This window comes from Marmota flaviventris, chromosome 5, assembly GCF_047511675.1.
Source record: "Marmota flaviventris isolate mMarFla1 chromosome 5, mMarFla1.hap1, whole genome shotgun sequence".
NCBI lineage: Eukaryota > Metazoa > Chordata > Mammalia > Rodentia > Sciuridae > Marmota > Marmota flaviventris.
This window is the reverse complement of record NC_092502.1, coordinates 67630014-67774192: the sequence shown is the minus strand read 5'-3', so window position 1 is coordinate 67774192 and position 144179 is coordinate 67630014. Positions and strand designations below refer to the sequence as shown.

The 144179-nt window shown below is 35.6% G+C and overlaps 1 protein-coding gene and 1 pseudogene across 5 annotated transcripts; one reads left to right on the top strand and one right to left on the bottom strand.

The window, feature by feature from the left end:
• Positions 1 to 25429: 25429 nt before the first annotated feature.
• On the bottom strand, positions 25430 to 127062 carry Nr3c1 (nuclear receptor subfamily 3 group C member 1). 5 transcript variants are annotated; one of them, XM_071612269.1, is made up of 9 exons: positions 126970 to 127062; positions 122357 to 123556; positions 61016 to 61182; positions 47294 to 47410; positions 41792 to 42070; positions 40455 to 40599; positions 36144 to 36274; positions 30240 to 30397; positions 25430 to 29695 (listed from the first exon to the last, which is right to left on the bottom strand). In XM_071612269.1, exons 2-9 carry the CDS (start codon positions 123541 to 123543, stop codon positions 29543 to 29545), a joined length of 2337 nt encoding a protein of 778 aa, XP_071468370.1. In that variant the 5' UTR covers positions 123544 to 123556; positions 126970 to 127062; the 3' UTR covers positions 25430 to 29542. The 5 variants fall into 5 exon arrangements, with proteins under 5 accessions (XP_071468370.1, XP_071468372.1, XP_071468369.1 ...); XM_071612271.1 differs by lacking the exon at positions 126970 to 127062 and adding an exon at positions 126682 to 126808; XM_071612268.1 differs by lacking the exon at positions 126970 to 127062 and adding an exon at positions 125844 to 126255.
• Positions 67580 to 67733, top strand: LOC114086689 (U2 spliceosomal RNA; annotated as a pseudogene).
• Positions 127063 to 144179: the final 17117 nt, after the last annotated feature.

Below are 144179 nucleotides of genomic sequence, written 5' to 3'. Positions count from 1 at the left end.
GTTTGGAGTTTCGCAGGTAAAACTGTCCAGTTATGTGAATTACAGCTTTTCTAGTTTTTATTATTCTTTAAGCTATTTTGTGACAAATTGCCAGCACTTGGAACCCAAGTTTTGCGATTTCTCCCTGATAAGCCGAGGGCCAGGTGCCTTGGGACATCTCACTTTGGCGAGGCAGGGGCCCCAGCTCCTGGGCCTTCCCCTTACAGCTTGTGTAATGGGCTCGTAGCCCATCCCTGGTGCTCCACTGTAGGCTGTCTGCACAAGAAAACTACCCAGCTCATTTTGAGATTCCCCGAGGCCAACCAGACGGCTGTCGACGAAGGGAACCATTTTGGGTTATTGGTGTGTTTCTTCTGATAACCACAGACAGGTTCAGGTAGAGGATGTACATGATGTGTGTGCCAGGTGTTTTATACATACATAAATGTAGTTGTTCTTTGTGACAGCCCCCAAAGCCACAGTGATGATCCTGTGCATATTTATTTATGAAGGGCCTAAGCTTAAGAGAGCTTATTTAAGATCATAAAGCTACTGTGTCAGGAAATGTGTAAGAATGGAGCTTGGAAAATTGCTTTAAAAGTCATCTCACTCTACTTTTTTATAAGTAGGTATATAAGGTAGATAAAATTTTTCTTGAATTTTGGGTATACAGTGGCCTAGGGTCATTGTTTCAGGCGGTGGTTTTCATCAAATATTAATTAGTTAAAATTTTTGGCTGAAAATGCAACTTTGAGTGGTAATTGATAAAATTGTGTGTATATAAGTTGTACAGTGTGAGTGTATACATATACATATATATAAAATGAAATGAAATGAATATTATGAAATGATTACCAAAGTTAAGTTAGTTAACTTAGTAACAGAGTAGGTTTTTAAAAAAATATTTTTTTAGGGCAAGGGTTGTGACTCAGTGATAGAGTGCTCACCTAGCATGCATGAGGCACTGGGTTCTATCCTCAGCACCACATTTTTAAAAAATGAAATAAAGATACTGTGTGTCCACCTACAACTAAAAAAACTAAATATTTAAAAAAATATTTTTTTTATTTGTAGATTGTCACAAAGCATTTATTTATTTATTTATTTACTTATTTTATGTGGTGCTGAGGATCAATCCCAGTGCCTCACATGTGCTAGGCAAGTGCTCTACCACTGAATCACAGTCACAGCCCAGAGTTAATTTTTGTGGTGAGAATATTTATGATTTACTTTCATAATAAATGAAGACTAGTATTATAGCCATCTTGCTGTACATTAGATCCCCAGAACTTTTCTTATAATTAAAAGTTTGTATCATTTGACCAGTACCTCCCTATTTCTTTCATTTCCCAACCCTCAGCAACCACCATTCCTACTGTCTCTATGATTTTAACTTTTGTAGATTCCATATGTAAGTGTGACCATGTGGGATTTCTCTTTCTGTGCCCCTCTTATTTCGTTTAGTAATATAGCCTCAAGTTTCATCATAATGTCACAATGGGGAAGATTTCCTTCCTTTTTTAGAGCTGAATAATATACCATTGTATATTTATATTCCACATTTCCTTTATCCATTCATTCATTCACAGGTTGCTTCCATTCTTCGCTATTGTCAGTAATGCTGCAGTGGAGTGCAGATGACTCTTTTGAGATACTAATTTTATTTCCTTTGAGCATATACCCAGTAGTGGGACTGCTGGCTCATATGGTAGTTCTGTCTTGAATATTTTGAGAAAGCTTCATAGTGTTTCCTGTAATGGATTTACTCCTTAAACATTAATTTTAAAATATTATTGATAACATACTACCCACTGTACTAAATTCTGACGCTAAGCTGAGCAACACAAATGTAGGTCTTGGCTTTGAAGTGCAAATAAACTCTAGTGATACTAGCTTGGTGTGTGTGTGTGTGTGTTTTGACCACGAGAGCCTCTGCTAACATCCTAGAATTTAGGACTTGAAAGGTAAATAGTAAAGGCATACTCCTTTTTCTTTAAAAAATGGAGTACTTAAAACTATTCTCATTGGGGGCTGGGGTTGTTGCTTAATGGTAGACTGCTCGCTTAGCATGTGTAAGGCGCTGGGTTCAATCCTCAGCACCACATAAAAAAATAAATAAACAAAATAATGGTATTGTGTCCATCTACAATAAAAAAAAAAAAACTACTCTCATTGGATTTTAGTATTCTGTTGGTTGAGATTTTTCAGCTGTCTTCCAGAAAGTTGAACATAATGATAATATTAATGATTTTCCTTGAGACAGAGTTCTTCCTCCTATCCATTATTGGTAGAATAAAATCCTTTTAGGATCATGTTCATGCAGTGCCGTACTCCCATGTTATTTAGACAGAACACAATCTCTAATAGTTAAATATCTCACTCTGCCAGAAAACTCAGTATATTCAATAAATTTGTATCTTTGACTTCCTGAAGGATATAATTAGATAACTTTATTATGTTATTTACCTTAACCTATATGTAAATCTTTGAAAAGTCTTATGACTTGAGTATTTGCCAGCTTGCAGGTGAATTTGATTAAACATTCCAACCATATTTGAGAAAAACTCATTAAAGAAAAATTTAAAATGATTTAAGATTCTTTTACTGTATTCTCCTGTTCTAGATTATTTTTAATGCCCTAGACTGTTAATAAACATTATTTAAGCAAATGCAAATCACATATTTTCAAAGGCATTAGTGAACACAACAAGTAGCACAGCTTTCTGCTTTATAGGTGATTCTGGTCACTACCTTTGAAAATATTTCCAAATTATTTATTGATACTATGCATTCAACTTTTGCCTCAGAATGGGGTTTGTGAGCCTGAAAAAGAACTCTTTGTTACTGTTAAAATTTATGTAGCCCTTTACAGTTCACAAAACTATGTGTAAAATGTGTTAGCTCATTGTAGTGTTTATACCTTTTGGAGACAGATATTGTTAATATTCTCTCTCTCTATGTGTGTGTGTGTGTGTGTGTGTGTGTGTGTGTGTGTATCCACACACACATATATAAAATATACTCAGAAAGCTTAACAGTTGTCTAAGTATACCAGCTAATAAATGGTTCATGGGGCTTTCTTATTTCATTTCTCAAATTTACCCCTTTACAGCATTGTTATAAATGTGAAATGCTCTTTTAACAAATATAAAAAATGATGTATTTATAAATTCTGATAGTTCTTACCACTGTGCTTTAGAAATATGAAAAAACAAATTTTACTGCATAAGAAGTTTCAGTAATAACTGTATTTACATGTCTCTTTGGTCTACAAAAACATTCATTTACTTAAAATAGTGCCAAGCCTTGGAGAAACAGCTAAATCAAGACATGGTTCCTGTCCTTGAAAAGATCTCACTTTAGGGAGTGCTGAATGCTATAAAGGAGGCCTGGCCTGTGGAACGCTGGGAAGAACCAGGCAGCCTCCTGGAAAAACTTTCCCTAAGAAGTGTGCAGAATGGAACAAGGAAGGAAAGTTCAGATAGCAAAATCTTAGGAGCAAGATGATATAGAGACTCAGAGGAGATTGCAAGTGGAAATTTCAGATGGTTTGAATGATACTGTCTTAAAGCACACTTTTTTGGGGGGGGAGGGGGCGGTATCAGGGATCAAACTCAGAGGCATTCAATCACTGAGCCACATCCCCAGCCCCTATTTTGTATTTTATTCAGAGACAGAGTCTCACTGAGTTGCTTAGTGCCTCACTTTTGCTGAGATTGACTTTAAACTCGAGATCCTCCTGTCTCAGCTTCCAGAGCCACTGGGATTACAGGTGTGTGCTATCGCCGGGCTCAGTGCACACTTTTGTACATTTAGTTAAAAGTTTGTGTTAGGGAAGGCAGAAAGGAGGGTAAATTGATTGGTAGAATTAATTTGAGAAGGGCCTCACCTGCCTTTAGGCTTTTTATTTAATCTATGGAGAAGCATCAAAGAGTTTTGAATAGAAACCTGCATGGGAAGATCTAGTTTACAATGAAACTGGAAAGCAGTTTGGAGGATGGAGGATTGTTTGCAGTACAGTAAGACATTAATCAGGGAGATCCATTAGAAAGTTTTTGCTGTAATTATGCAGGTGAGGAATGATATGGACCTGTATTGAAGAGCCAGTGGGACTTTTTTTTTTTTTTTTTAAGTCCTGGGAATTGAACCCAGGGGAACTTTATCACTGAGCAACATACCCAGTCCTTTAAATCTTTTTTGAGACAGGGTTTCACTAAGTTCTGAGGCTATCCTCAAACTTGGAATCCTCCTGCCTTAGCCTTTGTTGCACCTGGCAGGGCCAGTAGGATCTTTATAAAAAGACATATATTCTGGGTTTTTGATTATAAAGTAGAATTTTCATATTAGTGGTCATCACAATTTTCAACCTGGGAACCTTTGTTTAAATTATTTTCTAGTGCTTAATGTACATTAAAAAATAAGGATATTAAGTCTTACTGAAATTTTTCTAAGAGCAGTATTTGTTGTCTTATAGGAGACGGTAGAGCACTGATTCTGCAAGTTGAAGGGTTTTGTTGTAAACTTTATGTTCATTGAGACATAGTTTACATACAGTAAAATTCACCTTATTTGGATTAGAGTTTGAAGTTTTGACAGACATGTCCAGTTATATGTATGTATGTAATCACTACCACAATTAATGTATCCCCTATAAAGTTTCCTCTTCCTTTGTAGTCCAATCCCTCCTCTTACCCTTAGCCACTAGCAGTTACTGACCTGATTTCTGTTACTGTGGATTTGCTTTTACAAAATGCCATATAAGTGGAGTCATATGGTATGAACTCTTTTGACTTCTTTCACTTAGCATAGTGCTTTTGAGATTGACCTGTGTTAATCTGTGTGTTAGTTCATTTACTTTTATTGCGTAGCAGTATTCCATTGTATGAGCATTCCATAATATATCCTTACAATTGTTGGTGAACATTTTTTGTTGTGTATGTGTTTGGGCCATTAGTAGAAAAGCTGCTGTGAGCATTCATATACAAATGAACAATTTTTTATAACTTTATTTATTTATATTTTTAAGTGGTGCTGAGGATCAAGCCCAATGCCTCACGTGTGCTAGGCAAGCATACTACCACTAAGCTACAACCCCAGCCCACAAATGAACAGTTTTTGTATGGATGTACAATCCTTTCTTTGGGGTTAGTACCTAGAAGTTGAGTTTCTAGATCATATGGTAGATGTGTATTTGCTTTTTAAAAAAACTTCTAAACTATTTCCCATCAACAGTGCATCAGTGTTCCAGTTTCTCCCTGTACTCACTGACATTTGGCATGGTCAGTCTTTTAAATTTGCATTGTGATAGGTGTGTGATATTATTTAATTTGGTTTGTGTTTTCCTACTGAATAATGATTTAAAAAATAGATTTTTTTGCATCAGTATTTCTCCTTTGATAAAACTTTTTTTTTCCCCCAAATATTTTTCCCATTTGTTGGGAGTATTGTTTTTTCTTATTGTTGAGGTTTGAGAATTCTTTACATATGCTGGACACAGATCTGTGCATTACAATTCACAGGTCTATGAATTGCAAAAATTTTGTTCTCTCAAATTTTGATTTGTCTTCATTTGCTTAAAATTATATTTTAAGGTACTGGGTTGTAGCTTAATGGTAGGGTGCTTGCGTAGCATATGTGAGGCCCTGGGTTTGATTTCCAGAGCTGTTAAAAAAATCGTTTAAAGAAAGGACATTTTAAATTTTAATGAAATCCAGTATATCCTTAAAAAGTCCTTTTGGTATCATGTCTAAGGAAACTGCCTAACCCAATGACACAAAGACTTGCTACTGTAGTTTCTTCTGTAAGTGTCATGGTTTGAGTAGAAGGTGTCCCCCTAAATTACTAATTAATTCAGGAGGTGAAATGATGAATTATGAGAGCTGTAACCTGATCAGCCCATCCTAATTTAAATGGATTAACTGGGTAATAACTGTAGGTAGGTGAAACAGACTTGGAGGGGGTGGGTCACTGGTCATTTGCCCTGAAAGGGTTCATTTTCCCTGGGGTTCCTTCCCCTCTTTACTTCTTGCTGCCTTGAACTGAGTAGCACTCCTCCATTGTATCCTTCTGCCATGGTTATCTACCTCACCTCAGATCCAGAGTGATGAAGCCATCACACCATATACTGAAACTCTGAAACTGTGAAACAGACTTTCCTTGACTAAGTTGTTCTTGTCAGAAATTTTGAACAAAGCAATGAAAACCCAATGAACACAGGAACTGGTACTTAGAAGTGGAGTCGTTTCTGTAATTGACTTGCTCACATGGTTCAGAAACCTTTGGAATGGTTTTATGGGAAGAATTTCAAAAACTTTGGAATGTTTTAAGTGGAGAATAATGGCCCATTCTGGTGGAAAGTCAGGAGAACAGAATGCTGAGAGGAATGTGGACAGTAAAGAATGTACATATGAGATTTCAGAGGGAAATGAGGATCTTAGGGACTGAACCAGAGGCCATTCATGTTATATTCTGGCAAAGAACTTGTCTACATTTTACCCATGTCCTGAGAGTTTGATATGTGAGGCTTTAAAAGTGATGGACTAATTAATATGGTACAGGAAATTTTAAAAGACAGCAGAGTATTTGGTCAGTGGCATGGGTACTCGAAAGCTTTTAGCCAGATTTACTGTGATAAATGGGAGAGCAAAATGGGTTAAAAGCTTTCAGTTTGACAAGAACAGTGCTTGCAAACTGAGACTGGGGAAGGTGTCATTGTTTAAGAGATTACAGCCACTAGAGAGATGGTAAGTACTTCACATAGAGACAATAGTGGGCTCAGGCTGAAAAGAAAAAAAAAAAAAAACTCCTTTGAGAATAGACTATGAGAACACTCTGCTTACACAGTGAGGCTTAGGAAGTTGTTTCACTGTACGTAGCTTCCTAGGCACTCAGAATTCTCTGCATCCATGATCCTGGGGGTGCAGTTATTGCTTGAGCTGACAACAGACCTTGGTATCATCCATGTGGTGCTGGTGTTGGAGACTTAATGTTTGCCTAGCTGGATTTTGGTCTTGCTTTGTCCCATTCTTTTTTCCTATGCCTCTGTTTCTTCCTTTTCAAATGGGAATATTTACTCTGTCATTGTGTATATGTAACCTGATTTTGATCATTACAGGGACTTGCAGTCAATAGTTTGCCTTGAGTTTCAGATGGGACTTTGGACTTGGACTTTTGGATGATGCTAGAACTATTAAGAATGTGGAGACTCTTGGAGATGGACTGATTGCATTTTGCATTGTGAAATGGACATAAGCTTATTGGGGCCAGATATAGAATGTCATGGTTTGGATACAGGGTGTCCCCTGACAAAGCTCCTATGTTAATGCAGGAATATTCAGAGGTGAAATGACTAGATTATGAAAGCTATAACCCAATCAGTTTATCCTAGTTTGAATGGACTGACCTGTAACTGTTGGCAGGTGGGGCATGACTGGAGGAGGCTGGCCACAGGGGATGTGTCCTGGAAGGGTTCATTTTCCTTGTGGCTTCTTCCTCTTTTTTCTGCTCCTCATCCTCCATGAGCTGAGAAGTGCTGCACCACACTCTGCCTTGATGGTCCACCTTGCCTCAAGCCTAGAGTGATGAAATCATCCCATCTTGGACTGAAACTCTGAAACCATGAGCCAAAATAAACTTTTCCTTCTCTAAGTTCTTGTCAGGTAATTTGATCACAGTTATGAAAACCCAATTAACACAGTGGGTCTTATAGTTTTAGATTTTATATTCATGTCTGTGTTTCCTTTAGTTAATTTTTACATATGGTATGAGGTTTGGATTCAAGGTTGTTTTTAAAAACATATTTAGGCAGTTGTTCCAACACATTTCAACATTTGTTGAAAAGGGAATTCTTTCTCCACTGTATTGGTTTTTTAAAAAAAAATACTTCATATTTTTAAGGTTGTTTAAGGTTCATACAAAATTTAAGTAAAGGGACAGAGATTTCCCATATACTTCTTGCCCCCACTCATGCATAGATAGCTTCTCCATTATTGGTGATTCCCCCACCTCTGAAAAGTACACTTATTACAGTTGATTAGAGTACATTGGCACATTATTTTGAAAAACAGCTTTTAGTTTATTTTAGGGTTACTTCTTGATGTTGTATATTCTGTTGACTTGGCAAATGTATAATGACATGACATGTATCTATCATTTTTATTATAGTATCATGTAGTATCACTGCCCTAAAAATCTTCTCTGTGTTTTTTCTTATGTCTCCAAATTCCTGGAAACCACTGATCTTTTTATTTCTCCATGGTTTTGCTTTTTACAGACTGTTAAATTGTGGGGATCATAAAGTATGTAGCCTTTTCAATTATTTATTTTTTCTTTCTTTCTTTTTTTTTTTTTTTAAGACAGGAGCTGGTGTAGGTTTTGTGCTATGTTACCCAAGGTGGTTTTGAACTCACTATTCTGCAGTCTCAGACTCCTGAGTATCTGGGACTATAGATGTGTGCCACCATGTCTGGCTTTAGTATGTAGCCTTTTCAAATTAGCTTCTTTGACTTAATAATATACATTTAAGGTTGCTCTTTGTTTTTTTGTGACTTGATAACCCATTTCTTTTTAGAGCTGAATAATATTTTATTGTCTGAATGTGCCACAAGATTGTCTATCCTTTTATTTACTGAGGGTAATTCCAAGTTTTGGCAAATAGGAATAAAGTTACTATAAATAGTGGATATTTTTGTATGGGTATAGGTTCAACTCTTTGGTTGAATACTGAGGGATGTATTTGCTAGATCATACTGTAAACATATGTTTAGCTTTGTAAGAAACCACCAAATTGTCAAAAGTGGCTATGCCATTTTGCATTCCCACTAGCAATGAATGACAGTTCCTATTGCTCCACATTCTTGCCAATATTTGGTGGTATTAGAATTGTGATTTGGGCTGTTCAAACAGGTATGTAGTGGCATCCCATCATTATTTTAATTTTCACTTCCCTTATGATATATTGTTTTAGTCCTTTCTGTATTGCTTTGACTAAAATAATTGACAAAAATAACTTCAAGGAGGGAAAGTTTATTTGGGGCTTACAGTTTTGGAGGTCTCAGTCCACAGACAACCATGTCTATTGCTCTGGGGCCAAAGTGAGGAAAGATATTATGACTGAAGGATAGAATAGAGTAAAGCAGTTCATCTCATGGTGGTCAAGAAGCAGAAAGAGCAGGGAAGGGGGCACAGTAGTGAAGATACACCCTTCCAGGGCATACCTTCAGCCATGTCCCATCTGCCTAGAGTTATCACCCAGTCTGTTTAGACTAGGATTGACTGATTAGGTCATACTGTAATAATACAATCATTTATATATGAACATTTCTGCAATGACATAGGAGAATTTGGAGGATATCTCATATCCAAATCATAATATTCCACCCATGGCCCCCAATAGTCTATCCCACAATGCAAAATGTATTTAGTCCATTTCCAAGAGTTCTATGGACTTAACAGTCCCAGCATTGCCCACAAGTCCAAGTCCAAAGTTTCATTTGAGACTCGAAGTAAATTAGCTGTGAGCCCTTGTAAACATCAAAGCATGTTACATATATCCAACACACTGGGTTACAGAATAAACGTTATTATTTCAAAAGGAAGAAATAGGACATGGAAGGAAGGGATGAGACCTAAACTGAAGACCTAAACCCAGCTGGGCAAATAGGTCCTGTAACTCTAATTCTGTGCACAGAATTTAGGACACATGGCAGGAACATGCTCTCTCCAAAGGACTTGTGTACCCCTGTCCATTTTGCCTTGCTGGTTGCAGTATTCTCTTAATTTGGTTCTTGCTGTGGCCAGCAGCTTTTCTCAGAAGATGGTTCACCTTGTTGGTGTCTCTTAATCCCTGGGGTCTCCATTTCAGCTTTGGATTCACCTGAAGTTTCTTGGGTCACCTTCTCAGGAGCATCTTATAGGGATTCTGACCTTGCTACAATTTGTGTGGCCTCTTAGGTCTTCCTTTGAAATCTCAGTTAAAACTTCCATGACTCCTTAATGTGAGCATCCTGCATTCCTGCTGAACCAGCACCATGTGAATGATCTGTGGCCAGTTTGTGCAGTCGTTGAACTCCCTAGGATTGTGGCTGCAATAACCTCTGAGTACTTTGGTGACAGGTTGCTGGGTATGCTGAAACAGCTTCCTAGCCCCACCCCACCCCAATATGAGCAGGGTGCCCCCGTGATCTCTTCTTCAAGGAATTTTCCCTTCTATACTCTTGAATCTGCAGTGGATATGGGATTGCAAATTCTTGATATGCTATCAAAGTATCTTTCCGGTTGTCTGTAATGCAAAGTGCTTAACATCTCTTCAGTGATTGCAATCTCTTCTAACAACTACAACTTCACTTGCCCCATTTTTGTAAGCACTTTTCTTGCCAAACTGCAAGTTTTAAAAGCTGCTTTTCTCTGCTTTCTGCTCCCATTTCTCACAGTAAATATGGCTAGATTTCAGCAGTATCCATGCCACTAACCAAATGCTCTGCTCTCTTGAAATTTCCTCCACCAGATTAATTATTTCATTGCTTTTAAATTCAGCTTCACACAATCTCAGGACATGGCAAAATGTACACACAGTTCTGTGCCAGAATGTTATCATGAACAACCTCTAGTCCAATTATCAAGAAAATCCTCATTTCCCTCTGAAACTTCATGAGCACAGTTTGTTTTTCTGTGGGTTTTCTGGTCTTCTGAGCTTTCACCAGAGTCACTCCTTAAACTCTTCACACAGGCTTCTCTAGGCTGGATTTTCAAACTCCTCCTGCAAACCAGGTCAGATTAGTTGTAGAAACAACCCTACTTCTAAGTACCAGTTTCTGTGTTAGTTGGGCTTTTGTCACTGAGACCAAAATTCCTAGTAAGAACAACTTAGAGGAGGAAAAGTTTATTTTGACTTTGTTTCAGAGATTTAGTACCTTGTTGGCCACATTCATTGCTGTGGTGAGGCATAACACCATGGGTGGAAGGCCATGATGGAGCTACTAAGTTCATGACAGCTGGGAAGCTGAGAGAGGTTTAGAGCAAAAGGCTACAGGGAGGATGAACTCTTCCACAGAACACCCCCTGTGACCCACTCCTTCCATTCATGCGCCACCTGCATACATTTACCACCCAGTCAGTTCATTCAAACTAGGAGGATTGATTAGGTTGCAGCTCTCATAATTCAATCATTTTACCTTGGAACATTCCTACATTAACAAAGGCACTTTTGGGGGAGTCACCTCATATCCACACTTTGAGGTTTTTGGCCCATTTTAAAATCAGATGGTCTGTTTTCTTACTTTTGAGTTTTAGGAGTTCCTTGTGTTTTGTGTAACTGTTCTTTTTTTTTTTTTTTCTTTTTCTTTCTTTATTTTTTAAATACATGACAAAGTGGAATGCATTACAATCCTTATTACACATATAGAGCACAGTTTTTCGTATTTCTGTATGTAAAGTATGTTTATGCCAATTTATGCCATTATACATGTACTCTTTTTTTGCATTACAATTCTTAATTACACATATATACCACATTTTTTGATATCTCTGTTTGTATATAAGATATGTTGGCACCAAATTCAAATCTTCATACATGTACTTTGGATAATGATGTCTATCACATTCTACCATCCTTGCTAATCCCCTTCCCCCTCCCTTTCCCTCCCACCCCTCTTCCCTATCTAGAATTAATCTAATCCTCCCCTGCTCTCCTTCCCTACCCTACTTTGAGTCACTCCCCTTATATCAGAGAAAACATTATTATTTTTTTGGGGGGGGGATTGGCTAATTTCACTTAGCATTATCTTCTCCAATGCCATCCATTAACCTGCAAATGCCATGATTTTGTTCTTTTTTAGTGTTGAGTAATATTCCATTGTGTGTGTGTGTGTGTGTGTGTGTGTGTGTGTATCTCACTTTTTTTTATCCATTCACCTACTGAAGGGCATCTAGGTTGGTTCCACAGTTTAGCTATTGTGAATTGTGCTGCTGTAAACATTGATGTGACTGTGTCCCTGTAGTATGCTGTTTTTAAGTTCTTTGGGTATAGTCTGAGAAGAGGAATAGCTGGGTCAAATGGTGGTTCCATTCCCAGATTTCCAAGGAATCTCCATAGTGCTTTCCAAATTGGCTAAATTGGTGTATAACTATTCTTTATTGGTATGTTTATTGCAGTCTTCTACCCCCAGTCTGTGGTTTGTCTTCATGTTTTTGACATGGTATCTTGCATAGCAGAAGTTTTAAATTTTTATGAAGTCCAGCTTATTCTTTTTTAAAATATTTTTTACAGTGGACATAATACCTTAATTTTATTTATTTATATGTGGTGCTGAGGATTGAATCCAGGGCCTCACATGTGCTAGGTGAGCATTCTGCTACTGAGCCACAACCCCAGCCCATCTTATTATTTTTTCATGGATTGTGGCTTTGGATTATATTATCTTGGGTAGTTCCTGTATCTTCTAGGAGTTTATTATTTATGTATTTTCAATTTTAAGAATTTATTTTAACACAATTTAGATATACATAATAGTAGGGTTCATTTTGACATATTCTTTTTTTTTTTTAAATTGGTTGTTCAAAACATTACAAAGCTCATGACATATCAACTTTCATACATTTGATTCAAGTGGGTTATGAACTCCCATTTTTACCCCAAATACAAATTGCAGAATCACATCGGTTACACATTCACATTTTTACATAATGCCATATTAGTGACTGTTGTATTCTGCTACCTTTCCTATCCCCTACTATCCCCCCCTCCCCTCCCCTCCCATCTTTCCTCTCTACCTCATCTGCTGTTGTTCAATTCTCTCCCTTGTTTTTTTCCCCCCATTTCCCCTCACAACCTCTTATATGTAATTTTGTGTAACATTGAGTGTCTCCTTCCATTTCCATACAATTTCCCTTCTCTCTCTCTTTCCCTCCCCTCACTCATCTCTGTTTAATGTTAATCTTTTCCTCATGCTCTTCCTCCCTGCATTTTGACATATTCATGAATGCATGTAAAACATAGGTTTTCTCAGTTTCAATCCCAGTACCACTCCCTTGTGTCTCCTCTCTTCGTCCCTCCTTTGCTCCACTGATCTTACTTCTATTTATTTATCTTTACTTAATGCATTATAGTTTTATATAAATTAGGAATGTATTGTGGTATATTCATACATGCATCTTAGTATAATTTGGTAAATTTAATTCCCCAATTTTACCCTTTTTCTCTCTTCCTCCCTCTCCTTGGACCCCCCTGTGCTCTGCTGATTTTTCTTCTATTTTCATGAAATCCTCCTTTTTATTCCTTTTTTTCTCTTTAACTTCCACATGTGAGAGAGAATAGTTGACTCTTGACTTTTGAAGCCTAGCTTATTGCACTTAGCATGATGTTCTCTAGTTTGTTCCATCAGATGACATAATTTCATCTGAGTAGATCTCCATGGTGTGTGTATGTCACATTTTTTAAATCCATTTGTCTATTGATGGCCTTGTAGGTTGGTTCCATAGTTTGGCTTTTATAAATTGTGCTGTTATAAACGTTGGTATGTATGTGTCACTACAGCATGCTGATTTTAATTCTTTTGAGTAAATACCAAGGAGTGGGATAGCAGGGTTATATGGTGGTTCCATTCCTAGTCCTTTTTCAGGAATCTCCTTACTGCTCTCCAAAGTGGTTGTCTTAATTTACATATCACCAACAATATATAAGTAAGTTTACTCTTTCCCCCACATCCTTGCCAGCAGTTGTCATTATTTGTATTCTTGATGATTGTCATTCTGTCTGGGGTGAGATAAAGTCTCAATGTAGTTTTGATCTGTATCTCCCTGAGTGCTAAAGATGTTGAAGATATTTTTATATATTTGTTGGCCTTTTGTATTTCTATTTTCAAAAATGGTTTCTTAACGATCTTTTTTCCATTTGTTGAGTGAGTGATTAGTGTTTTCTTTTCTCTCTCTCTCTCTCTTTCTTTTTTCGTGTTGTCTTTTGAGTTCTTTATATTATGGTTATTATTCTCCTGTCAGAAGAGTCACTGGGAAAGATTTTCTCCTATTATGTAGGCTTCCTCTTCATACCCTTGTTTCCTCTACTGTGGAGAAGCCTTTTAATTTAATGCTAAATTCTTGGTTTTATTTCTTGAGCTTGAGGAGTCTCATATATGTGTCAATGTGTTGGAGGGTTGCCTCTTTTTTTTTCTAGTAGTTTCATTGTTGCTGTTCTAATTCCTAGATCTTCTATACACTTTGAGTTGATTTTTGTGCATGGTGAAGGGTTTCATTCTTCTATATATGGATATCCAGTTTCCCAGCATCCTTTGTTTAAAAGGCTATCTTTTTTCCCAACATATGTTTTTTGGTAGCTTTGTCAAGGATTAGATGGCTGTGTTTATGTGTATTTGTCTCCATGTCTTCTAGTGTATTCCATTGGTCTTCATTTCTGTTTTATGCCCATACCATCCTGTTTTTGTTACAGTAGTTCTTTAGTATAATTTGAGATCAGAAAATATTATGCCTCTAGCCCCCCACTCTTGTTACTCAGGATTGCTTTGGCTATTCTGGGTCTTTTATTCTTCTGTGTAAATATTTGGACTGTGAAGAATGTCATTGGAAAACAAAAACACTTTTTGCCTATTGATGATAATATAATGTCTTTTGAATTTTGATGTATGGATTTGACTCTGTAGATTGCTTTTGGTAATAAGACCATTTTGATGATATTAATTATACCTATCCAGAAACATGGCAGATCTTTACATCTTATAAGATGATCTTCAATTTATTTTTTTCAGTGTCTATAGTTTTCATTTAAGAGATTTTCACCTTTTAGGTTTATTATTGAGTTTTTCTTTTTTTGAGCTTATTGTGAATGGAATAGTTTTTTTTTTTTAATTTCCTTCTTGGCAGATTCATTATCAGGGTATAGAAAAAGCAATCATGAAATTCTTCTGGAAAAATAAGAGACTTAGAATAGCTAAAGCAATCCTTAGCAGGAAGAGTGAATCAGGTGGCATCACTATACCAGATCTTAAACTATACTACAGAGCAATAGTAACAAAAATTGCATGGTATTGGCACAAAAACAGACTGGTAAACCAATAGTACAGAATAGAGGACACATGAGACTAACCCACAAAATTAAAATTATCTTATATTTCACAAAGGGCCCAAAACATGCACTGGAGAAAAGATAGCCTCTTCAACAAATGGTGCTGGGAAAACTGGAAATCCATATGCAACAAAATTAAATTAAACCCCTGTCTCTCACCATGCACAAAACTCAACTCAAAATGGATCAAGGACTTCGGAATAAAACCAGAGACCCTGCCTCTAATAGAAGAAAAAGTAGGTCCTAATCTCCATCATGTGGGATTAGGCCGCAATTTCCTTGATAAGATTCCTGTGGCTCAAGAATTAAAATCAAGAATTAATAAATGGGATGGACTCAAAACTAAAAAGTTTCTTCTCAGCAAAAGAAACAATCTGTGAGGTGAATAGAGAACCTACAGCTTAGGAGCAAATCTTTACTCCTCACACATCAGATAGATCACTAATCTCTAGGGTATATAAAGAACTCAAAAAGCTAAGCACCAAAAAAAACAAATAACCCAATCAGTAAATGGGCCAAGGACCTGAACAGACACTTCTTAGAAGATGATATACAATAAATCAACAAATATATGAAAAAAATGTTCATCATCACTAGCAATTAGAGAAATGGCAAATAAAAACTACTCTAAGATATCATCTCACTCCAGTCAGAATGGCAGCTATTATGAAGACAAACAACAATAAATGTTGGTGAGGATGTGGGGAAAAAGGTATATTCATACACTGCTGGTGGGACTACAAATTGGTACTGCCAATATGGAAAGCATTATGGAGATTTCTTAGAAAACTGGGAATGGAATCACCATTTGACCCAGCTATCCCCCTCCTCATTCTATACCCAAAGGACTTAAAAACAGCATACTATAGGGACACAGCCACATCAATGTTTATAGCAGCACAATTCACAATAGCTAAACTGTGGAACCAACCTAGATGCCCTTCCATAGATGAATGGATTAAAAAAATGTGGCATATATACACAATGGAATTTTACTCAGCAATAAAAGAGAATAAAATCATGGCATTTGCTTGTAAATGGATGGAGTTAGAGAAAATAATGCTAAGTGTAAGTTAGCCAATCCCAAAAACCCTAATGCCAAATGTTTTCTTTGATATAAGGAGGCTGATTATTCATAGTGGGATAGGGAAAGGAAACATGGGAGGAATAAATGAACTCTAGATAGGGCAGAGCAGTTGGAGAGAAAGGAGGGGGAATGGGGTTTTAAATGATGGTGGATTGTGATGATCATTACTATCCAAAGTATGTAGGAAGACACAAATTGGTGTGAATATACTTTGTATACAACCAGAAATACGAAAAATTGTGCTTCATGTGTGTAATAAGAATTGTAATACATTCTGCTGTCATATACATATAAATAAAAATTATATAAATATAAATCATATTATTTATATAAATAAAAATAAATATGTAAATAAAAATAAAAATTAAACAAAGAAAAAAAAGTTATTTATTTTTGTATGTTGACTTTATATCCTGCTACTTTGCTGATTTTATCAGACCTTTTATCCATTTGTCAAACTTCTTTTGGAGTTTAAGTTCTTTGGGTCCACTAGATGTAGAATTACATCATCAGCAAACAGAGATAGTTTGACTTCTTCTTTTCGTATTTATTCCTCTTTAATTTCCTTCTCTAATTGCTAGAGTCTAAAGAACTATATTGAATAGGAATGGTGAGGGTGGACATCCTTGTCTTATTCCTGATTTTAGAGAAAATGCTTTCAGTTTTTCTCTGTTCAATATTATGTTGGCTTTGAGTTTGTCATATATACCTTTATAATGTTGAGGTAATTTCCTTCTGTTCCTAATTTCTATGGTTTTTTAATATTAATGGGTCCTGAATTTATAGTTTTTTTCTGCATCTGTTGAGATAATCATATGATTTTTGTCCTTGATTCTATTTAATGTCTTGAATTATATTTATTTATTTGTGTATGTTGAACCAATCTTGCATCCCTGAGATGAATCCAGTTTGTTCAGCAATCTTGTTAATGTGGTTTTGAATGTGGCTTCCTAGTATTTTATTAAGGATTTTTGCATGTATGATCAGGAATATTGGTCTGTGATTTTCTTTCCTTTATGTGTCTTTGGTTTTGGCATCAGGATGATACTGATGTCATAGAATGAGCTTGGGAATGTTCCTTCTCTTTCTGTTCATGGATAGTTTGAGGCGGATTGGTGTTCTTTCAGGGTCTGGTAAGAATTCATATAGTCCTGAGTTTTTCTTTGTTGGAAGACTGTTACTGCTTCAGTCTCATGTTTGATATTGGTCTGTTTTTTATGTCTTTTATATATTCTTAGTTCCATTTGAGTCTAGGAATTTGTCAGTATCTTGTAGATTTTTCTCATTTATTGGCATATGAGTTTTCAAAATAATCTCCCAATAGTCTTCTGGATTTCAGATTTGTCTGTGGTAATATCTCCTTTTTCATCTCTAACGTTGTTGATTTGGGTCTTCTCTGTCATTCTTTTGGTTACTTTGGCTAATGGTTTATCCATCTTGTTAATCATTTCAAAGAACCAGCTCTTTGTTTCATTGGTCCTTAGTGTTTTTAAAAATTCTTTCATTAATTTCAGCTCTGTTCTTAATTATTTCCTGTATCTCCTGGTTTTGAAATTAGTTCCTGTATGTTGTATTGCTGTTCTTATTTGTAGGAATTTAAATATTCCTCCAAAGATCCAGTCTTCATTTGTGTTTCCAAAGTACAAATCTCTTGTGTTTACGTGATGTGTGTAAGTTTTCTTGCTGTTGGTTCCTAATTTCAATCCATTATGATCTGAGAAGAGGCATGGAATATCTCAATTTTTGTATGGTAAGGCTTGTTTTATGCCTTAAATATGGCCTATTTTGTAAAGGTTCCATGAGCTGCTGAGAAGAAAGCATATTTAGCTGTTGTTGGGTGAAATATTCTGTAGATAGATCTGTTAGGTCACATTTGATTTGTAGTATTGTTTAGGTCAGAGATGTCTTTATTATGTGTGAGTGACCTGGCTTTTGTTGAAAGGGTGTGTTAAAAGTACCAGGTATTATTGTATTAAGTCTCTTTGGAACTTTAAATAGTCAAAAAGTGTTTCTTTTATGTAATGAAGTGTACAGGTATTTTGAGCATAAATATTTACTATTGTTATATCTTCTTTTGGATTGTTTACTTTATCAGTGTGTAGTGGTCTTCCTTGTCTCTTTTAATCAGTTTTTTGCTTGAAATCTGCTTTATCAGATATGAGAATAGCTACTTGTACTTGTTTTCAAAATCCATTTGCATAGAATATCTTTTTCCATCTTTTTACTTCCATTCTGTGGATATTTGTGCCTATAATATGTGTCTCTTGCAAATGGTCTATGGTTGATTCTTGTTTTTAAATCAATTCTCCCAGTATGTCTTTTTAAAAATATTTAAAAAAATTTTTTTTTTGTTGTAGATGGACACAGTACATTTATTTTATTTATTAATTTTAATATGGTACTGAGTATCCAACCCAGAGCCTCACACATGCCAGTTGAGTGCTCTACCACCGAGCCCCAGCCCCAGCCCCCCAGTATATCTTTTAATTGGAGAGTTGAAACCATTTACATTCAGTTATTATGGAGAGTTGTTCATGATTTTTCTATCATTTCAGTTTGTTTCATAGATTTTATTCATAATTTTTATTTGCCTAATTGCTCTTCTAGAGAGCTGCATCTGTTTGAGAGCTCTGGGGTTTGTTTTTGAGTTTATCTTTGCATAGTATTCCTTTAAGTAGTTTCTGTAGTATTGGTTTGGTGATCATGAAATTTTTTAAAATATTTTTTAGTTGTACATGGATGCAGGGTTTTTATTTTGTTTGTTTGTTTTTATGTGGTGCTGAGGATCGAATCCAGTGCCTCACACGTGGGAGGCAAGCACTTTACCGCTAAGCCATACCCCAGCCACCATGAATTTTTTTAAATATTTTTTTTTAGTTGTAAGATGGACACAATATCTTTATTTTATTTAGTTATCTTTATGTGGTACTGAAGATCAAACCCAGGGCCTTACATGTGCAAGGCAAGCACTCTACCACTGAGCTACAACCCTAGCCCAATGAATTATTTTAGTTTATCCTTATCATGGAAAGTTTTCATTTCCTCTATAATTTTGAATAATAGCTTTGCTGGATATAGCAACCTTGGCTGGCAAATTTTTCTTTCAGAACTTGGATTATCTCTTTCTAAGCCCTCTTGGATTTTATAATCTTAAGAAGTCTGAAATAAGTCTTATTGGTTTATACTTCTAAATGTGATTTGACATATCTTTCTTGCAACTTTTGATATTCTATCCTTATTCTTAAGCATTTTGATTATAATATACCTTGGGGAGGGTTTGTTTTTGGTCTTATTTGGGTTTCTATATGCCCTCTGAATGTGGATATTCATCTCATTCCTAAAGTTTAGAAAATTTTCTGCTGTTTACTGAAAAAGGTTCTTATTGTTATTATCTTGTATTTCTATGCCCTCATACATTCTGTTGACTCTTAGGTTTAGTCTTATATTTTGCTTGTGGTCTTTAAATTTTTTCCCCTTTATCTGCCTACTGAGTATTCCAGCTCAAATACCCCGTCTTTGAGATTCTCTTTTTTGTACTCTCTAGTGGTGCTACTTCCAAGTGAATTTTTAAGTTTGATTTATTGTCTTTTATTTCCATGGTTCTGATTTATTTCCTTTCAGAATCTATTTCTTCCCTAAAATGGTCTTTCACCTCCTATAATTGCTCCCTTAATTCATTTCTTAGATCATCTTTTAGCTCATTAAACATTTTAATAATTTAAAGAAGTTTTTCTCTGGTATTTCCTCCCATTCCATATCCAAGTGTTCCTTTGTTGGACATTTGTAACTTTAAGGAGGAATTTTTTTTTAATTATCAATGGACCTTTACTTTATTAATTTATTTAAATGTGGTGCTGAGAATCGAACCCAGTGCCTTACACATGCTAGGCAAGCGCTCTACCACTGAGCCACAACCCCAGCCCTAGGGAGGATATTTGTTTGCTTATTTCCTCATGTCTTCAGAGTTTTTGGACCTGTTGAAATAGGTTCCTTTTTCTCTTTTGTGAGTCTGCTTTTGATGTGTAGTTGTGTCTTCTGCAGTAAGTTCTGTATTGTTGATATCTCTCAGCTTCAGCATGTAGGTGCAGTGTAATCCATTTCTTAGTGGAACTACTAGTGCCTCCCAGTTTGGTGCTGTACAACTACAGAATTCATTCACTCTTGTAGAGCTGCTGTTACACTGTAGGGTTTTCTGTACCTTCTTTTTCTGATTTTGCTGTAGGAGTAAATATCTAAGAGAGGGACCTAATATATCCTTCTAGTAATTCCTACTTTGGACTTATTCATTGCTTTGGGGTTTTGATCTCTTCTATTCTGTGTGGTAAAGTGTTGTTGAAGCTTGAGCAGGATTGTTTTTTTGTGTGAAGGACTGTCACTTTACTGAGTTCTGGGTGTTGTTCAGCCAAGGAGTCTGTACCCTGTGAACTTACAGTATTATATCAGTCGCTTCCTAGCCCTTGTTAGAAAAGGAAACAAGACAACAGCAACAATCATAGTGGTCAATATACAGCATTAGAACAAATGTCCACTGTATACTATGGCATGCACACCCTAATCACTGCAAAAGAGGAATGGTTGGGTCTGCATTTAATAACAGCAACAATAAACTGCCATGACCTAGATCTAGCATTAAACAACAGGTGTCAACTGTGCCTTCCCCATGGCTAATAATTGCTACAGCATGAATGCAGGGAGGTCAGTAGTTATATAAATTATTCTGAAGGACAATGATATTACAGTTCATTAAGAATAAAGAGGGCTGGGGATATAGCTCAGTTGGTCGAGTGTTTGCCTCGCACGCACAAGGCCCTGGGTTCAATCCCCAGCACCACACACACACACACACACACACACACACACACACACAAAAGAAAAAAAAAAGGAAGGAAGGAAGAAAATGTACTGGGAAAGTGAAACAAAGTTTAAAATGCAAAAGGTGAAGAAAGGTACTAAGCAGGGGAGAGATAATAAGGAATGCCTATAAAGGAAGAGTAAAAGGGGGAGGGGCAAATGAATTTGTTTATAGAAGGGAGAAGAGAGGAGGAGTAATTAAAGAAAAAAATTGAGAGTCAAACAAAAAGCCAGACCAAAACACACAAACAAGCCTTATCCCTCTGAGATCAAAACAATGTGAAATAACAGCTGATTGAGGAAATAAAAAAGAAATATATAAGGAAAATGTGACTTAAAAAGAAGAGAAATAAATGAAGATATACATGGATTCATGAGCCAGTCAACACAGCTATAACACCTGCAGCCATATTCATACTTATTGAAAAAAGGAGAAAAGAAAAAGAAAAAAAACAGACAAAAATAATGTCTTTCAGTTTCCTCTTGGGCTGTGCACCCTTTAGAGCAGGACTGGGGGTTGTTAAATCCATCTTCTGTCAGCTGGAGTGGCCTGTCAGCTGGAGTGGCCAACTGAAGCTGGTTGTATTGGTTCTCTGGATCCCTGCTCACAGATTTAAGTTGAGACAAAATGGGAAGTAATGACAATTGGAGTGTTGTCTGTTCAAATCAGGTAGATGCCCTCCTAAGAGCAGTACTGATTCAGGGTTCTGTATGTGAGGTTCAGGCAGCTGCTGTTTAGTTTTGGCTGATTTTTCAAGCTTTGCCTTGAAGTATCTACTCTAGAGCGAACACTTCACCTATCTTATTGCCAGGCAAATGCTGATTTTTGTTGGGCATCTGAATCTGGGAGAGGGTCCTGTGAGAGCTCCACTCTTGAAGCTCATCTCATACATGCCACCCACCTACAAATATGATCTTCCCAGGACAGACTTGCCCTCTTGTCCAGGGATTTCTCTGGTTAATCCCACAAGCTTCCAAATCCCAAGGGAAAGCAAGAAGCATTCCCTTCTGTATCCTTGCCTGAGTCCCCCCCGGGCACAAGCCCCCTCTGTGTCTGCCTCAGTTAAGCCCCTCTAAGGAGAACTCTAGATCTCAGGCAGACACATACAGGGAAAAGTCAGTAGGAACACTCAATTTCAGATCACCCCTGTCTTCTACAGGCTCCTCTTTGCCAAATTTTCTTTGCAAATCCAGTCTTGTCTTTCTACTTGGGTTTCTCCTCCTCTCAGCAGTAGACTGATGTTGCAGCCTTGTTACCTGGATTCCCTAGGTATTCTTTCCTGTCCTATGTTCAAATTGCATAAATTTCTGTCTCTGTGATTCTAATACTGAGATTTGGTGAATTTTCCCTGTTACCCACCTCACTAAGAAGTAGTATTCCTGCTAGTTGGCTTCAGAGTCACAGAGCAAGTGGAAGTAGCACCCTCCCTTTACTCCTCCATCTTTTTTCCTCCTCTTCAAGTAGTTTTATGGTTTGGATTTTAAATATAGGTCTCTGATCCATTTTGAAATATTTTTGGTTAAGAGTATAAGGTTTATTTCTGGATTCATCTTTGCATGCAGCATTCAGTTATTTCATCATCATTTGTTGAAAACTCTTGGCTTCATTGTATTGTCTTTGCTCCTTTGTTGAAGATCAGTTGACACATTTACATGGGTCCATTTCTGGGCTTTGTGTTGTGTTCCACTGGTTATTGATCTATATATATATATATATATATTTTGCTAATACTATACCTCCTTTAGTACTTGCTTATGGTAAGTCTTTTCTTTCAACAATGCACTGCCTATTCTAGACCTTTTTCTTTTCATATAAACTTGAGAATGGATTTGTTGATATCCAGAAAATAACTGTCTGGGATTTTGATTGGGAGTGCATTGAATCTATAGATCAAGATGAGGAGAACTGACTTCTTGACAATATTGAATCTTCCTTTCTGTGAATATGGAATTTTGCTCTGTTTATTTTATTCTTTGACTCCTTTCATCAGAATTTTGTAGTTTTCATTATATAGATATATACATTTTTATTAGATTTATACATAATTATTTTATTTTGAGGGTATTTTCAGTTTAGAATTCAACTTATTCATTGTTGATATATAGGAAAGTGATTTATATCTTCATTTTGTATCTCTCAACCCTGTTAAAATTTCTTTTAAGTTCCATGAATTTGTTCTTGTACGTTTTCCACATAGATAACCATGCCATCTATGAGCAGTTTTATTTCTTTCTTCCAAGTCAGTATACCCTTTATTTCCTAATTGGATTAGCGTGCAATTCCAGTACAGATTGACAAAAGAACAAGAGGGATATGCTTGTCTTGTATCTAATTTTCCATCCTCAAGTGTGATGTAACTGTAGGTTTCTTTGGAAACAATTCTTTATTAAATAACTCTATGATTCTTTTATTTCATATTTTTATACTGTAGTCATGTAGCATGTAGTCATTTCTATTTCTAGTTTCCAGTTTAAAAAGTTTAATCATGAATGGATGTTGGATAGTTTTCAAGTGATTTTTCTGCATCTTGATAGGATCAAATGATTTTTCTTCTTAGGCCTGTAGATGTGATGAATTACTTAATTGATGTTCAAATGTTGCACTTTGCATGCTTGGAATAAATTTCATTTGGCTATGTTGTGTAATTATTTTTTTGGGTTTGGTTTACCAATATTTTGTTGAGAATTTTGTCTCTGCATTCATGAGAGATATTGGTATGCATTTTTTCTTATAATGTCTTTATATGGTTTTGTTATTAGGGTGATGTTGGCTTTTTCTTATAATGTCTTTATATGGTTTTGTTATTAGGGTGATGTTGGCTTCTTGGAATAAGTGGAAAAGTGTTCCTTTTTATTACATCCTATGGTAGAGATTGCAGAGATATGAAATAACTTCTCTCTTAAATTTTGGCAGAGTTAACCAGTGAATCCATCTGAGCATAGTGCTTTCTATTTTGGAAGATATTGATTCAATTTCTTTAATAAATAAAAACCTATTCAGGTTGTCTTTTAATGTGAGTTTTGGCATGTTTTATCTTTCAAATAATTGGTTCAATTCATCTTTATTATCAACTTTGTGGATACAGAGTGGTTCATATACCTGATTATCTATTTAATGTCCACAAGATCTGTAGTAATATTTCCTCTGACATTTCTGATAATAGTAATTTGTGACTTCTTTTTTCCTTAGCCTGGCTATAGGCTTATTAATTCTGATTTTTTTGTGTGTGTGTAGAACCAACTTTAGGTTTTAGAAATTTTTCCTAATGATTTCATTTTCCATTTTATTGATTGATTTCCCTTTCAGATTCTCCAATTTTTGTTAGTTCTTGACCTCTGCTTATTTTGTTTTTTCCTTATTTCCTAAGATGGATGCCTAGATATTGATTTTAAGATCTTTAAATCTTACCAATACATGCATTTTATGCTATAAATTTTCTAAGTACTGTTTCTTCTGTGACCCACAGATTTTGATATTTGGGTGTCCATTTTCATGTAGCTCAAAATATTTCAAAATTTCTCCAGATTTTTTTCTTTGATCCATGTATTTTTAAAGATTGTTCAATCACCACGTTTTTTGATTGCATAGCTTTTTTTGTTATTGATTTCTAGTTTAATTTTGTTTTGGTTTGAGAGAAGACAGAATATAATTTCTGTTCTTTTAAATTCATTAAGGTATGATTTATGGCCCCTTTGAATTCTGTTCCATTGATCTGTTTGTCTGTTTTTACACTAGTACAGCTGTTGTATTGTGATTTTATAGTAATTTTTGGAATTAGGAAGAATAACTCTGTGTTCTTTTACTTCATATTTTTATATTGTCATGTAGCAAATGCTCATTGCACATATGATGGATAAGGCACATTTGGTTTTTAAAATCATAATACTTTTTTCTTAATGATTAGTCTCTTGTGGAAAAAAGTATTCATAGGAAAAAATTTCAGGTCACCAATTCGTAGATAAGGCATGAACATAGTATGTTTTAGAAGATACAGAATAGATTATATAGAACCGCTGGGTCCCCTCCCTCCAGCCTCTATGTTCTGTATTGCACAACACTGCTACATTTATTAGGCATTTATTCCTTCTTAGAGAAAGAGTGGATTTTAAACTAAGAATTTTGATTAGATATTTGTGTAAAAAGTTATCTTTCATTATAGACACATTTGGAGTAACCTCAGACGTCAGTTTTTCCTCCCTTTAGTACTTTTTGCAGTAATAGGCCACACCATTTGAGGAATGGATGCACTAATCTTTGGGTCCTTGGCTACAGCTCATTTTCAATTTGTTGTATTCACATGCATACATTGCCACATTGACATTTACATATCCACTTTATCATCTCACTGTTCCTGAAGTGGTAACGACCTTCAGTAGAACAAAGAGGGGATAAAATAGGAAAATTGAAGTTCTACAAAAGCATGGTGGGAGTCACATGATAAAAAGCAGATTTTCTTTATTATGATGTTTCTCCATATTTGGCATTGCTGTAAATGACTAACTAACATTTACTGCCAATTCAGTACAAATGTGTGGTTTGATAATACCAGAACAGCGAATTTAAATGAAAAATAAAAGTTAAACATTTCCACACAAAATATTACAGTCTGACATTTCACTGCATAGGTAAAAAGACATTTTTTAAACTACAGATTATTATTCCGCATGAATAGAAAACTACAACTTTTATTTTTAAACAGGAGTCACTGGTTTTAATTTTTACACATTTTAAAATTACTGTGATAAAAAATAATGAAAAAGCTTCTTAATAATGCCATACACAGTATAATATAGATTTGTCCCCATTATATAGCATTTGTTTAATATACAAAATAGAATATTGACACACTTGAATCTATATGTAGTTAAGCAAGTTATTTTAGGAGGGTATTTTCATACAGCCTTTCATCAGAAAATAAAATCCTTCTTTCAGACATTTTCTAGAGAGAAGCTAATCCTTTCCTGAAAACCTAGTCACTAATCCTTAGACCAGGTTGATTGAAAATAAAACTTCTATCTAAAGTGGTTTAAAGTGTTTCCATACACTTTTATTTCCTCTTCCCTCACTGAAACCAGGCACATAAAAACACATTCATCTACAGCTACATTTGTTGGGGTGACCAACCAAGATCAAAAATCTCACTGATGGCTACCATGATTATTGGATTTTGACAAATCAAAGTATAAAAATATTGTTCATTTCACGGAGATGTAGTTTTTTAAATATATTTAAAAGGGAACTAAAATAAGACTTAAGTAAAATTGGAATTGTTCCTCCCCTCCCCTTTCTCTCCCTCATTGTCCCCGCCCTCCCAAATTCTGAAGTGAGGCTTTCTTTTATGTGCTTGCCCAGAGTCTTATCCTATGTTCATTATTATGCTCTTTGAAGACACTAACCAATCATGCTAGTTATCCTTTTGGAGTGGTGAAGTTACCCTCCCCCTCAAGAGAAGGCCAGGTGAGCTCCTTCAGGCTACCCTTCCCCAATTTTATATAGATGGGTGTGTGTGTGTGTGTGTGTGTGTGTGTGTGTGTGTGTGTGTGTGTGAGAGTGTGTGTGTGTATCCCCGAGGCTCAAGTCCTTCTCCTCAGTTCTGATTGTATAGTATCCCACAGTAATGCCTAAAAAACACTGAGAGGATCACTTTTTTCTAACAGTAATTAAAAGTATTTTTCAGGATTTGTTATGAGTCATCTAGGCATGCCACGGACTCTTACTGAAAGTCACTATAAACCTTAATAGTTACGGATGGCGAAAATGACACGCTGTAGAAAATGAAGCTGCTTTCAAACAGCACTCTTCTTTTCACTTAAGTCTATTATGCTTAAAATTCAGATAATTCTTCTTTCCCATGTATTCTAAGAGCATAACTTCTTTTTCCATTTAATGTAAAGCCTTCTATACTTGTTTTATGAATATCAGTTGGCTTTTTGTTGACAATAAAGTGCACGTATTCTGTTTTTTTAAATTCTGAGCTCTGTTTTTTTGAAAGCCAAAGTGATTATGACTGAAGTAGGATTAATGTGTGATGTGCTTTCTGGTTTTAACCATAACATACTATAAATGAATAATAATCTACTTTTGAGAATCTCTTTTTGAAACTTAACACTGTCATTGATAATATTCAAGTGGTATTTCTTAGGCACCATAAATTTCACATCCAGTTGGGTTACAAACCATATCTTAAGAACTTTGAGATCAATTTAAATCATTACTAAAGGAACATTCCCTTTTAGAGAGCATTCAAAAAGCAAAGGATTACATTTTTTATTAAATAATTTCTTTAAAATACTGAAAATAACAAACAACATTCAAAAGCATTCAAAGAAAACATAAACATGTTCCTCATTCTACTTAGAAATGAACTCTTGTTGTAGGGTAGAAAGGAATTAGTGTATTATTGGCATCCTAGAGATTTTGCCCTATTTACATATTGCTGGTACCTCTGTGCATATTATTGCCAAACTTCTAAAGCCTCTGGTTTTATTAACCTGTTGGAGAGGCTGTATGTGAAAGTAACCCTGTTATTTAGATGGTGCCTGTTAAGTATGTAAGCACCACCTTTCTGTCCCCTGCTTACATACATCAGTGCAAAGAGATTTAGTAAACCAAACCTGCGCTGACAGACTCACTGTTGGAATGAGAAGGGTGGTCAGAATGGGAGGCCAAGGATTACTTCCCTCTGTGATCTGATTGGGTCAGAGCCTCACCCACCTTCACTTGAACATGGGGCCAGTTTTCGTCTCCTTCCCCTAGATCAAATCTGTTTGGTGTCTGAGACCACTGCTGCCTGTATGAATGCTTGTACACACTATAAATCATATAGGTTATCCATCAACATTTCTTTGACCCCTACAAAAAATATATAACATGTCGTGATAAAACAATCTCATCTAAAAATCATTCTTATTTTACACTATACAAGCTATTGTACAATCATTTTAATAAATTGCATGTAAAGCTGCAGTAGCCCTTCCCTTCCCAGATTAGTGAATACCAATATGATATATATCTGAAACTATAACTAAATATAAAAATATATTAGAAGTTTCATATTTTTAATATTAGATTTTCAGTTTTCTATTACACAAATAATTTGGCCACCTTGAATAGAAATCAGATTTCTTGTGGCTTAGTAAATATGTTATGTTTTGAGTTTACATAAAGTTGGTAAGGTGCACACAGAAAGGGCTACTACAGCTTCTGTTTTGTTTAAAATGACAATTCTCAACAGTGAAGAAATTCACAAGACTTGTGTTAAGTTCTATGGCACACGTAGGGATGTGAAATTATACAAACATTGATAATCTGACATTCAGTTCTAAATCACAAAAATCAGTAGCTGAGCTTTCCTGTATTACCAGGAAAGATAGACCAATTGGTGACAGATGGGAATGTGAAAATGGGTATCTAGCCACTTTTGCCATACTGGAGATTAAGTTTTTGGGTAAAGTTTAATGAGAGAAAATTACTTGGTCTGATTAAAAATCTCTTAGCTGTGTTACAACTGTTATCTGGAATTATAACTTTTAAGAAGTTATTCAAACTACTACAAAAGGTCCTGAAAGAGAATTAGATTATCAGTTTTCTTGCCACCTAACCATTGCAGAGATAGGGCATAAGGTACAAAGAGGGCCTCTTGATAGTTATTATTTTTTAAAATTAGTCTTTTGCAGCCATCATCCACAGTTTACCCAGTAGGTCACTGGACTTAGGTGCTCTATACCAGTTAGGACGGTTAATTTTCACAACCTATATAGTTCTCCACTGAAGCAGATATATACAAAATATGAGCTTTTTTTGACAAGAATACTGGAGATTTGAGTCAATTTTTGTGGTCTTCTGATAGCTAAGTGCCATCAGGTTAGAAGCACCAACCCATTTTCACACAGAAGATTAATGTTTAGAGTTTATTTAGGAAAGCTATGAACTAGCTGCCCATCTTAAACAGCTGTACAATAACTTGAATACAAAAATTATGTAAGAAAAAAATGAGCAAGCGTAGTTTACTGAATATAAAGGAAATTGTTAAACTAGACAGTAATAGCTATAAAAGGCACAACTTCCCTTTTCTGATATACACTTGTAAACTTTTTTCAGGTTTCCATGCATAAATCAAAAATGCTATCCTAACTATACATGGGGAAATACATCAACAAAAAGTCTAGAAATTTATCCAGCCAACTGAAAAATATGAGCATGAAGTTCATCACAGGGACTTTGGGCACTGGTGGTTTAGGTGCCATCCTTTTCTGACAGTAGAGATTGCCCTTACATTATTGTTTCTAATTTCTGGGATATACCACCTGGTAAGTTTGACTGTCTACTTTCCCATCACTTAAAAAGTGATGACTCACCTGCTTCTGTTGCCAAGTCTTGGCCCTCTATAAACCACATGTAGTGCGTATTTATAAGGAAAAAAAGAAAACCGACAAAAACAAAAAAACAAAAACGAAAAAAACAACAAAACATCTACAGGACAGATGGGTAATTTGTACAAGAAAAGCTATAAATTCAACTTTCTTTAAGGCAACCTTTCTTAGTAAGGCAGTCACTTTTGATGAAAGAGAAGTTTTTTGATATTTCCATTTGAATATTTTGGTATCTGATTGGTGATGATTTCAGCTAACATCTCTGGGAATTCAATACTCATGGTCTTATCCAAAAATGTTTGGAAGCAATAGTTCAGGAGATTTTCAACCACCTGAAAGAAAAGAATGATTAGGCTTTAAAAGTGAACATTTCACACTCACTGGTCTTTTTTTATTTTTTAATATCTGACCCGAAGTATATGAATCTCTACTGGAATTCTACAGGTGAAAAGAAGTTTAGTGAAGTAAAATAAATATTTAAGTACTAAAGGCTTTTTAAATTCCTTAAATTATATGTAGAATTATATGGAATTAAGTATTTTATGATGAACTGCAGTATCATAAATATATAGAAGTCATATTTTCCTAATTTAATAGCTCATTCATATAAAAACGGAATTTCACCTTTTAAAACAGTGCTGTTAAAAGTCTGTTACAGCATGGTGATATTTTTAATACAAGATTAAAATAACATTTCATAATTGGACTTAGGTAAAAAGTATGCAAAATCAAAGTTCACAAATTGAACTCAAAACATCACCAAAATCTACAAACTGGGGTTGAAGTGGATTAATGTGTAAAACTATATACATTAATCAAACATACTTATGTTCCACAGAATTATTGTTATAGTTGACTTTATTGTTTGATACTTACTTCATGCATGGAGTCCAAAAGTTTTGTCAGTTGATAAAACCTTTGCCAGTTCTGACTGGAGTTTCCTTCCCTTTTGACAATGGCTTTTCCTAGCTCTTTGATGTAGGTCATTCTGATTTCATCAAACAGTTCTTGGCTCTTCAAACCTTCTTTAGGAACTAAAAAGTTAAGATGCAGTTAATTTAAGAATTTCATTGATATAACTTTTCATATACCAAACTGGACATTTAACATCATGGTTTGCATTTTCTAAATGCATTCTAAAATGGATGCGTTTTCCAAGGATTATGAGACTATAATCAAGGTAGAATATATGATTAGAGAATTGGAGGTCTTAACCTTGGGTTTCTAACTTACAAAATGGGGGTCATCAAATATTGTTTTGATGACAAAATAATACAGTGACCAGTTAACTTTGGCTGTCCTGCACAAAATTCTGGTTTTGCAATAGATGGCTTCAATAATGGTTATTCTTTAACTGATTTATTCCACCAGTTATATCTTAGAACATCTGCAATATTACCAGTTAATTAGAACTTAAAAATTAGATTATATTTTTCAGTGTCTAAGCATTCTGAGTTGATAAAAAAGAAAATGATTTTTATTGTAGCCTATAGATAAGTCTTAGTAGGGAGCAAGTTATCTGCCTTTCTTTATGTACTTAAAACATGGAATCTGGATTGTAAAATTGGAATAAAAATAATTTGTAGTACATTAATCCTCAAAAATTAGTGCTAGTAAGAAGGACAATAAACAGAGGACCAGTCATGGTCACAACTCACACAAAGATGTTTATAAATTGTTTTATTTTTCAACTTATGTGCTCCTAGGATCACTGGTTCTGTGTTAACAATTGCTAGGGAGAAATATAGGATTCGGTGGCAGAAATTTAAGAAAAGCTGAATGTTTAATATAAAGGAAGATTTCTGAATTTTAGGAATTCTTGGAAATATTATGTACTCTTCATACTTCTGTTTAAGTACTGTGCTGTCAGTGATTGTGGTCATGCCATAAGGGCAGAGCTGAATAGCTGTGACAGACTGTTGGATTATTTTAAAAATTCAGTCTTTCAGTTAAGCTTGAAGCATTTAGTCCATTTCTACAAATAATGAAATTATTGATACATTTAAATTTATTTGCACTACCTTATGATGTGCCTTTTTTCTCCTATCTTTCATTCTTTTGTTTTTTGTTACCCCATTCCTCTTTTGCCCATAATGGTTTGGTAATCTGCATATTCTAGTTGTCCTCCTTGAAATTTAAACACTCATTTCTTAACTTATCAAATTACTCTTTGAGCTATATGAAGTTATTGTGTATTTTAGTTCCATTTTAACCCCTAAAGATATGACATTAGTTATTTTATTTAAAAATAAATAAATGTTCTGAAAAATAATTTAAAAAAAGAACACTGATGTATTTAGACCATTTAAATTTAAAGTGATAATATAGCTGGATTAACATCTATGATGTTGGTAACTGTTCTAGTCATAATACTTTTCTTTTTTTGTTGTTTTCCTTTTTATCTTGTCTTTTTTTCTACCTTGTTTTCACTGAGCATTTCATGCTTTCATTTACTCTTCTCTCTTAGCATATCAACTATTACTCCTTTTGTTTTTAGTGGTTTCCCTAGAGTTTGCAGTATGTATTTACAATAAACTTATGTCCCTTTTTTCAATCTATACCACTTTATAGATTGTAATGCAGGTACATCTTTTTGGGGGTGGGGAGTACCGGGATTGCATTCAGGAGCACTTGACCAGAGCTACATTCCTCAGCCCTATTTTGTATTTTATTTAGAGATAGAATCTTGCTGAGTTGCTTAGCACCACCCTGTTGCTTAGGCTGGCTTTGAATTTGTGATCCTCCTGTCTCAGCCTCCTGAGCTGCTGGGATTACAGGTATGTTCCACCACGCCCGGTGCAATGCAGGTACCTCTTAACAGAGGGTTCCCAATTCTCTTTCCTAATCCACATAACTCTGCTGTTCATTTCACTTATCCATCTGCTTCAGTCATCCAGTACATTTACTTTGAAGTTACCAACTAAGAAAAAAAGTGTTATTTTACCTTCATTTATTCTTTGTCTCATGCTCTTCCTTCCCTATGTAAATCCATGTTCCTGACATTTTTCCTTTCTTCTTAGGAACGGCTTTTGACACTTTATGTAAAATAGGTGAATAATTCCTTTGATTTTTGTCTGAGAAAGTCTTTATTTCTTATTTGCTTCTGATGGTTAATTTTGCTGGATACCTTATACTAGGTTGGGAGGTTTTTTGTGTTTTAAAGCACTTTAATTATTTTATTTAACTCTCTTTTTGCTTGTAGGCTTTCTGATGAGAAGTCTGATTTAAGTCATAAATAAGCTGATTTTTTTTTCTGTTATTTTTCTGCAGTTTCAGTGTAGAATATATTAAGGCGTAAATGTGTTGCTTTTTATTTTGCTTGGTGTTCTCTGCATTTCCTGCATTTCTCTGCATTTTTTGGCTTCTGTCCTTAATTTTGTGTTAATCTGAGTAGGAGCTGACCTGTATTTACTGTTTGTTGTAGGTGCTAGCGTTTCAGTTCCCTTGTCTTACACCCCGCCCCAGCTCCCTGAAACTTCTTTTTAACTTCTTAAATAGCTTGTCCTGAAACTCTCAGTTTCAATCCACTGTTATACTGAAGCCCTGTTGATATGGTGGTTATAAGATGTTGAGGAGGGGAAAGGTTTAAAAATACTTAAAATTAAATCTCACTCTCTTCTGCAACTAGGCTTGAATGCCTGGGCTGTACCTTTCTAAAATGTTTCTTAACCTTTTTCCACCCCCCTCCCCTCCTACAAGAGAAAGGAAGGCCAGAAGGGACTGGAATCCTTCATTTGCCTTTTTCTTCAGGCCCTGATAAAGTTGTTTTCTCAAAGGGTAGGCCTTGGTTATGGAGAACACTCTCTAGATATTTCCAGATGTTTACTTTTCCTCTTCCTACTAACAAAAAAAAAAAAAAAAAAAAAAAAAAGGAAATTTTCTCTCATTTTAACCATGAAGAACTGGTAGAATTTCTGAAAATAAAACCCAAGTGTTGGGAAATCCCGTAAGACTAGATTCCCAGGAGCTTTGAACTCTCAATTTAGTCCTCATTCAGCCTCTAGCAGTTCATCAAAATTACTGTAGTCTTCCTATCATTTTGCTAGCTCTAGTGGCTCTGTTCCTAGTAAACTGACCTTGGTTAAGAGCTGAGTTTCTAAATTTGCCTGTTTCTCCAGATCTGAGGTGGTGGTTTGCCCTGTGACCTCAATTCTCTGGACCCACCCACATCCATCTATCCATCTATCTATTTATCCATCTATCTATACATGGACTTTCAGGATGTATGTTATAACTTTGTTGCAGTTTTCTTGTATATGTAATACAAACATGTACACTTTAAAAAGTTGTATTTTGGATGATGTCTTTAGCTATATATGTTGTTCAAGAGTCTAATCTGCTTTTCGACCCACCTTTTGCTTTGACAGTTTCACTTATATTTCCAATCATTGTCTTTAAATGTATTAAATGTACTAATTTACAAGGTTCTAAAAATATCCTTAAAGAGAATGCTTCAGAGTAAACTTTACCTTTTGAATTTCTATCTTTACTTAGTTCTTAAGCCCAGCATTTTAGTGGAAAATTAGAATACTAGAATTAGGTACCTATCAGAATAAAAGTCTATATTATATGGTAAAGGGACCTACGATATACATAAAAAAATATCAAAAAGTTCAGTGAGTTTGATATGTATAAAATTTAGACCATTACTTTTTAAAATTGCTAGTATCCAGACACTGAACTATACCTTGTATCTATCAAAATCATGCTCAGAACTTTATGTAACTGTTCACTCAAGTTGTTTCTTTAGCAAGTATACTGTTAAAGGTAACCTTCTCTAGCAATGATCTTGTAGGTTTTTTTTTTTTTTTTTAAACACGAGGTTATGGAACATCTTCTTCCTTGGTTGAAATATTAATGTTCCTTGCAAAGATACTATGAAAGAATTTAGACTGTGTGCTTTGGAAATGGTTAGATATCATGTGCAACATCCATATCTTAAAGTTTTTTTTGGCAACTATGAGTTACCAAAATGGAATGAAGACTTTTAATAGTAATTACATATTTGCTCATTGGTATATTAAAAAAGGTATTCAGCCATTACCTTGATGTTTTATAAACATTAACCTCATATGTGATTTTTAATGAAATGGCCTAAAGTTTACAATTCTAACTGGTTCAAAGACCTCCTTTTTAAAAAAGGCTTAAGAGTTGTTTTAAGTTCATAGAAAAATTAGGTACAGAGATTTCCCATATATTCCCTGTTCTCCCCACTATCACCATCCTCTTATGAGAGGGGTATATTTGTCATGTAGTTAATGAACCTACATTGGCATATCATCACCCACAGTTTACATTTGGGTTCACTCTAGGTGTTGGGTGTTTTGTGGATTTGTGGCTTTATATTTTGTATAATGACACGTATCCATCACTATATATATATCCATCACTACATATCATATAGAGAATTTTCATTGCCTTGGAAATCTTGAGTTCTTTCTGTTCATCCCTACCTCCCTCCTAACTCCTGGTTTTAATTTTTTCATAGTTTTACTTTTTACAGAATGTCACATAGTTGGAATCATACAGTATGTAGCCTTTTTACATTTGCTTTTTTTAACTTAGTAATGCACATTTCAGGTTCCTCTGTCTTTTTAAGTGCTGAATAATGTTTCCAGTGACTGGATGTACCAGTTTTTTCATTCACCTAATGAAGGACATCTTAGTCACTTGCAAGTTTTTGCAATTAGTAATAAAGTTGTATTAAACATCCATGTGGTTGTTTTTGTGTGAACATAAGTTTTCAACTCCTTTGGGTAAATACTGAGGGTTGTAATTGCTAGATCATGTGGTAAGAGTTTAGTTTTGTAAGACATCACCAACTGTCTTCCAAAATGGCTATACTATTTTGCATTCCCACTAGCAATGACAGTTCTTGTTGTTCCATATTCTCTTCACCATTTGTATCTTATTGTTATTTTAATTTAATTTCCTTGAAGATAAATAATGGGTAGCAGATATTTTCATATGCTATTTGCCATATTTGTTTTCTTTATTATATCTTAATTAGATTAAGACCTTTTAGTATCTATCATATCTTCTTTAGTGAGGTGCCTGTTAAGGTCCTTGGCCCATTTTTTGAATTCTTTGTATATTTTGAATACTGGTTCTTTATCTTAGATGTAGCTAGACCTTCCTTTTATTACTTATTGAAAATTGCCACTTAAAGTACTAATAGACAAAATGATTTTTAGTTTTTAAAGTTTTCTGGATTTATTAAATATCTTTGCTAGTTCAAAGTAATAAGTTTAAATGTCAGCATCCTTATCAAACTTTTAAGTTTTTTTAAAAAATAAAGTCTAGATGCTATTTTCAAAGATAGAGTAGTTCTGTCCAGCAATCCTGTTCCAGTCTGCAGTAACATCTTTTCTAGGATGTATCTTTTTCTTCTATAAATTTATATACTTGTTAATATTCATTTTGTATTTACAAATAACAGTGCAATAGAGAAATGAAAGCATTGTTGGCTTTCTTTCTCCATGTCCCATATACTGATGTTATCTAAGGTCAAAGGAAGGAAGAAAGCAGTCTGCAGAAATTCTGATCAACAGTGATCCCTGTGCAGCTTATATAACTATTTATTTTGTACCTATTTTGTCTTAATAGTCTTGGTATCACTGAATATCCCTTAAGAATTTTTACATTTATGAAAATCATCTATGTAGCAGAACATAATATAGCTATTAGCAATTCATTAAAAACCTTTGTTTCTAGATTTTCATGTTTCATGCTTTTGACATATTTAGAAGTAAATTTTAGAAGTGTATATGTTCTACCAACCTGTAGAGAGAAGCAGTAAGGTTTTCATACAGAGATACTCTTCATAAGATACCTGAAGCCTTTGTAACTCAGAGGAAACATATAGCATATGTTTACATTGGTCATACATGCAGGGCAGAGTCATTCTCTCTCTGTGAGAAACAAATACGAGTGTTTGAGTGTTAGAAAGAAATAGTGCTAGTTCCAAAACAGTACTATTTAATTTGTTTTACAAAATTATAAACACATAAATGACAACATAACTATTGGCATTAGTGCTAATTCCTTAGGAAACCAGAACTTAAAAGTTGTTTCAGGTTCTAGAGTAAAGAGACTACTGAATAAATTAATTTTACATTGGAGACATTATTTTATCATGCTTTGTCATGTATTGCATTATTTACTTTAGAATTTATTAGCAGTTGCTCAGTTAAAATCAAGGATTAACACTTGAATATAGCCAGTTAGAAAATAGTTGTAGATCTTAAAAATCATAGGGTGTTTTTCACAGCATTACTTTCTAAAAACAGATGTGTGACATTGTTTATAGTTAGACAGAGACTAGACTTTCTGATACCACAAATCTTTTTTTTTAATACTTATTTATTTTTTTAGTTATCGGCAGACACAACATCTTAGTTGGTATGTGGTGCTGAGGATCCAACCTGGGCCGCACGCATGCCAGACGAGCGCGCTACCGCTTGAGCCACATCCCCAGCCCACCACAAATCTTTTTAACTCACAGTATCAAATCAACTCTTGATTATGATTCTCAACAGTCACTATCACATCTATGATTTTCAAATAGATCTAAGGTTTCCTGACTTTTGAAATGACACTAAGAACATGAAGCTGTGCCTAGTTCATGACATTTAAAATACTTTAAGAAATTTTGTTTTTTACATTTCTATTAGAGAGTGATCTTGGGCTTAACAGAAAAAAAATAAGGTAATTATTTTTCTCTACTGAAGATATACTTTATTTCTTTGTATAATGAAATAAATTAGACATGAATTGTATGCTGCCAAAGTGATATTTCATGGTTCTTCAAATTTAAAGCTTCTTACCAATCCCCTAATAAAGCTATTTTCCTAAGAGCTGTCTTTATTCCCTTTTACTTATTCATGGTTAGATTCCTCATATAACTGAGAATGTCAACAAAATTTTAGTAAAGGAAGTAGAAAAGGCATTCCTGTTGGCTGTGAAAAAAATGTACATATATACATACATTTTTCACAACATTATGACCTAAGAACAACCATGAAAGACTTTTTGATAGCTATATATATAGGGTCAGAACTTGAATGCATCCTTTCTTACACTCTAAATCTGCCTGTTGGGAGACACCAGAGTTGTATGAAAATACATTGAAGAAAAGAGAGCGGGGCCTGTCTATCTAATACATGCAGCATAAGAACACAAGAATAGTAGCTGAACAGTGAGTAAAAATAATCCTTTAACAACTCGTTAAAAATCTCTGAAAAGTTCTCTTCCATATTCTACAATGAACATGAACACGAAACTAAAGTAAATTTCTTGGGAAGTAATTTCCACTTTATGTAAGGAATTGTATGGGTCTATGACTACTTAAATCCAAATTGGAATGCCCTAAAAATAAAAACTCTGAACTAGATTACTTTAGTTTTACAAATGAAAGTGAAAATGTTGGTGTTTTATATAAATCTCTTCATGGTTTTAATTCCAATTAAATGACTTCAAACTGATTATTAGAAAGTGCCTGAAAACACTATCGGCATGATACTTTTAAAAACATGGCTGGATTCTGAACTAAGTAACAATGTTCTGACTTTTCATAAAAGCTAAATATATTTACCAGTTAATTTAAAATTGGATCAAACAACTAATCTTCTTACACTGTGATGTGGTGGTTTGAATAATCCTCTTTTTGGCAAGAGTGTCAAGGTGACTTCTTTCTCTGATACCCATACTGAGAGTATGTCTGTGAAGCTGTGGTAGAGCTACTAGCTGAGGACTAAGATATGGCCCTTCTTAGAATACAAAGCAATTAGTTGAATATAGCATATGTATTTCACATGCCTAATCATGCTGCTTCTTATTATAAAGCCTGGTTCTTCTCCTTTGTGTCTTAGCCTAATCTATCTAAAATGGACTTCTCTATAGTAAAATCTCTATCACAGTCAAATTCTGAACTTATTCTATGTATTTGATGGTTATCTTTGTCTCTTGCACTAACATAAATAACTGAAGATCAATCTTATTTTCTTGTTCTTTGCTGTAGTCACAAACTAGGTACCTTATTAGGAATATGAATATTTGTTGTTCCCCTCAAATCCATTCTGGCTGTTGTTTGGTCCTAGAATAAAACCTAAACTCTGTTTTAAGACCTACAAGATTTTTGTCACTGTTCACTTCTCTAAACTCATACCTTATACTTAGTGTCCTCTCAGTTTCTCATGCCTGTCAAGCTTGTTTCAAGGTTCTTTGCATAGGCTTGAATGCCCTCTGCTCTAATATCTTCCCTGTCTCCTACCTTCTTCTCACACTATGGAATCATGGCTCTATGGAATAAATTTGGATATTTATTTGAATTCCCATATCAGAATGTTATTAGCAGGATTCTCATCTATTTTATTCACTATTATATCTACCATTCCCCTAATAGTGCCTGGAACTTGGTAAATACTCAAATACCATTGGATGAATCAGTGCTGGAAAATAAAGTATCACCAGTGGAGCAACAATACCAAGCTTAACTTAAAGAGTTTGGCTATAATTTTTGGCCTAGTTTCTATGCAGCTATCCTAGTAGCAGAGAAACCTGAAATCTCACTGAATATAATTTTCATTTATCTGTGAGGCATAAGGCCTTAGATTTACCTAGTAGTAGTATAAGGAAGAGGTGTCCTAGATCTAGGGTTACCCTATTATCTCTGGCTTCTAGCACTGTGCCTAAGAATCTCTTATTAAAATGATCTGAGGATCAGATCACCCAGTTTCTACTAAAACATTTAAAATAGATGCTTTTATTTCATTCCTACCTATTATTTTTGTACCTGGCAAACCCATCAGTGAATACTTATTATATTTTCATATACACATCTCTCTAAGCTGTCCTCCATGCTCTCAAGTCTCCTTTCTTCTTCTCTGTAAACATCTCATATTCATCCATGTTATGCAATCAAACTCCTTGCCACTCTGGACATATTCTTAATATGTCAGTTCTCAAACAACTAATGATGGATTTTCTCAAATAGAGCACAGTGGGACTAATTACTATACTAATGTGGTTTAAGATTTCATTAATTTGGGGGAGGAAGTCTTAATAGCATCCATAGTTCACAATAAAACTCTCAATCTTTTTTCACATAAACTCCATTTTAATCTTATCAGACCCTGTGTGTGTGTGTGTGTGTGTGTGTGTGTGTGTGTGAACTCCTCATTTACATTCTGATAAAGGAGATAAACTACGGGCACAAAAAGTAGCAATACAAAGTAGAAAGTGAGACAGACGAGATGTGTAAGAGAGAGGTCATATTTGGTGATAAAACACCATGAGCTGATGGTATGTTTGAAATGTGGATTAGCTGATTGGAAACAGAATGTGTGAAAAACAATGGGAAAGAAAGTGAGGCCAAGTTCTCAAAAACTTGAAACCATATAGAGTATGCACTGGATTATCAGTAAGGTGGTATTGAAAACATCTGTATATTGGAATATATATGATGTGATCAGAACTGTGCTTAAGGAAGAAAACAGTCAACACAATGAAGGATACATTGCAGTAGGGAAACTAATGAGGAAAAAACAGCAGTTAAGTAAAGGGGAATATATATCTGAAGTATTTCACAAATACAGACCCACAGGATAAGAAAATAGTTGATTAAAAAATCTTAAGGCTTGACTGGTCCTCCCTTAGTAAACACCTAAGACAAAAACCCAGTAACTTGTTCCTGTTTTCTTTTAAGCCATAGTCATTGAGTGAGTCTTGCTGTTCAAAGAGACCTCTTGTGTCTGGGTCCATACCTCACATCCTTCAGCCAGAGATGTCCTCACCTTTTAGTTGTCCCCTACTAAATTCACATGAGTTTCCCCATGTTTCTTTTCTTCTCTGGAGTAGGGATATTTAATAAAGCAATACAGAAATAATGCCACATGCACGTTTTTTGCTACTTTATGCTTGATGTGCTGCAGGCATTGATAAACAACTCTACTTCAAGTTTTCCCAGTTCCTAGATACCTGGTAGGATTGATTCTCTCCTGAATTATTACAATAGCAGTTCATAGGAAAATATCATCTGGTTAAAAATAGACTATGAATGAATACAGGGGAAATGACTCATATACAACTTACTCATTAATAATCAGATCAGGAGCAAAACATAGCAAGCTTGCACTTGATTGTCTGTATGATCTCCACCCCAGGGCAAATGCCATGAGAAACATCCATGAGTACTGCAGGAGGGTCATTTGGTCATCCAGGTGTAAGTTCCTGAATCCTGGATTAAGAGAAATAAAGATATCAGGCAACAGTCTAGTTGCCAAAAAAAAGATCATGTCTCCAGGAACTGCCTAAGAGCAATTAAGTCAATTAGCCTTGTTTAGGTCAGACCCTTAACAGATAAACAATATGAAAGCTAAGTGTATACAGCTAGCTTTTATCATCATTAAAATCCAAGCCCTGAGAACTAACTTTCTTTCTTTTTTTTTTTTTTTTTTGTACAGGGGCACTTAACCACTGAGCCACATCCCCCGCCCTTTTTTGTATTTTATTTAGAGAAATGGTCTCATGGAGTTGCTTAGGTCTTCACTAAGTTGCTGAGGCTGACTTTGAACTCGTAATCCTCCTGCCTCAACCTCCCAAATGGTTAGGATTACAGGCATGTGCCACTGCACCTGGCCCTAGAACTTTTTAATGGCATTTTATGTAAGAAAACTTCCAAGTAGCTCATTTATGTCACGTTTTACATATTTTAAATAACATGAATTAAACTATGAAACAGAAAGCTAAAGAGTCCTGGCATCAAATATTTATCAATGGATTTAATTAAAATTTTTTTCCAATTTTCACATTTCTTTCTCCCTTGATATAACAGGGATGATAGGAGGTTAGGTTAGTCATCTTTCTTCTACTGTGTGACCAACATATGGTCAATTCCTCTCTATCTGTACAGTCAGGGTTGACACTAACATTGACTTCTTCTGTTCCATGCAAAGTTCTAATAGGGAAAAATTTTTTTAAAGGGAAACTTTTAAAATTATCTTAAACATTAGATGAAGATTTATATCCAATCAGTTAATTTCATTTAGTGAAGTTAAAATCATTTTGTTTTGGTACATTTTGACAAAGTCAACACATCTGATAATTACAAACCTTACAAATAACCTGAAGAGAGAGAAATGGAATTCTTAGAAAGTGTAAAAAGAATTCTGAGTAAGTCCTGTAGCTCTAGTTCTGATATTATACCATCCTATCTAAAATTGTGCTCTGGGTTAAGATCTGAAAAGCTGGAAACAGTATGAATGTTTTATTGTGGATACCCTACTTGCTCATCTGCTTTTTAGTCCTTAGAACTGAGTAGGAGCAAGATATGCCATGAGATCAAGGAGGAAGGACAAGAAAGAGCCAGAGTGGTTTTGTTCAAGAAAATAAAGATTTATACTGTAGTTCTGTCATTCTTTGCACCTTACCTGGTATTGCCTTTGCCCACTTCACTGCTGCAATCACTTGGCGCCCACCTAACATGTTGAGTGTGGTCATGATCCTCCAAGTCGAATCTGGAATAGAGCTATCATATCCTGCATATAATACCTCAGGTTCAATGACTTCCAGCAATGACACCAGGGTAGGTGTGAGTTGTGGTAATGTTGCAGGAACTATTGTTTTGTTAGCAGGATTTTCAGAAGGGTCTTGTGAGACTCCTGTAGTGGCTTGCTGAATTCCTTTTATTTTTTTCTTTGTTTTTCGAGCTGTGGGTATTGAACAAAAAATGAATTATAGGGAGATATGGGCTGCAAAGGTTATTTAGAGGTATCTTCAATTTCTGAAACTATTAAGACTGAAAGAGGAGAAATAATTTATTCAGCATTTATGAAAAAATGACATAGGAGAAAAATTTTTTTTTTCCTGGAAGGATCCAGTTACCCACCCATTCCCATACCAATTTTCCCTATAAGTAAGCTAGTAACATTTTGTATAACTGTAATGAATAAATCTTATAACATTGCTAAAACAACCTAAACAAACCACTTCAGTAGATTTTTCCATAAATTATCTCATTTTCAAAGTTCATATAAATTATACAAGGAAAATTACTTTTATAATCAATTGAAAGAATGAACTAAATTTGTGGAAGGACCTAAGACACTGTATTTTAGGATTAACCAAAATTATGACAGTATATTTAACAAAGCCAGCTACATTGTTGTATATTTGTAGACAGATATTTAATCTAACAATAGACTTTTTCCATTTACATGATAGATACTACTTAAGACTAAAACACATAGGGAAATTAAAAGAAAATAAGGAAGATTTATACTGATAATTCTATAAATATAAACCATCCATATAACATATATTGTTTGAAAAAGTCTAATCAAATAACAAGTATGGATTCTATAGATATTTTTAGTAAACTTATTCATACTCCTGAAGTTACTTTAATAAGATAACTAAATAAGAATTACATTCTCTTATAAAATTATGAGATAGTACTGAGTGCTCCAAGGAAGGGCAAAGAATGTAATTTATAGGAAAGAGGAAATGTAACTTGCCTCAGTTGTCAGGATGCAAAATATTTTGCAAAGTGAAAAAAATAAATGCAAATTAAAATAATTATTAGGTCCTCTGTCCTTAAAATGACCAAACACATGTTTTTTTTTTTTTTTTCCTGCTTTTATTTGCATGCCAAACACATGGTTTATGGAAGACAAGATACTGTGCTAGGAACTATATCTTAATGTCCAATGTTAGAAAAGGAAAAAAAAAAAGTCTGTTGTGTACAATGAACAATGTTATGTGGACACTGAGAGTTAAGAATATTTAGTTAACATATCAAAACAGAGAAGCAGGATCATTCTATTCTAATTTAGTTTGCCAGGCTCTTGGAGGTGCTGTGTGGTATAGTAATAAAGAGTACAAATATGAAACCAGAATGTTGGACTTAAATCCTGGTTCTGCCATTTTGTAGCTGGGTATTCTGTACAAGTTACTCCCTAGTCTTTATTATCCTCGTTTTGCAGGAGAGGAAACTATTAGCCCCTACACCTCACAAACCTTACAAATTTGTAGTGAGAACTAATTCAGTAAAAATATGTAAAATATGTTCCTAGGTTCCATAAGAGACACCTTATTACCTCAATTTGTAGGAGAATGTTTTTAATTCTTTTAGAGAGAGAGAGAGAGAGAGAGAGAGAGAGAGAGAGAATTTTTTAATATTTATTTTTTAGTTTTCAGTGGACACAACATCTTTATTTTTATGTGGTGCTGAGGATAGAACTCAGCCCCCCGTGCATGCAAGGCGAGCGTGTTACTGCTTGAGCCACATCCCCAGCCCCTGTTTTTAATTTTTTACATTCAGATAGTATAACTCTATAAAGGAATGATGCAAATTTTAAAAAAGAAGAGCTCCTGTATGTAAGAAAACCCTTTAAATAACCAAAAGCATTTCACAGAAACCTAGATCCAAAACTATAGAATGTAATTTGTTGACGATGTTTGAGAGAATATGGATGTCCCAAATCAATATGCTGAAATAATCCTGGTAAATGTCTCAATTAACCATAACTTCAAGTAGTCTAGGATGCATATTTCTGCCCTCCACATCAGAACAAAGAAGAAAGGATAATGACAAACTGAAGGATTTTTAAAAATCATTTTCTATGATTCAGAATATAATTGGTTTAATTTCTGACTACTTATCTATAGTCCTAAGTGAGAACTGATGTTTTTGAATAAAGCTCAAAAAGTTCTAGGGACCTACGTTATGTTGAATTGACTAAAGCAAGAAGTAATACTAATACATTTTCAAGATATCTTCAGCAAAGAGTTAATTGAATAATTTAGTTAAGCAATCACTAATTTTCAGGAATTTCATTAATGAAAGTTTATCCAAGCTTCTGACCCTTTGGAACATATAGTAGAGCAGCAGTTAACAATATATAATCTCTATATAAAAATGTTTGTGAGTCTGTGATAAGGCTACTTCCTCTTTAATAAAGGTAAAGAAATCTTAATACTTAAATATTAGGTTAAAAAAAATCTTATAATGCCATAAGCCTATTTTCTGTAAGTTCCTTTTGACTGTTTATATAAAAAATAAATCTATACTTTGGAACGATTACAATCTTAAAATGAAATGTGCATAAGACATTTAGGATCGCCATTTTAAAAACTTACGTATATTTAAATGCCAGAAACTTCAAGCAGTGAAGAAGTTTGTCTTAAAATAAATCTTGAGATTTACTTGGTATGGGGCAACAGTATCAAATATGCCACTTGAAATAGTACTATGTTACATTTATGGAGAGAACTGGGCTGAGAGAGAGCTAAGTGCTTATGTCAAGTTACTCTGGGGCGTATCATTAAAATTGCTTGGCTGAAGGAAGCACTCTGGTGAACAAGAGACTATTTCTAAAGACTGAAAACGTGTGAAATACCTGACTTGATCTATTTTGTTCTTAAGTATTATAGTCTGCCAAACATTACTGACATACACATGTACTTACCTCAATAGAAGATTTGTGTATATTGGGGTTACTTGAAAACAAAAATGAGGCTTTCCCACTAAAATCACACATGGATAAACCCTGGTAACATTTATTTTTTTTAAGTTTTTCTTTCATTTTGTCTACAAATAGAATCAGAATACCAACCACATGTGCCAGCTAACATCTAGAATGTTATAAAATGACCAACTAGAACTTTGTTTTACCATGTATTACATAAAAATGGATATAAGGTTTATCCTAGACATGAGGTTCCCCTTTGAGTAGAGGAAGGCACATGAAAGAAGTTGACAAAGGTAAATTTCTCTCCACTCAGATCTTACATTAACCATTTATAAAATCATACTATTGGTTGGTTGCTAATGTAGTATTGAGAAAATGCTGCTCAGATTAAATTATATGCTTAAATTTTATTCATTCAAGAAAAAAAATTCTGCCAGTTTTTCAGCAACAGACTGACTGGAAATGGCTGTAATGGTATTTTTATGATAGTCACTGTCTTGGTTGTCTTCTTGTGAGGTTAAGAGCAAAAGACACTATAAAATTATTATTTAGCTGTTTGTAAAAGGAAGGAGCAATAGGACAAATGTGACACCTCCTATTATATTCTTATAGTTAGTATATCTTATTTCTTTTGAATAAAGAATTTCCTTATACTCAGGATATGGGAGAAATTCCTGAGGGAAGCATTATATGCTTAAAACTCGAGATATCTAAACTTGACATGCATTCAAGAAAGTACCTAAAAATGTTACTGAGTAAGCAACTGTTGTTCTCATGTTAGTGATATGATAGAAATGACAGAATTTTATTTGGGTTTGTCCTTTAAGCTTTTATTTTTATACATAAAATAGCTGGATGAAAACATTTAGGTCATTGCTAAAAACCAAACCTGTAAGTGTTTATTTATTTATTTAGAGAGAGAATTTTAATATTTATTTTTTAGTTTTCGGCAGACACAACATCTTTGTTTGTATGTAGTGCTGAGGATCGAACCTGGGCGGCACACATGCCAGGTGAGCGCGCTACCACTTGAGCCACATCCCCAGCCCTTTTTTTTTTTTTTTTTAAAAGAGAGAGGTAAGTGTATATTTAAATGGTCCAAGTATACTATCTACTTAGTAGATTAGAGTGTAGCGAAATGAAACTGGGTAAAATCTGGCAAGAGCTCTAGTATCTAAAATCTGGCCAGAGATCTGGTATCAAAAAAAGTGAGTAATAACTTGTTTTTATAATAAAAATAAACTATACTTGTGACACTGAAAGTAAACTTTTACATGAATGTTTAATCTTTGTAGCTTTTGTACACCAAGAAAAATGGGTAACTATCATTTTATTTAAAGCAATATTTAAACTTGACTGCAGAGTGCTAATGTCAAATTAAACAACCTGGTCACACTTAGCTATGTGTGTGGTGTAGGGAATTAGACTCTTTATATTTGTTAACATACAGTGTGTGCTAGATAGCACCATCAGTCTGTCTTATCCTAAAACCACTTCTTATCTGGATTAACGGTATAGTCATTTAATTGGTCTCTCAATACAAGATTATTCTTTCTAAAACAAATCGATCATGTCTCTGCCCTTATTTTTCATTTAATTCCTACTCAACTTCTAGACTTAAAAATTCAATGTTATTTCTTCCAGGACACTTTCAAGGACAGAATTAGGTGATCATCTTCCCCTTGCTCCTAAGGTATTTTGTGGTATGCCATGCTATTTGACTTTGAAACTTAAATAATTGGTAAACTTGTTGAATATAGGCACTTTTATTCATTTTATGTCTAGTGACTGCCTTGTTGGTGAATACATATAGAATGAAAGTACTACTGTCACAACAAATACCAAACAACACATGAGTTATTAGATCAACAGATTCATAGAACTTACCATTTCAACTACAGCAAAATTCCAAACACTTTTCAGAGGAACGTTTTTTAATGATGAAATCAATGTTAATTATACAACTTAGGGTTAGCAAACCTAACTTTCAAGTAAAGAAACTGAAACTATAAAACAAAAACAAAACCCATCCAATGCCCCGAGTTTTCTTTTTTTTCCTTGCAGAGCTGTAATAAGACAAATATTTCCAAGTAATGGTGTGTTTTTAAAAGGTAAAAGAAAAATGCACATGTAAATGTATCTAGTGTAGAAACATTTCCAACCCTATGGAATAGCTGAGGCTTAAAAAAGGAATTAAGAGATATAAAAGTAAAGTTGCTTCAAGTTATGTAAGTTTCATTGTTACATAATTTCCTTTCTTAGTGTATAGCTTGGCTGTACTGAAATCAGTATATGTAACAAGAGCTGGTGAATAAATTTGATCAGAATATAATATATTCATGAAATAATTCCTGTTTTCTGGGCAATAAAATGCTAGTCAAGCACATATATACACTGAATTCACTAAATTATTATATGTGCTTACTTAATATCTTAAGTAAAATTCGCAATTTATATTACCTTCCAGGTTCATTCCAGCTTGAAGACATTTTCGATAGCGGCATGCAGGGCAGTTTTTTCTTCGAATTTTATCAATGATACAATCATTTCTTCCAGCACAAAGATAATTGTGCTGTCCTGTATAGAATAAAAGACACTGTTGAAATTCCACAGGTCTTAAAGGATATTTTTATGAGAGCCTTTTTCCATTTTTGTTTTGGGTAGAAAATGGCCAAGATCCAAAGTCATTGATTAAGAAGATAACTGTACTTGTCTACACTGACATAACTTGCTAAATTGAGAGGGCAACTAAAAAAAAAAAGAAAAGAAAAAAAGATCTTATTCAACAAATTGAAAGTAGTTTATTAAAACCTTACTGAATGTACACATATGTAAAAATGCACAAATCTGAAGTGTGCTACTAAACTGAGGTATACCTCCATGTAATTAGCTCTGAGTTTGAGAAACAGAACTGTACCCCACACATTGTCTTCATACCCAAGTCTAATCACTGTTCACCAGAGGCAAGCATTTTTTTCTTGACAAATTGTGCTTTATATAGTATTTTTAATAGTCAGTTACAGAAGATGTCTGTAATCACTATCTTATTATGACTTCTGACCTATTGTTGAAGAGAAAACTGGTCTAAAACATACTATGGGAATCACAAAGAGAAAATGACTTGAATTCAACATTAAACCACCATGTGCAAATAAAATGTTTCCCCCTTCCCAATTTAAAACAAAGTGAAGGTTAACAGCAAGTTTACTCTTGAATGTTAAACTTGCCAGCAACTGATTAGATGAATCACAGATTTAACAAACTATCTACCATAGACAGTCTTTACAGAGATCATTGTTTCATACTTATAGAAATAAAGATGCTTGAATTCACCTTTGACTTTAAGAACGTTATCAACTAAATCTTCTGGCATTCAGTGTTGAGTAATATGTTAAGAATTGTGGCTGGACACGGTGATGCTTGCCTATAATCCCACAGGCTTGAGTGACTTAGGCAGGAGGATCACAAGTTCAAAGCCAGCCTCAGCAACTTAGTGAGGTCCTACGCGACTTAGCAAGACCCTATCTCAAAATAAAAAAAATAAAAATAAAAAGGGCTATGGATGTGGCTCAGTGGTTAAATGTTCCTGGATTCAATACCTGATACAAAATGAAAATAAAACAAAATAAAAAAGAATTGTAGTAGTTTTCTTGGCAAAAATGTTCAAGGAAAATTTAAAATATTTTATGTCTCTCCCCATCCCCTAATTAAATATTCTTGTAATATTCTTTTAATGTGGTTATTAAATGTTGAAGCAAACCAAGGGAAGTTCTGCTGGCCCAGTAAAAGTTATTCTAAACAAGACCAGCATATTTACACAGATGTAACTTAAGATCTTAAGATGTCATGTATCTTATGGGGGGGGGATGGTCTTTATAAGACTCTGTAGGGATAGTTCTCAAGAATTTATCATACTCAAAGGAAAGTGAATTAAGTAATGATCAATTCACTAGGTTGAATATTACTAAATCCTGGTTTCCAGGAAAAGATCTTTTATGCCTAGGACAACCTGAGACTTGATTAGAATTTAAAAACAACAACAACAAAACCCCTCAACATTTATTTCTTCCTGATAAGATATTTAATTCTTGCTCTTTAAGAACTAGTTTTAGATATCTGCCTTAAAATCCTTTTAAACAATAGGCTACAAAGTTGAGTAATGGACAATAAGTGCTATGAATTTTTTTATTCTAAAGCTGCTCTCCAATGCCAAATGTTTTTGCTGGCTCTTTCAATTCCTTTCTGTATTCTATAACTTTCCTAGCTTCTTTATTGGGTTAGTGAGAAGCATTAATCCAATAATTCTATCTTCTAAAGAGCACAAGTAAGAACACCAAATACATAACTGAAGCATTTATGAAGTTTTACCCCCATTAAAAATATCCCTAAATTATCCTGAAGTAACTGGAAAAAACCATAGAAAAAATTACTCACTGCTAAATGCAAGAAATTTAAATGTTTTCTTTATATCCAGTTGAAATATCAGAAGATATAATTTATGCTAATAATGATTTCCTTTCCTTTTCTTTCTTTCTTTTTTTTTTTTGGTGGCGTTGGGGATTAGACTGATTATACATGCTAGACAAGAGCTCTACCAAGCTACACCTCCATCCCTTTTTATTTTTGAGACAGTTTGTCATTAAATTGCTCAGGTTGGTCTTAAACTTGTGGTCTTTCTATCTCAGCCACTCAAGTAGCTGAGATTAAAGGTGTGTAGCACTGAGCCTGGTTATTAATATTGATTTTTTGAAAAATATTTTTTAAAAATTGTTGATATTTTTTATTTATTTATTAATATGTGGCACTGAGAATTGAATCCAGTGCCTCACACATGCCAGGCAAGTGTGTTACTGCTGAGCCCCAGCCCTAGCCCAATACTGACTGATTTCTTTATCCTATCTATTTTGGGCATAACTAAGAATCTTAGAAAAGGCACTAAAACTGAGGACAGATCCAACATGGCGGTGAGTGGGGAGCGCTTTCAGTACCTCCTCAACAACAGGGTCAGAGAGACGCATGGATACGCTTAGATTCGACCTGCTGAGAAACTCCTAGCAAAATACCACTAAAGAGAGACCGGCCAGGAATTGGAAGGATTTTTGGAGGTGACAGTTTGCCCTAGACGAGTGAATCTCCACCACGCAGCGCAGAGGTCCAGACCCACCAGCCGCTGCCCGCGCGACTCGGCGACTGTCGGCTGCCTGCACGCGGCCCCCGCGTCAGGGCGGATAGCCTCCGAGGCGCAGCGCAGCAGGAGCGGTGCAGGGACTCTAGGAAGAGGTCTCTCGCCAAGCCTTCATGAAATAGTGAACCGGGAGCTGAAACCAACCAGAGACAGACCAGTCCCACCCCTCCCTTTGGACACTCTGGCAAGGAGCCTGGGGCCCACCATAGCAGAGAGGTGACATCACCAGAGTTCCGCCGACAGAATTCCTTCCCAGTGGAATCCACGTTAGCAGGTGTGTGACTCCCACCCCCTCCAGATACAAGCAGCCAGGAAACCTCGGGAATCTCTCCGGGGGCGTGTCTGTAGGGAAGCAGAGGGGATTCCAGATCCCCACCTCCCCTTAACACCAGCGGCGACACCCAAGATCTTAGCCGCCAGTTTCTGGGGGCGTGCCCACCAAAGGGGTCCGGAAAAATTAAACTGTTGGTTCCCAGATCACCCCACCACAGCACTGGGGCTTAGATGAATGACAGAGAGGGTGTTCATCGTTCGGGATATAGGACACGCGGTGGGGCTGCAAGTGTAATCAGATCCTTGGGGAACCGCCACCAGTGAACAGGACCTGGCTGGCTGGCTGAGAGGAGGAACAGGGGGAGGGGCCGGATAAGTGAAAGGGCTCTGGACTAACAGGATTGAGAGACTCCCAGGAGCCACCTTACAGGGATTTCTGTCAGCACATAGAGGGCAGAAGCTCGGCTCGGAGGGCACAGCTCCGCCTATTGGAAGAGAAGAAAATGGGATTCAGCCATAGAACAGGGGATGCCAGCATGGCAGAGATCTGATGTCATCGGAGAGGGGCCGAGGAGAGAACTTCATCGGTGCCAGCGGCGACGGAAACAGTTGGTCTCCTGGTAGGGAGGGTGAGTCACAGATACCCGAGTCTCTCTCGCTTTGTCGTCGAGCCAGAGGGGAGGAGCGGGGCCGCCGCCCATGCCCGCAAGGTAGGCAGACCTGCGACCAACCTGCAGATCAGGCCCAGCGGTCTGCGGGCGTGGTAGGAGGGGCAGGGCAGAGCCGCCGCCCGCGCCGGCAAGGTAAGCAGACCTGCGACAGACCGGCGGATCAGGCCCAGCGGCCTGCCAACATGGTACACACTTCACCCCAACTGGAGTAGGGGCAGAGCAGAGCCTTCACCTGCGCCCAGATCAGGCCCAGCGGCCCGCCTGTGTGGTGGTCAAGTGACCCCAATTGGAGTGGGGGCGGAGCGGAACTGCCACCCGTGCCCACAAGGTGGGCAGACCGGCGACCAACCTGCAGATCAGGCCCAGCGGTCCCCGGGCGTGGTAGGAGGGGCAGGGCAGAGCCTTCGCCCCCACCTGCAAGGTAGGCAGACCTGCGACAGAACGGCGGATCAGGCCCAGGGGTCCGCGGGCGTGGTAGACACCTCACACCAATTGGAGGAGGGGCAGAGCAGAGCCCCCACCCGCACCTGCAAGGGAGACTTTTCAACTATACAAGAGCAATATAAATATATAGGGGGGGGGGAAATTTCAAAAACACAACAGTTTCACCAAGAAGAAAGAAACGCAAGCAGTATGAAAAGACAAGGAAAGAAAGGACTACAAGCAATGCAGGTCAACTCAACTTTAGAAGAGGTAACAGCTGCAGCAGATGGAATGTCAGATAAAGAATTCAGGATATATATGCTTCAGATGATCTGGAGTATCAAGGAAGACATTAGACAGCAAAATCAGACAATGAAAGATCACTTCGACAATGAATTACACAAACAAATCCAGGAAGCAAAGGATCAACTATACAGGGAGATAGAGGTTATAAAAAACAAACAAACAGAAATCCTAGAAATGCAGGAAGCAATAAACCAACTTAAAAACTCAATTGAGAATACTACCAGCAGAGTAGAACACTTAGAAGATAGAACATCAGACAATGAAGACAAAGTATTTCAACTTGAAAAGAACATAGACAGCTCAGCAAGACTGTTAAGAAACCATGAGCAGAACATCCAAGAAATATGGGATAACATTAAGAGACCAAACTTAAGAGTCATTGGGATACAGGAAGGTATAGAACTCCATAACAAAGGAATGAGCAATTTATTCAATGAAATAATATGAGAAAACTTCCCAGACTTGAAGAATGAGACAGAATCCCAAATTCTAGAAGCCTACAGGACGCCGAATGTGCAAAATTATAAGAGATCCACACCTAGACACATTATAATGAAGATGCCCAACATACAGAATAAGGAGAGAATTTTAAAAGCTACAAGAGAAAGGAAGCAGATTACATTTAGGGGTAAGCCAATCAGGATAACAGCTGATCTTTCAACACAGACTCTGAAAGCTAGAAGATCCTGGAATAACATATTTCAAACACTGAAAGAAAATGGGTTCCAACCAAGAATTGTGTATCCAGCGAAATTAAGCTTCAGGATGGAAGATGAAATTAAAACCTTCCACAACAAACAAAAGTTAAAAGAATATGCAGCTAGAAAACCATCTCTTCAAAACATCCTCGGCAAAACATTACAGGAAGAGGAAATGGAAAATAACAATGAAAACCAACAGTGGGAGGTAGGACAGTAAAGGGGGGGGGGAATAATCAAAGAGGAAAACAAACCATGTTTAGTAACATAAATAAACAAATATGGCTGGAAGAACAACCCATATCTCAATAATAACCCTAAATGTTAATGGCTTAAACTCACCAATTAAGAGACACAGGCTAGTAGAATGGATCACAAAACAAGACCCAACAATATGCTGCCTACAGGAGACGCATTTGATAGGAAAAGACATACATAGGCTGAAGGTGAAAGGTTGGGAAAAATCATATCACTCATATGGACTTTGGAAACAAGCAGGAGTGTCCATACTCATATCAAATAAAATAGATTTCAAGCCAAAGTTAATCAAAAGGGATAAAGAGGGACACTACATACTGCTTAAGGGAACCATACACCAACAAGACATAACAATCATAAATATATATGCCCCAAACAATGGTGCAGCTATGTTCATCAAACAAACTCTTCTCAAGTTCAAGAGTCTAATAGACCACCATACAATAATCATGGGAGACTTCAACACACCTCTCTCGCCACTGGACAGATCTTCCAAACAAAAGTTGAATAAGGAAACTATAGAACTCAATAACACAATTAATAACCTAGACTTAATTGACATATATAGAATATACCACCCAACATCAAGCAGTTACACTTTTTTCTCAGCAGCACATGGATCCTTCTCAAAAATAGATCATATATTATGTCACAGGGCAACTCTTAGACAATATAAAGGAGTAGAGATAATACCATGCATCCTATCTAATCATAATGGAATGAAACTAAAAATCAACGATAAAAGAAGGAAGGAAAAAGCATACATCACTTGGAGAATGAACAATAGGTTACTGAATGATCAATGGGTTATAGAAGACATCAAGGAGGAAATTAAAAAATTCTTAGAGATTAATGAAAACACAGACACAACATATCGGAATCTATGGGACACATTGAAAGCAGTTCTAAGAGGAAAATTCATTGCTTGGAGTTCATTCCTTAAAAAAAGAAAAAACCAACAAATAAATGATCTCATACTTCATCTCAAAATCCTAGAAAAAGAAGAGCAAAACAACAGCAAAAGAAGTAGAAGGCAAGAAATAATTAAAATCAGAGCTGAAATTAATGAAATCGAAACAAAAGAAACAACTGAAAAAATTGACAAAACTAAAAGTTGGTTCTTTGAAAAAATAAACAAAATCGACAGACCCTTAGCCATGCTAGCGAAGAGAAGAAGAGAGAGAACTCAAATTACTAGCATACGGGATGAAAAAGGCAATATCACAACAGACACTTCAGAAATACAAAAGATAATCAAAAATTATTTTGAATCCTTATACTCCAATAAATTAGAAGATAGTGAAGGCATAGATAAATTTCTTAAGTCATATGATCTGCCCAGATTGAGTCAGGAGGATATAGACAACCTAAACAGACCAATATCAATCGAGGAAATAGAAGAAACCATCAAAAGACTACCAACTAAGAAAAGCCCAGGACTGGATGGGTATACAGCAGAATTTTACAAAACCTTTAAAGAGGAACTAACACCAATACTTTTCAAGCTACTTCAGGAAATAGAAAAAGAGGGAGAACTTCCAAATTCATTCTACGAGGCCAACATCACCCTGATACCTAAACCAGACAAAGACACTTCAAAGAAAGAAAACTTCAGACCAATATCTCTAATGAACCTAGATGCAAAAATCCTCAATAAAATTCTGGCGAATCGGATACAAAAACATATCAAAAAAATTGTGCATCATGATCAAGTAGGATTCATCCCTGCGATGCAAGGCTGGTTCAATATACGGAAATCAATAAATGTTATTCACCACATCAATAGACTTAAAAATAAGAACCATATGATCATCTCGATAGATGCGGAAAAAGCATTCGACAAAGTACAGCATCCCTTTATGTTCAAAACTCTAGAAAAACTAGGGATAACAGGAACATACCTCAATATTGTAAAAGCAATCTATGCTAAGCCTCAGGCTAGCATCATTCTGAATGGAGAAAAATTGAAGGCATTCCCTCTAAAATCTGAAACAAGACAGGGATGCCCTCTTTCACCACTTCTGTTCAACATAGTTCTCGAAACGCTGGCCAGAGCAATTAGACAGACGAAAGAAATTAAAGGCATAAAAATAGGAAAAGAAGAACTTAAATTATCACTATTTGCAGATGATATGATTCTATACCTAGCAGACCCAAAAGGCTCTACAAAGAAACTATTAGAGCTAATAAATGAATTCAGCAAAGTGGCAGGATATAAAATCAACACGCATAAATCAAAGGCATTCCTGTATATCAGGGACAAATCCTCTGAAATGGAAATGAGGACAACCACTCCATTCACAATATCTTCAAAAAAAATAAAATACTTGGGAATCAACCTAACAAAAGAGGTGAAAGACTTATACAATGAAAACTACAGAACCCTAAAGAGAGAAATAGAAGAAGATCTTAGAAGATGGAAAAATATACCCTGTTCGTGGATAGGCAGAACTAACATCATCAAAATGGCGATATTACCAAAAGTTCTCTATATGTTTAATGCAATGCCAATCAAAATCCCAACGACATTTCTTGTAGAAATAGAGAAAGCAATCATGAAATTCATATGGAAAAATAAAAGACCCAGAATAGCAAAAACAATGCTAAGCTGGAAGTGTGAATCAGGCGGTATAGTGATACCAGACTTCAAACTATACTACAGAGCAATAGTAACAAAAACAGCATGGTACTGGTACCAAAACAGGCGGGTGGACCAATGGTACAGAATAGAGGACACAGAAACCAATCCACAAAACTACATCTATTTGATAAAGGGGCTAAAAGCATGCAATGGAGGAAGGATAGCATCTTCAACAAATGGTGCTGGGAAAACTGGAAATCCATATGCAACAAAATGAAACTGAATCCCTTTCTCTCGCCATGCACAAAAGTGAATTCAAAATGGATCAAGGAGCTTGATATCAAATCAGAGACACGCCGTCTGATAGAAGAAAAAGTTGGCTACGATGTACATACTGTGGGGTCGGGCTCCAAATTCCTCAATAGAACACCCATAGCACAAAAGTTAATAACTAGAATCAACAAATGGGACTTACTCAAACTAAAAAGTTTTTTCTCAGCTAAAGAAACAATAAGAGAGGTAAATAGAGAGCCTACATCCTGGGAACAAATCTTTACTCCTCACACTTCAGATAGAGCCCTAATATCCAGAGTATACAAAGAACTCCAAAAATTAGACAATAAGATAACAAACAACCCAATCAACAAATGGGCCAAGGACCTGAACAGACACTTCTCAGAGGAGGACATACAATCAATCAACAAGTACATGAAAAAATGCTCACCATCTCTAGCAGTTAGAGAAATGCAAATCAAAACCACCCTAAGATACCATCTCACTCCAGTAAGATTGGCAGCCATTATGAAGTCAAACAACAACAAGTGCTGGCGAGGATGTGGGGAAAAGGGTACACTTGTACATTGCTGGTGGGACTGCAAATTGGTGCAGCCAATTTGGAAAGCAGTATGGAGATTTCTTGGAAAGCTGGGAATGGAGCCACCATTTGACCCAGCTATTCCCCTTCTTGGTCTATTCCCTAAAGACCTAAAAAGAGCATGCTACAGGGACACTGCTACATCGATGTTCATAGCAGCTCAATTCACAATAGCAAGACTGTGGAACCAACCCAGATGCCCTTCAATAGACGAATGGATTAAAAAAATGTGGCATTTATACACAATGGAGTATTACTCTGCATTAAAAAATGACAAAATCATAGAGTTTGCAGGGAAATGGATGGCATTAGAGCAGATTATGCTAAGTGAAGCTAGCCAATCCCTAAAAAACAAATGCCAAATGTCTTCTTTGATATAAGGAGAGTAACTAAGAACAGAGTAGGGACGAAGAGCATGAGAAGAAGATTAACATTAAACAGAGATGAGAGGTGGGAGGGAAAGGGAGAGAGAAGGGAAATTGCATGGAAATGGAAGGAGACCCTCAGGGTTATACAAAAGAACATACAAGAGGAAATGAGGGGAAAGGGAAAAATAATACAAGGGGGAGAAATGAAGGTCAGTAGAGGGGTTAGAGAGAGAAGAGGGGAGGGGAGGGGAGGGGAGGGGGGATAGTAGAGGATAGGAAAGGTAGCAGAACACGACAGTCACTAGTATGGCAATATGTAAATCAATGGATGTGTAATTGATGTGATTCTGCAATCTGTATATGGGCTAAAAATGGGAGTTCATAACCCACTTGAAGCAAAGTGTGAAAGATGATATATCAAGAACTATGTAATGTTTTGAACAACCAACAATAAAAAAAAAAAAAAGAATCTTAGAAAAGTACAATTCCCCTGATGAATTTGGGCAAGTCTGTTCCTTACCTATAAAACAAAGTTCAAATAGTGTTCACTATTTCACAAGCCATATAACACTAATAGTCATTTTCTGTCAATCCCTTTAAGACAATGAGGTATCTCCTTTTGGAGTTCTTTGTTTTCTACCACTTGGCAAATCCCTTAAGATGTAAAGTGAAAAGCCTTTAGGTCATCTGAGATTTCTTAACATTGTTGTTTATGTGATTCTTATTTTTATGGTTAAAATCTATTTTTGGCAAGTGATTCTGATTTTCCATTTATGGTAGGTGTTGTAGCCAGTCTCCAAGATGGCCCTCAGTGATCTTATTTCTTGGTATTCATACTCTGTGTAGTCCCTTCTTATGGTAGAGGATTGGCCTCTGTGACCAATGTCTAATAATTCATTCTAGTGGAAGGCAGCTGCTACATTAGAGAGCAGCCCTAGAGAAGGCCACCTCATATGTAAAGGAGCTGAAGCTTCCTGCCAAAACCCATGTAAAAGTGTTTGGAAGTGGGTCCTTCAGTTTCAGACAAGCTTTTAGATGACTGTAACCCCCACCAATAGCCTGAATGTAACTCATGAGAGTTCTGGGACCACCCAGTTATGCTTACAGATTCCTAGAGTTTGTGTGACATAGTTAACGTTGCTATAAGCTATTAACTTTAAGGATTATTTTTTATGAGCAATAGATTACTAATACAGCAGGAATGATAATTTATTCATTTTATAAACAACAAACTTTAAGTTTTTTTTTAAAGGTAACCAAGAAGAACAGTGATGATGAACATGAACAAGATCATCAAAATGGTAGAGGAAATGGGAAACACAGCAAAGGGCATATAGAACATGCAGGTTGTATATGCCCTGTTTGAAGTATCTGAGGATTAGAGGTATATTGTTGAAAGTATACTGATAGGGTGCCAAGGAGCTGTTTATCTCAGTCCCAGTACTGTTTGCTAGCTGTGTGATCTCAGTAACATTTACTAACTTTTCAGAGTTTTGTCCCTCATATGTAAAATTGGAAAATTAGTACCTCCCTTGCTGGGCTTCAGTGAGGGTTAGAAGTAACTATGTAGATTATTCTTAGAGCCTAGCTCATTGTGAGCACTCATCTAGTTAATGTCTAACTACATCGTAAACTGCCAGATGAAGAGTTTATCCTGTACAGTTTAGAGGGTCATTGTACTATTGAGGATAAGACATTGTTTGGAGACATCTATTTAATCCCACTTTTGTCACTTAAACTCACAAATTCAGATGATAGCAGGATCTAAGAACTCACAGAGCCATTAATAAAATATATTTGTAACATATTACTTACTTGACACATAGGTATCACCAACTCTTAACTTACTATACCACCTTTATGACCTACTAACAAAGATTACATGCACTTCTGGGCAAAGGAAGTATACGAAAAAGGGCCTTGGGAGGAAAAAGATCTTGGATCTAGTATGCATAAAAAGAAATGGGGCTACTTTTTCTTTTTTATGTACAGAAAAGCAGCTCCCTTAATACTAAAAAACAAACAACAAAAAAGACAAAATACCTATCCTTGATCTGAGTTGCATGGAAAATAAATATGTAAAACTTCTCTGCAGATTTCCTAATAGTTAAATGGGTATTAATTATACCTCACCAATTTTAGGAAAAAACCTATAGTTTTTAGCAGGTATTAAAAATGGAGTGCTAAATGTGTGATGCTAATCATATAAAGCTATATGTTTATAATTAAGAAATCCCACCAAATTATGTATCTCAGCTTTATTTATTTATTGGTACCAGGGATTGAACCCAAGGGTGCTTAAACATTGAGCCACATCCCCAGCCCTTTTTATATTTTATTAGAGACAGAGTCTCCCTGTGTTGCTTAGGGCCTCACTAAGTTGCTGAGGCTAGCCTCAAACTTGTGATCCTCCTGCGTCGCTGGGATTTCAGGCATGCTCCACACGTGAAATTATCTCAACTTTAAAGCATATTTTCATTGTGTCTTGACAGGATAAAGAGAAGAATGCTATGAGAGAGAGTATCAAATTATTACAGAATTTTAGTGCTGGAAAGGGTTTTCAAGAATGTTATTAAAATCCAAATAAAGGATTAATATAAATAAAGGAGGAAAACAGCAACTTTTACCTAAAAATAAGTATTAAGAATTTAATTTTAAAGTAAGGATTAAGCACAGAGGGCATATGGCCTGCCATGGTGTTGATTTGGGAGGTTGGGAAGCTTTGTTTTCTGAGTTTATTGCATTTCGATGGTTATAGGTAAGGCACCTGTGCCCTCCCTAATATATCAGTCCTGCCCTCCTTCCCACAAATATATTTGGCCAGAGTGACACACAGTCCCTGTAGGCATTTGAAATTTGTAGCCCTTTTTCAAAGAATAGTAAGTGAAAAATATTTTTAATGCTATTAATGTACTATTTTAATGCTCAGTGTACTATTGAGGATAAGACATTGTTTGGAGACATCTCTGTTTAATCCCAGTTTTTAAGGCCCCATTGCCTCATTCTGAATTTCACTTCTGAAAATCATTTTGTTAATTTTATACACAGCATTATTAATAATATCGATGACTTTATATCATAGAAATATTTTATACTTAAGAGAGTGCTGTATAAAGTAACAATTTGAGGTCAAGAAGATACTTCCCTTTTTGGGGTATGTGTTAAATAACATTCATTGTTAAGGGCATCACACTAAGCAATGGTGGTTTTTACTTTTGCATCCTTCTGGTCTAGGTGGGGACATGAGCAATTTTATAGTTTGCTAATGTATTAAAAAGTAATCCAAACAAAATGACTCATGTAACTCAAGGATATGCAAACACCAATCAAATAATAATAATAATAATAATAATAATAATAATAATTTCTTTAAGAACTAGCATACTCAGAGCTTTAGTTATTCCATTCAGGTCACACAACCTCCAGGTTGCTTTACAAATAACTAAATTATAGGATTATTAGTTTGTTTGTTTTTTTTTTTTGAAGTGGATTCATTGGCAAAATGTTAAAAGTCTCTCTCCCTGTATACTGCTCTAGTGCTGGGGATTGAACCCACGGGGTGCTTTACCACTAAACTACATCCCCAGGCTTTTTTTAGTTTTTATTTTGAGACAGGGCCTCACTAAGTTGCTTAGGCTGGCCTTGAATCTTGAATTTGTGATTCCCTTTCCTCAGCTCCTGAATCACTGGGATTATAGGCATACATCACCACACCTGGGTACCTGGCTGACTTTCTTCTTCTTCAAGGAGAAAATACTACAGCCCCTGTCAGCAATCTAAATCTATTTTAAGAATAAGTTTATATTAATAAAACATTTATATAGTGAAATAACCTCTTAAAAATACATTTTTTTTTCTGATCTTTTCAACCAGTTTATCACACCCTCTTCCTAATCTTTAATCTTTGTTTTCAAATGGTAGAATGGTAGGTTCATCTTTCACTTCAGTAGACTGAACTCCTCTCTCTCTCTCTCTCTCATTTAGAGACAGGGACTCACTGAGTTGCTTAGTGCCTCGAAGTTGCTGAGGCTGGCTTTGAATTCCAGATCCTCCTGCCTCAGCCTCCTGAGCCATGCCACTATGCCCGACTTGACCTCCTCTCTTACTGGCATTTATACCACTTAACATGGTGCCCTAACTTAACAGAAAACAAGAAATGCCCCCTCCCCCCCAACATTTCCTATTACTCATTTTTGCTGCACAAGTATAGTTTCTGTCTTTGAAACCTACTAGCTTATGGGGAATGAAAGCACACAATTTTAATATCATTAACATATCTTACTGCCCAAACTTTATATCATCATTTCACATACAGCACCTTCTTACAGTGTTACTTTTAGCCTCTAACCTAACTCCCGCCCTTCAACGTATACTTTTCTATCTTAGTTTTGTTTGTTTTTTAAAAGTATCTCCTTTCCATTGGAAGACTTTCCTTCATTACTGATGTCTAGCCTTAGTGAGCTTTATATATAATGGAAATTTGAAACTCCACTTTGAGAAATAGGAATCACATAGAGGAAAAATAAAACTCTTCAAAACACACACTACCTTCCACTGCTCTTTTGAAGAATACTTTACAGCTTCCACATGTCAAGACCCCGTAATGACATCCTGAAGCTTCATCAGAGCACACCAGGCAGAGTTTGGGAGGTGGTCCCGTTGCTGTTGAGGAGCTAGATGGAGGGGAGCTTACATCTGGTCTCATTCCAGGGCTAAAGGAAGAGGAAAAACATTTGTGATTTAATTGTGATGACTGTTAAAGCGATGTCAGAATATATTTCTTGTAGCTTCTCACTCCATATCAGCAGGTTCACACTGAACTCTGGCTTCTTGTATTAGCAGGCATTAAAATATCCTATCTAAATATACTGAAGTAACATTATATTGAAATATAATTATTTTTTGAAGAATAGTGAGGTTGCAGTTCATTCAGCAATTTTAGTTTTCGATATAAATTTCACTTAGAATTTTTACAATCACTTTAATAAGGTGTCATAAACAATGACATCTACCATTTTCTAAGTGTATAATTTACAAGTTTTATTAAATGGGTAAGTCATGTAACTACCACAACCATCAAGACAGAGCGTACTTTTTCATCACTCTTAAAAACAATCCTTACTACCCTTTTATTTAGGACATTAATCTTTTATTTATTAATTTTGAGGTCTTATACAAGTATACTTCTAAATTTAAGAGTCTCTTTACAATACTACCTATCTCTTCTACTAGAGTAAAAATTTCTTACCATCTTAGGGTTTGGTCCTACATGTGTCACTTCCAATGTCATCCTAGTTAAAACCACAGTTTCTTACGACTTAGAAAAGACTAATCCAGAAGCTTTATCTTATAACTTTCCTATTGGGTTTACAGTATTACTAGAAAAAGCACTAGACTTTCAACACAGAGGACCATTCTGCCCTCTGCTCTCAATAAAAATACCCATAAGAAAAAGATGAAAAATGTGAATCTATTTTTTTTTTAAATCAGGTTTTACTTTTCACTTTGCAAACTTCTTATCACACAGGCCTAGTGTTTACTAGCATTTAAAAGATACATTATTTTTCTTTAAAAATTTAAAACTCTCAAAAAAGTTGAAAGCAGTACAATGGGTATGTACTTTTTTTTACCTATATTCCCCAAATCTTAGCATTTTGCCTTAATTGTTTATAAACATGTATTTTCTTTTTCTAAAAAATTTCTATTTTTAAAAATTTGTTCTAATTAGTTATACATGGCAGTAGAATGCATTTAGATACATTGTACACAAATGGAGCACAACTTCTTTCCCTGGCTGAACATGGTGCAGAGTCACACTGGTAGTATAATTATACATGTATACAGGTTAATAATGTCCATCTCATTCCACCCTTCTTCCCATCCCCATACCCTCTCCCCTCCCCTTACTCCCCAAGCAACAAAACTGATCGTTTTAATGCTGGAGGGAAAATTAACTATTGGATTTCACATTAAATGTACAATGGTTTCCAATTTTTATCTTCCTAAGGAATTTTCATCTCACATGCTGACTTATGTAACTAAAAGAATTTCTAGACTTCTGCTTATAATTAGAGACTGCCCATTCTTTATTTGGTTATGCATTCTCAAGCAAATTTTTCAAAAATATAAATGGTAGCAACCCATTTTGATTTTGGACTTATTAAAGTGTGTTATCACAAGAAATGTCACAAACATACCATTACCTGTTTTTGAACTTTGCTTAATATGTTTGGTCTCAAAAAGAGATGACATTTAGGTATAAACTTAGATGGGGAAGAAGTTGTCTCTTTTTCATTCTTTAAAAATTCATGTGTTTGTTTAATTCAGCCAATAACAGAACTAAATTACAAATACAGGGATGCTTTAAGTAATTCAGAGAGCATACTATTAAGGGCTTGTTTTCAGCTATCAACCTGGTTAAAATTATATTTATCAGGTAAACAGTAATAATTATAAAGTGATCAATCATTTGTGTTAAAATATTGAGTAATTGAGTCATTAAACTCAAGCTTTCTCTAAATTCGGTCCTCAAACTTCCTGTATTTTGTCAACTGTCTGCTTATCTAAGAGGCTTTTTCAGTTGGACAGCATTCCTACCACCCCAATTCTGGGAATAGGCCCCAGGGTTTCACATTGTTCTCTGAACATTGTCAAGAAGAATTCTTGCATGCTTCCTTATCACAAGGTATTGATTCCTTGCTAGATTTGAATGAGTGAACCTGACTACATATTGAAGGGAAAAGGGCACATTCATACATTGTTGGTGGGACTACAATTTGGTATAATCACTCTGGAAAGCAGTATTTAGATTCCTTAAAACACACAAACAAACAAAAACTAGGAATAGAACCATTATTTGATCCAGTTTTCCCCCTAGTTGGTATATTACTACAGTAATGGAGCCACATCAATATTTATAGCTGTACAATTCACAACAGCTAAGCTAAGGAGCCAACCTAGGTTCCCTTCAGCAGATGAATGGGTAAAGAAAATGTGGTATCTGTACACAATGGAGTATTGCTCAGCCATAAATAAGAGTGACTTTATGACATTTGCTGGTTAAGTGGATGGATCTGGAGAAGAGACTATTAAGCTAAGTGAAATAATCCAGTCCCCCAAAGCCAAAGGTCAAATGTTTTCTCTAATATGTGAAAGCTAACCCACAAAAAGTGGAAGAGATAAAAATAAAAAGAGAAGATTAGTGGAAGAGACAAAGGTGAATGAAGGGAAGGGAGAAGGTAGGGATAAGGAAGGACAGTGGAATAAATTTGACATAACATTCCTATGTACATATATGAATAAATCACAGTGAATCTCACCATCATGTACATCTATAAGAAATTAATTAAAAAATATTGATCTTTCTGCCAGTTACCCATAGTTAGAATAAAGGGAAAGGAGCAAGTGACAGGACTAGGGGTGGTACTGGGGACTGAATTAGAACAAGATCCATTCCATGCTTTTTAAATTATATTAAAATGGATTCTATTGTCATATATGACTAAAAAGAACCAATTTAAAAAAGTAAGTTTGTGATAGAAGAGAATAACCTGAAGTGACTCTGCTGTAGGTCTGGCACAAGCTGCCCAGATTAATGGAAACTTGTGACTAATGGAGTTGCTCTGGGCCAGAGTTTTACAGAGAAGTAGGAAGGTCCTGGAGTGAGTGAACTAGAGCAGCAATGTGTTGGGGAAGCAAAAACTTCCCTGGCTTCTGTTCTAAAGATGCTGTTATTATTGCCCAGCCAATTTCTATCACCTGACATCTATTTTTAGGGACCAACCATTTGCTTGTATATTTAGCTTATGGAAAGTAAGTGCAAATTGTTTAAAGTTTTAAAGATATGAAAGGTTAATTCTGTAACGTTTTCTGCACCAAGTTAAGCACATGTGCACACACATATATGTGTATGTTTCAATTTTAAATAGTGTTTGGTAGTACTTTGTAGTTTTAGAACACTTCCATAAATACAATCTCATTTATCCTTTGAGTGACCCTGTGAAAAGAATGTCACAGTCTCTAGAAGAAGTCAAACAGGGCTGGGGTTGTGGCTCAGTGGTAGAGTGCTTGCCTAGCCCATGTGAGGCACTAGGTTCGATCCTCAGCACTGCATAAAAATAAATGAAAGTGATTTGTCTATCTATAACCAAAAAAAAATTTTTTTAAAGAGATCATGCAGGCAATGGCAGGTGTTTGCTCATTTGTAATTAAACTGACATGTTTCAGATCCTAGTTATACTACAGCATAGCTTGTGTGACTTTACTACTTTGAGCCTCAGTTTCCTCATCAGTAAACTGGTGAAGACATCATCTGTGCATTGTAAAACAACATATAGAAAGTCTAGAACATAGTTTCTACATTGAGCTGGCAATTAATATATGGTTCATTCTTCTCTTTCAGTGCAACAATTTTACAAATAAAAGCACTGTGTAAGTGAAAGGTAAGTATTACAAAGTCTAAAACCTAGGACAGTATTCCACAAATAATTATCACATAAATTATAAGATACGTAAAACAGGGATAGACCTCTCAACTGAGCTACAGCTATCAGAAGGGAAAATTAAAACTAATTGAAGAAGTGGACTTTCTTATAGTAGCTAATAATCTGGAACCACACTCATGCTTTTAGCTTCTTCAGGCAGTCATTCTGGGCTAAATCAGATAAGAATTGAATACATGGAAAGCTGCCAACTGTACCACAAACATCAATGGAAAAATTAGTTTTTGTCACACAAATATGAGGACTATGATGGCCTATACTGAACACCATTGGAAGAAATGGATGAGTACAAAATGATATTCAGTTGCAAATGTTATTTGCTATGATACTGCTAAAAGGCCTAGGGTACAACAAAATGACTAGTACTCTAGGGAAAACCATATGGAATTGTTGTCTTTTAATAAGATGCCACAGAAGAAAGAAATTATAGGTACCATAGTAACAGTGAATATTTCACACCTTTTGAATGGGAAAGCTAAAATGTCCTGGTCTTAAGGGCATCATCATCTATAATAGTTATTGATTGCTTGGTGTGTGCTTACAGCTCTTCCACACGTTTTGAAGATACTGAGAGGTTCCATTTTGAACTGACTATACCCTGGGTGCTTTCTTTTTAAGTGAAAAGCTGTAGGAAAAAATATCTGTTGATTCCCAGTCAGAAAGGCAAATCATGTGTTAGGTTACTGAATTTATGTTAAAATTAAGAGAGACAGAAAATACATGTTTTTTTTTTTTTTGCAAGAAAAGTAATTGATGTAAAGTGGACCATGGGTGAAACAGTCATAGATAGATTATGAAAGTTAATCATACACCATAAGAAGCACGTCAAATGTACAAATAAATTATACCCATTCATTTAGCAGACAGTTCCTGATGCCTGAATGTCAGGCACTGTGAAGGTACAGAAGCCATATGATACATGAAAATGCATTCTTGAAATGATAGTGAACTTTGAAACTTTAATCTAGGAAGGAGTAGCAGAGTTATTTTTCAACTGTGCCATGGAACTACTAGGAAGGCAATCAGCCTTATAGACAAAACTGGGTTCAAATCCCAACTTCAGTGCTCTACTAGCTGTGTGACAAGGGCTAGCTGATTAAGCCTTTTTTGAGTCTGTTCCCTTATTAGTACCACTTGGGGGCAGGGGTTGTGTGGACTATGAAATATTAGTCATATAAAGCACTGGTGTATACTTGGTGACTGTCAAACACCAAGTAGGTCTCTATACTAATAACCTTAGGGATACTCTTTCTTTCCCCCCAGTCCCTCCCCACTTCCATGCTAGAAGATGCCAAGGAAAGAGAAGTGCTATAGGCCTTCTCTGTGAGCCCAGGAAGAGTGGATGGTCATCCAGAAGCTTAAGTTCAGGTAATTATAGATATTCTTTTTTGATACTATACCAAGATTCAGCAATGCAGGTTTGTAATAGTTAATATTTAAAAGTGGAATCTGAAGCCATCTCAAGGAATTTTTTAGTAATGGTAACTCTTGTTGCATTATCCAAAATACTTGTGACCAACAGAGTTTCAAATATTGGACCTTTTGGATTTTGGAGTGTTTGCATACATTTTATTGGGTGAGCATCCCTAATTCCAAAGTCTGAAAGATTTTTTAATGTCATGTCAGTGCTTAAAAAAGCTTTGGATTTTGGAGCATTCAGATTCAAGATTTTTTGGATTTAGGGATGTTCAACATGTATCAGGCATTAGTAATTTGGAAAACAGTAATTTATTGAGTTTTGCAGAGCTTCTAAATATCAACACCATTGATTATATAAAACCATAACTTATCTCTCATAATATTCGATGACAGAAAGTGGCCTGTGCAACTTAAATAATCCTACATTGTTTTCTTTGAGACAACCATCAAATGCTAGATGCAGCATTAGTGTTTTATGCATCTTTCCATTTTTGTCTTATAGATATTAAAAGACACATGCATGCATGTGGTGAGATTTAATAGAATTAATAATATTTTACTTCCTCACAGAATTAAGTGGGATTTATTTTTGGTTTTAACTGTGAGTTCATGGCAATAGATACAAAAAGTACTATAACACTACGCCACCAGCAGCTTTACTCCTCTTTGTTTTTGTACCATCAGTGCAAATATCAAATCTGTGAAAGAGCAAATAAACTATATATTACCACAAAAATAGTCTGAAAAGGTGTTGGGGACTCTTGGGGTCCACAGACTTTGACAATATTTCTGTTATGTGATTTGAGCAGAATACATTTTAACTTAATTCAGCAAACCAAATTGCTGTTATGGAGAATTTGGATTGAGGACTCTAAATCAGACAGACACTAGAATTCATAACGTAACTGCAGTGTAGTAGCTTGGTGATGTTGTAATGTTTCTAAATTCTCAATTGCCCTATTTCTAAATGGTGATGTTAATGTACCTAGCAAAAGGATACATCATTGCTTATTAAATTTTGAGGTGTTTCTTCACAGAAAAAGGGACATATGCTAAACTTTTGTAAACTTAAACAGTGTGGCTGGCTTAGCCTTCAATTTAAGAAAGTTTAATCAACTTTTCAATGCATGCAAGCAGTCCAATTGAAAAAAAAAAAGCAAAAAGGATATTATCTTAGAAAGCAAGCATTATCGCTTCTCGGCCTTTTGGCTAAGATCAAGTGTAGAAAGCAAGCATTAACATGGGAAAAATCTTAGAAACACAGCTGCTGTAACTAGATTAATTTTTAACAACTACAAATGGAATAGGTATATTCTCACTGGTTTGTCAGTTTTCAACCAAATACCATAGGCTCAACAGGGAGCAGTTTTGCTTCCCAGGGGATACCTGGCAATATCTGGAGACACTTTTGGTTGCCGCAACTGGGGAAATGCTTCTGACTTCTAGTGATAAAAGACCAGGGGTGCTACTGAATATCCTACATGAACAGGATACCCCCCAAAGAATTATCCAGTATTAAATGTCAGTAGTGTCGAGATTGAGAAACCTTTGCATAAACCTTATGCAACATACAGTGGAAAATAGAGAGGACCAAAAACATTTCTGAACCTTCTAAACACTTTAAAAATAGAACAACTGCTCTATTGAAGCAGCCCTAAATAGTCTTTGATTGAAGACAAGTCTAAAAAGACAAAGAGAGATTCAAAACACAGCCGAGGCTAGGAACTATCCAGGCCTAGTTATCAATGATAGGATTAGCTTGAATCACTAATTTTATTTTTCCCTTTAGGGCTAGCACTAAAAGGTGGCTTTTACATATTAAAGTCACCTGCACTTTTCTTATCTGTGTTCATTAGGAAAAATGTAAATACTTAGTTGCACACACCAGGGTGACTGTAATTTCTGACTTCCCATTTATCTTTGCTTTAGCCAAAGGTTTACTGATTTGTTTGAAAATAAGCTGTGAAATAGTTTTAAAATAAAATACAAAAATGGGAAGACTTTCACAATATTTCTGTTATGTGATTTGAGCAGAATACATTTTAACTTAATTCAGCAGACCAAAGAAAAACCGATTATTCTGTTTGGTTTGCGTTTTACTGAAAGAGGTTTCAATTTTAGGTACAGATTAAGACAATTTCTCCAAATTATCCTATATTTTATTTATTTATTTGGGTACCTGGGATTGAACTTACCTGCACTCAACCACTGAACCACATCATCAGCCCTATTTTGTATTTTATTTAGAGACAGAGTCTCACCGAGTTGCTTAGCAGCCTTGCTTTTGCTGAGGCTGGCTTTGAACTTGCAATCCTCCTGCCTCAGTCTCCTGAACCACTGGGATTACAGGTATGAACCTGGCTCTATTCATTATTTATACTCACTTATCTTAAGCAGGGAGTTACAGCAACAAAGCCTGTTCAGTAATAGACCAAAAGAATTTTCAGTAACGGATGAGTAAAGGGTGAGATGCATTTTTTCAGACCTCTAAGACACCAGTGGTCTGTCACTTATGTCTGGACTTAGTTTCAATAAACTCCAAATTAGCTGGCCATATATTTAAAGTTGGATTTAGGGGTGAAAAAGTGGGGAAGGATACACTATGAAGGGCTCATTTGTTCTATCTATTTATATGAGGGAATATGGTCACCTTATCAATGCTTCCTAAAGTCTAATGTGTTTCATTTGTCAATAGAAGAAGAAGAACTCCTTACTTTGGTCATTATGCTAGGTAACTTAGTTCCTAACAGCTGTGTCAATCCTTCACTCTTCTAATTGAGTGCCAAAGATGGAGGAAAATATAAATCTCAAGACCTCAAGCACTCTCTCCTGAGGATGTGTGTTCTCAGTTCTGTTTACTCAGCCTGCATTAGGAAGCATGAAGTTTAAGGAAGAACACTGAAGTTGCAAATAGTGTGGCAAGAGCAATGAGTAGAAAAACTTTTTCATGCCTTTTATATGGTTATTTCTAGAATGAAGGAAGACCTACTTTTGTTTCCATTTGGTGCTTCTTCACTCTTAAAAATATACAAGAATAATATATGGTTTGGCACATACCGATCAAGAAATGTGACATCCTCAAAGAAGGCAAAAACATGTTGGAGACAATGCTTATTGTCTTCTTACATCTCTATATACCACATATCCCTGAAATGCTACTCATTTCTATCTGAAGTATGGCAGTAACTTGTTTTTAATCTTGAAGAAAGATTTGAAGTTTATTTCCTATGCTTAGTAACCCAGGCTTAAAAACGCAGAGATTGTGCCAATTCCAACACTCCCATACTCTACATATTTCTCCTATATAACACTGTCATATACATTTCCTTCCTGTCTATTCTGATTGCCACCTCTTAATGCATGTCTTCCCTTGCTCCTTTGTCTAACCACTGCAATAGTTCATACTATTTCCTAGGAAGATTTCCTAGCCTCAATTTGTTCTCTTCACATTCCACTCCACATGCTAAATGCTTTCCCCATCATGATTAAAAACCTCAGAGGCTTCTTCACTGTACATAGTACAATACTGTTCACAATCTGGTTCATCTTGCTTTCTCCATTTGTATGTCTTTCTACAAACCATTTGTTTATCATTTCAGGGATCCTGTATTCTACAAATATATACAAAGTGCATACTATGTTTAATGTATTTCCTGGGAGCTTTTACTAAATATGTTCCCTTAGCCTGAACTGTCTACCATGGTATTTGATTTATATAAGCTTCTCGATTCTCTCAAATATTGCCATGTAGCACACTTTATACCAGTGATCTTATATGACCTTTAGATGTATGAAGTATTCTGTTTCTTCCAGTTAACTCCTTTTAGGTAGGACCCATTTCTTGGGCCTCTTCATACCACCACTGTCTTCTATACGGTTCAGTATATGTTATGATTATTTTATTTAGAGTATTGATACACGATATCTTCATCAAAACAATGTAAAGCAGCTAATGTGCTAAGTGTTTATATAAAGTTAAATCCCCCCCAAAGGAACAAATAAAAGATTATATCCAGAATATAGTGTTACCTTGCCACTACTAGGCACTTCTATATGAGCTCATTCTTTATATGATCATCCCATTCAATCCTCTCCATAGTCCAGTGATGTGGGCACTATTTCAATAGATTTTAAAAAGTTGACATGCCTAAGGTGGTGTAATTAGTGAAATCAGGATTCAGACTTTCTGATGCCAAAATCAACATTCTTAACCTTTTTCTACTTCCTCTGTTTGATACAAAGTGTCAGAACTGAGAAGCTGAGGTATATCCAGGTCTTCAAGTTGAGAAACAATGTCTTCTATTTGGTGGGCTGAAGGTTGATATCTCATTGACAAAGCAAAGTAGTAACAAGTTTCCTATCCCTATTTCCAATCATGATTTGTTAAAGCTTTGCCTAAGTAAGGGTTGTCAGAGCAGATCAAATAAGTAAAAACAGTTAGTTGCCTTAAAATTGTGAAACAGTCTGCATTTGACTAAATTTTTAAATGTGCCACAAACTAATAATGTGTATCTCATATTACACAATTAGTCCAGTTCCTGAGTTTCATAAAGATGTTTATAAGAACAAAAGGAAATGCAGAAGAGTAGTCTGTCTATATTCATATTTACATTAGTATAAAAGGAGAAAAGAGCCTCCTAAATGTTCACTGAAACAATTTAAGGAAATAATTTAAAATATTTAATCAATAGTGAAAACATTAGCAATGGTCACTATTAGATTGAAAAGGAGCCTGCAGGATATTAGCCATTAAAAGCTTGATGAAGTTTTTAAAAGATTAGGATTGTCATCAGGAGTCTTAAGGCAAAGTTAAACTTATCAAAACTAATTTCTGCTTTTCCTTTTTCTGACTATATTTTATATCACAATGGAATAGAAATGATCAATAATTAATAGATACAAAATTATCTAAGATTATTTCTATTTTTAAATCCTTATTATGTCAACTTAAATTCTAGCTTAACATATTGGCATTTAAAATTGCTTTAAAAGTTATTAAAATACTAAATTAAGTAGAGACCATATATCAAAAGTATTAAGGTGGAAATAGGGACATTTTGTATATTCATAACATACCATCTCTGCTCTTAGAGGAGCTTTGAAGTACACTACATGTTTGACCAAATGTATTAGTCCCTAAAATTTTGGGGGATGCATTTAATTTTTATGCATTGTTACTAAAGTACCTATAGTTGGGCATATATAATATGGATAGTATTTCTGCACTATTTTGGAAATTGCTTAACAGTTAAGGCCTCAAATAGAAGGGAGGTGTCTAGCTACATTATAAGATTTATAACTATCAAATAAAAAAATTATGAGATAAATTAACATACCAACTAATGTTGAATGGATTGATAAAGCCAAAACATTTCTAGTTATTCAATTTAAAGGGCACTAAGTACCATAATTTATATATTCAACTTGACTGTATAATCATTTATACCATTTATTTTGCATGTCTCTGTATTAGGTGCTTGGTAGACATATTCTATAATCCCCATTACTGTTCTGAAAGTAGATGCCATCAATCCCATTTGACAGATGCAGAAACTAAGACTCAGCAATTAGAAAACTAGTCCCAGGACCCAATATGAATGTATTATTAAAGAGGCAAAGTTTTAATTAACAAACTTTTGGCTTTCTAACTACTGTATGGTAGGTTAAAATACAACAATATTAGAATTATAACAATTATAAGATATTAGAAATCCTTTATCTCACAGAAACTAAGGTCAAATGATACCTAATATAGGATCATGGGTAACAAATTGACACATTTCAACAATACTTACCATTCAGTTACCCTACATTAAAAAAAAAAAAAAAGTGTGTGTGTTCTCAAAGAATTTTCCTGCAATCTGGTAAAGACTTGGTATATCACACAGTAATCAAAACAGACTTAAAAAACAATGTACTATAAGGCATTACATATTTCACATGAATTCTGATTTACATATATTTGTCCACATACATTTTTAATAACTAAATTATAAACAGTAATAAGCAATATAAACTACCATATAGTTTCACTTGTGCAAATTTAGCAACAGAAAGTAAGTTTTGTGTTTCTGAATCCAAATAAGTCCAAATTGCTATGGTTCATTTTGGACCATTCACTAGAAAAGTAACTTGTGTTTCTTCCAAAATTGTTGTTTGCTAACATTTTAGAAATCATATGTGAATGGAAAAGAAACTTTAAAGCAAGTGATTATGTGATTTTTGTTTTATAACATACCTTTCAGAGTATAAAAATTACAAGGGCACAGGCAGCATTTTTTGAAGAAAGAATAAATAGTGACTAGTACAGGATTGGAAACATACAATCTGGAAGCTTTGAAACTGATAAACATTTTATAACCAAATAATGAGACCACATATCAAAGAAAAGGTTAAAATTTTTTTTCTAAAATAATGAAAATGTATAGATTTTCTCTTAAAACAAATTTGTTTTAAAAGCTCTGTCCAAGTTTTTATCTTCAATAAAGGATAAAAAAATCACCTTTAATTAAATCAAATAAATCCATTCCTAAAAAAAGAGTAGACTGTGAATGCTAGCCATTAGAAAGTTTTTTCCAAAAGTGTTTTCAAACTTTCTTATGTAAGCAGGTAGTTGTGCATTCATGAAACAACCTGCCGATGACCACACTGCTGACTGGACACTCCCAACAGCTCCAACTTAAGTTAAAAAATTACTTTGGCAAAATTTAAATTTTGTTACTTAACAAAATCATCACCTCAAAATGCTTCAAAATTCAAATAATTAAATACAACTAAGAATTACATCCATAGTTTTACTACCACCTGCCAAAACATGAATCACAAAATTTGATATTTTAAAGACAAGTCATTAATTTGTAGTATAAACAGCTGGCAACTCTAGACTGTTTCATCGTTGGTAAGTGATTCTCTACATTATCTTTAATACTGAAAGCTGACAAGTGTTCAGAACATTAAAACATCACAATATGGAATGTTACTTGATATATGGACATTAGTGCATGGGCGTAGCTATATTGATTATTATGACAGCTTGAGTGTTTACTTTGTCTTTTACTTATCCATCACTTTCTGTAAGAACCATAAACCCTGGATCCTAACATCTGAGCTGTAATAATTAAAGAGTAGAAAGAGCAATAGAAAGAAGGAAATCTTAAAATTACAATGCAGGTGGTTAGGAAAATTTTCTCTTAGGCAGCTTACCCCACTCCAAAAGAAGATTAAAGCATGAATAGTATCTGAGAAACATGTGAGCTTAAAATTTTCAAATTTTCTCACAGTGCCCCAAAGAATACAAAATAATATAAAGGAAAAGTTGTTATTATTTCTGAAATGCACCATAAACCCTCAACCTGAAAAGGATGAGAAACAGTGACTTAAGTAAACTTACACAGTAATAGTGGGCAACTGAAATGATTGGTTGACTATATTTTTGAGCTACAGGATCCTACCTTAGATAACAGACATTTTGCTACTCTTTCTAGCATCAACAAATAGCTTCATATTCAGTAGAGTGGTAATGTCAAGGGAATTCCAACTGTATGCTTGCCCCATTTTTCACTCAAAAACTGAATAAACTTCATTCAGCTATAATCTTCACACTGAGGAAAACTCATTACCATATCCTAAAACTCAAAATACTTTGTTCTGGCTCATTTACTTACATCTGATCCATAATCTACCACAAGATTATTACTTTAAACTTATTTAGAAATACTAAATGAGTTAAAAGTATTTAGAAATACAAGTAGATATAATAAAAATAACTTGCCAAATCAAGCCAAATACATTTTTAAATTATACAAATTATTAATAGGAAATTTAGAAAACACCAAAAAATTGAATCAGAAAATAAAACTACCACAGTTCTGAGAAAACCAGCAAACATTTCCATATATAGCCTTCATCTTTCAAAAATTTTGCATATATTTATTTTAGGGATAACACAATAGATGACTGCTTTGTACCTCACTCTTTACATGTGAAGCAGTGCTCATTTGTTTACTTAAGGTTTTGAGAAAACTTCCTATGTTAATAGATAATCTTTCATTACACGATTCTTCAATGATTGAAAAGAATGTGGCTATAAACTTACTCCCATTACTAGTCATTTTTTTTCACTATTTCAAGTACCACTGAAGACACATTTGTGAACATGTTTGGTTATTTCCTTAAGTTAAATTTCTAGAAAGGCAAGGAAAGCCAATGGGACAGTTCAAAGGTTTTTTATATGTACCATCCTACCTGTTCCAGGGAAGTCGGCCAAGTAAGTGCATTATGCCACATTTGCTTCTAACAAAACAAATCAGGTGAACTGTAAATTGATTTAAAAAATGCCCATTTCTCTTTTGGGATGTTTATCTCTCTTGTAATAAAAAAGTTTCTGTTATTAAGCATTTCAACACTTAATTCTCTGAGGCTACATCTATAAAATCCTAATTTTAAATGTGTATACCTCTTAGTAGTGCACACATGCTACTACTTTTAGCCACATTACTGTTTGAAGTTTATGGAAACTGATAATCAAACGACTAGCTGAATATGGTTTTGGCTAAATATGTTATATTTAATACATGCATTTAGTTTAGCTCTTTCCAGAACCCTGTAAAATCAAAGAATAGCATTTGTTTTTAATCTTAGAAGTTTATGACTTTAACAATGAGAGAAAATACCAACAGTGGTTTATAGGGTAAAAAAAACAGATGGTCAAGGACTGTGGGGTTTCTGGGGTCTTTTGAGTTTCTAAGAGGAAAAGCAAAGTTAGTATGGAAGAAAATGTACAATTTTTTTAAAGAAATGGAAGACAATGGGTGACAATCCATTTGCTATAAACTAAAATGTTATATAAAATGTATGTTTTAAAGATTTCCTTTTTAAAAGCACCAGTGAGTCAATGAAATGATAAAAAAGTTAAGCTTAGTTTAAAGAAAGCACCCAGGTACTTGTGTTTGAAAATATTTACATATTTAGGCAAACTTGATTTTCAATTGAAAGGATATAAAACCCACTATAAAAATACATGGGAAAGAACCTGTATACAAAGACTTTGCAAAATAGGAACTCCAAGTAGCTAATAAACATGAAAAATTATTCAAACTCATTAGTCATCAAGGAAATGCAGTAAATGCACAATGAAATTTCTTTAGACACTTACCAGACTGGCAAAAATTAAATATTTGACAATAAGAAGTGTCTGAGTTTAAGGGCACCATTATTTGGGAAGACAGTTTGGCATTATCCAGTCAAGTCTAAGACAGGGAATATTCTATGATTTAGCAGTTCCACTACTAAACCATTATACTTATAAAGAAATTAATTTCCATACATAGTAAAATGTATAAGAAAGTTGGTAGTAGCATTGTTCATAGTAAACCAAATTGGAAGCTAGTCAAATGATTGTAATGGTGAAATAGGTAAGAATCCATGTATCTTCTTATCTCTGAGGACATAATTCTATAAAGAAATGAACAGGCTACATATAACATGGATGAATAGTACATATTCTGTGAATATAAGTTCATACAAATATATTCATGAAACTCAAACATAATAAGCTATTTTGATTAAAGAATATATATATATATATATATATATATATATATATATATATATATGTAGTAAGAAGCAAGAAAATAATTATCATTTGTTAATATAATGGTTATTTCTGGGGAGGAAGAAGTAAAATGTGATTGTAACCCTGTAAAAATCATGCTAGAGGCCTTCAAGGTACTGGCAGTGTTCTCTTTCTTGCACTGTTTGATAGTTAGCTAGCTTTATAATTATTCATTAAATTGTACATACATGTGTTTTGTTTAGTATAATGTATGTATGCATTGTTTCATAGCAAAATTATAAAAAATTAAAAATAGGAAATGCAGATAAGTCCCTACATTATCTCCCTTATTCCAATTTTGATGATGTCTGTTCCATTTGTTGGGTGCATTTTCTCTTTCTTGAACTACCTAGATTTTTCCCTCTTTCTCTCCCCCCCCATCCCCGTCCCATTTTCCGTCTCTTTGTTCTTATTTCTGAGACATTGTCTCTCATTGTCTCTCACTTTTCTCTCACTCTTTTTAAGCTTTTTGTTTATGCTATAGTTCCCTTTACTTTCCAAGAGTCCAGTTTTTATTTTCAGTTTTGATTAATTTCTTTAGTTTTAAAAAAAAAACAACTTCATTCTTATGGGATAAAAGTGGTATTTTCATATCTCTGAGAACATAAATAGGTTTGGAGGAAGTTTCCTTCTCTCTACATATTTTCTTTTTCTTCCAAGATGGAGTCTTCTGTCTATTTTGATCTCTGCTTCAAAACTAGAAGCTATTTTTCTTTTTAGCCTGTAAGGATACAGATATATAATTCAACTCTGTTTCTGTTGCAACAAACTATTAGAAAATGAAATTTAAAATAAGTAAACATTTATAATTGTAGGAAAACACATACACAGTTTTTTAAAAAAAGACTTGCAGGAGCTCTAAAGAAAAAAAATAGTGTAAACATTGCTGAAGGAAACTTAAAGAGATCTAACTAAATGGAGGGATATACAATGTTCCTAGATTGGAAGGCTCATATAGTTTTCTCTTATCCCCCTATCAACCTATAAATTCAAGAAAATATCAGTCATAATCCCAGCAGGCTTTATGTGTATGTTTAGAATTACTTATAAAGTATATATGAAAATGCAAAGAGCTTAAACCTTGGGCCTACCTTCTTTTGAAGGGAGGGCTATTTATCTGTTGAAACATGACACTAATTTTAAAAAATGTATTCATTCATTTACTAAATGTTTTTTGAGTACTAGGAATTAAGTACAAATAATGAAGGCAGCTCAGCCAATAAATCTGAATCAGTTCTTCAGTCTGTGGGCATAACACAACTCTCCTTTCAGATGTTTGATTAATGGCTGTAGTTTCAGAATGACTGTATCTTATAGTACTTGATTTAGTCAGAAGCCTAAAGTATTAACATATTTAAGTCGCAGTGCCAAATTAAGAATGAATAATAGGATAAAGGAATGTTAAAGAAAAACAAAGGAAATTTCCTTTTGCCAAAGACTTGGTTGAATCTGTTAAATCAGAATCAGAGGCATTTTTTAATTTATGAGGTCCTCATTTGAGTAGTTTGTGTATGTGTCTGGGGGAGAGGGTATCAGGGTTTGAACTCAGGGCCTAGCACATTCCAGATAAGCACTTTACCACACAGCTACATCAGCAGCCCCTTTTTAATGTAATTTTGAGGCAGGATCTTGCTAAGTTGCCCAAGCTGGCCTGAAATTTGCAGTTCTCCTGCCTCAGTCTCCCTAGCAACTGGGAGTAAGGATATGTATCATCATGCCCAGCTAAGAGCTTTTTAATATTGATAGTAAATGGCTTATAGCAAAAGGAGATGCTGTACTTGCGTAGTCATTGAAACAATAGTGATTTGGGGAAGAAAAGTTGAAAACAAAATTCATCACTCAGCAACTAGAATGCCAATAAAAAAATGACAAAACAACAAAAAAATACATATATATATATTTTCACCAAACTGGTCTTTTCAGAGACATCTGTATACATGGCTCACAACTAATCCAACTGTAGTATCCCTTTCAAACACAAGTCTTCTAGATGTTCAGTTATTTATTTATTTATTTTTGCATTCAGAAAGCTGAAGTTGTTCTTAAAATATTCTTAGACAAGTATTATGTTTTGATTATTAAAGTAGAATCCCTGGGAAAGAAAAGACATTTCAAATAAATTTTGGCAGAATATAGAATTATTTCATTTGCAACAGATAACATATGCAAATGCTCGCAATTTTTATTATGAATTGAACTGAAATGTTAGTGCTATGAGCTTGACATCAATAGAGTTTTTATAGGAAGAAATAGAGAAGAACGGAGAATGAATATATTTCATCACATCATGTCCTGGCTCATATCCATTTGATGTTTGTCCAGGATGATGCAATTGTTAGGTCATCAGCTATTTTACTGACGCCACGTTCAAAATGATAAATTGGTTTCTCAGACCTTTAACAGAAATCCAGGACAGCCATAGTTAAAGCAGTATAAATAACAAAAAAGTGACATGAGAGAGTTTCAGACGGGGGACTTTGGAAACTTATCTGTTCATTTTTTGATAACGCTATAGTGAAATGACTCTCTCACTTGCTATTTGGTAGGCAAAGTAACATTTAGCAACATCTCTGAAAATGGGTTCTATTAATATCCCCATTTTAAAGATAAGGAAACAGGTTTAGGAGGAAGGCAGGCCAAGGCTACCAAGGTGGTAACTCTGTAAGAACGAAAAATTAGATTCTCAGACTTTTAGTTAAGGAGTTTTCTTCTTCTTCCTATTCTCTTTTTTTGTTCACTATATTGTTGTTCTCCATGTTGATGATACATTGGTAACATTTACCATGGAGATATATTTGACAAGTCAACTTTCAAAGACAAGTTGGGAAGGTCATGAAAAATTTTCATGTCAGTATGGGAAAAGGTTCCCAGAACCCAACAGAAGGAGATATTTTATGATAAAATTAGAAAATCTTGAGCGAGTGCTGAGTCAGAATGCAAGGAAAACTGATTTTGAGTTCTTAACCAGGAGTCAGGCAATGTGCTCTGTATTTAGGAATGTAATTACAACTAGGAAGGCAGACTTGTAACTAGTAAGATAAATTTTGTTTTTAAATGGATAGTTGTATACATTGTGATTTCTACTGTCTTGGGAGAGAATGTGGAAGGACCTTTAAGTAGAGGTGTTAAGGAAGTCTTCCTGGAGAAGATGGCATCAGTGCTAAGAAATGGAAGAGCAAATGGGGGAGGGGGTTGAGGAAGAGAAGATAGCATGTACAAAAGTCTCCTGGTACAAAGAGTACAATTCTTTTGGGGAAACTTAAAGACAACAAAAGAGGACTGATAATATCCTAAAGAACAGTAGAAAATGCAGTCCAATGCAGGTTCCAAATGATCTGGTAAGTCATAGGTATAAATGTAAGATGGCATCTAGAGAAGGTAACAATCTTAGTAACATGATGTTAATACTGCATTTTCACATTTAGAATGGCACAGTATTTAAATTAAAAGCATTCCCCCATCCCCAGCAATGCACAACTAGCAGGATTCCAGATGTCCTCCTACCATTAATTCACTGGATGACCATCATCAACTCAATAGAGCTTTCTTGGATGACTTCTCTGACTTACACATAAAGCCACTTAGCTTGCAGTGGGCAGCAGGCAGGATGCTGGACCTGATCAAACGTTTTGTCAGGATTCTTTCAGTTCTAGCATTCATGATGCTCTGACTCAGATACGTGAAGGCAAACAACCCGGGATGAACAACATAGAGAATTATAGTAGTAACTATTTTAGTTAGTTTTTGGGTTGCTATGACCAAAATATCCAATACTCCCACCAATACCCTGTCACTCCCAAATTTCTGGGAAATCTATAAATCTTTAAGTTATCATAAATTCACCCATTTATGAAAATTATATTGTACACTATTAATTAGCCCACCAATAAATAGATTAATAGTTTATGGGACTTTCTAGCATTACCTGTTGTTCAGATAATCAGCTTAAGAATCCTGAGAACAACCAGATCACCATAAACTGTCTTTTGATGACCAAACTGATGTCATTCATCTCTACTTGCCTTCCCCTACCCACTGATTACAAAGTTTTCTTTTTAAAAGAGGAGCCAAGAACCCCGCCCCAAACAGGTCTCTCAGTCTTGAGATGGCCCACATTCTCCCTTCAATGTATATTCCATGCTTTCCTAAATAAATTTGTGCTTCTACTGATATGTGTCAATTTATATTTCTGTCCTGTACATATTGGGGCATCACTTGTCCTAGGGTCTAGTTTCCCTTTTCTCTGGGAATTCCTGGGGACCCTCTTCTGGTAATATCTCTTCTCCTAGGGCAAAGCATAGAGTAGACTCCAGAAAAAAGATGAGACAGGACAGAAGAGGAAAATGGGTTTCTATCCCAGCTATTTAATAAAATAGCACTTTATCCCCAGTTTAGTTTATGATGTTTTTATCTATGATTATTAAATTAATTAAACAACAGCACTAGAGGCCTGAATATGTAGGAAACTGAATTTTTCTGTTACTATAAAATAGCAAATTAAAATTTCCCAATTTTGTAAGATCTCTGGTTTGCAAGGAAAAGACCACCACTGAAACAAATTTCAAGTCCCAGCTGTGGCTAAAATATTCTTAAAAAGATGTCAATACAGTATAACAGCAAAACTGGAATGATTAGGACTTCAAAAACTTAACACAGCTATACTTTTAAATTTCTTATGACACATTAGCTGATTCAGAAACAAAACATAGCAAATAGTTCCTTGGTTTAGGATAAGGAGTGACACATTTTCTTTATAAGCAGAAAATCAAATAAGATTCCTTGAAAATTCAAGATTGCTTGCCAGAAACAGTGAATGTAACAAGGCTATTCAAAACTGATTTTTGATATTACTAACGCAGCAATAAGAGTGTGCCTTTATATGTGCACTGTGTTTTATGATTTCCAGTACAGGCTCTAATAATTAGCACTATAAAGGAAACCCCTCCTCAGAGAGAGAGAATGATTCTTTATAACAAACAGTTTCCTCCTTGCCCCCTCTCTTTTATGAATGCTTAAAGGTTAACAGTATTTAAAATGTCAAATATCCACATGCTCAAAAATATAACAATTTTTTTTACAATTATCTTATTACAGTTTTTTTGGATTGTTTTGCCAAATTAAAAAGTAGAAACTAAATTTGAATATATTCTCATGTTCCAAAAGAAACACAATCTGTAACATTTTTACAAGTTACACTTACTAAAATTTGTAAGAACTAAAACCTGAACCAGTATTACCTATTCCCCCTTTTTAAGAGATGAGTGAATAAAGGAGGAAAAAATTGCACCTGCAAATTTACAACTAAGCCAGTGCCATTACTTTGAGACCCCAAAACTTTTTAAGAGGGTGTCACACTAAGGAAGAGTAAAAAGTCTTTTTCATTTATAAATCCCATTTCAATTTCATGACATTTCTAATGCATATTCAAGTGTGTAGACAGGTACTTTTTGGATTTTCCTATACATAGACATGGAGAGCCAAGAGTTATTTTAGGTGTTATCTTTTGCTTCCTAAGAATTTGAGCCTAAAAAGGCCATCTCCTCCCCCTAATCAAGAATGTTCAATCATATTCCTATTGAAGGCATTTATACCAAACTAAATGTCAAGGGATAAATGTTTGTGTGAAATGACACTGATGAAGGCAGATAATAATCCTATCAAAAATGTGCTGCTCATATATACTACAGTGATACAACAACATCAGTGTTTATAGCTGGTACAATTCACAATAGCTAAGTTATGGAACCAACCTAGGTAATCTTCATCAGATGAATGGATAAAGAAAATGTGGTCTATGTACACAATAGAGTATTACTCAGCCATAAAGAAGAAGAACTTTATTGAATAAGCCAGTTTGAAAAAAATCAAGTCTAATGTTTTCACTGATATGATGAAGCTAATCCAAATTGGGGGTAAGGAGGCAGAAAATAGAAGAAAGATCAGTAGAGTAGACAAAGGGGAAGGGAGGAAGAATGGGATAAGGAAAGACAGTGGAATGAATCTGACCTAATTTCCTATGTATACATATGAATATAGTACAGTGAATCTCACCATCCATTAAAAATTAATTAAATAGCATAGAGATCTGTAGAGGAAAAGGAATGGGGAAGGAAGAGGGAAGGGAAAGGGGAAATACTAGAGACTGAGAACAAATTATATTCCACGATTTTCTAATTATGTCAAAATGAATACTACTATTATGTATAACTAAAAAGAACCAATAAAAATGTGTGGCTATTTCAAAATAGCCAACCTAGGTGCCCTTCAACAGATGAATGATAAAGAAAATGTGGTATATATACACAATGGAATATTGTTTTCACATAAAGAAGAATGAAATTATGGCATTTGCTAGTAAATGGATGGAACTGGAGACTATCGTGCTAAGTGAAATATGCCAATTCCAAAAAATCAAAGACCAAATGTTCTCTGATATTCAGATGCTGACTCATAATAGTCAGTGGTGGGGGCTGGGAGTTGTTCACCAGATTGGACAGGAGTAAGTGGGGGGAAGAGAGGAGGGATGGGAATGGAAAAGACAGTAGAATGAAGTGGATATAACATTCTTATGTTCATATATGAATACACAACCAGTGTAATTCCACTTCATGTTCAGCCACAAAAATGGGAAGTTATACTCTATATAAGTAAGTGAAAATATATTCTACTGTCATGCATTAACTAAAAAGACCAAAGTTAAAAAAAATGTTGTGAAAATACAGCTTTTATATAACCTCTCAAGACCCAATACCTTTATTTTGTAGAGAATAAAATTAAAATTTCTTCCATTAGCAAAATATGGCTCCACTATCAATGTACAGGGTGCCTTTCTAGAATATGCTTTTACTCCTTTAAGGACCTGTGTCAGCTTTCAATCTTTCCCCCACTGAAGCTTCTGAATTTCAGTTCATTGGTATATTTCTGGTCTACCTCAAAATATAGGTAGTTATTCTTCACTAGCCATCTCAAATCTCTGGGCCTCTATGAAGTTTTTTTTTATCATTCCAGCCCATAACTTTGATGGCAAATTATCAGTTGCTTTTGTATCATAGCATCAACTCACCTTTCTGGTAGCATATTTCAGAGTCTCAATTATAAGATTTGAGTGTGACTTCCAATAAGACTACAAAAATTCTCACTGAAACAGTAAAATATAACAGCAAATAACAAGATGCTATATTATTGGTTTTAGAAATAGACATAACTACCAAATTTATAGAACTGATTTTAATTATTTGTGGATTTCATATTTGTAAGTTTGCCTACTTGCTAAATTTATTTATTAAGCCCCAAATCAATACTTGCAGTGCTACTCTAGATAAGCACGTTGTGGGGGAGGAGTCTGAACTGACATGCACATTCCCAACTGAGGTCAAACAAAGCAACACCACTGCCTTCTTGTTTCAGGGCTCTCATACTGTAAACAAGCATCCTTATAATGATATAATCAGTGCCACATTTTTTTGCAATGTGTGCTCTTGGTTGGTGATTTGCTATTTAAGATAGTCTCCATACACAGTGCTGAAATGTTGTCCAGTGTCCTTAAGGACAAGAAGGCTACGAGGTACCTTAAGGAGAAAGTGTAAGTCTTAGAGAAGCTTTGATCAGGTATGATTTATAGAGGTGCTTCCTTTAAATTCAGTGTTAATGAATTAATGACAGATATTTAATAAGGTATCTTTAAATAGAAAGACACACAAAAACAGTTACATATTGGTAGTAAATGTACTGACAAAAATGTTACAATCAGGCGCTTTATTTCCTCTATACACACTGGTTTAGTACTTGTTGATATAGTATTTGCTGAAAACTTTTTAGGACATAATTACCATGAAAAATGAAAATCAATTATATATTCATAGGATGAAATATATGCACCCATTAAAAAATATGATGTAGGCTGAACATGGTGGTGTACATCTATAATCCCTGTATATCAGCAGGATCACAAGTTACTAGGTCTGCCTAGGCAATTTAGAACTTGTCTCAAAATAAAGAGGGCAGGGGATAGAGCTTAGTGGTAAAGCACTTGCAAAAACAACATTGGACCTAAAGTTCAGCCAATTTGGAAAGCAGTATGGAGATTCCTTGGAAAGCTGGGAATGGAACACCATTTGACCCAGCTATTCCCTTTCTCTGACTATACCCAAAAGACCTAAAAAGAGCATACTACAGGGACACAGCTACATCAATGTTCATGGCAGTACAATTCACAATAGCTATACTGTGGAACCAACCTAGATGCCCTTCAATAGATGAATGGATTAAAAAATGTGGCATTTATACACAATGGAATATTACTCAGCACTAAACATTAACAAAATCATGGCATTTGCAGGGAAATGGATGACATTAGAGCAGATTATGCCAAGTGAAGTTAGCCAATCCCTAAAAAACAAATGCCAAATATCTTCTTTGATGTAAGGGGAGTGACTCAAAAACAGAGTAGGGAGGAAGAGCATGAGAAGAAGATTACCACTAAACAGGGACAAGAGGTGGGAGGGAATGGGAGGGAGAAGGGGAATTGCACGGAAGATGAAAGGAGACCCTCATTGTTACACAAAATTACATATATGATGGTGTGAGGGGGAAGAAAAAAAAGAAAGAAATGTGTCACAGTCGATTGGGTAGAGAGAGGTGATGGGAGGGGAAGGGAGGGGGGGATAGGAAGGGCAGCAGAATACAACAGACAGTAGTATTGCTGTATGTATAAACGTGGCTGTATAACCAATGTGATCCTGCAATCTGTACACATGGAAAAATAAGAATTCATACCCCATTTGAATCAAATGTATGATACGTCAAGATCATTGTATTGTCTTGAGCAACTAATAAAAAAAAATTGGATATACCCTACAATATAAATACATATACAAATATATACATACATACTTACATAAAACCTGTAGGTGGAATGATTCTATTCTTTTGTAGATACATTATAAATTTTATGAGTGTAGAAAAATAAAAATGTCTAGGAAGATATACATCAAAATACTAAATTATTAATAGAAGATATTTGACTTCTAGGTGATTTTTACATTTTATCTCAGATTTATATCTTCTTCAAAAGTTTAAAAGAAAATGATCTCCAAAAGAATTTGACTCAAGTACAGATCTTGTCCTTAAATTTATAATGGTTCTCTTCTTCCTTCCATCTGTTCACCCACAAATACGTTCATGTATCCATCCATTTAATTATTCCTCCCATTAACAAAGATTTTTATATGCATATACTTTTAATGAAAATTTTGACTGCGTTTTCTTTTAAAAAAATTTGAATGGCTCAATTTAAGAATTTTACATAAATAGAGAATAGGTCTTACTATTTTGTAAATATTTTCCCACAAATGTTTTTGCATTACTGACAGAGAAAAACATCCAAATAATTGCTTTTAAATCTAGTGCAATTTTGTACAAATTTCTTTTTCTTTCTTTCTTTCTTTTTTTTTTTTTTTGCAATACTGGGGATTAAACCCAGGAATGCTTTGCCACCAGGCTATTTTGAAACAGCGTCTAGCTAAGTTTTACAGATTGTCTTCCAACTTTGGACCCTCTGGCCTTGGCCTTGAGTGCCTGGCATTACCATTCTATGTAGTCTCTCTTCTCTCTTCTCGAATTCCTCTTTCCCAAATATATCATATTATTGCTTTGGTTTATCCTGTACACAACTGCCAAAGTAATATTTCTAAGGTATAGCAGACAGCAAATAATTCTTGGCTCAAATATATAATGGTTCTCTTCTGCCTTTAGAATAAAATTCAAACCCCTTATCAAGATAATAAAAATCTTCCATTATTTGGTCCCAATCTACATGCCAAAGCCTAGGCCTACAATTCAAACACCTGACTTTTATAAAAAGTGCCAATTAAAAAAAATTAAACACAAAAGTCAAGATTTAAATTATGGGCATGCAAGATGAGATTCACTGAAGAATAATTTCATTCTTTTGTTTAAAAAAAGGGGGTGGGGGCAGGCTTCTGTTATGGTTTGGATGTAACATGTCAGCCAAAAGCTCTGAGGTATAATGATTGAATTATGAGAACCTTACCCCAATCAGCAAATTAATCCCCTGACAGGATTAACTGAGTGGTACTGAAGGCAGGTAGGGTATGGCTAGAGGAGGTGGGTCACTGGGGTTCTACCTTTGGGTTTATATTTTTAATCTGACAAGTAGAGTGTCTCTGTTTCTTAACCATCTTGTGAACTGCTTCCCTCTGCCATACTCTTCCACCATGATGAGCCCCGAAGATGGAGCCAACTGTCTATGAACTGAGACCTCTGAAATCATGAGCCCTCAAATAAACATTTCCTCCTCTAAAATTGTTCTTGTCAGGTTTTAGTCACAGCAGTGAAAAAGCTGACTAAAACATTTTAATTTTTGTTAATTTTAAAGTAAATTTTAATATGGATAAAATTCCAATCTTCATATAATTTACAGGTGAACTTTTATGTATGATCTTCTTATTCCTTTAAATAAAAATCTGCATCTTTAGAAACCTTCCAGTTAGTAATGTGATTCTATGAAATAGCTCTAAGCACAGCATTTTCTGGGTTGCAGAACCATATAAGGCAAGATTTAAGAAAACCACTAGGTCTTGACTAGTTTTTCATTATTGTAATAGTACAGAATTCTGTAGTCGCCACTGTTTGATACTCCACTGGCTTAAGCAGGTAAATGGTTCACCATCCATCATCTTCAAATAAATGCTTTGGCTATAATACATTTCTGGAGACAAAGGTTAGATTTTCCCCCCACCTTTCCAAGATAATTTGTCTAATGAAAGAATCCTCAGTTTTTTTCATGTAACTCAACATCTCCTGGTCCCCCAATAGTGGCAATAAATTAAATAAATTAAAAATAGATCAGAGAAACTCCCAAATATCCCCGTACATCAAACAAGGTGAGGGACAAGCCAATTTGTGAAATTCCTTTTAATTATTAAGACTCTTTTTAAAACTTCTTTTCATCATATTAGAGTTATTGAGATCCAATGAATCAGTTCTAATAACTTCCAGGGGATTTCTAATATATCTCATAAGCCTTAAAATATCTTGTAAGATATTTAATAAATTAATACAGTTGTGCCTTTCTCACACTTTATAAAGAAGAGGAAATGAACAAGTTAAAAGGCATTTTCCTAATCTGGACTGCAAGTCACAAGCTTGATGCTGCTTGAAGCCAGCTGGCATAAGGCCCATTTACAGTAAGTTGTTTACTCCCTGCCTACCAATCATGCCACAGAGAAAGAATGCCTACAGACACAGTCATAGTGTCTTTTCAAGAGATCAATAACAACAACAACAACAAAAAGGTTTATAAGTTTTATTAAAATTATGCAGGTATTATTTTGAATATTCCAAAACATTCTAGTCCACTGTCCATAATCTAAATATTTTTAAGTCATCTCTATTTTAGACAATTATAAAATAATGTTTTGGAATATTCATCAATGGAATGGGTGAGTATTCCCTAGTTATTTTAAGTACATTTTAAATATAATTTTAATGGCTATAATATCTATCTTAAAATGGATTTGAACTTAATTCAACTGAAATTGATTTAAGTGTCACTAAAGAATACTTAGCATAAAGACTGAGAAGAGTATGCAATAGGATACCAAGGAATATAGAAAATAGAAAGAAATGAACTGTGATGATCAGCACAGAAATAGATATGGGCATAGTGGTGTACACCTATAATCCTAGTGAGTTGGGAGCCTGAGGCAGGAGGATCACAAGTTCAAGTTCAGCCTCAGCAACTTAGCAAGACCCTATCTCAAAATTAAAAAAATAAAAAGGACTTGGGATGTAAAATGTACTTGGTAAAGTACCCCTGGGTTCAATCCCCAAAGTGTGGAGGGGAAAGAAACAAGAAAATCAGTGATTCGAATTAGTGATTCCTCCTCAGCCCCTAGAAATCAGCGTTTGGCCCCCTGATAACCTCTTCACACTCCCCATGGCCAGTTCAGTTCAGGAACAATCAGGAAATAACAAACCCTTTCTCTTGGAGTAAACTTTATCCTCTATTGTATTCCATAAGTAAATTGTCTTCCTAAGAAGGCTACATGCCATTGTTGGTAGCAGCTGCCATTGAAAAGTTCAAGACAGATCTACTCAATAAACAGTGAATGTTAAAATGAGTGACATGTTCTTAGGTTATCTCATCAGTATCAACTTAATCCTAGAATAAAATCACCATTTTGAATAAATCCTACCATAAAAGGTCTTTAGGAATCTAAAGTAGTTTTTAAGCTGTACGTCTGTAGCAAAAAGTTGACCAACCACAGTTATGACAGATACCTTGAACAGCTTCTGTGGAAAAAGGAAGACACTCCTAAAACCCACAAAAACACCCCAAACTAGCTACTATAAAACAGTCAAAAAGCACTATTGTGTAGGACTTGGCTTCTCTGGTTTCTTCCTTATGTGTTTCTTGAGCCGATTTTTCAGTAGGCTCTGGAAACCTACATCTTTTATGGTATTCTAAATATCATTTCATACAACTATTTTCAAGTTCAGCAGCATTTTCACTTAATTCCCAAGTCCAAACGGCAAAGCAAATCACTTCATTAACGATATAAGATTGTGGATTATAATATATATATATTTTTTAAGATCCTCAGAGCTAGTCTGGGTCTGGTTTGCTGTCCTCTCCTACCCCACTTTTAGCCCTTTATACCCAATAATTTTGGCAGTCAGTTCCTATAATCCTTTTGTCCTATAATAATGTTTCTTCTGCTGCTGTTAGCTGCTAAGCAAGGCAGGTTTCTTTAGGGGCAAACTCCTACATCAATGGACCTTCCTTCCAAGTGTGCCTTCATTTCAATTGAAACTTTTTGGTGAAACTTAGGAAGAACCTGCCAAGGTCACAGAGCCTCATTCTTTTGGGTACTTAGAGTAAACCTGGCTAACTGTAATATTGAGCTGAGCATGCCCAGAAGCATTTGGGTCCACCATCATCACTTTTTAAACATGTGCTATATATTGCTTTGAGTTAAGCATGTCCAGAAACACATCAACCATCTTTCTTTTTTGAACTGAGACCTTAAACTGAGCATGTTTAAGTACCCCTACATGTACTTTCCCATAAAAATATGTATAGGCTTTCCTAATAAAATCCCATGCTCTTTCCTTAGGGAGAACATTGCTTTGCAGTAACTCTAGTGATCTCCTTGCTTGCTGTGGGTAATAAATCTTTATCTTCTGGTCATGTTTATTGGCTTTGCCCTTGCCACAGAGTCTGTGTTATGTTCATTTACACTACATCTTTTGCTTTTGTGCTTCTTCTCATTTCTATTTCTTCCAAAAAAGATGACGTCCAATTTTATTTTAATAACTAAATCATCCTATACTATTTTTCTAGACATTGACTCGTTTCCTGAAAAAGCTTAGTGCTAGTGATCTTAATACTCAGATTAATTTTAAGCCCCTAGACCAGAAAGAACATATATAGAGTCCTAGGAATCATTAAAGGTCATAATATACAGGTTATTTCTAAGATCTCAATGCGGTGTAAGATTTAACTTAGACTTCAATCAGTAAGTAAATCAATCAAACAAAATTCTGTCTTTGTTTCCAGTAGTTAGTACCCCAAAAGGTACCATGAATTTGGAAGTTGTGTATCTTATAATAAATAACTAAGGCAGAGTGGTACTCACTTCCTCAGTCAGTTCTAAATCCAAAGGGCTAAAGAAGTACCAACTATTCATAAAACTGCTTGAAAGTTTTATACTTTTAAAGTACTGCTACTGTATTTTATATAGGAAAGCAAGTTAGTTTTTCAACATTGGTAAATACCTTAAAAGGAGATCATGCACAAAGAAAATTTAAATTTAGGCAGGGAAATGTAATTATAGTTCTATTTCTTAGGTACAGTTCTGGCTTTCACTTTCAATTTTAACCAATATAAAAATCACTCATTTAAATAAAGTCTTTTTTATTCTAATCAAATTATCACAGCAAGAAAAAGCTAAAATTAGAGAAAAAGATACATGTTTTATTTAACAAATGAAAAAAATTCTAAACAATTTTAAGAGAATTCTATAAATCTTCACTTATAACTGAATCGGCAAGGTAGTACCTTCAAAATAGCATTTCTGACACTCAAGATAAAAGAAAATGCTGTGCTAATATTTTAGTTGTCTTCACTGAAAAATACATACCTTCACAATTTCATTATCTCTTATTTTAAGTGGTATTGCAATCAGAAGTTCATAAACCCTTCCTAGTCTCCCCTCATCCTCTCCTGCTCCTCGCCTTCCCTTATTCAGTTGTGAGGCTTTCAGAACTAAAATTAGTTCTGAAAAACCTAACTGAAATCCTGAAACAAAAACTTTAGCAGATAACTTCTCAAACAAATACCTGATCAAATCAAATGAACAGTGCCTTCATCTGAAGATAGCCAGATTAAGATATCTGGACCTTTAGGTCATTGTGTTCTACCACATAAGGAATTAAGGTGAGTCATGTTAGAATTGGGGATATGTGTCTTTTCCTGTTATTCCTCTCTTCCAGCAGCTCTTTCCACTTACCCCCCCCAATAAGTGAGACGAAATTTTTATATTTTAAGTTTTGTTCTATTTCTCATTTAGCCGACATTTTAAAAATATTTTTTAGTTATACATGGACACAATATCTTTATTTTGTTTATTCATTTTTATGTGGTGCCCAGTGCCCTCACATGTGTGAGGCAAGTGCTCTGTTGCTGAGCCACAACCCCAGCCCATGTTTTGCTGACATTTTTAAATGGGCATTAATATTCAATATTTACTATATGGAGAACTCCCCACTTAAGATTTTTTCCCCTCAATCATATTCAAATGAGACCCATATTAGCTCAGTAGTGGACAGGTCAGAAAAGGACACAAAAAAACAAAGAAAAGCTTTGGAACATCTTCTACATTAAAAACAAGTATCCCACAAAAGGAAAGGATTTAATTCTAAAGACACATAGTCTTAACGTCATTTTGACCCTGAGTCATGAATATGATAGCATCTTTTGAACACTTTAGCCATTATAAGCAACTAATATCTAGTACCATTAAATATTTATGGAAAGAATCTGTTGTGTAAATATTAGCAAAGAATTCTAAACAGGAGTCTCCTAACTCTTCCCTTTGCCTTTCACTTTAACCCACTCTAATCCATTCTTTCTGATTCAAGAGTTTAAAAAATCTTATCAGCAAAATCATTTCTTTTAAAATTAAATCTTAGGCAGAACCTCCAATATATAAAACACGTAAAAAAGATGACATTTTTTCTGAAAAACCTTTTATACATTCAAATTTAAAGTATTAATCTATATAGGAAGAAATCAATAAGATCAATGATGCTGTTTTAATAAAACCAATAAAAACGAAATGTAAGTATCAGACAATAGTTATGCCAGGCTTGTCATCAAACTTTACATGGAGTCACCTTTGGAAAACCACTGACCTAAAACCTTGTGAATAGCTTGAAGTCTCATTTCCAAGTCTTTCTCAATTCTTTTACCCCTTATAAAAAACAAAACTCAAACTTTAACAAGTCCCATCAAAATCTGAACTATAATATTATCTCTCACTAGTTTCCTGTAGAACTGTCTTCTAATCAATCTGGTTTTCTCATTGTCAATAGGTCAAGTCAAGTCATTCATTCATTTGAAAAATTTGTACCTAATGCCTACAGTGAGCTTCTAGGGTTTTTTTTTTTTTGCTGATTCTACCCACTGTTGCTTTGGAGTCTGTCTTGACAATCTCCATCCAATAAAAGCTTTCTCCTCTTATTTTCTAAAGTATTCAATCACTTCTGCCATTCAGGAATACTGAAGTATTGGTCTTTATTTTTTTATTTAGACTTTTAATTTTTATTGATTTTTTTAAAATAAATGACAGCAGAATGCATTACAATTCTTATTACACATATAGAGCACAATTTTTCATATCTCTGGTTGTATATAAAGTATGTTGACACCAATTTGTGTCTTCATACATGTACTTTGGATAATGATTTCCATCACATCCCACCATCATTACTAACCCCTGCTCCCTCCTTTCCCTCCCACCCCTCTGCCTTACTTAGATTTCATCTATTCCTTCCTTGCTCCCCCTCCCTACCTCACTATGAGTCAGTCACCTTATATCAGAAAAAACATTCAGCATTTGGGTTTTTGGGATTGGTTAACTTCACTTAGCATTATCTTCTCCAACACCATCCATTTACCTGCAAATGCCATGATTTTATTCTCTTTTACTGCTGAATAATATTCCATTGTATACATATGCCACATTTTTTTTTTTATCCATTCATATACTGAAGGGCATTTAGGTTGGTTCTACAGTTTAACTGCTGTGAATTGTGCTGCTATAAACATTGATGTGGCTGTGTCCTGTAGTATGCTGTTTTTAAGTATTGGTTTTTATTAATGGACTGCTTGCAAGAGCCATATGGTATATATTTAGGAATGCTAAGAGAAATGTACTGTAGTACTGAATTGTATTTTTCAGGTTGGAGTTTTAAAAATTAAGTTTTTATTTTTACTGAAAAAGATAAAATTCATTTCTGAATTTTAATAATAAACATTTCAGACCCATATATTTTATAGGGAAAGCATTATGAATGCATACAATTTGATTTAAGTGGCATTTGTGGTTGCAGTTTACCTTTTTGAAAAATAAAAAAATTTAAAGCCAGTTTTGGCACACAGTAAGCTATTAGGTTATAGAAGAAAATCTTTACTTAAAATGTTTTTTTTTTTTTCCACCACATTTTTTGATTGGTGTCATATAGTTGTATATACTGATGGGATTTGTTGCTACATATTTGTATATGCACACAATACAACAATAAATTTGGCCAATATCACTTCCCATAACTTCTGCCTGTAATCCCAGTGACTTGGGAAGCTGAGGCAATAGAATCACAAATTCAAGGCCAGCCTCAGCAGTTTAGTGAGACCCGATTTCAAAAAATAAAAAGGACTGGTGATGTATAGCTCAGTGATAAAGCATCCCTTGGTTCAATCCCAGTTATTAAAAAAGAAAGATAAAATGGCAGAGTATGATATCTGATCAAAAGTTTGAAACATACAACATGAACTTTTTACCAATATTTACAAACTTAGTAAAACTACTTTTGTTGAGTTGTATATATATTCAGTTTAAATTTTTTTTTCTCTGAAACTTTGTGTACTATATCAAGCCATTAAAAAAAAAAAAAAAAACCTTGAAAAATGCCTGCTTTGTTTCAGAAAGGACTTAAAAGACAAGTAAAATTCAAGATGGCAACCTGAAAGAGAATGAAATTTACAAGCTCATCCATTGCATCACCATGAGTTACCCTATCAGATTCTTGTTCAATTATTTAGAAACACAAAATATTCAGGATAAAACATTTTTCAGGACAGATGATATGTTAAGTCCTAAGTTGTAATGAATTGAAGAAAACTGAAATAATATCTAGTAGCTTTTCCAGCCCAAGTGGTATGAAAATAGAAATTAAAGACAGGAGGAATCTTAGAGAATTCACAAATGTGTGTAAATTAAATGATATGATTTTCAATAATCAATGGATCAAAGAAGAGATCAAGAGAACTTTAAAAATACCTTGAGATAAATGACAATAGAAACACAACATATCAAAGCTTATGGGACGTAGCAAAAACATTCTAAGTAAAAAAATACCTACATTAAGAAAGAAGAAAATACTAAGAAAAGGCTGAAATAAGTAGCCCAACTTTATACCTCAGTTAGCTAAACACACACACACACAAACACACACACACACCTTTGCATACACAAAGATGAACAAAACCCTAAGTTAGAAGGAAATAAATAATAAATATCAGGACAGAAATAAAGTCAAAGACAACAGAAGATCTATAGGAAAAATTCATAAAATCAAGAGTTGGTTCTTTGAAACATAAACATAATTGACACAACATCTAGCTTAACAAAGGAAAAGGTGGTGCTGGGGATCTCAAATATATAAAATCAGAAATGAAGAAAGCTGGAGACATTTTAACAGATGCCTTAGAAATAAAAAGATCATAAGGGACTATTATGAATGATTTTATGTCAACAAATTGCATAACATAGGGAAAATGGATAAATTCCTAGAAAAAATACAACCTACCAATATTGATTTAGAAACAGAAAGCTTGAACAGACCAATAACAAAGATATTGAAGAATTAAAAACTCCCATCAAAGAAAATCCCAGGTCCAGATGGCTTCACAGCTAAATTCTACCAAACATTAATAGAATTAGTGGGGCTGGTGATGTAGTTCAGTAGAAGAATGTTTGCCCAGCATGTGAGAGGCCCTGTATTCAATCCCAAGCACCAAAGTTGGACGAGGGTTGGTGGGAGAGAATAATGCAAAGAATTATTATTAACAATGTTTTTTAAAGTCTTCTAGAAAATAGAGATAGAAGGAAGACTTCCAAACACATTTTATGAGGCCAGGATCCCCTTGATACCTAAGCTAGAGAGATTTATGTGAAAAAAAATTCTCAAAACTATATTAGCAAACCAAAATTCAACAACACATTAAATAGTATTGACCATGACCAAGTGGGATTTCTCCCTGGAATGCAAAGCTAACTTAACATATGCAAATAATCAATGGGATACATTACATTAACAGAGTGAAAAATAAAAACAACATGATAATCTCAGTGGATGCAGAGAAGTATCTGATGAAGTTCGGCATTCTTCCTTGATAAAAATTCTTAACAGTTTAGTTTTAGAAAGTAAGTTCTTTAACATAATAAAGACCATATAAGAAAAGCCCACAGCTAATATCATTATCAACAGGGAACAACTCCCACTAAGATCCAGATACAAAGCAGGGATTCCTGCTCTTGCCACTTTTCTGTTCAACATACTACTGGAAACACTAACAAGAACAATCAAAGAAGAGTAAACAGTATCCAAATCAGAAAGGAATAAAATTATTGCCATTTGAAGATGATATGATCCTGTATGTAGAGAACCTCAAAAATTACACGCATATACAAAAACAGAATAAATAACAATTTAGTGAAGTTACAGAACACAAAATCAACATACAAACATCAGTAGCACTGCTACACACAAATAATAACCCAGGTGAAAAAGAAATCAAGAAAATAATCCCATTTACAATTGCATACCAAAAAAATCCTACAATAAATTTAACCAAGTAGGTATAAGATTTATACACTGAAAACTATAAAATATTGATGAACAAAACTGAAGACAAAAGTAAGTGGACATGTATTCTATGTTCATGGAAAGATAGAAAGCAAACATACAGTTCAAAGCTATACTTTGTTCTTTAGACATATTCTTCAGTTATATATTTCCATATTTCACATATTTTCCCTGATTTGCTTTGTCCTTTATTATAGAAGAGTACACTTAAGTATAAGTAAGGAGCATATATGTAAAGCTAAAGATCAGCTATTTTGTGAGCATTCAGTATTTCCATCTTTGTCTTAATTTTATTAAATACAGAAACTCAATATGTAATTCCCTCCTCCCCCGCCATTTGACAGAGTCTGGCATTGTTGCCTATCCTGGCCTCAAACCCCTGTTTAAGAGATCTTTCTGCCTCTGTCTCTCAAATGTATACCTGGTCAGAAACTCAACTTTCTTGTCACTAGTATCAATATCTTAAATGTTCTGTTAATTTTTCTAAAGTAACAAAATTACAATAAATGGCATTTGAAATAATTTTAAGATTTCCTTTCTTCAAAAAAATCTTCTCTGGAAGTAAGTTATATAATAAATTCTTGGTGGATACCTCTTTACCACTCCCCAGACTCTCCAAACCATTACTACAGTTCTTGATTGTTTTTCACAGCAGTCTGGAAAACACTATACTCAATTGCTGAAACAGTACTACAATGAAAAAGATGGCATTACATTTGAAACTGTTGTCCTAGGTGAAGAGTAACACTATGTAGTGGCTTGAGATGTTTGTCAGCTGCTATAAGAAATTCCCATATTTCCCATGAACAAGTTTGATGGAGAGGGCATTAGGATGTAATTTCTATACAATCCCAACTTCTGTACAAAAAGTTATTTGTTCCAAAGTTAATGAAAGTTGAGGACCACCTATGTTAAGACAATGTATAGGAATAATCAGAGTTTAAAGTTAAGACAAATAGTAAAACAGCTTGAAAGAGCTCTAATATTGGATTTGGGTCAATATAAATTCATTTCCCAAACTGAAGGAGAGTAATATTATTTTTAATTATTCAGAATTGAGACCCTTTAGAGAGAAGACATTTGGGTTTTATAAAAAATGCTTTTAAAACCATTATAAGAGAGCAATGCCAGAAAAATTGGAATAAGGAACTTTAGATTCTACCCCTTCCATAAAAGCAAAGAATAAAGGCCAAACTGTCAGACTGCAAATTTTTTCAGAACTCTTGAAAAGTAATTAGCAAAAGGAGCCCAGGAAATGATTATCCAAAAACAAAACAACCCAGCTATTTCTTGGTTAGAATAGCAAAGTAATATCTCTTTGTGATGTTTTAATTTACCTAGGCCCATCCCCAAATCATCAGTAGCTATGAAAGTAACAGCCTACATTCTTGATATGGGAGGCCACATTCACCAAGCATTATAATTACTTGTTCTGACCTATCTGGTGGCTACATTTGAAACCACCTCAAGAGGATTGTCTTCATTTTTCTTAATTCAGGTCAGGCTTTGTACTATACATACAGAGGGGAGAGGTGTTAAAAACATCGGTGCCATTTTGAAAATATTAATTTTGCCTATCCAAGAGCATACGAGATCTTTCCATCTTCTAAAGTTTTCTTCAATTTCTTTCTTTAGTGTTCTGTAGTTTTCATTGCAGAGGTCTTTCACCTCTTTTATTAAAGTTGATTCCCAAATACTTTATTTTTTTTGAGGGGTAGTTTTCCTAATTTCCTTTCAGAATATTTATCACTGATGTATAGAAATGCATTTGATTTATGGGTATTGATTTTTATATCCTGCTACTTTGTTAAATTCATTTATTAATTCTAGAAGTTTTCTGGTGGAGATTTTGGATCCTGTAAGTATAGGATCATGTCGTCAATAAATAATGATAGTTTGAGTTCTTCTTTTCTTATTTGTATCCCTTTAATTTCTTTCGTCTAATTGCTCTGGCTAGAGTTTCAACAACTACACTGAATAAAATGTCAAAATGACCACACTACCCAAAGCACTACACAGATTCAATGCAATTCCAATTAAAATCCCAATGTCATTCCTTATAGAAATAGAAAACATGAAATTCATTTGGAAAAGTAAGATATCCAGAATAGCCAAAGCAATCCTTAGCAAGAAGAGTGAAGCAGGAGGCATCACAATATCAGACCTTAAACTATACTACAAAGCTATAGTAACAAACTGGCATGGTATTGGCACCAAAATAGATTGTAGACCAATGGTACAGAATAGAAAAAACAGAGACAAATCCATATAAATACAGTTATCTCATACTAGACAAAGTTGCCAAAACATACAGTAGAGAAAAGATAGCCTCTTCAACAAAGGATGCTGGGAGAACTGGATATCCATATGGAGGAAAATGAAAATAAACTCCTATCTCTCACCATGCACAAAACTCAACTCAAAGTGAGTCAAGGACCTAGGAATTAGGCCCAAATCTTCACATCGGACTAGGCCCTGACTTCCTTAACAAGACTCCTAAAGTGCAAGAACTAAAATCAAGAATTAATAAATGAGACTCAAACTAAAAAGCGTCTTCTCAGCAAAAGAAAATAAAATAAAAAGAGAGCCTACATCTTGGGAGCAAGTTTTTGCCATAAGCACATCAGATGGAGCACTAATCTCCAGATTTATAAAGAACTCAAAAAACTTCACAACAACAACAACAAAAAAAAACAACCCAATCAATAAATGGGCTAAGGAGCTGAACAGATACTTCTTAGAAGATACATAATCAACAAATATCTGAAAAATGTTCAACATCTCTAGTAGTTAGAGAAATGCAAATCAAAACTACTCTAAGATTTCATCTCACACTAGTCAGAATGGCAATTATCAAGAATATAGACAACAATAAATATTGGTGATAATGTGGGGGAAAAGGCACACTCATACATTGCTGGTGGCACTGCAAATTGTTACAACCACTCTGAAAAGCAGTATGGAGATTCCTTAGAAAATTTGGAATAGAACCACCATTTGACCCAGCTATCCCACTCCTCAGTATATACCCAAAGGACTTAGAAATCTGCATACTATAGTAACGCAGCCACATCAATGTTTATAGCAGCTCAATTCACAATAGCTAATCTGGAAGCAACCTAGATGCCCTTCAATAGATGAATGGATAAAGAAACTGTGGATGTTCTCTCTGATAGGTGGATGCAGATCCATAATGGGGGGCGGGGAGCAGGGGGAAAATGGAGGAACTTTGAGGAAAGGGGAGGGAGTAAGGGGGCAGGAAAGATTGTGGAATGAGATGGATATCATTACCCTAGATACATGTATGACTGCACATATGGTACAGTGCTACATCGTGTACAACCAGACAAATGAAAAGTTGTGCTGCAATTGTGTTCAGTGAATTAAAAAAAAAAAAAATCTATGCTAATGTCTTAGTTTGCTGTTGACTAAGGTAATAATTTGCAGTTGGAAAAAAACCAATAACAGAGTAGTCAAAACCTAAGTAGGAAAATCTGGGGGAGTCCCATAGTCTTTGAAGAGGTTTGACATATTCCTTGAAATCCAGAAGGAAACACACATGAGTGGTGCTATGCACATGATCGGAAAAGACCTGACTATGCCCCTAACCTCTCATTTCATATTGACCTCTACAGAAACTGTGCAAGTAAAGGCTTCAAGGTTATAAACTCCCTGGCTAAAAGTTGAAGGGCTGCCCCTAATACCATGCGGAGCCCCTGGGCAAAGACTAGAAGATATTTTGTTTCTGCCTAGAAATCTCTGTTCAATCATAGAATGACTACTAAGCTAATAGAACAGAAACTACTGGGTGTTCACAATGGAAAAATAACAAACTTTTGCAGAATTAGCTGAGAAAAGTCACTAAACAAGTGTAGGCAAGGATGGAGAAATTGAAACTCCTATACAGTTGCTAGTGCAACTTAAAAACAGTACAGCTATTGTAGAAAACACTTTCTCAAAAGGTTAAACACAGTTACCACATGACTCAGTAATTCTACTCTTGGGTAGAATTACTTCAAGAAAATAAAATGTCTACACACAGAAAAAAAAATGTACCTGAATGTTCATAACAGCATTATTCATAATAGTAAGAAAGAAGAGACAACAACCTAAAATATCTATCAGCTGAATAAACAAAATATGATATATCTACATAATAGATTATTCAATGATAAAAAGAAATGAAGCAGTATTACATACTTCCACATGAAAGAACCCTGAAAACACACTAAAGCAGCCTAACCCAAAGGCCACATATATGTATTTCTGTTTATAGGAAATGTCTGGGATAGGCAAATCCAGAAACAAATATTTCTGATTGCCAGAGATGTTGCTAAGTATATCCTACAATTCACAGAATAGCCTCCACAACAAAGAAATTATCCAGTTCAGCCAGGCATGGTGGTGTACATCTGTAATCCCAGCTACTTGGGAGGCTGAGGGAAGAGGACTGCAAATTTGAGGCCAGGCCTGACAGCTTAGCAAGACCATGTCTCAAAATAAAAAAGGAATGGGAATGTAGCTCAATGGTAAAGTGTTCCTGGGGACACAAAAAAATTTTCTTTAAATAGGAAAAAGGTTTCAATTGTAAGAAATTACATTAACATCCTATAACACAGTACTCCAAAGTTATTACGATGCTAATTCCTTATTCATTTGACAATATCAAATCAGAAGGTGAAGGAGGAATTCAATTATCAGTTTCAGGTCAGGTGTGCCTCAACAGTTACCTATTTTAAGATGTCTTCAAGATCTTGCAATTCAAATGAACTTTTTCTAATAGGAATTTGATAATATGAATATGGGAATTTCTGGGGAATTTGCTATCACAATATTTATAGAAATTGTTATAAAAATGTTTCTTTCGTAGACATTGCTCTCCTATTGTGTATTTCACTTCCAGTCATTGGAGGAGATAAGGTTTGGCTTTTGAGGTTTAAGATCTAGTACCTTCAGACTAGCTTGGTAGCATATGGTCATGTGTGCAGCTTGCTGCAGGGGCTCTATACAGTAATGTGTACAACTCTTAAGATAAAGTTGTAAGTACAGTGATGCCTGTGCTTCTTTTCTAATGTTTTCTCTGGAACTGGCATCTGACAAAATCAGCAGTTTATAATTTAGAAATATATGAGAAATAAACGTTCACTTGTATAATTCTATAAAGTAGAAAAACACAAAAATATAGTAGGAAAGGCATAGAATTAAAGTCATGACCTAGTTTCAAATCCTGGTTCTGGTGTACTTAATCTCTCTGAACCTGTTTCCTTACCCAAAATAGGGGTAATTTTTTATTTGCTCCAAATACTTCAACAGATTATGAAGACCAAACAATAATACAATTTGTGAAAGTTGTTATAATAAACAATTACTTTCCTAATAAAGAATTGATTTCACTGGAGATTTTTTTTTAATGAACCAAGTTTAATAATCATGGAAGAGCAGATTAATTTGGAATCTGGCACATACTGGCTCTTGGTTTACAATGTTACAATCAATACGTGAGGGATAGAGGTACATCTCAGTTTATAAAGCACTTGCCTCAGCACTGTTAAAACAAAAATCTAGGTTGGTACAGGGTGCCTACTTGTAGTCCCACCTACTGAGGAGGCTGAGGCAGGAGGAGCAATTGAGGCCAGCCTGGGCAACTTGGCCAGATCCTGTCTTAAAAAAAATAAAAATGGATTGTGTTTTAGTTGACTTTTTGTTGCTGTGACCAAAAGATATGAGAAGAGGAAAGGTTTATTTTGGGGCTCATGGTTTCAGCGATCTTAGTTCAAAGACAGCCAACTCCCTTCCTTGGGACTCAAGGTGAGGCTGAACAACCAGGTGGCAAAGTGTAGGAAGTCCTTAATTAGCCAAAGATCCAAAAAGGGAAAATTTTAATATTAGGTTAGGTAGTGATCTTTAAAAATGAAATGTTTGATTTTTTTCATTATATGTTTATACTCTATTATATTAGGTAGCAACCAAATTATCAGATGAAATTGTAATAATAATTGGAATGTAAGCTTGGTGTTTTTCTTAAAAGAAAACTCAGAACTTTGAAAATTCCTTTAATTTCAATTCCTGCCCTTTTTTTGGTATTGCATTAAATTTATATTATTTTACTTTTTGACAGCAGAATGCATTACAATTCTTATTATACATAGAGCACAATTTTTCATATCTCTGGTTGTATATAAAGTATGTTGACACCAATTTTTGTCTTCATACGTTTACTTTGGATAATGATGTCCATCACAGTCCACCATCCTTGCTAACCCCCTTCCCCCTCCCTTCCCCTCCCATTCCTCTGCCCTAATATATCAGAGAAAACATTTGTTTTTTTGGGATTGGCTAACTTCACTTAGCATTATCGTCTCCAACACCATCCATTTCCCTGTAAATGCCATGATTTTATTCTTTTACTGTTGAGTAAAATTCCATTGTGTATATATGCCACATTTTTTTTCATCCATTCATCTACTGAAGGGTAAGCAAAAGAAACAATTTGTGAGGTAAATGAGAGCCTACATCCTGGGAGCAAATTTTTACCCCTCACACATCAGAAAGAGCACTAATAACCTCTAGGGTATATAAAGAACTCAAAAAGCTAAGCACCAAAAAAACAAATAACCCAATCAATAAACGGGCCACGGATGTGAACAGACACTTCTCAGAAGAGGATATACAGTCAGTCAACAAATATATGAAAAAATGCTCATCATCTCTAGGAATTAGAGAAATGCAAATCAAAACTACTCTAAGGTATCATCTCACTCCAGTCAGAATGGCAGCTATTATGAAGACAAACAACAATAAGTGTTGGCGAGGATGTGGGGAAAAAGTATACTCATACATTGCTGGTGGGACTGCAAATTGGTGTAGCCAATATGGAAAGCAGTATGGAAATTCCTTGGAAAACTGGGAATGGAACCACCATATGACCCAGCTATCCCTCTCCTTGGTCTATACCCAAAGGCCTTAAAATCAGCATACTGCAGTGACACAGCCAAATCAATGTTTATAGCAACACAATTCTCAATTCCTGCTTTTTAATTCCATTCTGAAAAGTGTTCTTACTTTTGGTTTACAACTAAAGAAGTTTTTATTTTTTATTTTTGCAGTATTAGGCATAGAGCCCAGGGCCCTTAAGCATGCTAGGCAAATGCTCTACCACTGTGCTACATCCCCAGCCCTAAAAGCAAAATTTTAATACATAGTCTAACACTTCATTAGAAACCACTTTAGTCTCTTTGTGGTTCATACCAGTTTCTTTTCTTGCTCTAGTTTAAAAAAAGCTCCTGGGCAGAAATCAGCTTTTCTTTTCAGTCCTTACTAGGATTTAGAAGCTCTTAGAAGACAGAGGATCAACATTTGTAGATAGACATTACCCATAACAGAAACTGCAGCTGTGGTGTTTAGGAGACAACAAAACAAAAAAAAAAGAAGAACCCTGGGCTTGGCAAGAACAACCCTGAGGTCACATCCCCCATCTATATTACTTACCAAATGAATGTCTGTGGTCAAATTATTTGGTAAAGGTATCATTTATATCATTTATAGTTATCTATAACAAGAAAATGGTAAATAATACCTTTCTTTTAGTTATTAAAAGGGATGGCAAATGTAAGTGTTCTATAGATGCTAAGAGTTCTGTGTGACTATAACTCATTCTCTATGCCACTGTTGTTCAGGTAAAATATTAAACCACATTTTTCTTTATTTCCCAAATAATCATTTACGTACACCCAGACCTGAACTTATCTTCTTCCCCCCAACACCTCTTTTCCTCAACCTTCATTTAACATTAATTAGTAAATTTTTAAATTCCTTGCAAGTTTCCTATGATTTATCACAGCTGGTCAGCATCATGCTTATCCAACTTGAATCCTTAAACTTTGTTGCAACTTTTAGCATATCAATATTGAGAGCAGAACTGAGCCACAAGTGTCTCTTATATAATTATTTTAAAAACTGCTTATTACACCATTCTGTTCAATAAGAATAAATATTGTTGTAAAATAAGGAAAGTAAGAGGGAATCTGATGTCATAAAAATAAGGGGAAGATCAGTGGAGCAGGAGGAGACAAAGAGGGAGAGAGGAAGAACAGGAGAGGAAAGAAAATGTGGAATGAATTTTAACAACATTACATTATGTACATATATAAATATGACACTGGGAAATTTCACCTTTATGCATGTGTGGAAAGCACCAAAGATGGACAAATGGACGAACAAGGGGAGGATCACTGGAGTGGGCATGGGGGGAAAAGGGACTGGGAAACAGAGACTGAAATGGAGTGGATTAGATTCCATGCACATAATTTTGTCAAGATGAGCCCAGCTCTTATGTATAACTATAATGCTCTAATTAAAAACTCTAATAACAAAAAAGAATAATTACTGCTCTTCTAAACCACATGTGCATAAACTTAACATACTAGTTTTAATCAATGAGGCAGAGTAGCTCCAGAATATTTTTTTAGAATGTATTTTCCTTTTAGGCACTTTGCAACTAATGTTGACTCCAATTCTGAATCTTAATTTCTTCAATAAAAAAAGTGAGTGAGCAAGCAATAGAAAAACAAAAACTAAAATACCTACCTGGATTTATAGATATCTTTTTACAACTATAAGGTACCATGAAAAACTAAATGTAAATAAAAAAACTGGCCACAATCCAAGTATCCACTGACAGGAGAACAGACAGATGTGTGTTCTATATTCATTAAAAATTATACCATTTATCTGTAATAAATAAGCTTCAGTTTACATGGATACATCTTATAAACGTAAAGCCAAAAACAAAAGCAATACAAAACAAACAGGTTATAAAAGAGCAGATTTACATTATTGCATTACATGGAGTTAAAAACAAAACAACTGAGGCTCATGCACTATTTAGGGGATACATAGATAGAGGGCCTATGGTTCCAGCTACTTAGGAGGCTGAGGTAGGACAATCTCTTGAGCCCAGGAGTTTGAGCCTAGGCAAACAGCAAAATTCCATTAAAAAAAAAAAAAAGAATCAGTGCTAGGTAGTAAATTCATAAAACAAAACAAAAGAATGCAAAAAAAAAAAAACCTACTAAATGTAGTACTGCAGAGAAGGAGGGAGAGGAGGGATGTGACTGAGAAGGGGCATGCAACACATCAAAAGTAATAACAATGATCCATATGATCCATTCTTCAGTAGGATATGTTCAGAAACCACATATAAAAGCTATGTGTACTTTTTTATATGTATATTATGAAATTTAAAATAGTGCCTGTGTGGTAAAATACATAAAAACATTAAGCCAATTCCCCAAGTTCATCATTCTATCTTGACCATCAACTTCTACAACTGTCTTATTTTGCCACTTTATTTCAGGATGTTCACTATTCAATATTTTTATTGTTTAACTTTCCCATATTCTAAATTGAGAAGTCAGTTTAGAATATAGGAAAGTTCTGGACTTCAGATGGCCTTAGAATATTTTACAAAGCATTAAATGAAACCAAAAGATAGTCAAATAGATGTAGGAAGAGAGCTGAATTTAGGACCAGAGACTCTGTTTTATTTAGTATCTATATTATGCTGTTTTTCCCAAGTGTCTTGGGTCTTCATTTTCTATTTTCTGGAGATTCCATCTGATAACTCGGGATGGTTTCCATGAAGTAAGGAAAATCACAGATCTTAGTACTGGGATGTTGGTATGCTAGATTTAGTACATAGCCTTGCCAGAGTCCAGGCTGACATTGGGTGACCAGCTATATTTGAACAAAGCTTTTCCAGAGTCCTTCACAGGGTCTCACTCTTTGAGCTAAGAAACCTAGTTATCTCCCTCCCCCCCCCACCCCCCCAACAGTGTCTTGCTAAATTGCTGAGGCTGTTCTGGAGGTTGTCCTTCTCCTGCCACAGCCTCCCAAATTGCTCAATTACAGACATGTGCCACTATGCCCAGACTTGACCTATTCTTAAAGGGAAGATTTCAGAAATGTTTGTATAGGATAAATAAGTGAAATGTAGCTAGATGATACCTAATTATCAAAGAAAAATGTAAGAAATTTATAACAATGTTTCTGATGATACTTAGGGCAGTAATACTTGCTTGATACCTAGTCCTTCTGTATAATATATAAAACATGTGAGGGGCTGAGATTGTGGCTCAGCAGTAGAGTACTTGCCTAGTACCTAGTATTAAACAAATCTTCTTTGAATACACAGAGAATACAAAACAAAAGATTGCTTCTGTGAGACCCCAACATTGAAGCTCTTGTTGATATTAAAAGTTCAATGAATCCTTATTTGACTAAATTTTGCAAAATACGGCTGAATTGTGTGAGCTGATCCATTCCAGAATTTGCAAAATGCTTCAGTGTGTATAATAAGTTTAGATAAGAACATAAGCAATTATGTAGTTGGAAATTTATACCAAGAAAGTAAAGTCTTTTTAAATTGTGGATTTAATTCAGACTAAACTGTAGCAAAACCAATATTTTTAAAATAGTCCTTTATTGTAAGGTGTAAAACCTTAGTACTATAAAACTTTGCAAGAATTAGTATTCTTTTTAAGAAGAAACTGAAGAGATCATGTAACAGAAGCAACGATTTCTAATTTGTCAAGACATGAGAGGCTTGCTCTTCTTCAGTTATTCTGATTTATCTTAACTTCAAATTCCTAAGGTGTTCAAGCAGTTAAAGAGTGACTCCCTGAGTAGAGAAATTTGAGGGGCATAAGGGAGTGGTGGGATGGTGGAAAAGATGTGAGAAGCACTCATTACAACAAAACATCTACCATATATGCATTTCTCAGTTCTTCAAAGTTATGGCCAAAAAAAATGTCCATTACCTATTATTACTTAGTTTGAAAGTGAAAATCAAAATGAAGCCAAGTTGAGAACTAGCAATTAATGAAAATGGCTTATGGAAAGGATGGTATGGCACATGGACAGAGTTCTCAGGCAAGAACTTTTGGCATTAAGCAGCAGTCTAATCTGAAGCCACATTACTAAAAATAAAAGCGAATTCCACGAGTGCTTTATAAGAGCCAGACACTGTGTTACCTGGTTTACAGGCATTATCTCCTTGTGCCCATTTTAAAAGTAAAGAAACTGAGGGTTTATAGAATCATAAATTTAGTCAAGGTGTTTTGGTCAGTTTTTTTTTTTTTTTTTTTTTGCTGTGACCAAAATACCTGACAAGCAAGTTTATCTGAGGCTTACAGCTTCAGAGGTTTCAGTCCATAGATGGCATAGTCCCTTACTATGAGCACATGATGGCTGAAGGGCAGAGCAGAGGAAAGCAGCTCACCTCATGGTATTCAGGAAGCAGAAAGAAGGAAGGTGGAAGAGGTCAGAGGAAAGATGCACCTTTCTAGGGCACCCCTCCAGTGCCCCACCTGCTATAGTTTCCACTCCGTCCATTCAAACTAGAATGGACTGATAAAGTTACAGCTCTCAGAATCTAATCATTTTACCTCAAAACAAGAGCGCTAGGGGGACACCTTATATACAAACCATAACACAAGGTCACACAGATGTTAAAACAGTGAGATTCATACTCAGGAAACCTGACTGCAGAGACCTAATTCTTGTCCACAATATAACACTAATTGTACTGAGCCTTAGTTTCCCCATATGAAAAGTGAGGACTGGATATCAAGACTAGCCCGGGCTAGGGCTGTAGCTCAGTGGCAGAGCACTTGTCTAGCATGTGTGAGACGCTGTGTTCAATCCTCAGCACCACATAAAAATAAATAAAACAAAGGCATTCTGTCCATACACAACTACCAAAGAAAAAAAAGACTAGCTCCAGCTGGAATTCTGTGATTTGATAACAATGACAGGAGCATACTCCTTAGTGGTTTGTGTACTGGGTACACTGATGAGGACTGGCACATTTCCCTAAAAAGGAATGCCCCTGGGTCATATGCTAATATCAACCACTGTATCTATTCCTTTGCCCTCTACAAGCAGATAATGAAGTAGTGAGGCTAATTTGAGAAACCAGTCCATGCCCACAAGCAGTCACCCCTGGTTCATTCCCCTCTCAGCAAAAGTCTAGTGCCCTTGGATTTTCCAAGGGCAGAGTTTGCACTAAGTAAATATTGAATGGATCGGAAAATTCCATAGTCTCTGCTGGAAAGAGACTGAAACCAAATACTTTTTTTTTTAAAAAAATAGTCCCTACAAATGTTTTAAATGAATCAGTAGACCATAAGCTCCATGTGGGCAGAGACAGCACTGGCCTTGTTCACTACTGTTTCCTTTGCAGCTTAAATTGTGCCTCTTAGATAGTAACTGCTCAATACAAGCGCTGTTTTTACTGGATTCTTACAGTTCCAATTTTCCCTAAAAAGAACAAAATTAAAGTATTAAAAGCAAAGCCATGCTATTTGCTTAATTCTTTCTGTGGTTCTTTATTCAAATAGCCAACCTAAAATAAGTACCTTAAAAAGTGCTAGTGCTACAGTGAAAACATTCATTGTCCTTTCTTGTCTAGTTCAAAAGACAAATTAGAAATATATAAAGAAAACAAAGCCAAGTACAGGCACATGCCTGTAGATCCAGCTACTCAAGAGGCCAATCAATAACTGGGAAAAGGAACTGAACAAACACTTCACAAAAGAAATACAAATGATCAAAAAGCATATGAAAAAATGTTCAACATCTCTAGCAATTGGAGAAATGCAAATTAAAACTACACTGAGATTCCATCTTATTCCAGTCAGAATGGCAGTTACCAAGAATACAAACAACAATAAATATTGGGGAGGATATGGGAAGAAAGGTACTCTCATACATTGTTGGTGGGACTTCAAATTGCTGCAACACTATGGAAAGCAGTATAGAGATTCCTAAGAAAACCTGGAATGGAACCACCATTTGACCTAGCTATGCCACTCCTCAGCATGATACCCAAAGGACTTAAAAATGACACACTGCAGTGACGCAGCCACATCCAATGTTTATAACAGCTCAACTCACAATAGCCAAGCTATGGAAACAACCTAGGTGTCCTTCAACGGGTGAATGGATATAGAAAATGTAATATATATACACAATGAAATATTACTCAGCCATAAAGAAGAATGAAATTATGGCATCTGCCAGTAAATGGATGGAACTGGAGAATATAATGCTAAGTGAAATAAGCCAATCCCCAAAAAACAATTGCTGAATGTTTTCTCTGATTTGTGGATGCTAACAGGGGAGGTTGAGGAAGTATATAATAGATTGAATCGGACAGGAGGTAATTGAGGGAGGGGGTGGGGGGATTAGGAAGGACAGTAGAATTAATTGGTCATAACTTTCCTAGCCTTATATTTGTATACACTACCAGGGTAACTCTGTGTTAAGCACGACACAAGAATGGGAATCTAATGGAATAAGTTATACTTTATGTATGTATATTTTGTCAAAATAGCATTCTACTGTCATGTATAACTAAAATTTTTTTAAAAAATTAAAATTTAAATTTAAAAAAAGAGGCTGAGGCAGGAGGATTGTCTGAACTTAGGGCCAGGCCAGACAACAGAGCAAGAACACATTTGAAAAAAACAATACACAAAGAAAACGGTATTATTCAGTAGATATCTATCAGGTACCTACTGTGTGCTAATCAGGTGTAAAGAACTGCCTGATTAGCAGTTGCCACAAATAACATCAGGTGCTATGGGCTGGGCAACATAAAGGAAAATGTACAAAATCATTGACACTGAACTGGTCTAAAAGATTAGAGAGGAAGAACCTGGATTCCTAACTGAAACAGTCTTCAGTTATATCCTATGGCACACTGGTATGCTTTGATCAATTTTAGGATCTGTGGCAAGAAATTCATTAGTAATAATGATGTATATATTTTTATTGTAAAGAAGTGTAAACATTACCATGTGAGACTATGATTTGCTGTACTCCTTCAGTTGGAAATACCTATTAGAATTTTAAATACATATACCCTTATCTCATCAACCCTACTTTAGGGAATCTACACTTAGAAATACAGTTGCTATTGTAAGGATGTGTAGAAAAGGGTATTTATTGGAGCCTTGTTTGCATAACAAAAACCATGAAACAACCTGAATAGCATATGGTACAACTATTTAAAAGATGGGATGGGATCCACATCTGTTGATCTTGAAGGGCTTTTAGGGTATATTTATTAGGAGAAAAGCAAGCTGCAGAAAAGGGTATAAATGATCTCATTTTTATTTAAAGCAGACAAGCCAGCATGCCTTGCATGTGTCTATTTATCCTTTTGTGTTTACAGAGAAATGTGGAAAATAAGGGGAGATAGGAGAGGAAGAAAGGAATGGAGAGGCAGCGGAATAAGTTTATGAACTTTTTTTTCCTGTTTTACTGAAGGAACAAATATATTACTTTCATAAAGTTTGATGAGACATTTGCAAAAATACTAAATATACAAAGCTAATTCACAGACTATTTCTATAGTGCTCACCTGCACTCAGATATGCTTTCTTGGACAGATCAGGAGAGGGTTGCATGGAACTGTACATAACCCAAATCCTTCAAGGGCTCTGGAAGAATTCATGTGGCTACCTGTCATGTATCATCTAGCATATGGGTTGTGGTAGAAAGAAAATGGAGAACCACTATGCTATAAGCAACATAACCACAGACATTTTTTGATGTGGTGAACAGTTTTGAAAGCAGTGTTATAGGAAAATTAATCTGGCTGCAGAACAGATTAAAAAAAGGAGAGAGGAAAACAATTAGGAGACTACTGATAAGACTAATAAGTCTGAATTAGGGTGTGGCCATTTTTTTTTCCTGTTGTGCTGGTTTCTCAGGGAATAAAAACTCTTTCCTGACTTCTAGTCTTTGTTACTTACTCCCAAGCCAGTAGTAGCATCTTTGTGGTCGCAGAAGTGTTTTTCTCATTATCTATGTTGATATTTTAACCTAAAATTCAAATTTAGGATTTTTTAAAAAATCACAAACCAATTATTAGTTCTGTTGTTCCAATTAGGATTTCATTAATTTCTCTGGTTTTGACTTTTGAGAATGTTTACATACAATAATCATGTATTCATGATATTCTGTTCTCTCTTCTACCCAAGTTGAGTTGACAGCATAAACTACTGTCTCCTTACCCCCATTTTAAGATTTTTGCCTCCTAATTCTCTAGCTATTTATTATATTTTGTGGCTGCTCTCTGGATACCTTCCAAACCCCTGACCGTGGTCCTTTCCTTCTTTTTTCCTGAATACTACAGCAATCTATTCTTAAATGACTTCATCTGATTTTCTTACTCTAACTAATATTTACTAATTTTGCATTTTTTCTTTTCTGTGACTGACTTTGCCATACTAAATTGAACTATTTACCTGCAACTCTTAGAGCGATAAATCTAACCAACTAACATTAAATCACTATACACACACACACACACACACTATATATATATATATATATATATATATATATATATATATATATATATAGAATAAGACAAATCTAAAACATAAGCTGAAGACGGATAATTTTTAAATTCAGGCAAAACAAAAAACTGTTCCTCTTCTGTAGTTTTCAGTGATTAGATACACACTTATCTGAAAATCAGCTAAATTGATTTTTTGCTTGACTTTCTAGGTAAGTCAATACAAATGTACACACTAGACTCATCTGCTAGAATCTTAATTTTTATACCAGTGGAAAACAAAGAAGAAAGCTTCTGCTACAAAAAGTTCTAGAATGAAAATTTACCACAAGTTAGTATGTTGAGCAAGATTTAAAAAACCAACGTCTCTCATCCCACCAAAAAAAAAAAGAAGAAGAAGAAGAAAAAAATCCCCCCAACGGGTCATTTTCATGCTTTAGCTACCATAATTTGTTTAGTGATAAATGAACCAGAGTTGCTCTAAGAAACTGAAAAGCAATCCATTTCAAAGTCTTAGAGCAAATTTAGAGACTGATAACAATTGAAAATACATTTATTTACATACACTTTCTGGCCATATACATAGGCCACGATATTCACTATCTGCTATTTTCCTTTCTCTGCAATGATTAGAAGTATAATTCATTTCTATACATCTTTTTTATTTCCATATCATTTTGTTTATTTTGTATTACTGAAGTCTTACTATGTGCTTGACATTCTTCTAGAGGCTGGCACATAGGAGTACCAAGGCAGACAATATCATTGCTGTCATGGAGCTTACATTGTAGCAGGGGAACAGAGAAGACACAATGATATATAATGTCCCAGGTAAAAGAATTATGTGCAAAAGATGCTATTATTTTAGGTAAAACAGTCAGAGGTCTCTCTTAAGGAGTTGCCATTTAAAGTTGACACCTGAAGAAAGTGAGATTGAATCACATAGGTATCTCGGAAAAACATTCCAGGCAATATTTCCCAGCACTTAGGCTTATGCATTGAAGGTTCTAGAAAAAAGACAATGTTTCTCTTAGAGAAGAAAGAGATATTCTGTAAATGGCTATGAAGAAAAATAAAAATGTCTTATACCTCAAGTGCATATCCTGTTTGATGGGGCAATCCTTTTTACTCCTTGTCTTATATTGCATAGTATTTCGGATAACACTATACCATATTACTTTCTTCCTTGTGACAGTCTCCTGTTGCTCATTCCTAACTCATTGAATCAGCTCATTCTTTCCACCTTTCCTTGTTTTGTCTAGGATTCCTTGTTACCCCTTTTCTTATTTCAAATAGGTGAATCTGATCTCATTTCCCACTCATCCATACACTTTGCTCCCATCAGTTATGCCTTCCCAGGAAAGGAGAACCTAGAAGTACACATTCAAAAAGCAAATGGGGGCGGGGGAGGTAGACTGGGTATTAAGTGTTGCAACAGACTGCTCTCTGTGAGGCTGGGGATTCTTATCTTCTTTCTCTCTGTATGCCCAGAGTCTAGTTTGGTAAGTGCTGCTGCAACTGTAACTGGAAGGACCTTTGAGATCATCTAGTTAGCCTCCCACTCCACCCACCTCAAGAATTCCTTTCCTAGAATGTCTCTGTAGCTTTTCCACTTACTAACACAATAATGAAGATAGGCTACTTACATATTTCCCAGTGTCTACAAAGAAGCACTTAGGTGTACAGAAGTCAACTTCAGCCAATCACCAGAACATAAATTTAGGATTTTCATTTACTTTTTTCGTAGGTATATGACATTTCCCTCTGGCTTCCTTATTTACTCTGTTTTCTCTTTTAAATATGTCTGTGATACTCCTAAAGCATTGTGCAGCTGTTATATGACATTATCAATTAAAGTGTCATTTATCTTCAACATACTGAATTAGAAATTACTTATTTTTCTGCAATGATTAGAAGTATAACCCATTTCTATACATCTGTACCTACCCTTTAAAAATATTTCTTCTTTGGTTAAAAATTTAGTGCCCACAGACTATACTAACACCAGCCCATGATACGTGCTTAGTGGTAAGAAGCCACTTGCCACCTAATAGAAAAATCTGCCAGTTCTCTTGGATAAAAGAAGAAAATCAAGAGAGTCAAGGCTAATAACAAGAATATAAAAAGTAAAACCATAGTTAGGAGTAAAGCACATCTGCCATGCTGTGATGGATCTTTATCCCCCTTTCTTGGCCACTGAAAATACTAATGGTCTTGGGGTGGGGGGGTGGTATTTGAGAAAACAGGATATTTTAGTACAAACATGAAAAAACTAAAATTATTAAACAGGCTATTTTCACCAAGAAGTTCTCTCAAAGAATTTCAACGCTAACAAAATGGTTACAAAAGGTATATCCTACTTTTGAGAGCACTGCATGTATTTTTATAATTTCAAAGGCCAGGAGCTGGGGTTTTAGTTCAGGTGTAGAGTGCTTGCCTAGCACATGTGAGGAACTGGAACTTCAGCACCACATAAAAATAAATAAAATAAAGGGATTGTGTCCACCTACAACTAAAAAACAAATTAATAATAATAATAATTTCAAAGGCCAGGATCTACTCATCCTAGCATTTTGTGAATATTAAACAAAGAAATGAATTAGAAAATAGTATTAACAATGAAAATTATTGATTTTTTTAAAGTACTATCAGTAAAAGCAAAATTTTCTTTTCAGGTTATGAGGATTAAAAGTAGAAAACAGGCTGGGGATGTACCTTAGTGGTAGAGCACTTGCCTAGCATGCATGAGGCCCTAGGTTCAGTACCCAGTACTGCAAATGAAAAATAAAATAGAGTAGAATATATGTGAATTTTATAATATAGCTATAATTCTATTATTTATTGATGGTAAATAGTTTTAGCATATTTGAGTTGTTCTCGCCATAATGATTGTCAAATAGTCAATTCCCTTATACATTGAAGAACTTGAGTGAGAAATTAAAACTGCTTTGAAGACTTTCTAGGAATTCACACATTTACTCTGTATCTGTTATCACAAAGTTCCCTTTAAGCCCAAGTCAAAGGTCTGACCCATCTTACTTGAATATAAACACTTACAGGGGGGAAAAAAAAAGTCAGGCTTAGAAGTGAGTAATCTCTCATTTTTTCCTGCACTATGGTAAGAAAAGGGAATATATAAGCTGTTTGCATAAAGTTCCTTGCTACTTAAAGGAAAAACCAGAACTTAACCACCTAACATCACTCATTTCGAGTAGTCACCCAGCAATGCTATGTACTTATTCTAGGCATATTCAAAACAGAATCAAACATTTTCTGTAGTAATGTCTACATGGGTTCTTTTAAATTACCCACCACAAAAACAAATGTTGTAATTGAAGAGAGGATTAAATTTCTGGAAATATTCAGCTCATTTGGATTCACATAAATAAGGTCAATGATCAAGCTAAGGAATAAATACATTTTCTTATTAAGTAAGAACACTTAGGTGTTACTGCAGTGTTACTGTAGTGTAATGAGTTTAATTTTCTTTTATAGCCAACAAGGTGTCTCTGTAGGCAATTTTCAGTCTCCCAAGGTGGAGGCTTTAAAAAACAATATTCATTTAGAATTTTCTTTAAAAAAATCAATATTATAATCACACCATCCTTAATAAAGCCAGCTGAATTCCAGATCACAAACTTCACATAATGTTTTAATTAAAAATTTTAAAGTTTCCATCGATAATTTGTCTTACATTAGTATGTTTAACCATCTAAACTGCCATTTGTTTCTATGCTTGCATCCATTTTATATTTTTCAATATGTATATGAATTTGATGTCTGGCTTAATCCATCAAGTTTATCTTACTGACAGTTTCTTTAACCACTTAATTTTTTTAAAAAGTTAGTAAATATAGCCAAAGGCTTTATAATCCTCCCAAAATTATGCACTAAGGACACATTTTTACTATTCAATATATTCAGAAGATATTTTGTATACAGCTTTGTGAAATATAATAAATTTGAAAAATTTTAAAGTGGATAACTTCACTTTCAGACACACTAGTTTCTTAATGACAAAGAATCTTTGCATATTTGGTTTTTCTAAGAACATCAGATAATTAAAAAATACCAGAAAAAGGATATTCTAGCATTTAGTAATAAAAAGATAACTTTTTGTGTTAAATTAAGTGGCATACTTAAAACGTAACAAAAAAATCCACTGAAAATCTCTGAAAGAACTACCAAAAAAACAAAACTAAAAATAAATAAATAATGTGTGTGTAAAGATAATTATTTTGGCACTTTCAGTTTTTAAAAACAGTATTCATGACCCTTAGGGAATTACACATATAAGACACTAAAAACTGTCCTAGTGCTTGATAATAGGAAATACCTACACCACAGACATAGATAACATAACTATTGAGCCAGTGAGGGTCTTGCTGGTTTGAGCTAAGTAGACTTGGCAGAGCTTTAAAAATTCCATCTTGCATTTTTATAATGCTTTTTTAATTTTCAAAGTAAACACACTATCAGGCAAGAATGCTGGGTGCTCTGTTTTACAGAAATTGAAATGAATGGAAATAAGTGATTATACAAATATATGCAGAGGCTTGATCACATTTGTCTTTTATATATTGTATTTAAACATTAACTATTGATAAAAATTATAAAGGATTCTTGAGGAATTTCTAACCAAATATTTCATACCAAATATGAACTATTTACTTTCAGATCAGTAATAAGATTCTTTTTTTCTTCAAATGTCTAACATTTCTCCACCTGTAAAATTAAGACAAGTAACAGCTGCCTTGTGTCCTACATGGATATTGACAGAATCAGGGACTTAATATAGAAACTAGAATACAAACTTTTGCCTGAAAAATGCTTAGCATAGTGCTTCTACATAATTAATACTTGATCACTATTAACAAAAAAGGTTAACAAAATATAAAGGGAATATGGGCACAATATTTTTAAAAAAATCTAAACTACCAAAATAACTTTTATAAAACACTTGCCCAGTCTTATTATGTCATATAATTTGTTTCCGATCTCTAGAAGAGACCAAGATGTTCAAAAGAAGCCTCCTGGAAACTTAGATAACTGAGAAACTGGTTATTCACCCTGGCTATACCACTAATTAATTTTTGTAGTCTTTCCCTAAACACTTGTATGGATCTCAGTTTCTCATCTGAAAAAATGAGGGGGTGGGAGTAGATGAGTACTCAAACCATTTTAAACTGTAACCTAAAATCATGGCAACAAAATAGGCTCTGAGAACCCAGAAGCCCCAGCTTTTGAGCTCTAACTATAGCAATATTTACATTTTATTGTGTATGTACCACCAACTATATTATTTTTAAATCCTTTCAGAAATACCAAATCTGTGAGTTTATTTTTTTTGTCTCATACTTTATAATGTATAAAGAAAATGTCAAAGAATGAACTACCCCAGTTCCTTCACCAAATTGAGAGGTTTAAGAAGATTGTAGAATTTCAGAGACACACACACACGTTTTGAAAACAACTAGACAGTTGTAAAGAACTTTTTGTTTTTAAACTCCAAATCATCGTAGTACCCAAAGTCATATACTGGTTCAGCTCAGCCTTAAAACCTAGGTCTTTTCATTTTTAGTTTATTGTTTTTCTACTATTTCTGTGATTGAATACCAAAATCAAATTGTCACAAAGGAATCTGAGGAGGGACATAAAGCACCAAATTTTGCATCTTAAAATGAGGAAACTTTATTCCTAATAATTACAAAAGAAACATTAAAACAGTAACATAAACAGGGTCCATAACAAATGGCTGGTAGAGCTTTAAAGTTCAGCATGTGACAATCATAAGGTCATAAGTCATAGCATTGCCCCAACCACCATGAAATAATAAATCATGTATTAAATTGGATATCATTTCACAATAGCTTTCAAAATTGGCTATCAAATATACTTTCATAATAGCTATGGCTAAATATTATTATGGAGAATTATGAAATCAACTAGAATTAGGTTAGTTTTATGATAAAAGAAATAATATTATTACAACAAACTATGTGCCCTAAACACTGGATACTTAAACTCCTGAATTATTTTTTACAAAAATTAAAATTCAAGATAAAATAATATGTAAATATCTATAACAAATCATATCATTAAACATTTTTTCTCTCCATATATGTGTGTGTGTGTATAAATATTCACACTATAGGACATATATATATGTGTGTGTGTGAGTGTGTGTGTGTGTGTATATTCACACTATAGGGCATATAATATATATGCCCTATAGTGTGAATAGATAAAAAAACTCTAAAGAGGTATTTTCACAAAACTTGCTATATTATAAACACCTATTGACGCTTGCTAAAAAGTATTTTAAAGCACTCAAAATTAACAGTTGGTAACTCTGAACAAGTATGCTTAAGCATGCAGCTCTACCAGATAAGCTATTAATATTTAAACTAGCCCAGAGATAAAATTAAGGGATGGCACATTTTCATTCAAAATAACTGATTGTAAGAACTATACCATAATATAAATACTTTAAATGACTAGCACTTGCAGAACCTCACAATTTATTCTGTATATTTGCCATTAAGAATTTGATTTCCTTAATATATCAGCAGAGAAATCCATAACTCACAGAAATATATTACCGAAGAAAAGGGTTACACTCCAGTCAGTTAACAATGTATCATAAAAGTGCACTATTAAATATGATATGGTTAAATTAACCTAAGACATCATTATTTCCACTGTTCAAATCATTATATTTTCATTAAATAGCAGCCCAAATAACAATGGGACAAATATGAACCTGATCTTAGCAGAACTAACCTCATAGAAAGTAAAGTATTTATTCTGTCCTTATTTTGGTACTAAAGCATAGGAAGAAGAACAAAATAACTTCATAAACAACAAGGGCTATATTGCCACAATTAGCTTTACATTTCCACTTTATAAAAGAGATAATTGTAATTCTAGTTGTTACATTCCCGTTATAAGCACAGCCCCAAATTACTTTTATTACTCTCTCTCTCTCTTTTTTTTTTTTTTTTTTTTTGCAGGCAGGGGGATAGAGGAGACAATCAGAGATTGAACCCAGGGGCTCTCAACCCCTGAGCCACATCCCCAGCCTTTTATTTTTTTATTTTGAGATAGGGTCTTGCTAAATTGCTGAGGCTGGCTTTGAACTTGTGATCCTGTGCCTCAGCTTCCCAAGCCACTAGGATTACAGGCATGCACCACTGCACCTGCCCCAAATTACTCTTCTTAAACCTCTAAATTCATAACAGTATATCCAAATTGGTGGTTTTCAGAACTGTTCTTGATATTTCTTAACTTATCTCCACTATTCCATGCCTCTGTTGCTTCTCCTCCTTTGCCCCTTCCCTACTGGGGGGAGGGGAGAAAGGTTGAAACTACCTGTCTACAACTAATTTTGAGATGTTATCAATTAAAATATGTAAAATGAAAAAACTATCAACATTACAAGTTACATCCTAATTTAGTTAGGCACAGGTGATAACACATCATTCAAAGGGAAGGGAACACTTAATGAATCCTTTTAAAAATATCAAAATTCTCCTCAGTTGGTTTTCTGAAGCTGAAGAAATAACATATGGGTTTTAAAACCCTTTTGTAGATGTCAATAAATAGTTGATTTTCAGTTTTAGCTTAATTCAACAAAATATTTCCTGAAAACTCTTTGTGCACCAGGATTCACCAATATATATTTTGCATGACACAGAAATATGGAACCAAGTGCCCATTAATTTGGTAAATACTGATAAGTACTGCATTACACAATTACTTTTGATGAAAATATTACCAAGATAGCTTCAGAAGTAATACTATTCAATAAAAGCCTATTTTGTCTACTTAAATCACTCACAGTACAACACAAGAACTCACTACTAATTAAAACTTGGTGTAATCACTGAAGAAAATAAGTTTTTAAAAACCATGACCCAGACCTATTCTAAATGTAATAAAAATTAAGATTTCATAACACACCCAGGATATTTCAATCACCTCCAGGTCAGAGTGGACTAGATACATATATAACTATAACAAATTAATGCCGATATTCTTTCATATATTAGACACTCATGCTAAAATAAACCATTTGTCTCTAATCTGTCCTTCTGTCCTTCATTAAAATATCAAAAGCCCATAAAGTGATCTTTAATCACATGTAAGTTTTACTTTAATACAATTTGCATTTACTCTACATTTATGCAAGGTGTATGTCAAAATATCACAAAACTTATAAACATTTAATAATATACCGAAAGTAACCAAACTAAAATATCTGTAACAAGACAGCATTAGAAATACAAATTAATGTTATTATAAAAATATACAGAGAATAACCAGAGAAACATCACAAGAAGTCATTTCAATAAAATCTAAATAATTGCTCATTACATGTTTCTGTATTGGCCAATCCACAATTAACTGACATACCTGAATACATAATGTGTTTTAAAAATCAATTGTACAGCCATGACAAGGTATAGATTTTTTACAAAGAAAAAAAAGCTACCATAAAGCTAACAATAAAAATAAGTAAGCACCCTAAACCAGATTACTTTTAGAAAGTACTTTATATGAATGAATATCAAAAACACTAAGCAAATTAAAGACATTGAAACATCCATTTTTCACAACCTTTGGAAAGTTGAATTATAGTCCTCCCTTTTTCATAAAACCTTTGATTGACGTTAATAACAAAAATGAGAATGGGACAGGATTTGTCTCACTCATCCTGTGTTTGTACAGGTCTTCAATTTAATTACTTTTATAAAATTAGACTGATATGATTAATGAGAGACATTCCAATTTATATAAATTTTAGTAGCTTCATTAAGTGCCAATCTTCAGAGCCCTAGACTAAAACTGAATCTACAAGTTCATCCTGTATCACTCTCTCTAAAAATCCCACTCTTCAAGAAATGGTCTAACATTTCAACATCACCCCAATATAAAAGCTATCATTCCTAAAGCAACTTATTTCTCTGCTTTTATTCCAGCAATTTCACCATTAATGCTGAGGTAAAAAAAAAAATGTTGAAAAAAATACTATGCAGAAATGTGCCCTCATCATTCTTATGTTTATGCTATTTTTTTAAAAAAGCATATCACATTAGAAGGGCTAACTCCTTTTACTTAAGAATGAATCTAATCATCAGTTAACATTTCTCTAATGTTATTATCAATGAATCTTAACCTTAAAAAGAAAATGTTTTTCTATGCTCAATCACGATATTTGTAATTTTATTTAATATGCTAACTACATATTACCATGCACTGACATACCTGAAGGATTTGCCTTCTCCCCCAAACAGAATGTAAGGCATTTGTTAACATTCTGAAGAAAAGCAATTTAGGTAGCAGTTAAAGAAGTCAAATTATAATGTTCTCTTTTTTTAAAACTAGAAAGAATGCAAGTGAAATTATCAACAGTATTTAATATTATTATATCTAAAATCAGAATGTCAGTATTCCATCAAATTGTGGCTTCAACATGTTGATTTAGTTGCTGACCACTCAGGGTTACTGGTCATAGCTAATGTTTGGCTAGAGACATGTAATATATAGAGAAAACAGGCAATTTGAGTTATATCATGGCTGTTGTTCAGAAACAATAGACTAATTCAATGATGGTTAGAAAAAGAAACACTGTTTCAATTTACTTGGGTGAAGCTTTGTTCTGAGTAATCCTAAATTCCCAGTGCTAAATTAATGTTATAAAGTATAAATTTTCTAACATTACCAGTTAATCTTGTATTAAAGCTTTTTGTCTTTTTGTTAGGACATAGACTAGTGATTATAATTCCAAATAACACATCAACATAAAAATGATAATTTTACCAGGTATTAAAGAACTTATAAACTGCCACATCGTCGTAGCCCTGCCTACCTCTCTAGAGTTATTATTGAGGCTCAAATTAAAAAAAAATGTAGAGACACTTTATATGTCATTAAGTACTATAAACATTAAAGTATCAAAATTATTTTTAATGATTTAAGGGTAACCTATGTTCAGCTAACAATTATTCTGCATATCCCAGATTGTATAAGGCATAATGAAATTTCAGTGAATGGAAATTTAAGTTTTGTTCCATGTGGTTCCCCCCGCCCTTATAGGAAGAAAATGAAAACAATTCTATGATGATTATCAGGACAAAGAATTTCCTAAATGTATTATTTTTCTTTGTATAATTACATGTTTTATAAATCTATTTAATAGCTTCCTACAGATAGCTTAGTCAAATTAGCTGTGCTTACATCTTCTAAGAAAATCAGGCACATAAAATTTACTTTCAAAAATTTGAGATTGAAGTTTTAAACAGCATGTCTTAATATTTGAAGCAAAAGTATATGCAAGAATCAAATCTAACTGGAAACATTGAAAACTTTCAAGTCATAAAGACAACAATTAAAAAGGTGAAGTAGTGTTCATCTTAACAAAAGATAACTATTGAATAATGGATTACTAGGTAGTAGTTTGAGTTAAGATACAGAAGCAAAGTGGTTTTTCTCCTCTTGTTTCAAAAGAAGAAAGAAAGAAAGAAACTCCTAAGCCTTTAAGGAAAACAGAACAGCTGAAATCTAAATTTTTTCCCTAATAAGAAAAGCTTCCTACATAAAGAGAAAAAGAGATACTCTTTGTTTCTCAATGCAAGGATAACTTTCTCAGCAAAAGAATTTTTAAGACTTTTAAAATCCTCAATGACTAGTTAATCAGAACAATAAACATCACATTTAAGAAAAAATTAAGTCTACTGTCTTAAAAAAAAAGATCAATATTGTCACTACAATCTACATTTTCCTTCACACCTAGAATGGAAATATAATCTAGTATTTATGTGACTTGAGGATGGGGCACAGGATAGAGAACTTTACCTACACATACATTTAAATTTAGAACTTTTTTCAGTAATTCCATTTTGATGGACCTTTTTAAGGTAAATCGGTGTACTTAAAAGTGACTAAGAAAAAAAGAGAAATCAAATGATAGCCAAAATTGTTAAGTTTCAGTTCCTAGCTATAAGTTATCTGCTTGAGAACTTGAAGGGACATTTAAAAATAAAAATTTGTTTTGCATGCTGCAACCAATTCCTTTCTTAAATTTATCAGCAGAAACAACTTGTCTACTTTAGGTAAGGAACCCTATGAACAAGACCCATATCTAAAAAATACTATGGTCTGGCACACTGTATAAATGCATTGCTTTAACAATTTCAAATTCTCATTCTTCAACAGGTTCAGTTTGAAGAACAAGACTCATTTTTAGTACTAATTTTAACCCTTTAATCTCAAAATACTTCACAAAAGTACAAATATAGCAGCACAACTTTTGATTATATAAGTATTAACGGTATTTTAAGAGCATATTCTAAAACAGCTGAATCAACATGCACAATAATTATACTACCAGACGTCACACCCCCTTGAATTTTTACTGAAGATACTTGTTACTGAGCAATATTATTTTAAAATTTTCAATACTGGCCCATGTGACGCTGAGTATCACTATTTAATAAAAAACCTAAAATGTTTATGTCTGAATTACTTAGACTGTATACCATGCCTAATTTCAAAAGATCACTTATTCATAGGCAAAAACATGAATTTCTGGAGAACATACAACCAAGTGATTTTTTTAAATCTACCAACTTCTCTTAAACATATCATTCTTAGAAAATAGAAAAGTGTTAATCTGGCTGGGAATGTAGCTCAGTGATAGAGCACTTGCCTACCATGCAAAGGCGCTGAGTTCAATCCACAAAAATCCAGTAAAACAAAACAACAAAAACAAAACATACAAACAAAAAAACCCAGCAAAACCATAATCTTACCTTGAATATCCATTAGAAAAAACTGAGCGACTAGAGAAGTTCATAGACCCCAAGGAAGTCAGGTTATCATCTCCAGATCCTTGGCATCTATTCCAATTTTCTGAACCAACAGGAATTGGTGGAATGACATTAAAAATAGGCTTCTGATCCTGTTGTTGAGAAAGGGATGCTGTATTCATGTCATAGTGGTACATCTGTCCTCCAGAGGTACTCACACCATGAACAGAAATGGCAGACATTTTATTACCAATTATATTTGCCCCAGAAAAGCTTGCCTGACAGTAAACTGGGCCCAGTTTCTCTTGCTTAATTACCCCAGGGGTACAGAGTTCAATGAAATCTTCTTTTTCTGTTTTCACTTGGGGCAGTGGTGCACTGTTGGGGCCTGATAAGATCAGATCTCCATTATCCTTAATTTTGGGTTTAGTGTCCGGTAAAATGAGAGGCTTGCAGTCTTCATTTGAGTTTCCTTCTAAAGGGAATGGATCATCCTCTTCTGCCAAAGGAGAAAGCAAACAATTTTCATCTATCAACAGGTCTGATCTCCAAGGACTCTCATTCATCTCTTTACTTGGGGACCCAGAAGAAAACTCCAAATCCTGTAAAATGTCAAAAGTGCTTTGGTCTGTGGTATACAGCTTCACATTGCCTTCGTTGGTACCAGTCTGGCCCTTTAGATTTTGCTGTTCTGAAGACACATCAGAGTGAGTTTTAGGAAACTCCTTCTCCGCGGGGGCAGCAGACACAGCAGCAGATGCTGAACTCTTGGCGTTCTCTGGAACACTAGTCGACCTATTGAGGTTTTCAATACTTTCTTCCAGAAGCCGAAAGTCTGTTTCCCCAGAGGAAAGGCTGATTTGGCCCTGCTGTGGGAATCCCAGGTCATTTCCCATCACTTTTGTTTCTGTCTCTCCCATGTACAGTCCCATTGAGAGTGAAACTGCTTTGGACAGATCTGGCTGTTGGGCATGGCTTAAAGAGCCTTTTGAAAAATCAACCAAAAGTCTTTGCTGCTTGGAGTCTGACTGAGAAGCTGCAGCCAGTGAAGTCAAAGATGCAGAAACCTTCACAGTAGCTCCTCCCCTTAGCGTTTTATAGAAGTCCATCACATTTCCCCTCTCTGAACCAAGTACACTGCTGGGGACTTCTTCTCTGTTAGGGGGTGTTAATGATTCTTTGGAGTCCATCAGCGAATATCAGCTACAAAAAAAAAAGATGGAAAACATAACAAGCTGTAAAGTTACATTCTTTCTGTGATTCGATTAGTAAGAGACAGCCTGATAAATGAAGCTTTTAGTTAACTGATCAAATTCTTTGTTATCAGAGTAGTTTCATGTGTTTCAGAATAAAAAGCCATATCCTCTGCTCCCATTCAGTGTGCCACATTTTAAAGTACAATGCCATTCATTTGCACAGCTGAGGACAAAATTGTATCAAATTAAGCTTGGCTATTCATCCTACCACTCACTGAAGAACGTGTAGCTTTGTTAATCACAGATATTATAATTCATTACATCTGATTATTCTAAAGGTTCAAGTTGATGTCAAAGTATTTAATTTCAAAAAAAGTATGATCATTAAAATTCCTACCTCTTTTCAATCAAGGCTGTTTGCTTTTCTGAGAGTCAATATATATAACATCCAATAAATACTACACTAGAATTCTCTATTCCTGTATTATTCCCAAGTTCATCTCCTACCAACTACTCACACATCCAAAACTTCTATTATAACCTACTGGTTCATCATGTTTTATTTGAGAAATAAACAAGACTGAATTGCTCTCTTCTAACAGGTTGGGAAAAGGCTCCTATTTTTAACCCAAATTTCTGACCAGATGTGCCTGGTCTAATATTGCGTATCTCAAAATTATATTTTAGTTTTTCCAGATTTTAGATATATGACTTAAATGTATATGGTCAACTAAAATTTACATTTCAGCTTCTCACTACAATTTTACCTTATTTAAATGTGACAAATAGAGCTGTCTGACCCTTATCATACTTCCTCGTAATATCTACATTAATTTAGACTAATAGTTAAGGTACGTTTTTAAAAACTGCTTAAAACCCTCAGTATGAAATATTATTATATCTTTAAGATTTTTCCTTTCCAATTATCAAAGTACTGAAAAACAGAAAAACCATTACTAAAATTACATTCACATAAATCCAAGTAAAATAGCATTCAATAAAATGCTCAGAATAATTTTCTCTGCATTCTAAACTTTCACCTATTCCAAGTCTGAGCTTATTCTCGACGGGTTAGATTGTTAGTACAAGTAAATATAATTCAAATGTTCTAAAAGGGGGCAAAGACTTTGATAAGCACATTTGGGACATTATTGTAAAATCCTGTCCAATCAAAGGAAACTTTTCCTTTATGAAGGCGCTAAGAAGCCTAAACGTCACTGGCCCTCAATGAAAAGGGGAGCGTGACGAAGAGAGGGGTGGGGACCTGCCATCACAAAAATCTTCAAGGTAAATTGCGTAGCTTGCCTCCCCTTCGCTGTGTTTTATTTGATAAGGATCACTAAACACAAGGTATCAAATGGAGCCTAATGAATTTCCATGCTGCTTTTTTTGACAGCTGCCTTCAAACCCAAAACCATAACAATACTTCATAAAACGAAATGCCTCTCTCAAGCGACATTACCCCCCAGTTTAAACTGCAAATGACCCTGTCACATTAATCGTCCCCAGTGAACCATACCAAGGGGTCTTAAGTGGTCTTACAGGGATGCAGTTTTCCGGTCCGCAACCCTAAACGTCAAACTAGCACTTGTCAGAAATCTCCACGAAAACGCTTACAGTTAGGGGCCACCTGGAAAAGTGGGCTCGAAAATGATGCCAAAAGCTAAAAAACAAGTCCTTTGGGGGTTGGGGTGGTGCGAGGTTAAGAGACGTGTGTCCAGACCTGTTGAGTTTCCTCTCCGACACGCCCACTTCTGCCAGATAACGCCGGCCCTGGCCGAAGTCTCCAAGTTGCAGGCTGTCAGCCCCCTGTGTGCACACTCTCACACACCCCACAAGCCCGCCAGAAACGAGGCGCGCTGGAGCCTTGACAGATACCCGGGGCGTGCTCGGGAGCACCAGTGTGGAGAGGAAATATTTTGGGCTTCCCCGTGGAAATGGGAGTCCGGGCGGACCCCTTGGAGGGAAAAGAAAGGGGGACCTGCGTGGGAGGATAGGATTTAAAACCCGGGCTGCTGGACGAGGTTCCGCTCGCAGTCGGAGCTCAGGTTCTTCCCTCTCGGCTGGGCCAGGGACAGGCGGTGGAGGGAGAGGAAGAGGCCAGCGCTGTCACCCGCGCGGTGCCCTTTCGTCACCGACACCGGGCCTCGCCAGCCCCCACCCCCACTCCCCGAGGCTAATAAAAGTTTGCAGGCTGCCCCCGGCGGCCCTCCGGTCGGCCTCCGGCCCCGGGCGACACCTCGGGGGAGCAAGCGCCCACACCCGCCCCAGCCCCCACCCCGCCCGCCCCTTACCTCTGGCAGAGGCGCCGCTCACCCGCCACTGTCCTCGGCTCCCACCGCAGCCGAGATAAACAACTTAGCGTGTGAAAGCGGGAGGAGCAGAAGGGAATTTTTTTTTCTTATAAAAGGAAGTAAACAGCCGCCCCCTTCTCCATAGGGGGAGGGGAGAGCCCCTATTTCAGAAAGTCTCCCATTTCCCGGCTGACAAGCCTGCCCCCAGCTCGCTCCCGGCTCCGGCGCGCGCGTCCTCTGTCCGGCACCCCGTCGCTCCAGCTGCGGAGTCTCCTTCCACCCACTAGAATGCGTCCCCGACGGGCGGGCGGTGACTCGGGCTCCAGTCACAGATTCAAAGCTCGCAAAATGGAGGAGAGGGAGGGAGCGCGGACACGCGAAAGGGCGCCCGACCGCTGCAAGCGAGCGGGACCGAGCGGGGGGCGGGCGGAGGCGGCGCCACGGCGCGCACACACTCGCACACACACGCGCTCCCACTCCACCCCCGGCCGCTCCCCGCCCGAGGGGCCGCGCGGCGGCCGCGGGGAACGGTGCAACCTGTTGGCGACGCTCGGCAACTGCAGGGGCGCCCGCAGTCCTGGCCCCCACGCCCTCCGCGCGGCCCCCGCCACCGCGGCCCGACGGCGCCTGCACGCTGGCGGCCCCCGGCTTTGGCCCCGCTTAGGTCTACCGCCCCAGAGCGCGGCTTCTCCTCCCCCACCCAAGGCAAAAGAAAGTGAAGCAGCGGGGGCCAACCTGGTCTCGCAGGGGCAAGCTTAGGAGAGAAGCAGAGTTTCTCTAGTTACTCTTCTCGCTGCCACCCCCCCGCCCCCGCCCAACTCCGTGGCTCGGGACCCACCAGGGAGCTCGCCCAGTTCCTCCGCTGCAAGCGCCACCAGCGCCCCTGCGAGTGACAGCGGGCGGGTTAGGGGCGCCGGGGCGCGGCCAGCGGCAGAGCCGCGGGGATGGTGCGCACCGCCGCCCCTCGGCCGAGTTGCGCGAAGTATGTCACTTCCAAAGGGGGTACAGGGTTGCACGGAAACCATGCAGTGGCGATTCGGCCGCGCTCGGGGCCGGATCGCCCGACACGCCCTCTGGGGAGGCTTAAGGTAGAGGAGAGCAGAGGAGGGGGTCAGCGCTTACGTACTCTGGACCCGGCGGGAGTCGCGTGCCGGCAGGTCCCCCACCCCCGCATCGTCTGGGCGGCCCGGTCCGCAGCCGCCGCGCTCCCGCACCCGGAGAGAAGTTGCAAAGCAGAACCCACCCTCCCCCGCGCCCCGTCCGTCCCCCACCCTCTTCCCCGAGTCTGTAAGAAGGCGGCGGCGGCGGCGGCGGCAGAAGAAGGCGCCGCCTGCCAAGTTCAACCCCCATCCCTCCCTCCCTCCAGTGCGCTCACACTCGAAGGAAGTTGCACGCCAAATGCAAAACCTCCGGCGAGCTGAATTTCTTTGCACTTTTAAAATTATGATTAAGGAAAGCAGGGGGTGGCAGGTTTAAAAGCAAGTTGCAAAGAAATAGTAAGTTGCTGGAGAAGTACGTCCTCCACCCAGCCCAAACTCCTGACCTCTCCTTCCACCCCCTCCAGGGCTCAGGTCCAAGTTCCCGGCGGAGGCCCCTCCCCCCCGAATCTTGACATTTGCTGCCCTCAACGCGTCGCTCACTCTTTCGCATTCGTGGGACCCCTGCCCCTCCAAACAAAACAAAACACACGCAGATTTAAAATGTCAGCATTAAACTCCCTCCAGCTGTTCCCGTTACACCCCCCCCCCTCAGACCAAGGGAAACACGTGGCCCATCCCCGAGGAGAGAGGGGCGTAGGGCGAAGGTGTTAGATCGTAAAGCCCCCGCCCCAGCCCCCTGCCCAACTCGCAGTGTCTGGAAGGCTTGGGCGATGCCGGGACCCACCCTCCTACCTTATGTGGCACACATTATGATTTTTTTTTTTTTTTTTTGACTCGGGTAAGGTTGTGCGGTGTTGCTTGAGGGTATAGGGAGGTAACTTTTGCGCCCCCACAGGTGACAGCGCTTGGCAGCTCCTGACGAGAGCGGGGGCTGCCGTAACTCCACCTATCCCCATGCCGGGCCGCGGCCAGAGCCACTCTTTCTGGAGTTCCGACTCTGACGGCGTCCGCTTCTGCTCTGACATCTTGGGGGCGATTAAGGAAGCGCATGCCGGAAGCCGCCCGCCGCCATCTTGGTAAAGAGCGGTGACGCCAGCCCATCCCGCGGCCACCATCTTGGCAAAGGTTCTACCTTGGGGCTATCCTAAGTCGCCTTTCTTTGCTTCTAAAGGTTAAATGCTGTCCTGTGTGTTGTGTGCTATGTAAGAAATACCTCGGGTTTAAGCAGGCCCCTTGTCCGCAGGCGATCTATGGGGCACACATCCAGGGGCCGCCATCTTTGCAAAGGAAAAGGCGCCTGCCTCAGGAAAGAAAAGGGAACCAAAACCTGTGCCCACGCAAAACCCTCATCCAGAAGAATTTTTATGAAGAGTGATAATCCAACTCAGTGTTGACAAACACCACTTTAATATCTTGGAGAGAGATTGCTATCCTCATAAAGTGCATGTCAACTGGAAGGAGGCCCTTGCCTTGGATGCGCGTAGTGGACAAATAAGTATTTATTTAGATAACTTTACTTTGCCTACTTGCCAGTTTTTCCATCTCCTGAGTCGGGAGGACAAGAATCAGTTCTCTTTCATGGCTTTGGTCCCCAGTCTACCAATAGTCTTTTTCATGAGGAAAAACTCAACCCAATCCTACAATAATTTATACATGTTTCTAATAGGGGATAGACAAATGTGAGTGGTGGGTACACGAGGTTAAGGAAATAATTCTATAAGCTGGGCCCACTGTGCTGACCCCCACATGATTGTTTTTCAAAGAAGCAATTTACCTGAAACCCTGTCTGGCTTAAGTGGACAGGATATGTCACATTCCACAGCAAACCACCTGTTATCTACAGGAGAAACACAGGCCGGAAATAATGTGGTAAGCAGAACACAAGTTTCCCTGAAGGGGAAGACTTTTATGACCCTTTCACAGCAGATATCAGAACTCAGGAAGATAAGGCTTATTCATCCTGACCTTAAGAATTTGTGATTAAGAATCCAATTAGAACACATCCGCATGGGCCAAAGTGCCCTAAAGTTGTCATGGCAGTGGGGACTTGGATATCTGTTGTCCTGCTGTCAATCAAAAGTCGAGAGGAGTGGACCAGAGCAAGACTCTTTGGAACCCTCTGGGATCCCCAATAAAACTTGAGTGCTAGAGAAGCATGCTGATCCCTGTTCTTTAGGAGAGGATCCACTTTCTCTCTTGAGAGAGTTCCCTTTTCCCCTTTACCATCCCTTCGAATAAACCCATTGCTTGTTAATCTGAGTGATTGAGTGATATCTGAAATCTTTTCAACTTGATCACAAGAATTGTGGTTTGAAGGGTAGTTTTTGCAGTGCTTTGGTTTCCCAGAAGGCTCCAGTCCTGTAACATTACTAAAGTAAGTTAATTTGTGCTCATATGATTAGCCTGTACGTTTCCTTAAAATAATTAGGAATTATGCTTGTATGCATACACTTAAGTACATAGATATGTACATATATGTGTATGTTTATCCAGGGAACCAAGGTTTTCAGATAGAACACTTCCCCCTATATCATAAACCTATTTCATAGCTGAATCTCTGCTCTTTGAAAGAATTCACTCCATTTCTCATTCATTTAAATTGTATGCTAGGTACTTTGTGCTTTTAAATAATTCATAATTTTACAAAACTTCCCAGTTAACATTTTCTCATTTCACTTTTTCTGCAAATCTAGCAGATATTAATGTGGAAAAATATAGTTTTAAATAAAAAATTGCCATTGCAAACACTTTTACTTGAGCAGAAATATGATTTTTTTCTACTTTTTCTCTTCAGTGGTCTAAATATGCCTAATTTTGAATTTGACAGTAAAAATCTCATTTTTAATCTTTCATATCATTTGAAAGTATGCATAAACTTTATAATTAAAAAAAAAAATTTTTTGATACCAGGAATTCAACCAAGAGGCACTTAACCACTAAGCCATATCCATAATCCTTTGTATTTCAAAATAGGGTCTCCCTAAGTTGCTGAGGATGGCCTCCCTCAAATTTGTGATACTCCTGCCTCAGCCTCCCTAATCACTGGGATAACAAGTGTACACCACCAGTTCCAGTGAAAGCATGCATAAATCTTAGCCTGTATATTTTTCAGAGTATAATAGTTATATATACACCTAATATTTATTGATAACCCCCCATACCCATACCCACACCCACACTGCTGCCCACTTTTGCTGGCAGGAGTTGAATGAAATGGGTATTGTTATTATTTTTGGTGGTTCTGGGAATCAAACCTAGGACCTCCTGCATGCAAGATCAGCACTTCACTACTGATCTATACCTCCAGCCCTATTTGATATTTCATATGAGGAAGCTGAGGCTGTGGCTTATTTAAAGAAGTTGATGCTTGCTCAGTGTCACTGAGTGTTGAGAGTTGAATTAGAAAATATTAAAGAGGTTTTCCTCACTATCTCATAGTTTTTGTGAGGCAGTATATCAATCCCATGATAGATTTAAAATGTGTTTGTGGAATTTAATTTGTGATGAAGTTCAATGTACCTGAAAGGAGATGAAATTTAGTATTGTAATAACACAAGTCTAACAATACTTAGCTTCTGTTGAGCATTTACTGTCTGCCAGGCACTTATCATATGTTTTTTTTTTATGTACAATATCTTGTATCCTTATTTACAAATCTGTAATTCTGGAACATATCATTACTACCAGGTAAAAAGGATGGATCCCCAACTGAGGGGACATGTATTTAATTGTCTCAGAGGCAAAGATAAGAATGAAGCTGCTGTATTCAAACTTCATGAAGGCCAGGTTCTGATCTGAGATGCTTCTTCATTGCTTTATGTCCTCCTTCTGGATCAGAGCCCCCATACATAATAGGCTCTCAGCAAATAATAATATCATCAAATTGACTAGACAACTGGGCATAGTATCACTTCAGTTTGTTGCAGTGGCTAAATGAGTTAATGAGAAATGTCCAGGCATTACTCCAAATCCTGATTTTTATTGTAGTAAGTTTAAAAACCTGTGTGCTCCTCCCTTAAAAAATAAATAAATAAACTAGATTAGACTCATTGTTGTATGTCCTTATGTTGTACTTCTGCTCCAGTACATACAATAGCTCTCATTCCAGTGATATACAGGTCCCAACTCCCACTCTTTAACGCCATCATCTTTCATCTGTCCTTTTGTAGAATGTAAAGTCTTCTAGGTGATGTGATTGAACTGTTGTTTAAATTTAAAAGTTATATGAAGCAAGGGAATCATAAAAAAATGAAATAAAACTTGCAAGCTTTCAACATTTGAAACCTAAAACTATCCTCGAACATTGATATTCCCTCTCTCTTTCTCTCTCTCTCTCGTCAATATTATATATATATAATATTGATATCAATATTGTGTGTGTGTGTGTGTGTGTATATATATATATATATAAAATATTGATTATCCCCCCATACCCACACCGCTGCCCAATTTTGCTGGCAGGAGTTGTGTGTGTGTGTGTGTATATGTATATATGTGTGTGTGTGTGTGTGTGTGTGTATATATATATATATATATATATATATATATATATATATATAAACTGGGGATTGAACTTAAGGTTGCTTTACCACTGAGCAGCTACATCCCTGGTCATTTTTTATTTTTATATAGGTCTCACCAAGTTGTTCAGACTGTCCTTGAAGTTGGGTTCCTCCTACCTCAGCTTCCCCAGTTGCTCAAATTACAGATATGCACCACCATACCTAGCTGCTTATTAATCTTTTAATTAAGGTTTAAAGCTTTTATGCATTCACTGACTGGAGTGCTATGTCTTCTTTCATATAAAAACTATACCTGCAGCTCATTGGGTAGAGCATCAAATAGTTCAAAGCCAGAGCATCTGGGCAAAATCCAATCTCTACCACTATGAGAAATATGAACTTAGGCAAGCTCCATAACTCTGTGCCTCAGTTGGCATTATCTGTAAAATAGGAATGAAATAGTACCAACTTAAGTTATAAGAATTAAACAATTTTGATATACCTTGGGACACAATGAGTGTTTAGACATTATTAGCTATTATTAATCTGCAGTACTATTCTTTTCCCCAATTTAAAAAAAAGTGGAACAAGAAATTAAAGGTATTTACAAAATAAGTGCAGATTTCTAAATGTTTATGATTCCTCTCCTGCCTTCACTATAATATTTTAAAATTGTCATACATCCAATATGCTTGATTGCAATTGTTTATATGGCATCTTTCCATTTAGATTTTGTAGAACAAACTATTTTTTTTCATACTCATGTTTCATCCTTAATATTGAATGAAATTAATTACAATAACAAGTACAAATGGTATAAACGTGCTTGAGGAGAAAGCACAAGGAACTGCTTGTTGGTAGCTCACCTGGTGGCAGCAGATGTGTGAAGTGCAGGAAGTAAGCTTGCCAGGTGTTCTGCATCCCCTGGGCAGCAATCCGGATGTGTGTGTTCCAGGGAGACTGAGAGCTTGCATTTGTTCAGATGAAATGTCTAGTGTTAGCTAAGAAAGATCCTGTTCAAGAAGGCACGGCATAAGACACTCCCCCTCGTCTATTGGTCTATTGTTTATAATCTATATTTCTCTTACACAAAGACACATCTTTTTGACTTTTCCTCATATAGTCTGTTATTCTTTGTCATGGCTATAGTTTCCTTTTTTTTTTTTTTTTACATTTTTTTCTATCCTCCTTAAATCTATGATGTTAAATGTAAATTGAAATCAAATAAATTTGTGTGTATGTATTATTTTGAATATGTTAATTTAATAGTGAGCTAACACAGCTTTTGCTGATTGTCAGAACATATTTTTTAAAATTTATTTGTGTAGCCATCATAGCTACTAGATGCCTCTTTAAAATAATTTCTTGACTTTGGGAGATAGTTCATATTTAACTTCATAGGCAAGAGGTTCAAGGAAACCTGGCTGAGCTTGAATGCCCAATTTCTGTTTCAGTATTTGCATTTCACCACAGACATGCCTGTTATAAACTGTTCACACCAGGACAGTTCTTATTCTAATAAATTTTATTTAGGTATTTCGCTTTGTAGTTGGAATTCACATTCCCACGTGACCTGTGAAATGCTAAATTATTACCGGGGTCTCTGGTGTTTTGCTGCTGCTCATGATGTTTTCAAGGATTTCCTTACAAGCAATCTAAAATATCACAGTGTGTGTGCTCACATACACACAGTGCTCTGCTGCCTTGGTCAAGTGCATCTTCTTCATGCTGGCAGAACTCACAGACCTGAGTTCAAGGAGGAGGTAAATATCAGCAGGTATACTCATTCAGGAATGAGGATAGGCAGATAGCTAAATGTTGCCATAAACAGTAACCTAATGTTTTTAATCGTATAATAAGCACACTGAATAATTGTAACAAGTATTACATACATTGTTTTTCATTTGTGGCATTTGTGGCTCGCCATTATGTCATTAGCTTTCTTCCTTTTCTGATTTAATCTTTTCTGTCCCATGTTCCTTTGGTAGAGAGTATTTCAATCTGCCCCATTTCTAGGTGGAATCTGTCAGTTCATTTTTGAGAGCTTATGTTTCCATTTTGGTTCTTGCACCTTAATTTTAAGGTTATGCGGGTTTTTGTTTTGTTTTAAGATAAGTTAGAATTAGACTCTATAAGTACTTCACAACACACCCTAAAATGCTACAAAGTACATTTGTTAACAAATTTAAAAATTTTTGGTATTAATATTAGTCATTAAATTCTCTCATTAAATTTTCTCTAGTTTCTTGTTTTATTTTCAATGTAAGACTTGGTTTTGAAATCCTGTTCTGCCATTTACTCACTTGAATGAGCTTGCACCAATCATTTAATTTTTCTGTCTATAAAGGAAAAGTAATGATATCTACTGCACCTGTCTTACAGGAAATACATAAGTTTCAAATGGGAAGAGCTATTGAAAAGGAGTTTTTAAACACCAAGCTTTGTTTGGAAAATACATTTTTGCATCATCAGTTCACCACAGCAAAAGTGAAAATTATCTTTACCTCTCTTCACTCATTTCCCAGAAACCTAGTGCAAAGGTAATCTAGAACTTTAGGCCAAGGAGTGGCAGTTCAATTGTGTGCTAAGCCAGCTGGACCAGCTCCCAAGAATTGATTGTTAAATTTTCAGGAATTTTGTAACTCAGTTGTCAATCATGTCATTACTAAAAACTAAATTATTTATAAAATTACAGCTAAGTATTTTAACAATGAAAATAACAAATACTCAAAAGTTTACTTCCAGGGCTGGGGTTGTGGCTCAGCGGTAGAGTGCTCGCCTTGCACATGCGAGACCCTGGGTTCGATCCTCAGCACCACATACAAAAATAAACAAGTGAAATAAAGGTGTTGTGTCCAACTACAACTAAAAAATAAATATTAAAAAAGTTTACTTCCTAATTTTATCTTTCTACATTTTACTGTTATCTTTGCTGTTATGTCTATTACATATAATTGACATCTTCTATAGTGGTGGAATACAACATATCTCTTCCCAAATCTGTATTCTGAAATGTTATTTTGTTAGTCTGAAATCAAATGAAGTATTTACACTGTAGAAATCGGAAAACACCATAAATCAGAGCTCAATTTGTTTTGTTGATTGTTTAGACTTAAGGGTTTGGGAAAAATTTTATGTGAAGATTAAAGTTAAAAGTGTGTTCATTTGTGAATAACCCCAAAAAAAGTAAGGAATTTTTTTTCAGTACTTGAACACTATTATCTGATTCAGTGAGTTACTCACGTCATTGATGAACAAGTTTAGTTTCAACCCAGTGCTTCACTTTCCTCTCATTAATATAAAAATATCAACCAATATTCGTGTTGGAATTTCAGTAGCATGAGCAGCTTCTTTCCTGAACATTAGTCAAATATTTATTTGTAGATGAACTTTGCCAAACATAGTTGAATTGCAACTATAGGTTGGCTATGAATACAAGTGTTAGGCAAAAATCACTGAAACTGTTGTGTGAAAATCAGTTGGCCATATAGAAGTCATTATTAAAGAGTGTTATATATTTTGTTTTGTAAATTGTGTGCCATACATACGTTATATCAGTAAAATTTATCATAGATACATACTCCCTCCCCTTAGGAAGTTGTAAACATTTACCTCACACTACTGGACATAACATGATTTACTGTTTGGAAAGATCCCTCTGCCTGTGATGTGGAGTATGGTTGCAGGGGATAAGGGAGGAAGCCAGGACAGTGGTGAGAGGCAGGCACATCAGTCCAGGGAAAGAAATGTAGATTTGTACTGGGCAAGGGCCATGGAGGTGGGAAGCTATGTTCGGACAGGTAAGGCATTTTTAAAGGTGGAAGGAGGACAAACTTGTGAAACCCTTTATCACCCTATGTTACACAGTGAGTGCTGTCTTTTATTTCTTCTCACTACCTTATTCTGTTCTTTGCTATGCCATACAAAGGACCCTACCATAGCCACCCTATTGTATTGCCTCATAGTTATCAGCATACTTCTGGCTACCATGGCTCTCCCTGCTTCTCCATTATAATTTACAAACTGTGTTTTGGTTTTAACATTTTGCAAGAGAATCTATTAAATTTTATGGAATTAAAAATCAGTAAATGTTTTGCAAAAGAGGGAATCACCCTATTAACCTTAATGACCATAGAAAGGAAAAATACTTGGTCACACAACCACTGAGGACTGACACTTGGAGGATTACATTTGGATACCTCTTTTGGGTTTATATTAGTCTTCCAGGAAAGCACTCTGCCACTGAGCTACATCCACTTTGGTCTTCTGATAATTAGGTATTTTGTGGATGGTTTCAGTGAATCATGGAATCTTTATTAATAAAGTAAAAGGAGATGTAGCTCAGTAGTACAGCACTTACCTAGCATGTGCAAGGCCTTGGGTTCAAGTCCCTGCACCACCGAAAATAAATAAACAAACAAATAAATAAAAATAGAAGAAAAGGATTCTTTCCAACTAATTTTCTCTCAAATTCATTCATTCCTTTAATGAAATATAATTCTTTCAACAAAATAACAACTATTATATATTAGGCACAAATGAAATGCACTAGGGATACAAAAATGATTTTGAGTTCAATTGTTATGTGTCGATTAAGAACAAAATAAAACTAAAAACTATAAGTAAACACATATTAAATTTAAAAATTATTATGATGCAATCCCTATCCTGAGGAAATGAAGACAAAGAAAGTAACAATTATCTAACAATTAAGACTTAGAGAAATGTGGTTATAGGAGCACAGGGCACTATGTATGCACCAAGAAGTCGCATGAGTATTTAGGGGTATGAGGTCCTGTGCACATGGAGGTGAGCAGGACTGATTTGAATTATCAAGGATCTTCTTCAGAAAGTTATTTGGCTGTTTTCTCATGGAGAAGCATTCATAATGGAATTTGTCATTAGTATTATACTGGGACTTTTTTTTTTTTTTTTTTGGTGGGGATGCAATTAAAAGATATCCAACTCTTAAAACAAAAAATAGTGTTTACTGGCTCACTTAAAAGTTTAGGGGAAGTTTAATTTCAGGTATGGCTGGATCCAGGGGCTCAAATGATGGCAAAAGGGTTTGAATTTGGCTCTTAGATTTATTTTCTATTTTAGCTTTATTACTGGGAAGGCTATCTCTACCTGATCGACTATAGCACCTGGATTTAAAACATCTTACCAGCTTAGCAACTTCAGTGGAAAGAGTTCTTTTCTAATATATATAGTACCAGGGATTGAACCCAGGGGCACTTAACCACTGAGCCACATCCCCAGCCTTGTTTATTTATTTATTTTGAGACAGGGTCTCACTCAGTTGCTTAAGGGCCCAGTAAGTTGCTGAGGCTGGCTTTAAACTTGCAGTCCTCCTGGCTCTTTTCTAATAATCTTTTTTTTTTTAATATAAATAATGTCTTTTACTAATAACAATTAGTAGCTGTTCCTTGAATAGACTTCATTAACATAGTTGGGTCACATGCTCATCCCTGACCCAATAACTACACGCAAAAGCAAGGAATATAAGAACTGTATTCTTGTTTGGCAAAGCCTAAGGTCAGGTGCCTACTACTGACAACAAAGAGTATGTCAGAGAGAGAGAGAGAATTGCTGTTTATTAAAATGTTAAAAATGATATAAACCTTATATTTTACATTTTAAGGGAATCAGTTATAACCCAAAATGTTTTTCAGCAATGGAAAGAACCCTGAAAATTAAGTATAGTTGTTATAAGTCCTATTGGTTTCACTTCCTGACTTTAATAGTAATTGAATGTGGGTTTTTACTTTGAAATTTCAAATGTTACACAAATGAATTGACTATTGCTTTGCAGAAATAGTACTTCCACTTAATTGGGTTCTTTTAAGGTGATGTAATAATGTCTACAACTTTTAATCTAGTTTTATAGTCTTACTAAAAAGAAATTTGTCTTGCTTGACTATGATTCCAGCAATGTGATGGGGTGTAGATGGTCGGTCGCTATGAGCCTCTGCCTATTTTGCTCTTTCTGTCTTGACAAACTGCATGTCATGCAAATGTCTCCAGCCTTGGCACTGGGCAGGCAGGAAGCCAGAACCAGTAATAGAAGCAGGAGGCAGTTTGTGAATACTTGCTGATTAATTTTAGCTCCATAGGCCTGATGGGTTTTCCATCCCTATAATTACCATCAGCAAATAGTTATTGAATGATGTCCAGCATATTTTTATTCCTCTTTCTTTGGTCCTGATTTTCATTTTCTATTTTACCTCATTGTGATTTCATCACATGTGTTTCTGTTCATCAGACCAACAGAGAACTTCCTGTGATCAGTTTCAAAGTACTCAGTTTTATTTCTCCTATGAGATTATCTATCTATCTATATCTATCTATCTATCTGTCTGTCTATCTGTCTGTCTCTACTTACCTACCTATCTAAATTTGTTTTTGTTATAAACCAATTCAAGTCCTCTCTGGAAGTAGTGAGGGAATAAACGATTAGAGAAAAAAAAACAACAAGTTATTAAATGAGTAGTCTATGCTTGATGCTGTTAGTATATTCTACATTTTCTTGACAAAATAGCCTTTTATAAAATTTGGAAATAATACTTAACAAGGCTATCAGTACTTATTAGGCTCAATCCATAAAGAAAATAACAGAAAGGGGCAAGGATATGAGTTATGGGTATGGAAACTGGAGGAAGTTTTTATAGAAGGGAGATTGGGGGCGCCCCCCCCCCCAAAAAAAATGGTTGTTCTTGTGTGGATGGCATTAGAAGGATGAAACATAAGACACAACTTTTATATTTAAGAAGACGTAAAAGTTATGGGTGCTAGAAAAAAAAGAAATACTTTATAAAAACCCAAATATACAGAAAATAGAGATGCAGAAAGTAAAAAGTCCCTCCTCATACACATATTATTCCATTTTGCAGATGTAACTATTTTTTAAGAGTTGGTATGTATACCTCCAGAAACCTTGTGTTTATGCATGGATGCATGCATATGTACACATACATATACAATTTTTTAAAATGGAATTTTACTACATGTAATTTTCAACTTCATTCATTAAATGGTTTTGGACATTTCAAGACAATATTTCTGGTAATAGAAACAGTATGTTATAGTTTATTTAGCCTTTCCCTTATTAATGAAGATTTAAGTTGTTTCCAATTTTTCACTATTGCAAGCCATGCTGCAACAAAAACCTGTGTAGCTATGTCTTTGACATTGTACAAGTATTTCTGCTCTCAGGAAAATGTGATTTATAACAATTATTAAGTACCCAAATAAGCTACATTAATGGGCTTATTTTAAAAATGCTTGTCCATTACCAGCTCATTTTCTACTTTCATCTTGCTTTAGGCATTCTGGAAAAATTCAATTAGAGCAGGAGTCATGGATGGCTATGCAGAACAGGCTACTACATGGAGATCCCTTATCCTGCCAATGACACAGTTATGCTGAATCTCTCCTTATGTTAAGTGTATTACACATTCAAGGGGATTGGTTTTTACATATGAACTGGGAAAACTCACTTGCAAGGGATCATTCAGGGATGCTGTAATGCTTCTGTTGAACTATCTCTATCCTCTTGAAAACTGATATGCCCTGTGTCATGGCCACATGGTGGATGGGTGTTCTTTTACCTGACATATGATAAACATATGGTACCTAGACTTAAATTGTCATGTGGAAAGTATCTTTTCTTTAACTTCAGTCCTGTGGTACTATTAACCCATTCCCCACTCTCTTAATGGGCCATGGCTGGTCTCTGGGAGTTCTAGTTCAGAGGAGGGGACAGGGCAGATACTAATGAGCCTTAATTCCAGGCCTTCTGGTACTACTTAGAGACTTGATGCCCCTACCCAGTTCTTTAATAAAAGATAAGATACATGCTTGGAGCAGTTGGAGTCTACAACTTACAGCCACCACTGAAATGAAGTGGAAGAAGGAGAATGAGGAGGAGGAGGAAAATGAGGAGGAGGAGGAAGATGGGGAGGAGGAGGGGAAAGAGGAGGAGGAGGAGAAAAAAGAGACATCTGGGATAGATGCAATCCCAATGATCTAATTTGAATATCTGAGGGCCAAGGCTACCCCAGGTTTGACTATTACCCACTCCAATTCTTAATAATAATAAATAATAAATCTCCGCAGTCTCCTTCCCTTCCCCTTTCTCTTTTTCTTCTTCTTCTTTTTCCTCCTCCTCCCCTCCTCCTCCTCCTCCTCCTCCTCTTCTTTTCTTCTTTCTTTCTTTCTTTCTCTTCAGCCAGTTGGAGTTATCTTTCTAAAACTTGCATCTGAAAGGATACTGATATCAGAAATAAAGTTTGAAAACACAGGGGTGCTGCTCCTGCTGGAGGAGAGAGGCCAGCTTCGGTTATTGAGTATCTAAGATGACCTAAAAAGAAAAGGGAAAACCCAAAGAGAATGTCTAAAACTAGACATTCATTGTGTGGGCTAGAGTTTCATTTTAATGATTAATTAGGTGAGATGGTCAAACAATTTTTTTTTTTTTTGGTACCAGGGATTGAACCCTGGGGTACTTTACCAATGAGCCACCTCCCCAGCCCTTTTTATTTTTGAGACAGAGTAACGCCAAATTGCTTAGGATCTTCTTAAGTTGCTGAAGCTGACCTTGAACTTGTGATCTTCCTACCTTACCTCCAGAGTCACTGGGATTACAGGCATGTGCCACTGCACCCAGCCAAAATTCTTTATTTAAAATACATGTACATAAATGAGAATATCAAACTATAGTTAATTTACAGATTCTGGCTCCAACTGCCTCAGATTTCCATTTTTTATTAGAATAGAAATTACTTCTCAATTTTAGAGTATGTGTTACAAGAAAAAAAAATTTTGATAATTCTCCAAGAGAAATGTCTTAGTTTCTCTTCAGGGCAGTTTCAATTATGACTCTGTTTCTATATTGGTCCAGCCTTCTATTTTATTGCTTTGTTTATAGTAGACTTGGTAATACATTAATTCAATACATTATCTGTAAATATGACCTAGTGAAGTTGCATATTAGAATATTTTAACAGCTCATTAGCATATGTGTTCTTGAAACCAAAACCTGATACCTGAAGAGAAAGCTCAGTATGAAAAATCCATCTCTTAGTGGAATTAAGTCCACAATCCTCTTATAAATATTGTTCCTGATTTATTTACATAAACTTTACATTTCTATCTTATCTGTAGCAGGAACATAAAATGTGGTGGTTGATAAGGATATTATTAGCTGGATTCAATAAATATTTATTTACTCATTAATAGTTCTAGCTCAATCTGAAATAGACTTGAGACTACATCTTAGTGGGCATGTCTTTGGCAAATTCTTTAACTTCTCTGAACCTTAGTTTATCTGAAAAACACATGTAATAATGGTATTTGCCTCACAAGTTTCTTATACAGAGTAAATAAGATCTTTTCTGTAAAGTATTTAGTACAGTCGCTGGCATTTAATAAGTGCATAGTAAAGTAACTGTTATGTTATTCCTGCTGAAAGTGAAATGGCCCTGTCCGCATGCCCCGAACAGAAGTGCCCCCCCCCCCCCCCCGCACCTCATACTTTCATACTTTACTAGCTTCCCTTCCTCTTTTGTTGTGGACTTTGAGGTGACAAGTGAGGCTTGCTGAGCACCTGCCCAGGATTTTGTAAAAGACATCCAGGCACTAGCTGGGAATTTTAATTTTCACTCTATGGTTTGCCAGGCCTCTCATGGCTTTGAGGTCCTGTAATTCTATAAACCACACAAGTTACATATCTCTGTGGGATTTGATCCTTATAAAACCCAAGAGAACCATAGATTTTCCCATCCAGCTGAGCACGTTCAAATAAAGACAGATATTTAAAAACACAGAAGTGGGTCACATGTTCTTTAGCCAGAAAAATGCAACAGCCAAAAGAAATAAAGTACAGAGAAATGGAATGATTTGTCTGGAGTCTCACTGACTTGCCAAGGAATGAAAATGAACATTTCCTAACTCCTAGTTTAGTTCCCTACACATGACATGTAGTGATAATCTTCAGACATCAATATTTACCTTTTATGAATTTATTGCTGGTCATGTGTCAACCCATAGATTCATTTATTTACTTATATCAGTGCCATCAAAACCCTTTAACTGCACAAAGTCTGTATAACGCAGTGGAGAAGGCAGGGGCTTTCACTTTGGGTTTTGTGCCCTTTCCTGCCCCGCCCCTTAGTTGCATGATCTTGAGTAAGTTACTTTTCCTCTTTTTAATTGTTTGCTTTTCTCTGCTTAGGCCTCTGAGATTTCCCTCTTCATAGATCTGAACCCACACAGAAGTATAGTTGTCATATGGTATCCACAGAGAAAGGGGTTCAGGAGTCCCCTAACCAGCTCTGTGGACACCAAAATGCTCAAGTCTCTCATATAAAATGGCACATGATTTGCATATAACCTCTGTACATCCTCCTGTATACTTTGCATTATCTGTAGATGATTGATAATACCTAATTCAAAGTAAACACTGTGTAACTACTTGTTACACTGTATTGTTTACAAATAATGACAAAAAAGGGTCTGTAAATGTTCAGTAGAGATGCAATATTTTCCCCTAAATATTTTCGATCCATGATTAGTTGAATCCACAGATGAAGAACTCGTGGATGCGAGGCCAACTATAATTATGTTCCTCTCATTACCTCTGGCTGCAGAGGTTTTACTAGCAGCCCATATTTAATGGGTTCCTGCTGTCTGTCTCTATGCAAGGCCCTGGAGATAGAGATAAGTAAGATAGGCCCCTGCTCTCAAGGCTTTTCCAGTTAAGAGAGGACAGAAACACAGATGATGTGGTATGTAAACACAATAATGAAGATGGGCACGTGTGACAGGAGCAAGGAAGCTCAAAGATAAAGGCAGGGATCAGGGATGCTTCCAGCAGAGGCAGGGTGAGACTACAGGATGGGCAGTCACTGGTGCTGGTCAGGGCAGATGGACTGAGGCTCAAGGGAAGTCAGAGGTCGTGCTGAAAGGTGAATTGTATTAACAGAGTGGAAAATCCAGGCTCTGGTGCTCCTATTCATCTGATTCTTCACCTAGTTACCTCAGTTTCCTCATCAGCTAAGTAGGCACGGTGCATGGATTCCCTCTTGGGCTGCTGTGAACATGTGATGAAATTATGTATGCTAAGTTTAGCACAACACTTGGCACTTGCAGTAGTTTACTTTTACCAACAATACATTCTAATACCTCTTGTCCCTCTCCCCCTTTCATGGACACAGGCATATTCATATTCTGCTATTAAATACATTTTGTTTATGAATATTTTTAATAACACCCACGTATTTGAAGCACTGATACCAAAAAAAGTGACATTCCATACAATACCTTGAGATCGCAGAGGAGCCATTAATTATAATGTTTTTCTCTGGATAAGTACTTCTCAACTAGCAGTGATTTTGGCCCCGGAGATATTTGGCAATGCCTGGAGACATTTTTATTGTACCAGAGGGAAGGGGGGAATCTCATTGGCATCTGGTGGATACAGGCCAGGGATGCTCAGGGCAGACCCGCACAGCAAAGAATTAGATAGTCTGAAATGTCCATAGTTATGAGGTTGAGAAACCCTGTCCTGGATTAACTCACTCTTATTTTCTGCTTATTTTCCATAATCATCAAGAAACACAGCAAAGCAATGTTCCTAAGTATCCTCGTTCAGCTGAAAAAGTACGTCCTTTGGGCATTTTATGCATTTTAAGATTTCCTTTGAAAATGAAAGTCCTCCAGAGCCCCTGGTAGGGTCCTTCATACTTTTCTTACTACCAAAATAATGGATATTTTCATTGTTTCTCTCCACATGGCTAATTCAGGATAAATGCCATTTTTAGATTATGATTTTAATGAAATTCATCAAAAAAGAAACTCGCTCCTAGTTTAGGAGTTGTTTTTTTTTTTTTTTAAGTAGGAGTATGTAGAGAAACCACAGTCTTGACCTGTCTCAGCCTCTGCAGGCAGGCAAATGAGCAGCCACCCACCTCCTGCAGACTCTGGGTGGAGGGAGCTACATGCCCTTTGAGTTCTCAAATTCTTTCTATCACTTGGGCCAAGCACAGGGGGATTCAGAGGGTCTGTGTATTTATTTATTTATTTATTTTAAATAAGAACTTGCTCCAGATTAGGTTTTCTAAGTTGTAACATTAATGGGCCTCATCCTTCATTCCTTATTTTCTTTCTTCCAGAAGCAACATAGCAGTTGAGAGGCTCTGGGGCAAGACTGCCTGGATTTGAATCCTGTTCTGAACTTGTTAGCTCCCTGAACTTGGTAAGCTTAACCTCTGTGTGCCTCGCAGTCCCTATCTGCAGGATGGGGGAAGACAACAGCACCTACACCAAAGATTAATATGACGATGCAGTGAGTTCATGAGGGTAAAACACCCAGAACAGAGCCTGGCACACGGTCTGCAGACAGTGTTAGCTGTTGCTCCTCCATTTATTCTACTTTGCTTTGTGGTTCATTCACTTGCTCATGGGACACTGACACAGACTTTATAAGGTGTGGATTTGGAGGAAGGTATGTGTCACTGTAGGATATATGGTACAGTCATGTCTAGGGCCAGCCATGACCAAGGTAGGGAGTGGCAAAATGGTATTCATTGCTTGGTTAATTCTACTTATTTGCTAGCCTACCAATATCTTTCTTTTTTTCATTTTTTTATTGGTTGTTCAAAACATTACAAAGCTCTTGACATATATCATATTTCATACATTAGATTCAAGTGGGTTATGAACTCCCATTTTTA

Coding starts and splice junctions, on each gene's coding strand:
- Nr3c1 (XM_071612269.1), bottom strand. CDS start 123,543: ATGGACTCCAAAGAATCATTAACACCCCCTAACAGAGAAGAAGTCCCC. Junction 40,600..41,791: donor GTGGGCAAAGGCAATACCAG/GTAAGGTGCAAA, acceptor CTCTTAATCCAG/GATTCAGGAACTTACACCTG. Junction 36,275..40,454: donor CCTGATCTGATTATTAATGA/GTAAGTTGTATA, acceptor TGTTTCTCACAG/AGAGAGAATGACTCTGCCCT.